This window comes from Cimex lectularius, unplaced genomic scaffold (genome assembly GCF_000648675.2).
Source record: "Cimex lectularius strain Harlan isolate CLEC.00 unplaced genomic scaffold, Clec_2.1 scaffold121, whole genome shotgun sequence".
Lineage (NCBI taxonomy): Eukaryota > Metazoa > Arthropoda > Insecta > Hemiptera > Cimicidae > Cimex > Cimex lectularius.
The window spans coordinates 298,961-443,139 of record NW_019392904.1 but is presented as its reverse complement, the minus strand read 5'-3'; the positions used below and the strand labels follow the sequence as shown (position 1 = coordinate 443,139).

Below are 144,179 nucleotides of genomic sequence, written 5' to 3'. Positions count from 1 at the left end.
TGTATAATGTATGGAGGCAGTGTAAGGTTTGTGCCATTACGTGCTGGATGTAGAGTTCCAAACTTTCGTAAAAATTTCTATAGATCGTCGAAACTGGTATAAAGAGGTTTGGTAGTAAAAAGGAACTGACAAACAGAACGAAATGCAGCGCAATAGCCACTTATCGAATACTAATTGTATTTCCAAACTGGGACAAGTGGAAGCAAAATAGGACAACTAATAGTTGAATACGTCCCATAATCTAACTCCATACCTTTCATGGTAAATTTATCCGATGGTATGTCATTCTTAGTTCGAAAGGGAGTTCACATGAATTCATGAGTAAACTTCAACAGAGATAGAAGCTGTTATTACATCTGTTGTGAATAATGTCAAAAGATTTAAGTCTACAACTGCACCTCTCTATAAAGGAAACATCCAATCCTATGATAACCATATCCTAATGATAAATCTGTAAAATAGAAATGCAACCGATTTGTCCGCACCTCATTTTTTATGTTACAATTTGTAAGACATTAAAGTTTTTATTTTATTTTGTGGCTAATGCATTCTATTTTCTTTTCCTAACATAATTAATTCCCTAAGTAAGTACCTACATAATCTCAGTTATTTTGTTCTTCATCGTTTGTAAGTGTAATCAGCCAAGAACAATTTGGTTTTTAAAGAAACCGTTTTTTTTTGGAAAATGGGCACAGCGAATTATTTGCAATACTGCAACATGAACTAGTGTTGTAGTTCGTGGAAAGATATCTAAATAAGACACCCTAAACAAGCTGTACCCGTTGGTGCCGAAAGGTTATAAAAACTCTCATATGAAACATGAAACTTTGTGTTAGTGGTGATTACACTTTAAATAAGTTATGACTTGAGAGGCTGAGGCCTTCTCTGCTCGTGTTCTCAGTTACCTTAGATCGTACGGTGTAACGCTAAACACATAAAGCCTTCATTTTCATATAAACTGCATCATAAAAGTTTTGCATAAAATATCATGCAAAGATCTACCATTCTATTATTTTTTATGGTTCGTTATAAATGAACTCTGGGCTGGGGAAGGAAAAGAAAAGCTGCTACAACTTTAAGAACATATTTATTTTATACACAATAGTTTTTTAAAATTCTTGCGTATTGTTGATCAGTGTGCAGTGACTTCTCTGATAACTGCTGAATGCTTTCTGGGTAAAAAAATGAATTTTTAATTAATATCTTGTGAGATCTAATTCCTTTTTCAATATATGTTATTTGTAGCTCCAGCAGACTTAGGACTTTCCAGGCTAAGCCGGACTTGAAGGTGCTTCAACAACATGCCTGCCGATCTAAAGGAATTGAAGTATTTAAATTGACACAAAACAGGAGCAATTGCTGATTAGATTATGTTAAAGATTTCTAAATATTTTTGGAGATTTTTGAGTGGCTTAAACCTTGCCCACTGGCTTTCATATAGTCACCTCTGGTCGTACAGCTTAACAATACAGACAAAACCTAAAAACTAATAATAGTGAAAATCAGAGTGAAACTACAATAACTAATTAATCTTTTATGTAAGGTATTGGTTAAAATGAAAAAATCAATGTCACGAGCGGGATTCGAACCCACGACCTTCGGCTGGGTTCGAATCCCGCTCGTGACACTGGCTTTTTCGTTGCAACCTATACCTTACATATAAAAATTAATTAATTGAAAGAAGGTCTATCAAACCCCGAAATATAATGGATATAAATATTCACTTTAATGACCGGATACTCGTATTTTATTTTTTATTTTCAACTGTAATTACAACCCACTTATGGGAAAATATGCATTTATGGCAATATATGCAGAAATATACAGAATAAATATAGCTTAAATTGATTCCAAATACTTCAAAACATATACAGTTCGTTAAAACAAGATGTTTTATTTAACCAGGAAAAATATGCCAATACATATATTTCACAGCCCTAGGAATAAAGTTGTGAATGGTGGAATTAACCTTAAACTGTAATATTATTTTATGATTTTTCATAAATTATTTTAAGCTTTTTGTTTTTTCTTGATCTTAGCAATTAGAGAAAGAAACATTGAAAACACGTAAATGTTTATGTTCTAAGTGATTTTGTGTTTAGTTTGCTTGAAGTTACAAAAAAAGAAGCAATGCTCTTTTAATTGGATATGTATTTGTATCGTTATATTAATTATAACACTATTATTCTAATGTAAACCCAAATCAACCGAGATCAGAAAATCATGAGTTTTAATAAAAAATATTTAATTATGATGGTTTGAAAGAACATTCACCAAACCATCGGAAAATGATTTAATTGAATATTTAAAAAAATTATTACTTGGTTTTGCTCATAATAATGCGTATAACTTCTTTTGACTCGCGGAATGCTTAAGTATACTTGGCAACGAGTAAATCGGATTTCATCTTGTAATATAGAATCCATTCTTCTGCAAGAACAATCATGTCCCATAAGTGTTCCATTGGATTAATGTCAGGAGGACGTACCGACCAATTAATTGTGGTAATCCCAACATCCTCCATATGATAGGTGACAACTACATGCCGTCGAGCATTATCATGCATTGACACGAAGTTGTCCCCAATAAATGGAGCCAATGGGGCCACCGCTTCCAGAAAAACTTCCTCAAAATACCTCAGTTCAGTCAAAGTTCAATTGTGTATGATAATGAGTTAGATACGACATGGACCTTGTATTTACAATGATTAGTAACACTCTATAAAAGTAAACAACAAATTATTAATGTGTGTTTATGTTTTAGTCAACTATTAATCCGTATACCTAGTTATTATGGCAATTTTTTTTTTTTTTTTTTGGATTGGGTGTATTTTAAAAGCCTTAAAACCTATATTTTAGTTTATAATATGTATAGATATGTAGCTTTAAATTGTAGGGAATAAAAAGTTCTGTGATCATTATTGACCAAACTGTACTTCGGATCAGATGGAAAATTTCTTCCGGCCATCCAATCAGGGATGGCTTCAAACTCCCATAGGTTTCAAAACCATTCGGTTTAATACCAACGACGGCATTAACCGTCAAAGTCGGACGTCAAATTATGCAAAACGCTTTTCTAAAAGCTCTTTGCGCCGGGGGGAAAAGTTTAATCCGGCCTTATCGCTCCTCTGGTAAACGCAGTGTAAAGTGGCCGATTGGCGGAAGCGGGCCGCCGGAATTATACCATTAGCTGTCGGATAAGATTGGCCCGAGAGGACGGCCATCGATTTGCATAGGAATTCTGTAGACGGGGGCTTTTCGGGGGCCCGCTTTATCTCGCCTTTGTTACCCACCTCGGTATCAGCATATTTAGAAATGAATCCCATTTGCATCCGGACTCCGTAAAAGAAAATCGGTTCTGGTTGTAAACAAAGGGAGGATTATATACCCGTTTCGAACGGAAATATTAACATAATTTAGTCATGCATCTGTTATCCTACGGATCTTATACGATCCCTTATTCTATTTATTTATCCTGCACTTCCTGGAAAAAAGTTCTTCAAAAAGCGAGCTTTTTCTTATTCATCCTTAATCGAAGCATAATTGGCTCCACCTTTCATGTAAACCAGCTTTTGAACAAAATTGCAATTTTTTCTTACGTTTTCTTGAAGACTCCATTGAATCGAAAATAAGAAAAGCCAGATCCTTTTATTTTTCATATATAAGCTAAGTGTGGAATTATAATTAGCACCGTTAAAATTCATAAAAAGCGCATTTATAAAAGTCTCTGTTTAAAACTTCTGACTAGTTTAATACAGTAGATAGTGGACGGTGATCTGCTAGTCGGTGAACACTTGTTGAAATGTTGAAATTGTTACTTCTTCACTGATGGTGGTGAGTAATAGAAAACCGACCGAATAAGGGACCCAGTGCTAGTTCAACATTTTCTTTTCAGCCACAATATCATATTTTTATATCCTTAATCGCGTCCATCGTATTACAACAATCCACTGAATTATAAAAGTGTAAAAAATAAATCTTTATGAAAGGTATTGGTTGAGATACAAAAAAGTCAGTGTCACGAGCGGGATTCGAACCCACGACCTTTGGCTCAATACACCGCTGCCCTACTTGAGCTATCGTAACTTCGATCCACTCGGACACCAACTTCCCATCTTAACCCACTTATTCAATTTGGTGGCGTCCGAGTAGATCGAAGTCAAGATAGCGCAAGCGGTAGAGCAGCGGCGTATTTAGCCGAAGGTCGCGGGTTCGAATCTCGCTCGTGACACTGACTTTTTTATCTTAACCAATATCTTACATAAAGATTAATTAATTGAAAGAGGTTATTTGGTCAATCGGACCACGACATCTAATGAATTTAATGAGCAAAATGAAGTATATCTTCACTAAACCTCTCCATGACCATTTCATTTGTCTCCGAAAATCAAATAGATTACACGACATTTGAAAAATGGCAAAAATGAGGGAAAATTGAAAAAGTGGGTTGAGATAGAAAGTTGGCGTCTGTGTGGATCAATGTCACGATAGCGGCCTATTTAGCCTAAGGTCGTGGGTTCGAATCCCGCTCGTGACACTGACCTTTTTCTCAACCTTTACCTTCCATAAAGATTAATTAATTGAAAGACCTTATTTGGTCAATCGGACCACGAAATCTAATGGGCAAAAACTAAAATATTTTATCACAAAGAAAAATTCGGATAGCGGTAGATGAGTGGCTAGCGCGTCAGACTCTCTGCTCGTAGTCCTCGCGGCCGTGGAGTCGACTCCTACCGTCACCCCTGGAAATTTTAACCTATTCCCCTAACCCGATAAAAAATCATTAAAATTCGAATATATAGCATGTACAAGAGGTAAGTTGCAGATGTACAAGAGAGCACAAGTCTCCAGGCACCTTGAACAGTCCCATCTTCTAAACCCCCTCCAATCTGGTTATTCCACCCGATCAGCACTAATAAAAATTACCAGTGACCTCCACTTAGCAATGGACCAACGGAAAGTTACTATACTTGTCCTTCTTGATTTTTCTAAAGCCTTCGATTCTGTCCCTCACTCTTCTCTCCTCTCTAAACTCAAGTCTTTTTCCTTCTCCGCCAGCATCATCCATTGGTTCCACTCCTACTTTACCAATCGCCACCAAGCTGTCTCCCTTCCCAATGGCCTTACCTCCTCCTTCCTCCCTCTAAAATCTGGGGTGCCCCAAGGCTCTAGCATCTCTTCTATCCTTTTTTCCATTTATATCAATGATCTGCCCGACTTCATCCAGTCCTGAACTATCACCTATATGCCGATGACTCCCAAATATACATATCCTTCCACCCTTCCGATCTTCACTCGGCCACTCTCAATATCCAAAAAGACCTAAACTCCATCAACAATGGGCCCATAAAAATTCCCTAGTCTTCAATCCGTCCAAATCCACCGCCATAATTATCGGGTCCAGGAAACTCCTCAATTCCCTCCCCAGCATCCCACCTCTCATTCTAAATAACCATCCCATCCCCTTCTGCTCTTCGATTAAAAATCTAGGAGTAGTCTTTGACCAAAACCTTTCCTGGCATTCTCACATTTCCCAAATTTCCCGCCATTCCATTGCCTCCCTCAGCCTGTTTCGTCGGTCCTGGCTTCTCTTATCTCTCTCCACCCGCAAACTCCTTGTATCTTCCCTTATACTTCCCTTCTTCGATTATAGCTGTTTGGCATACAGTAGTCTCTCGGAGGAGGAGAACGCGCGATTGAAGCGTATTATGAATTATTGCGTAAGATTTGTGTACGGCACCCCACGGGGATCCCGGGTGTCGGGGTTGTATTCCCAACTTTCCTGGCTATTCTCCTCCTTCCGTGCACAGTATTTCCTAGGTTGCTTTCTTTTCCAGTCCATCCACACTCGTCGTCCTCCTTACATCATTCCAATTCAACTCCTCACATCTCACTCGTAAGACCCGCTCATCCCCAATCGACCTTATCCTTCCGCAACATACAACCCATACCTTCAAAAGATCCTTTCTGATCCGACCCCCTAAATTCTGGAACTCCCTTCCTCTTTCTATTCGTCACGCTGCCTCCTTTTCCTCCTTTAAATCCCCCTGTATAATCACCTCCTCTCCCGCCAAGCAGAGACCTCACGTTAACATTTGTTATTTTTGTTTAATATTCTCATAATTTTTTCTTCTGTCCTGCCTTATTGGTATACCTTGTGCCATGATTTCTACCTTTTTTTTACTTTTAACTTCATAGAAGAAACTTCCTTTATTTATTTCATGTTAATTATTCTTAGGGGACACCAGTCCCAGAATAAAGTTATTTTCCTTCTTTAAGTTAAGAAAGATATGAGGTAGTCAGTGAAAAAGTCAATGGGGAAAAAACAGAATTTTTTGTTGTATGCGCGGTGGGACAGCGCCAGTCAGACAAAGACCGCTGGATGTATGTCTACCTGTTACTAATAATAGTAGTATTACTCCTATAACATATTTATATTATCCTTTAGTAATAACCAGTTGGTCAAAATCTTTAAATTAGACAACTCCTAAAACTCTTGAGTAAAAGTAAGTAGTGAGACTTCTCCACTCAAGTCCCTTCATTCTCATCGCATTGTATTTACTTGTAGTTATTTCTACAGTTGTAAATGTGCGATAAAAATATAATAAACTCTTTATTACTCTCACTTCCAGATTATGTGCTTTATTTATTAGACATTACTGGTTACAATTAATATTGTATTATACCTCTCTTCTGAAGTTTTTGGCTATCGTTAATATTGACTTATTTAAGTGTAATCCATCCACCTTACATTCTTTATGAAATAGACATTTTTGTTAAATGTTGGGTGAAGTTTTCTATAATTATTAAATTATAATTTTGTGTAATAATGACCTAATTATTTTTGTTCCTTCCCTCTAGTTTAGTTCCTATACAGCCTACCGACAAAATATTGTAATTTGAGATAGTATTTCGCTCGTTTCTTGGCTCTCAACAAATTCTTCGTTTCGATTTTTTTGCACTATCTCGAAGTTCATTGCTAGTTCATCCCATTTCTAAATAATGAAAATAAAGTAACAAAAATCACCTTTTTCAATAAAATTTATAAAATGTTGTGACCCGCGAATTTACGATGTTACCGTTTAATTACGCACTACTCGCAGCTGAAGGCCCAAAATAGACAAACAGCTCAGAATAATGTTTGGCTCCGGGTCAGGACGAGGTAACGTACTAAGAATAACCGTTTGTTTGTTTTGATGCGCTTTTTTTCTCGGAGCGCGTAAAAGACCCTGCCAAGAGGTCCTTTGTCGCATGGGAAGTTGTAAGGGAGAAGGATAATTATAGTACTAGGAAGGAGAAGAGACCCACGCGGTGTTGGAATTTCGCCCCCGGAGCCTGGACGCCTGCCATCCTGGTCGTTCTTCCTGCTGAAAAAGCCATGGTGCAATTGCAGGCGTACATGCTTAAGTTATTGAAAAGGAATTAAATTGTTCGAAAAAAATGTTTATTAGATATATTTACAAATGCTTTTTTATTAAAGGAAAAAACGATTTGAAGGTGAAAAAGGACTAAATGATTAACTTTAGTAACTATAATAGTCCAATTATTAATGTCATGCAAAAAGAACGTATTCAAAAATATTTTTTATTAAGATTTGCTAGTACTGAACTAAAAATTCACGCTATGGATAAGTTAAAAATGATATTTGAAACCAATTTATATTAAAGCATTAAGTAACATTTTAATTTTAAAGCAAGCTTCTCTCGTTTATAAAGTAATATCAAGTTCTCATGAATTTTTCTCTAATCCAAAATGTATTTTCCTTCACCCCGAGGATTATCCGAGATATTATCCAAGGAAAAATTAATTTCGGCCTGGTTTTTACAGAGCTTGAGGGTGAATTGAGAGATCCTTGCTATAAATTGGGATATCGGATTCGGAGCGAAGTTGAAGTGATTTTTCCCTAGCGATTCCGTTTTTCATATATTTTACACCCGGATTAATACAAAAGATTTATACGGACGGGTTTTTTTCCTCCTTCCCGGCACTCCTCCGTAAGAGGATTCGGTAGGGCAAACATAATAACTCGCCCCTAAACCTCGGCCAAACAACCCCCTTATCTCGACCACCTTCCTGGGCCCGCCTCGGACAATATTTGTAAAGAAATAAAGGAAAATAATAACAAAGGGAAGAGCTTGCTTGCTCAAATCCGCTTCCGCGCCCCTTTCCACGGGACTTATCACAATAAACGATTTGATTGATTTCGCCTCTGGAAACTCAGCTTTTCAACCAAAGCCGCACGTTAAATTTAAACAAACAGAAAACAATATACGATCATAAAGTGGAAGCATTTCAAATCTCTATTTGAACAGTAAATTGATCAATCGATCAAAATATTCTGTGTTATTGAAAAACCCAAATATGGTTTACATGCCTTTCACAAAAGGACTAAACGTTTACTCTTCTTGCCCTTCTTTTTAATAAATATCTAAATAACAGAAAAACAATTTAGTTTAAAAAAAGTAATACAATACATTTTTCCTTTTAAAGTAAAGATATGTGCTTCAGCGCGCTTCATTTTAATAGTAGTTCTTTATTTTTTCCAAAACAGGATATTTAATTGTTATAGTGAGTGATTAATACTTATTTTTTAATGGTTGAGATGGGGAGTGTCTGAGTGGATCGAACTCTCTTCGAACAACAATATGGTCACTATGCTGCCCTGAGGCACACCAGCATTATATGCTGAAATGGAAAAATTTCTCAATATATCTGCGAAAACCCGTCAGAGAGGTAACTATGATGTATGAGAGGTGGAAGGAAGAAGCAGCAGAAAGCACTTAAGAGCCCGAGGGCCAATCTCGACCAAAAGCTTGATTAAATTTTTTTAAGTTTAATTACTTACTGAAAGAAATATTATTTATTAATATTCATCCTACGTTTCTCTTATCTAAATAAAATTGTGGATGATCAAACCCAGGATGTTAAAATTAAAATGTGTGGTGTTTAGTGGCCGTTAGCCAATGATCATTTGGAGATCGTGAGGTGCGGTTTGGTGTGACGTAGGTTTTCGAAAAAACATTTTCTTTATCATGCCAACGTTTCGATCTTTACAGATGATCTTTAGGGCCTGGGATTTACAAACATTGTTTAAAATGTGTTCATAGAATCCCATAGTTCATAACGGGGAAAAAAAAAAAAAAAAAAACTACTTTGAATCTAAAATTTTCCAGCATTCTATAAATTCATTTTTTTTATCCAAAATTTTCTAGCATTGTATCAATTCATTCTTTTTTAAATATTATTTAGATAAGAGAAACATCTACATCACCCCAGACCGCATCTCATGATTAATGAATAATCATCGACAAATGGTCACTAATCACCACACATTTCTACACGAGAAGATCGAAGAACATGGGATTCTATGAACAAATATTCAACAATGTTTGTAAATCCCAGGCCCTGAAGATGATCGCAATAATGATCGAAACGTTGGCACGACAAAGAAACTGTTTCTCTGAAACCTACATCACACCAGACCGCATCTCGCGATTTCTGCATAATCAGTTTCGATCTTTATTGAGATCATCTTCAGAGCCGGGGATTTATAAACATTGTTTAAATTTTCACAATTCTTTCACACCCTACATGTATTTGTAAAATTTAAACAATGTTTATAAATCCCAGGCTCTGAAGATGTTCTCAATAAAGATCGAAAAGTTGGCACCATAAAGAAAATGTTTTTCTAAAACCTACGTCACACCAGATCACACCTCACGATCTCCAAATAATCAAGTTAACATTACATTAAAACTTCATTTATATCAGTTAAAATTTAATAGCCTTAAACAGGTTAAATTGCGTTTCGATTTGTTTCTAAAGAAATTTTTGTTAGGTCTCTTTGTTTATTAAATTACAATATTTTTTGTGCAACTAATTGATTTATACTTTGTATATACCCTCGTAATAACAAGGGTATGTTTTGAAGGCCAGAAATAAACCGGTAGCTAGGGAAATAAGAATTTTTACCCAAGGCATGACAAACGACAAATGTTTAGGTCTGAATAACACGAGTTCTGCTTTTATAACCACCCCACAATAAGAGTGAAGTGGTTCGCATTAAAAAGCGCAGAGGCCAATAAATATCAATGAAACGACCGCGAATTCTCCCTGCATGTTATTACAGGCGGAGTGAGGTAAATCGTGAATTTTCCCTGCGACAATAGAAAGAGTTGTAAAAGCCGTGCCGGGGGACAATACTCCTAATGGAATCGTTCAATAAATATCGGAGGCGGAGAGGGTGACTTTTATGCGGCCCTCCTCGCTTCCTGCCGCGTGCGAAGGCATAACATACGTCAGTCAAACATTTTCGGAATTATGATCTCTGCTAGCACGAGCCTGTGAAACGGGCCGGTCGCCTTTTGTAACAATCACGGACCGGATTAGGCAAATAAGATTTTACGATCCGCGAGACGGGGGTTGTCGCGTTTCTTTCCACGGTTGACCCTAAGCTTATTTGATTAACAGCAAGCCTATTGTTTGTTTTATATCTTGTTTCCTTACATGATTCACACTTGAGTTTATTTATGCACAATTAAATCTGATTACCCAAAAGAGATAAAATCGTGTTTCAATATTAACACAATATTGTTTCTGTCCATCAAGTTTGCATTATTCATTCCTGTCCAACTAAAAAATCTCACTGTAAATTAATTTGGGAAAAACTGCGCAACGTTTGTAATATTTCCCTAAAAATATACTCTAATCCTTCTGAACATAAAATAATGATAATTTTTATGTCGAAATTCATATCTTCGGCATGATACGAACACTCTATTTTTATATCTTTCATTCCTCTGTCTTTTTCTCTATCTATCAATGTATCTATATTTTTATCTACCTGTCTATTTCACTTAATATCTGTCTTTAACTCTCATTCTCTATCNATCTCTCTATCTATCTATCTATCTATCTTGTTCTCTCAACAACTTCCAACTTTCGCTTTCTTACTCTCTTTTTTTTGTTAATTGTAACAGAGCTAGCGACCTAATTTTACGAAATTTAAAAAAAAAAGACATTCATTCATCCATTCTTTTCTCATCCTCCTTTTTTTCGCTCTGTTTCTCTTACTTATTTTTTTCTGCTTCGCTGGATCTATTTTTTCTTTCTGTTTCTCTTGTTGTAGCCTTCCCTGTCTTTCTTTTAATTCATCTCTCCACGTCTTTTTTATGTCTCTCTATTTGCCTATCTACTTAACTATCTAATATCTAGCTATTTTTCTCTCTTTATATCTATGTATTTGTCTATCTATATATCTATCTCTATAAAGAGCAATCCTTCTCAGATTGATCAGACTATCTTTGCCTCTCTTTCTCTTTTCTTCTTCTTCTCCGTCTTTCTCATCTTCCACTGCTTTTTCGTTTTTTCTTTCTTTCTCCCTCCCTTCTTCACACCCTCCCTCTCTCTCTCTCTCTCACTCTCTCTCTCTCTCTTTATTTCTTTCTATCTTTCTATTTATTTAATTATCTACTAACTATGATTAAATAATCCTGCTAAGGGTGGATTGCCTAGAAACCATTGTCAATAAAAGTATTGGTTAGAAATATTGCCGAACCAAAATATTTTTGTGTTGATGACTGGTTTTGGTCTAGGCGTTGGTGAACTCATGCTGAACCGGTATAGGGTCACCTTTCTGGATCTGTCTCCCCTTGCGGGTTTTTGAGTTATGCAAACGCGTTTTGGCATTTTGACATCTTCAGTGAGGAACTGTTCATGCGCACTATGCCGATACGTGTTTGAATAAGTAACAAAACCGCGATTGGAGAGAGAGACGCATAAGTGACCCTATGTCGGTTCAGCACAAAAACGTTTTAATGTATATTTTAACGATTAAAGTGTCTCAAGTTGCGTTATCCAGTTAAGTGCACAGACTGATCGTCCTGGTAGCAATAGAGGCAAATGGCAATTATTATTTAATATGTTTTACTTTTTTACCAAAGTAAGTCGTTAGCCGTTGGTAGGCCATTAACCGCCTTTGAGTACGGGATTGGACGTCGATTGATGCGCCGTGGAGGGCCTGAGTCAGAGGGCCGTATAAAGTTGCAATAAAGGGCTCCACAATAAAATCCGTGCTCAGCAACAAAGTATCTTCTTTAGTTCGCCTTGTATTCATTATTTACTTTTACAGCCATTAATAAAAGGCGGGACGGTGAGTCTACCCGGATCGGACGGTATCGCCGCTTTCCCGCACGTTTACTGCTCCGTCTTTTGTAGTCCATAGTAAATCACGGCGGCACTAAATCCCGTTACGATCGGTAAAACGTTAACAGAAATGAACATATTACACAAGTGGTCGGAGACGGCGGCATCAGGCAGTTTGATTTTAATATTTCCCACTGTCTGTAAAGGGCCCTTTTTCCCAGTTAATGACATCTCGACTTCGGCCTGATTGATTTTCTGGCGTTTTACTGCGCGCCATAACGCGCTACAATGTAATGTTTCCTCCTGGAGGAAAAGAGGCGTTTTTAACTTTTGTTTCGACAACGGCCCCTCTAAAACGGCAACGATAGAAACAAAGTTGTTTTTATTGGCCTCAGACGGATCCACATAAAACTCCACTGTTATTGAGTCTCCTTGACCGCTTTTCTCTTCTAGTTGAAGATAAGAAAGATTTTCTATTAGCTAATGCGTTTTATGTCGAGACTTCGTAGTTTCACTAAAATACACTCGTGTTTATATCAAGCTCACACTTTAATCATATATGAATAAAAAAAATTAAAAAAGTTAAAACCCGGATTTTATGATATGTGTAATACAATTTTTTTTGCCTTACCGTAGGTATAGCCATCAGCCAGATAGTTTGCTGCTTATTTGAGCTATACTTATTATACATATACATATGCGTACACACACATACATATATATACACATACACACACATACAGCTATTGCAGCGAAATAATATAATTTATTTAATATATAAATACACAATTCTACACATATTCATATACATACAAATTATACCTATATATGTATAAACGTGCATGTACATAAAAATACCTATTCACATATAGACACACTAATATACGCCTGTATATATTTACATAATATAATTTAATTTTAATTATTTATTCTGCGGATTATTATTTTTATTTAATAATTGATAGTGGAACGTTGTCTTTACATTAATTGTTTAATTTTTTCCTAATTCAAACCGCGATGTTACTAGCTTGGAAAAATGAATATAAAGCCTTGTAAATACTTTCTCTATCTTGCGCTAATAGTGACTTCCAATTGTACGGTTTCAGAACTTCTTGCATGGTATCCATCTTTTTGAACAGAGCTTCCCGTTGATATTCATACTCGGCACACGAGAAGACAATATGTTCTACCGTATCACAAGTGGGACAGTTAGGGGAGGGTCTGAGATTTATCTTATGGAGATACTGACCACAAATGCCATGATTCGTTCGTAATACAATTCTTATCAACTACTTAACTACTTGTATATACGTGATCCAAGTTTCTGGGTAAAGGCAGAAGCCATAATTAAACGTAAATTTAATTTTTCTGTTCTTTATGAAATATGGTAAGTGAATGAGATATGAGTGAAAGAAGAGAGAGAGAGAGAGAGAGAGAGAGAGAGAGAGAAAGAGAGAGAGATGGAGCGAGAAAGACAAAGTGAGAGGAATAGAAATAAATAAAAACGAGATAAAGGAAGAGAGAGAGAAAACAAGAGGTGCGATGAGGAAAAAAGTGGAAGTTGTAATGATAAAAATTGAAGAAAACATAGTAAGATAGAGGAAAAATGAGATAGATCGAGAGATGAGAGAGAGAGAGAGAGAAAGAGAGATAGTCAGAATGCTCCCTAAAGAGATAAATATATAGATAGATAAATAGACAGACAGATAAATACATAGATATACAGAGATAATGATAGCCAGATAGTTAGATAGACAGACAGAAAAAATAAAGAGAAGATAAAGAAAGCCAGGGCGAGTTAGATAAAAAAAAAGAGATGGAGCGCAACAACAAGAGAAACAGAAAGAGAAAGTCAGGAAAAGATAGATCCAGGGAAGCAGAAAAGAAAGAGCGAAAGTAGGTGAGAAAGAATGAATGGATGTTGTTTTATTTAAAAATTTCGCAAAGTTAGGTCTTACAATTAACGAAAACAATTTAACAAACAGAGAAAGAAAACGAAAGAGTACGCGAGCAAGATAAACGAGAGAGAGAGAGAGAGAGAGAGAGAGAGAGAGAGAGTGAGAGAGAGTGATAGGATTAGAAATAAATAAAAACGAGATAAAGGAAGAGAGAGAGGAAGAGAGGTGCGATGAGGAAAAAAGTGGAAGTTGTAATGATAAAAATTGTAGAAGACATAGTAAGAGGGCGGAAAAATGAGATGGATTGAGAGACGAGAGAGAGAGATAGAGAGAGAAGAAGAAGAAGAAGAGAGAAAGAGAGACAAAGAGAGATAGTCAGAATTTAGTTAAATTTAGTTAATTAGTTAAATTTGCTTATTGAAATAGATATCCTAATTTACATAATAATTGAGCAATCAAAAGGCAAATTACTAATAAAATAAAATAAGTGAACAAACATAACTTTCAATACAATGCAGTACAAACAATGAATTATATATCACCAATATAAATCTACAAATAAAACTTTACTCACTAAATAGTAATATAAACAAAAAACCAAAACAACCAAAAGAAGTTAAATTTGAAACATCAATCATAACTAGATAACAGATGATTTTTAAGACGATTCTGGAAATCTTTGAGAGAGAGAGAGAGAGAGAGAGAGAGAGAGAGAGAGAGAGAGAGAGAGCAAAAGAGACACAGAAAGAAGAGGAGCAAATAAAATAAAATGGAAAAATATACTTTTATTTGTAATTGTGTAAATTCGATCTAGCCCTGTGAAGCTTGTTATTGATATTTTTTTAAATTTCTTATTTAGTGGATATAGTGAAATCCACTAATCAAAATGTTAATAATTAATTATAATTTAGTATACGCGTACATTAAGTGATTGCGTAAAAACAAATTTAGAGAAAGAGATGAAGGGAGAGGGAAGAAGGGGATAGTAAAATAGGTGATTGAGAAAAAAAAGTTAGTGTGAGGGAAAAGAACGAGTGTGAAAGATAAGAAGAGAGAGTAAGAAATATAAGTGTTATTATAACTTCTAATTTGTTGCCCAAATTGAACCAAAAATATATAGCTAGATGTATTACATTTCAGCTTGCTTTATACTGTTTGTATAATACGCTCACAATATTTGGACAAATAATATCAGATTTATTCTACGTCAGTTTGGAAATGGGTAACCAATTCACAAGTAAAACGGTAAAATATTTAAATTATTTATTTATAACATTTTAGTGTAATTTGAATAATAATATTATGTTGTTTCCGATGCTAGCAATACTTTATGTTTGGAATGATGTGATATCATTTTTTGGAAGAAGCATCGTGCCATAAATCAAAGAGAGAAATGGTTTTCGGTATGAAATTCCCCCGCGATTGGTTTATACGCAAGCTGTAAACGTTTGGACGGAGTGCTTCAACCCAATAGGAGGTTAAGCATAATGCATCCAGTCGTACCAACGGCTGTAAACTGTCTTAACTGCTTCGAGCTCCATACGATTTTTACAACAGGCAACATTTTAATGACCGAAGCGACCGCAGAAGTTCCCCCGAATCGATGAACTCCAATTTTTCTCTTTGCACGTTTCGATTCCGGATGACAAAAGGGCTTTATAAAGGGGCACGAGGGGCGTTAAGAGGGTGAAAAAAGGGCGAAATGGATCCTACGTCTTTGCGGGGGAGAGCGGCCGGGAATTAATCAGAGCCAACCCAGAAAGTAAACAAGATGACAAAGCTCTCGCCACCTTTTATTTTCCGCTAGGTAGACTCCAGGGACAAATCGGCCCTGAATATTGCGTCTCTATTCCATGACAAAAAGCGTTTTGTTGACACGAATCCTTCTGAATGGTTGACTATCACTCAAAATCACTCCCTTAAAACAAATACTTTTCTTAAATGCGAAAAGGTCAATGAATGAATGTTACAAATTTCCAACTTTAATGTTGACTTTACAACATAAATTCAGTTTCATTCTAGCACTTTTCATTTAAATTACTGATTTTTTTAAGAACCAATGTTAATACTCCAATAAAAAGTGTTACAAAGCGAAATAATTGCTTGGCCAGCTTTTAAGGGAAGCTTTTAATTTTTGATTATTCAGAAATCCTGTGATGCGGTTTGGTGCGATGTAGGTTTCAGAGAAACATTTTCTTTATCGTGCCAACGGTTCCAAGTTTATTGGGATCATCTTCAGAGCCTGGAATTTAAAAAATTGTTTAAGCCTTACAAAAACATGTAGGATGTGGAAAAACGTGAATTTATACAATACAATTTTTTTTAATATTCAATCTACAAATACTTTGAGTGAGTAGAAATACTTTGATTGAGTACAAAAAAATATTTTTTTGCATTGTATAAATTCACTTTCTTCCACATCCTACATGTTTTTGTTAAATTTAAACAATGTTTGTAAATCCCAGCCCCTGAAGATGATCTCAATAAAGACCGAAACGTTGGCACGATAAAGAAATGTTTTGCTGAAACCTACTTCACACCAGACCGCATCTCACGATTTCTGAATAATCATCGACTAACGGTCACTACTCACCACACACTTTTAATCTTTGTTTTTAGGATAGTTGGAAAGATAGTTGCAAAGCGTGTTGAAGGCAGTATTTCAGAGGATTATCTTACCTGAAATGGGTGGATTAAGATTTAAAATAGCAGGTTTGTTATAGCAATGATCAGTGTGAATAGTGAGGTTGGTTTGATTGATAGAAAGGGACATATATTATTTTACGAAATATCTTGAATTGTCGAATTTGTATTTTTTGGAGGTTGGAACCTTTGGTTGAACACCAGAGTCCATGTTACCACATTGGTTTTAGTATTTTGTTGTACATGATTCTTTTTTTGTTACCAATACCTCCAAGCAATAAGAAATGAATAACAAAAATGTGAATATCTAAACCGCTTAATATTTTAAGGAAATTATTCAGAAATCGTGAGACGGTCTGGTGTGATGTAGGATTCAGAAAAACATTTTCTTTATCGTACCAACGTTTCGATCTTTTTTAATGTTTTAAAGCTTTAAGGAAAAAATTTTTTTTGAAACGCAACTGCTCCAAAATGGCATAAGCATATTTCACTCTCAACGTTCAGTAACGAAGATAAATTCGTTCTCAACATCACGCGAGTTACATAGTCGACATTCCTAAATTTCCCTCGGTCCATAATGCTGACCTCAAATGAAACAACTTAGCGAATTTTAAAAAACCACCTGATCTCTTCATAAAGTAAACCCTTATAATTGCGTATTTAAGCCCATTGTAAAGTTTAAAGTTTTTTGATGGCAAACTTGGATATTACTTTTTGTAACAGACAAGTGAACTTGCCAAAACGTTTTCCAAAGACAAGGATAAATTATGCTCTTCCATCAGGAAACAGTGAGTAAACTATGTTTTGCAGTTAAGTACCCCAGCTGCCGTAATCCTGTACAGTTTTCTTTCGTGGCCTATCGATAATTTTAGTACATATTCGAAATGGAGTCATAAAAACCATACTAATTACGAGGATTACTTACCAGCAAAAGAAACATAAAACATAGAAGGCCTATGATACACTAAATTTTGATGTATAATTAACTCGATACTTTCATCTACAACACATCCCAACTAAAGGTGAAATATCCATAATGACGACAAAAAGAACTCTAGGTAAATGTTTGAGAGTACAACTGAAATTGGCATGTTGACTACACGCGGCACTGATGAGATATAAGATATACTAAAGCTCATTAATCTCTTACACCAATGCTTAACAAAAACAAGCTACAAGCGAATAAACATTGATAAATCTATGCATTTCGTTGGTAACGACAAAAAACCGATCAACTGCCGTAGAAACTCTACTAAATCCACGAACACTGGGATCATTTAGCAAGTAGTACTAACAAATAAATGAATATTTGCCAAAAAGAGGGAAATTTGAAATGTTGTAGTTTGAAATGAGTTGGTGTCTCGAGGTACCGAAGTCCCAAGTGGTTAGGGGGCTCGAGTATAGTATAGACCGGGAGGTCGGGGGTCGTTGGTTGGAATCCCGTGTGTGACTAATTTTTCATCTCAATTACACTACATAAAATTATAAAACCATTTATATAATTATCTTGGTTAACTAGAACCAACTAAATAACATATAGATTAATTAATAAATAATTTTAAAAACCCATACCTAGAAATTACCGATTATAATGATCCTGGAAACATTCTTTGCAACACCCTGTAAAGTCCCAACAGAGTTCACATTTACATGCTATAAAACCTTGTATCATAAAAAATCTTGCAAAAGTAAACACCGAAAAAAAGTCCTCGGTTGGAGTACAACGCTCGCATAAAAGTACTATAACAAAAACGTAATATAAAACACTAAAAAAAGTTAAAAATTTATATCTAAAGTATTCACCGAATGCATCTAAACTCTCCAGAACCTAGGAAAAAAAATCATGAACACAAAGGACAAGAAAGATCATCTACTGGCAGATAACCAGCACATATAGTTGGAAAACAAGGGCAAAACTGTGTTAGGCTGAATTCCGTAAACGTTAATTTCAGAATGGTTCACAAAAACAAAAGGAAAATTTTGATGGGGGTATTTAGCGAACTTCACAATCACTTTCTTTGTTTTACTTTTCATTGCTTGCACTATGTTCCGAGCTCCAACTAGCCTTCAGACCGGATACCGGCAGTGGTCCCGAAATATGTATAGGCAATACAAAATGTCGATTCAATAGCAAAATAAAAGGTGAAAGAGTTTCATCCAAAAGAGGAGTGATTGAACTCTAGAAACGCCAGACAAAGAAAACTAACGATTAAAGAACCCTCACTGATACTGGCCAAAACTCTGCTCCAGTTAGAGAGAGTAAAACAAACAGGCATGATACGACCACATACATTGGCATTTGAGAGATCTACACAAGATGGAGGCAATGATGACCTCATTTGTTGGTTATGCAATGACGAGGAAGAAACTGCCATTCCATATTTGAACTTGAAGCAACTGCTCAATGGAGACATAAGCTAGTATCTAAACGACCCATAGAAAAGAATGAAGCAATGAATGAGCAAGAATGAAGGAATGGCCTAATACTTCTTAAGAGAAGGATCGAGTCAATTCAACTAAAGAAATAGGAAAAGTATAGTCAAAAACGTCATTATCATCATAATTTATGTGTGACACCTGTAACATAACATAAAGTAAAGTACTGTGTACTAGTAACAATAGAAGATAACCTTTCAAATCTGGTGAACGGATCCCAATTCAGTATTTAGTTTATGTATGTCCCAGCTAGCGTAGAATGTCAGAAGTATGAGATTTTGAATGAGGCAGTCAGATGTTCGTCGAAGGGTACTGGCTACATATTTGCTCTTTCAATCATTGCTTTTGATTTTCCCAATACAGGTGTCATTGCGTAAGCATAATTCGGAACATTCCAATGGGAGACGGTAGGATCGAAAACATAAGAAACCCTCAATAGCATGGAATATATGCCTGACAGGTAGATGATCAGATGATAAGGCTGTAAGTGGAAATTTTCTTTATTTTTATTAAATAACAACCCTGATCAAATATCGTCGCTGTCCAAAAATGCAGCATTAATTTTTAGTTTGGAGCTTTTGCTTTTACTACAGAAAAAAATTTGTCCCAACCCTCTTGGGAAATTCGGTTTATTTTATAATTCCTTCCATTAAGTAATGAGTGTCGTGCCTCATTTCCCTCGCTGGTTTACGCTAAACAAAGCAATTTTTTTACACCATGCTTCGAAGATTACACTCTAATCCACTTGCGCTTGTTTCGATTCCCGGGCTCTCGTTAAGTCCTTTGTAAGGTTTTTATAAATTAGAGGATTTCTGCGTAGGACGGTGCCGCCCTGGGGGAAAAATGCTTTCATACCAAATTGTGTTGTCGTTATGGATTATACGTCAGAAGTTTTAAAGTAGTGGGGTCTGAATTAAAATAAACATTTTAAGTTAGTGACCCTATTGAACACAGGTCTGAGGATTTGATCCTAGGTAAACAGCTTCACCCCCTCCGGATTAAGAATTAGCATTTGAAACGGTGCCCTCCTAGTAAGATGTCATTAGTTCCCCCGCGGCTAAACTAACAAAACGATCGGGACAATATCGATAATAAAAACCTGTTGGGTTGATCGATCAACGTCACCTTGGTAATTAATGAACGGTTGGGCAAGAGCCGAGGGGCAAGGCGATTATTCAAAAAGATTTCGACACGGAGACGAAACCGGACAATATCGGACACCTTCTCATTTGTAATTACTAGCCCGTGTTTAATCCACGACAATAGGGAATAATGGATGGAACTTGTACGGACTTCTCATGACCCGGGCGCCGGAGCGTGAATCCACCATTTTGACTGCTTCATCGGCCAACATAAATGCAAATTTTTGTTTTGTGACTTCTCTTCGTTAATAACGTCCATTCGGAACACAAGTACAACGGAGAACGAAATGTACATTGTTGCTCCAACGTTATCACTGGTCAACGTCTTTTGATGCAATAAAAATACTGCACATGGTAGAAAAATATTCTTATTATTAATTACATTTTGATTAAACTACGGAAAAATAATGTTAAATTTAAAAAGACGACTTTAAAAAAATATTATTTAAAAATCTTCTTATGTAATGTTTTGGTTGAAATAAAAAGGCTAGTGTCACGAGCGGGATTAGAACCCACGACCTTCGGCTCAATACGCCCTCTAACCACTTGAGCAATCGTATCGTCAATCGACTAGGACAACAACTCCCCATTTCAACCTATAACCTTTCGAATTTTCAGCCCTTTTTATCATTTTTCAATTTTTTTGGTGTCCGAGTGTATTGAAGTCACGATAGCTCAAGTGGTTAAAGAAGCGGCGTATTAAGCCGAAGGTCGTGGGTTCGAATCCCGCTCGTGACACTAGCTTTTTTAATTCATCCAAAACCTTACATAAAAAGATTAAGTCATTGACAGAAGTAATTTGGTCAATAGACTACTAAATATAATGGATTATTTTAAAAAAATTAGCGTTTGTAACACTTTTTTCCGACGTTTTCTTTGATGTATCTATGTGAAAATTAAATATTTTTAGTAATTTTTAAATTTAAGTGAAGTGCTTTCGGTAATATAAGAGAGTTAAAGAAAGGTTTAATGTGGGACAGAATTCTTGATTTTTACCTGACTAATATTATTATAGTCATGATTTAATTATTATTTTTTCATTATGTAAATAATTTATGAATCCAAAAGCGTGTTTGAAATTACAGGAATATTTAATTATTTCTAGCCAGAAACTTAATGTAACTTAGATTTGTCTATGTTTCTTTTAAATGTCGTTTTGTGATTCATATTTCTTTATTATCAGTGTAAAATGACAAATCGAGTATAATTACATCTGGAGACGGCAATCAAGGTACATAAGCTGGAAATGTTATCGCCGGGCGTTTGTCATCTGGAGGGTCGGTCGTCTCGGAACGTTATAGCTCATTGTTCTTCTCGGACGTTATTGCCCCCTGTTGTCCTTTCGCTAATGGATTATCCCTGAGACGGATATCAATCTCTTGCAAAGTGAGTGATTTTCGGTTGGGTAACATATTTAACAAACCTACGAGAAGCAAACACGTGCGACGGGATTTTTTTTTAAAGCCGTTTTTCAATAAGGGTAGCTTTCCAAGGGGTGTAAAAGGATAATTTATGTCAGAGCCTTCTCCCCCAACCCGAAACCTATTGTCGTCTCATTTGTGGACATATGGCCGCATTGAAATTCCTGGGGACGAGAACTCGCTAGGTGTTAAAATTCTTCTCGTGCGCAATATTGCGGCATCGGCTTTCAATTGTCCAAAAAAAATTTTCGGGGTCTCCCCTTGCCAACATTATTAGTTAGTTTAGTAGTTAGTTACTACAAGATGCAAGGGGTGAATTCACTTTTTTTAATGTACATTCGTTCTTGACCAATTTTCCTCTCTTATATCACCGTGAGAAGATGGACGAATAAATGAATAATGTGATGACAGGAATTCATTCATCTACATAAAAACACGACTTAACATTTCAACAACTTCAGTCATTGTTAACAAAAATATTCAAATTTTTTTATTTAATAAAGTTACGGATAATTTTTTAATTGTATGTAATTAAATAAAAGATCCAAACTCAAAAATTCTTGGAACTAGCTAAGGTTTGACTAAGGTTGGCTCGATGCTTTGTTATTTAAGAGGACGCGGACAAAGTGTTGCGAGTCAATCTAACCATTTTTTTTATTGGCTGAAAAAACGATTACTTTTCTTGGATATGTGGTCCAATTAAAATTGGATCACTAGAAGTTAGTTACAAAAATTATTGAATTTAATAGTTCCTATTCCAGGAGCGAGCGCCATTTTTCGATAAACGCCTGCCCCTGCCACTACCCCTTTCCGCGGCGTTTTCACAATCTAGAGTGGGGAAAATACCAAGAAAAGACCCAAAACAATGCAAACAGTTCAAAATTAGGCAGAGTTGTCTTTACGAAAGGTTCATCGTAGTAGAATCGATAGGAAATGAGAAATAACGATAAAACCTCACTTTAGGGGAACTACGTCAGAAAAACAGCAACGCTGAAAAGTAGGGTTTCCCGATACGAAAGGGACAAAATCTGCCAACCCGTTTAAAATGTGCGTTTCAAATTTTTTATGCTGTAACATAAAAGCTCTTTAAACACTTCTATGAGAGCGTTTCCGAAAATAACAATTTTATTTGGAGAAATAAATTCTTAACTATTAGAAAAATGTGTTCGAACGCTTGCTTGCTGTAGATTTTTTTTTTTCAAACAAAAAGTTTCAAAACGGCTTGTGTTAAACTTATCGGTAATAATGGGGAAACATGTGTGAGTGTTCGTTATTGAGAGAACTTAATTGAAGTTAGCATGTAATGCTCTGAGCTTGGTAGATAGTATAAATTAGTAAATTCACTAGTTTTCGTGGTCCACTTGACCAATTAATATCTTTCAATTAATTAAGGTTTTTAGTTGATATAAAAAAGTCAATGTCACGAGCGGGATTCGAACCCACGATCTTCGGCTAGATACGCCGCTGCTCTACCACTTGAGCTATCGCGACTTCGATCCACTCGGACATCAACTTTCCACCTCAACCCCACCTTTCGAATTTTCCCTCCTTTTTTTATTAAGGATATCAGTTGAGATAAAAAATGGCAAAAAGGAGCGAAAATTAAAAAGGTGAGGTTGATATGGGAACGCCGAGTGGTTCGATGTCACGATAGCTCAAGCGGTAGAGTAGCGGCGTATCTAGCCGAAGGTCGTGGGTTCGAATCCCGCTAGTGACACTGACTTCTTTATCTCAACTAAAAACCTTAATTAATTGAAAGATAATTAATAATAAGGTTTTTAGTTAAGCGGACCACGAAAAATAGTGAATTTGTCATATTAATACTGTGGGAGGTTTTCGGGCCGTCAAACAGCTGACGTAACCCCCAGCCTTCTGCCTGTTTATTTACTATAACTCTTGGAAAATATTTTCGACATAAGATTTTAAAACGTTTAGTTAAAAAACTATTTTTGGTAACTCCAGCATAGATATCATACCAGTGAATGCAATGGTGAGTTATTTAAAAGGCACTTTTTTATTTTTTATTATATTCGGACTGTAATAACCTTTTGGTCTTTTAATTTTTTAATTATCGATTATTGTTTTAACATCAATTTGACTGAATTGAGGAGGTGTTATGGATTAGCCCGAAGTGCTTTAATAAAAAAACAAAATATAAAAATGTTGGAATTATTTAATGAACAACACTATCATTTATGAAAACTTTAAAGGAAGTTTTTATTTATTCTGTTTTTTAACTGCTTGGAAATCAATATATCCTACACTTAGACAAGTTCTATGTAGAAAAATAATTTTGCTGCAAAGAAATAATTAAATGTAATAAGTCTAAATATAAAGATTAGCTATGATTGAGATGGATCGTTTCTTTGGTCTGAACCTTTTTGGTCGATGATGCAAATCTTCGGCAGAGACAAGGGCCCAAATTGGACCGGGCGCCTTTACTCGCACGAAAATCGGTTGTGAGTTATTTACAACGTCCTAAGTTTGAAATCCGATATTTCCCGGTGGGACGTATTCCGGAAAGTTATGCACCGTCTTTTCAAGGAACCGGCGTTCTAATTCACCTTGAATGAGTTATTAAGGAAAAAATTAATGATAAACGCAGAGATAAGTCTCTAGCTCATAACTAACCGACTTGAAATAAATGGTCGCAACTCATCCGTCTGTCGACGTCCGGTTGTTCACCTTATTCCGTATATTTCATCGATCCAGATTTAGAAGTCCCTCCCAATATACACACCCTGATAACCTCGCCAGTGACAGCCGGCTAAGCCCTGTGTTAATTAGTTTTGTAATTAATCTCACTCGGTAAGCAGGTGTCGGTAGATAGCGCCGCCTGTGTAATCCCACTACACGCTAACTATTATCTATTGACTATATATCAATGAGCAAACCTATTCCAATGACCAATGCGCATTACGCAGATAACAGCCCTGACAAACTAAACGCAAGTTCTATTAAGACTAGATCATTTGCCTATGCAATTGCTAAACGCCAACAGTCTAATCTTCAACCGGCAGCTTCGTCTATGTCAATACACTATTATTGACAGATTAGTCCTAATAAGATAAGAGTTACAGTGCTGCAGTGAATATTATTTGCTGTTTATATGATCAACTTAGTGTTTTTAAAAATTAAAATTTATACTGCAAATTTGTTAGTGAAAAAAATAAAAATGGAATGTGGATGAACAATGAAGCCAAAGAAATCTTTTTTTTTTCAAATATTGTTCCTCTGCAATTAATATCTTTAGATTTTAATGTACTTTTACCTGTTTTTCGAGTTTCACCTACCGGTTGAGAGGCGAGTTGGGGAATTCGACGTTTTTAACATGATCTTGTGAACCAATCGGGTCTAAAATTGGTCAAAATATGTAGAAATACATTCTAAAACTAAAGAAGTATCAAAAGTTACAAAACTTTGAAAAAAAGGAGGTATTTTTTCCTGTTTCTCGAGTTTCACCTACCGGTTGAGTGGCGAGTTGGGGAATCTAGGTATTCGACTTTTTTAACTTGATCTCGTGTACCAATCGGGTCCAGAATTGGTCAAAATATGTAGAAATACATTCTGAAACTAAAGAAGTATCAAAAGTTTAATAAACTTTTAAAAATGTTTATATTTTTACCTGTCTTTCGAGTTTCAACGACCGGTTGAATGGCGAGTTGGGGAATCAAGGTATTCGACATTTTTAACTTGATCTCGTGAACCGATCGCGTCCAAAATTGGTCAAAATATGTAGAAATACATTCTGATACTAAAGAAATATCGAAAGGTTAAAAAACGTCGAAAAAATATGTATTTTTACCGGTTTTTTACGTTTCACTGACCGGTTGAGGGGCGAGTAGTCGATCGTAGTCAATTTTTAGCGTTTCTTCAGCAATTTTCTCAGTATTGTTACTGATCCATTAATTGTTAATTTAACCTCTAAAAAAACTAACGAATTATTTCAACGGGAGATTTTAAGGTCGACATTAGGCAGCTAACGGCCCGTTTACAAGTCCGAGTTTCTATTTTATTGGCATAGTTAATCAATCCGGCCTAGGACGGCCCATTGTTTCCCTGGGATACAAATCAGGGCCATAACCTGGCCCGGAAACGGAAACGTCCTGGGCATCGCACAGTGCACAACGGGAGACGCTGGCAACCCCATCCTGAGCAAACAATGATATTTATTCCCTCCGGCTTCTTCCCTTACCAATCTTTAATGATAATAATTGCCTTGAAATGAGTTCAGTAAACACTGATAACAGTTGCAGTAAGATAATTCCAGAAATGATGTTAACAATCGCCAAATTTAAACCTTTAGCATCATCTATGAAAAATATTGCAATATTTACGATATTCAAAGCAATGCCAAATTCCGAACAATAAACATTTATAAAACAGTAACAGCTACAGAAGGCTCAGGGAGGGCTGTAGAAAATAGTATTCATATTAGTGTTATTATTTTTATTTTTTGTTTACAGGGTGAAAACCGACAATTTTTTCAACCCCTTAAGCATATAATTACAACAGTTTAACGCAATATTCCTCTGCTTTATAAAAAATGAAATAAAATATAAATTAAATACGTATCACAAGGATAGAAGTACAAATCGATAGGCAACTACCGGAGTGCTAGCGTTTTGTGTGCGATGTGTTTTTCTCATAACATCATCAACATAATTAATAAATATGTATATGTAAATATTCGTATGACCAAGTTTTTGCTTTTGATGCCAGTACCGAATCCATTGAAAGATGATTTAAAATTAACATTGTGTTTTATCTGGGTAGTTGGGTAGTAGTATGTATATGAAAACTAATATTGCTAAATTAAATAAATCAAAACGTCATAATCCCTCATCTTCATGCTTTCTCGCTCTCTCACTCCCTCTTTCTCATCTCTTTCTGTTTCATCTCCCTCCCTCTCTCCCTCTTTCTCATCTCTTTCTGTTTCATCTCCCTCCCTCTCTCTCTCTTTCTCTCTCTCTCATCTCTTTTTGTTTCATCTCCCTCTCGCTCTCTCTCTCTCTCTCTCTCTCTCTCTCTCTCTCTCTCTCCCTCATCTCTTTTTGTTTCATCTCCCTGCTCTCTCTCTCTCTCTCTCTCTCTCTCCCTCATCTCTTTTTGTTTCATCTCCCTGCCTCTCTCTCTCTCTCTCCCTCATCTCTTTTTGTTTCATCTCCCTCCTTCTCTCTCTCTCTTTCTTTCTCTCTCTCATCTCTTTTTGTTTCATCTCACTCTCGCTCTCTCTCTCCCTCATCTCTTTTCGTTTCATCTCCCTGCCTCTCTCTCTCTCATCTCTTTTTGTTTAATCTCCCTCCCTCCCCCCTCTCTCACTCTCTCAATCTCTCTCTCTCTCTCTCTCTCTCTCTCGCTCTCGCTCTTATTCTAAATAACATTGTAATATTAAAATTAAACGTAATTTATTAACTAAACTATTTACTCGAGTAGTACCGAAAACATGCAAAAAGTCATTTTTTTTAAATCCTACCTTACTCGGCCATGTGTATCTAGGAAATCCCTAGGCCAATATAGTGGCGATGACCTGGTGCATAATGTACAAATTGGATAATCTCTATCCCCTAAACATGGTAGAAAGTTTCAGTGGAAAAATGGGGTTATATATCTACCCGAAGGAAAGATTTCTCAAACGTTCAGATGAAGAAGGAAGCTACACTTAAAAGCACTCAACATTAAATATGGAGCCTTAATTTTCCTGAAAGGAAACTGATTACCTATGAAACGCTTAAGTAAAGGCCAGTCATTATGCAGCAAAACCTGGAATAAATAAAACAACGGTCATATATGTCGCCCTAGCATGAAAAAAGCGATCACACAATGCTGTAGAGGATTAAATAAATCTGATGACAGTAATGGAACCTGACAAAATGAGAGGAATACTCAACTTAGACAGACCCTACCATGTGGTCATAGATAACAGCAATGTTTGAAAGAAAAGCTATGCAAAGACTCAAAAATGGGCCCTTATCAATGGATCAAATATGGACAACTATAAGTTTTAGAGGTAAAAGTGCTGAATTATATCTTAGCTAATCCTCTTGAATTAGTTCCAACAATCTTCGAAACTGTGCTCCATTAAATCAATTTCTGGGCAGAGGGGTTGATGAAGAAGAATATGAAAAACGCACATATCGAAATACTTTCGGACAATCGGGCAATTATAAAGGCGTTGCTTATGCTTTCAACCCCAAACTGGTCGACGAATGCTTAACAGTGAGCCCTGGGAGAACTTAAAAATGTTGCAGTGGATTCCGGGAATATAATGACATAACAAGAAGGTGGCCCCAACGGTTTAGGCGTTGACACGGTGGTCATCACTGTAAGGTAAAGGTCCCGGGTTCGAATCCGGCGGCCCTGCATTCGAACCCGACACACTTACAATGTTTTTTTCTTTTTTTCAAAAACATCGACACCCCGAGGGGACATAACAGGAAACAGGCTGACCAACTATCTAAAGAAAATGCATCTCTCTCATCAAGCGTAAACAAACTACAACTTAGAACCCAAAATGTAGGATTTGGAAAAGTGATTTGAAAAAGAAAAACTCATGCACTGGGCAAACGTACAAGGTATGTGGCATTCTAAGAGATTTTTTTTTCATGGTGAAGCAGGACAAGAAACTTTTCTTTCTTGGCATGCAAGTTTTGAGAAAAATTATAGGCGTCTATACCGACCTCTGCTCTTTTAGCTTATAAATCTAAATTCGATGTGCTAAGATAAAATAGAAACGTGCAAACTTCTATAACGATAAACTAGAGTCATCTGAACATAGCCATTGTACATGTGAGGCACTAGTACGTACAATGTATACGCAAGTAATGAAATTTTTACGTCATGAGAAATGTGCGAAGACGAATCAGGCTTCCTAGCTAGGTGGTTCAATCTTAATCATTGTGGTTCCACAATATTTACATACATACATATACATATATATTCATAAGTAATAGATAGGTAATAGATATTCATAGGTCACAGAAGAGGAAAAGGTGAAATTCTGGAGGTCTGAAGTCGCTGAATGTACTGCAAATGTTTCAATTGCCTTTAATCAGTTTGTACGGATAAAAATAACGCTAATTTGTATAATCAAGTTTTCTTTCGTAATTGTAAATTGTGGTTAAGTTGAAATTCTTACATGCCCCCCCCCCGTCTAAGGAGGTATATTGAAGTCATGATTCGTCTATTTAGCTGCAAGTGGAAAGAAAAATATGAACATATCGATTTTTCTATATTTCACTAATAATTAATTAAGGTTTTTAGTTGAGATAAAAAAAGTCAATGGCACGAGGGAGATTCGAACCCACGATCTTCGGCTTGATACGCCGCTGCTCTACCACTTGAGCTATCGTGACCTCGATCCACTCGGACACCAACTTCCCATCTCAACCCCACCTTTTGAGGTTTCCCTCCTTTTTGCCATTTTTCAAGCCGTATCAAGCCGAAGATCGTGGGTTCGAATCCCCCTCGTGCCATTGACTTTTTTATCTCAACTAAAAACCTTAAATAATTATAACATATTAATTGGTCAAGGGGACCACTAAATTAGTGAATTTCAGTAATAGTTCAAATGGCGTGAAAAATGTAAATAATTTTTTTTTATCTATGCGTTTTAAAAACCCAAAAGTTTTTATAAATAAAGACAAAGATTATTTTAGAATTGTGTAAAAATGTTATATCTTTTTTCAGTCTGAACCAGTTTCTAAATTTAAAAAGAAAGATTCTTGGGAGTTTCAATATAACTTTTCTCGTAATAAAGTGCGAACTTTAAAAAAAGGATTTTTTTTTTTAAAGTTTCATCCACCTCATTATTTCTGCTCAGGAACCGTTTAAAGAATGAAACACACTTAAAGCCAAATCTACAACTCCGCCTTTTAGGCCGGTTCCCGTCTCTTTTGTCCGAGAGCAGCGAGAGGCACTCGGGAATAAAAACTTTTCGGGAAACTGGGTCGGTAAACGTAGCGGAATGAGTACTTTCTGAGAGGGAAGAGGGAGTTGGAGAAGTGGGAAAAAGTGGAGTTGTGAAGGGGTTTTCATTGTGGAAAGGGCAAGACGAAGGGTGCCGTGTGAACTGGTAGGTTACTGAAACAGAAGAGACCCTCGGTGATCGATCGGCGATCAATCACGCCCAAGTCGATCCCTGGCACGGTAACCGTCCGGTAATGGCCTCCAATTAGTCTTGGGGGGTTGGTAAAAAAATAAGCTGGACATATGTCGGGACCGTGCCAAATCCCGGTCTTTTTACAGGCTTTATTGCCCATATCGGCATTGTGACCATAGCTACTATATAAAAAAAACTGCGGTGAAAGACTATTTCCTGTCCATTACCGTATCCGACTTTGACGAATTCGACGGGAAACGGAGATGAGTGGATCCCCTTTGCGGTCATCTCTGCAGCGTGGGACATCGTTAAATCGGAAAAAATAATCGAAATGGTGAGAAAACATCTATAAACTTGTGATATAAAATAATAAATAAACCTTCTACTTCGAAAGAATTACATCCCACATTGTGATCTTTCACTAATAATTTTCAGTAGGCATAATTTTTTTTTTTTTTTGCGGTAAGTAACCACTTAAATTCACACTTTGACCCATAAAAAATTAAACCTATCCTTAAACTACAGTTTTAAATGTAAAAAGTACAAAGGTTCTAAAAGTATATAAATCCTGATGGGTAAAACTTAGCTTTGTAAGTTTGTTCAAATTATATTTCGACAATACATTTATGGAATCCATTTGTCGGAATGAAGTTTGACGCTATCCTTTAAATAATGATTGATAGGAATTTTCGTGTCAAGTAAAACGAAGTATAATTTCACTAATAGCTCCCCCTGGCCCTTCATAAGTCGCCAAGAATCGAATCCTGATTATACGACATTTGAAAAATGGCAAAAAGCAGGGAAAATTCGAAATGTTGTAGGTTGTAGTGGGGAGTTGGTATCAGCAAGTCAGCAGCAGTTGAAGTCACGATAGCTCAAGTGGTTAGAGCAGCGGCGTCTTGAGCCGTATCTTGTGGGTTCGAATCCCGCTCGTGACAGTAAGTTTTTGATTAAAATCAAGGCCTAACATAAAAAGAATAATTAATTGGAAGAAGTAAGTTGATCAATCAGACACTAACCATAATGGGTTTATATAAAACTTACTTATTAAAGAAAAAAAACACTTGAATTTAGTCGAAGTTTTCATTCTGAAAAAGTATTTAAAAGGCTGTCAGTCTTAAAAATACATAATATTATAAATTAAATAACAACAGTTTAAATATCTGATATGAATTGTAGTATATATGTATACGCCCGAATGTATAGAGAACGGGAAACAAATAAACGCTCTTCCTCCAGGCTCACTAGAGGGTGGGAAAAATTTTTTATATTTTCATAGAAATTATATATTATCCTTTTTAAAAAGATAGTTCCTACTCACAGTAAGTTGTTTTGCAACGATCCGGATTTCGAGCCTTTCAGCTCATCATCAGGTTGAAGGACTTCTATAACCTGATGATTAATTAAAAGACTCGAAATCCGGATCATTGCAAAACAACTTACTGTGAGTAGAAACTATCTTTTTACAAAAAACTGAAAACTACACTCATTCCATCATTTATCATTTCTATTATATATTATTATTATTGTGTGGTGATTGGTGACCGTTAATCGATATTTATTTAGAAATCGTGAGATGCGGTCTGGTGTGATGTAGGTTTCAGAAAAACATTTTCTTTATCGTGCCAACGTTTCGATCTTTATTGAGATCATCCTCAGGGCCTGGGATTTACAAACATTGTTTACATATAACAATTACATTTTGGATGTGGAAAAGTGAATTTATACAATGCAAAATATATTTTTTATATTCAATCAAAGTACTTCTACTCACTCAAGTGTTTGTCTTCTGTGGAATTGTGCCATTCTTGCGTGTCGTGTCGAGAGTGCCAGTGAGATTTTGCTATTTTGTATTTATATACTTTGGATTTTGAAGGGGTGGGGAAGGATGTCGGTGTAGAAAAGACATTTTTTCCCAGGCCTGAAGATGATCTCAATAAAGATCGAAACGTTGGCACGATAAAGAAAATGTTTTTCTGAAACCTGCATCACACCAGACCGCATCTCACCATTTCTAAATAAATTATTATTATTGTTGTTATATTATATTACATTCAGTCAGGCTAGTCTTTGGTCATTACAAATAGATTTGTCAACCTTTAGATTGGTGGAGGAAACTGTAGATCTTATCTATAGTATCTCTTCCAGGTTTGAGAACAAGGTAACTACTATTTGGATACCAGCACATAAAGGACACCATGGCTATGAAGAGGCGGATAGCCTAGCCAAAGAAGGCTCGAATACTGCATTTGTCGGGCCAAAACCGGTATTACCACACTCTATGAGCACAGCGAAAAGAGTATTAAAAACTGAGGTATGAAACAATTCCTTAATGAGTGGAATCTATCCCCCGGACACTGGCAATCGAAAGAGTTTGTTAAGGTGATCAAACAAACAGAATCGAAATGGCTATTCTCTAACTCAAGGAAGGGAATTAGTAGGCTGATAGGTATTCTGACAGGCCACTGCCCACTGAGAAGACATCTCTGCGTAATGGACATTCTACCAGACCCTTTTTGCCGTTTTTGCGAAATAAAAGAAGAAACGGCAAGGTACTACCTCGCAGAGTGTGATAGGTATGCTAGGTCTAGATTTGAAATCTTTGAAGGGGCGGACATCACCAAATCACTCCCGGAGATAAAATGGTCCAAAATCTTGGGGTTTCTGAACAAGTCCAAGAAATTTATGCAGGTCACGTGAGCCGACCAAGTCCCGGAAATTTTAGGGATGGGGTAGGAGTCTACCCAGGCATTTAACCCCTCGGGTCTTAGTCGCCCACCCATCGTAATATATAATATATATATATATATTTTTTTTTTAATGAAGAAAAGAGCAGAGAATGTTTATGTAAGAAAATATGTATTAGTACTTCATTGAACCTTCGTTGTCCATGAGTTTCAAGGTTATTATGTTTGTTCTATCACTTTTTTTACCTAATCATCGGATCGTAATAGATGAGATGATATATTTTAAAAATTCCACATAGTTTAGCCCCGATGGTGCGGAATTAAAAAATCGGAATCTACCGAACAGCTTTTCTTTTATAAATTGAAGTATATATTTTCTATTATATATTTTAAAATGGGTTGGTTCTTCTGCGAACAAAAAAAAATTTGTTTTTCCAACGGAAAATTAAAAAATTATCCAGTTTGATCAACGACCTACCTGAGGAAGGTGCAACGCCAGGCTGTGCTGCGTGTTGCCTAACTGGTTGTTGTCAAGGGGAAGCCTTTTTTAAAAAAAATTGATGTGTTCAATTATGTTTCAATGGTATAAAAAGAAAAACCAAACAATCGTTTAAAAATTGTCAACTCACCCTGTAGAATGTTGAACGATAGTTTTCTTTTGTATTTGATAGGCTGATACATTCATCCCATAAAAAATACATATTTAGCTTTCATCTTTGACAGCGATATGATAAATGTTTGAACAGGCTGATCCCCGGTGATGGAAAGCCTAAGGCAAACAAGAAAGACGATCTCCCAGTATTTAGACAACAATTACAACACCCGGACGACATTGTTTTCTTACTGAAGTGAGCGCTGTTTTCTCAAGTCGCGAGCGCTCTGGATCTAATGGGCTTCTTATGTCGACCCCGAGTGGTAATTAATTGCAACAACAAGGACTGTTTTGTTATTAGCATAGGAACGGCAACCGGGACGGGGTTAATTTGAGCGTGTTTACGCGATACCTTTTACGCCTAGGTCGGGTTACCCTGCACTTTAGAAAGGGGCTGTTTTACCCCATGTGAAGTAAAGGAAGATATCTGGTTGATTTACAAGACTAAATCGTTAGAGGGCTTGAACTTTAACTATAAACAAAAATCAGATAATAACAAATAAACTTTGTTTTTTGGGCTAATACAAATTGCTTACTTAGAGTACACCCCTCAAAATCAGGTAGTATTACGTCAAATTTATGGGAGAACAAAAAGTTTTCGGCTATCGCAATGAATAACTTTAAATATTTAGACAACAATTACAACTATTGGACGACATTGTTTTCTTATTGACGTGACCGCTTTTTTCTCTATTCATTTTTTTTATTTGTTAATACAATAAGCAAATAATTCAAATTTCACGTCTTTCTTTTATTTAGGCAATCGAGTAAATTTATTTGTGAATGATAAAAGAGAAAATAGATTAGTAAAAAAGAGGGAAAGAATCAGAGAAAGAAAGGAAGAAGAGTGAGAGAGGGACAGAGAGAGAGCGAGAGAGAGAGAGAGAGAGAGCGAGAGAGGGAGAGCGAGAGAGAGAGCGAGAGAGAGAGAGAGAGAGTGAGCGAGAGAGAGAGAGAGAGACTTTTATTTAATCACTCAAAGAAAGTAAGTATTCTTGGGTTTTTAGGAGTAGTTTGGACTTTCTGACCTCACTAACGTGAGTAATACATTACATTATACATATATTTATATGATAAAAAATGTTTTAAATAATACAAAAAATATTAACATTTAATAAAACTAAGATAGAAGGTTTGGGATGTTAGATTTGTACTAGGTTTTAGAGTGGCCGCTTCCACATTTACGTCATGAAAACACTGGAATCCGTTGCATCGTTATTGCAGGAGTAAACACGGTACTCTAAATTAGCACCCAGTGCACCGGACCTATCCTGGGATGTTAGAAGTGATTGATGAAATACCTTACCAGGTAAATAAAGTAAAATTAATTGAAAAGATAGGTGAGCTTGTAAAAGAAAAAAGAATTGATGGCATAACAGAAATTAGGGATGAGTCTGATAAGTCTGGTATTACAGTAAAATGACGTGAAATGACCTTAGCCGTTCAAATGCCCATAAAAATTAATAATAATAATTAACATTTAATTATGATTTACTGGTGTATAAATTAGGTAGTGTAAAAAAGTGTGTGTGTGTGTGTGTGTGTGTGTGTGTGTGCGCGCGTGTTTGTGTGTGTGTGTGTGTGTGTAGACGATTATATAAGTTTAGCCTTCATTAATTTCATGCCAAGATATAAAAATCGACATATAAACATAGGCAAAAGAAAAAACGAATGTTAGAAACGAAGAGTAAAATGAGAGAGAGAGAGAGAGATAGAAAGAGAAAGTGAGAAGAGATATTGGGAAAGAGAAAACGATAGTAAACTGAAAGAGAGGGGGAGTAGTACAAGAGATAGAGAGAAAAAGAGACAGTGAGTAAACGCAAGCAAACTTAAAGGAAGGTGAGTTGTGAGAGAGGGAGAGATAGATAGATAGATAGATAGATAGATAGATAGATAGATGGATAGACAGATAGATGGATAGATAGATAGATAGATAGATAGATAGATAGATAGATAGATAGATAGATAGAGAGAGAGAGAGAGAGTGGAAAATAGTTTGAGAATCGTGTAAATAGATTTATGGACAGATAAAGGATAGATAGAGAAAAAGTAAATTGATTGATTGATGGTTTTATTTAATCTCGCAAAGTTAGGTCTCTTAGACCTTTCTTATACTTAACGTGAGTTATAGTTTCATTGTACTTTTGTTATGACTTAGATAGACTCCTTTGGTTATTAAAATGTTTTTGGCAATTATTATATATAAAGAAAAGAAAGAATTTTTTGTTTGCTTTGTTTTTACTAACAATTCGACAATATAATTATATATATTTTTTTGTAAATTTGAACATTTGTAGGACATACGTATCAATAAAACCAAAACAAAACGTAAAATAAAAAACCACCAAACAAATGATATTTTGGTTGGTGTTATTTATATAGGAAAATCTTGATCTGTATAAATTGAAATGTATGACAATTTTATTACTAAAATGATAAACTTATTATTATCATCATTAAGAATAATTTTGTGAATATGTAATAAAACTGGAAACAAAGCATTAAAAAATACCAAAGAAAAAAATACAAGTTTATTCAATATGTGTATACATATATATAAATTATAAGACAATATATAAAATCGTAATGATTGACAAATACAGACCTGAAAGATAGAAAACTTTAATAATCAATAACACTTTTTTAGAGTGGATTTTTGTTTACAAAGTTTATATGCATTAAGTAATTTTTGTACGTCAGTTTGAATTTACATAATTTTGTTACCTTTTTTACTTCGAGAGGCAGCTCATTATTTAATAATGTACTTTTTCTAATAATCGAATTTCTGTAAGATATTGTTCTATGCCTTGGTACAATAATATTGTCTCGTCTTGGATTTTTATTATTAAAAAATTTACAGAAAATAATTTGATTAGCTATAAATTGTGGTTCTTTTAACATTTTTTTTCTTCATTAAAGTTACAAGCACAGAAAGAAAGAGGGGAAAAGAGAGTGTGTTTATGACCCGGAAAATATGAGTTCGAGCATATTTCTTTATGAATTATCTTCTTTTTTTTCCAGATGGATTGTAATTTATATTTACGCAAATATTACAAATGCTCCGAAGTAGTTCACAAATTATTTTACAGTGTGATTTTTAGTTCGATAGGAAAAAAACTTGAATGTACAAGAGAGAGAGAGAGATATAGAGAGAGAGAGTGATGAGAGAGAATGAGAGTGAAAGAGTGTGCGACGGAGAATATACGGAAAACGTATATTCGGTAAATTATATGTAAAGTTGTGTGAATTTAAATTGTTCTGTGGAACAACTTCTTGCCCGCTGCTGAAATGCAATCGTTAATTAAATAGACCCTAAATTTAATCTCTTATTTTGTGGGAGAGCTGGAAACGAAGATTGACACGCCGTTAACAATCTGTTGACATCCAATCAGACGGAGACGGTCAGTTTGAAAAAGCCAATCAAAGGGCGGGCTCGAAGCCTTCATTCGACTTCACAAAAGCGCATCCGACTACAACAAACGTCGCCAATTTGTCGACGCGCGTCCGCCGGCCCATTGTCGTAGAACGGACAAAGCCCCCCGAGGGACATTGTTTCCCGGTTGCCCCGCTGGAAAATGGGCAGGTATCTTGTCGGACGTATCCACACATGTTTCGAGACCACAGGGAAAAGCCATAACTAACCGTTAACCACCGTCTGACCCAAGGCAATCCCACAAGTAACAGGTGGCACATGATGCTTTCGTCTATGATTTTTCCAGAAAGAAAAATCCAGTTTATCGAAATATTTTGAGAATCTTATAAACATTGGGAGACTGTGTGAGTGAGAAAGAGTAAGATATAGAAAATATGTGAAAGTGAGAGAGAGAGAGAGAGAGTGTGTGTGAGAAAGAGAGAGAAAGAAAGAGAGAGAGAATGATGAAGTACTTACTTACTTTATCTGATAAATTATTTTTTTACATTTCAACCGACAGTCTGTTAAAATTTAGCTTCGCGCGTCTTTGATTTTAGTCAGCACCATGAATTGAACAAAATTATATTTTATAAAATAAATTGCTGTGTAAATTCCTATTTACAGTTAAACCATTATTTACGTTTGCGTCATTCAAATCTCATAAAAATATTTATTTCTCAAGGTTCCGTTTGACGTAATGTCAAAATCAAAAACCATTCATCAAGTTTTTCTGCTGATAATTTGACCAGAGGTGGCTGAAGTCACATTATCTCTTTTTCTCTCACACCCTATCTTTCTCTCTCTAATATGTATATTATATGTCTATTGTCTTTCTTGATTTTCAAATTGAATTTTCAAAAGCGGAAACAAAAATGAAACCCGGAGGAAATTAACCAGATTTGTCGCCGGATTGGAGCCAATCTCGGAAATAGTCTGTTGATGAAAAGTCCGACCAATTGGCAAGTAGTTGGCAAGTCGGCGGAAAACAAACGTGCTCGCGTTTATAACTTTCCGCCGTTCTCAAACTTTAACCGCCGCCTCCGGGTCCGCCCCAATTAAACCGGAGTGGTAATTTAGCTCCTCATCAAAACTGCGTCGAACGCAAACTGTTTAAACTTTAATTCGGCCGGCTGTTAAAGCAGGAACTTCGTAGGCACTTGGGACGTGTTTTATTCCCAGCCTTGTCCTTAGACAGACAGTTCCTTGCACAATAAATTTGACTGCTGCACTTCTCAACTACATTCTAATTCAACTTTGGTGAGACAAAAATAACGATTTGCATGCATATATCGTCATGTTGAGGACCTTGGTTCTAACCCGTTCTTCTAGAAGTGTTTTGCAATTACTACAATTTTTTGTTGTGGTTAACGACACCACTGGAATATATACTTAAAATTAGCTGTGTGTAAGTGCGTGCAAGCGTATGCGCGTGCATGTTGGTTCGGTTTTGACTTAATCGCAAATTCTGTCTCTCGGTCTATTTGTTTATTATCAGACTTCTTCACCCATTCTACTGACTGTTATGATTTCCCTTTCATATTCATTCACTGTCATTGTCTCTCGTTTGTCTGTCTATCTGCCTGTCTTTCTCCCTCTCCCACCCACTCTCTCTCTCTCTCTCTCTCTCTCTCTCTCTCTCTCTCTATATCGTTTTACTCTTCGTTTCTAAGATTCTCTGTTTATATGTCGATTTTTATATCTTGGCATGAAATTAGTGAAGTATAAACTTACGTAATCGTCTACCAAATCAATTTTATTATAGTTTATACCAAAATTGTATACCTTTGTTCATACTCTTTCTCTCTCTTTAATACTCTGCATGGCTCCTTTTCTACTTCCCTCTCCCACTTCTCTTTTTCTCTCCTCGTTCTCTCACACTCTCTCTCTCTCTCTTCTAAAAGTTCAAAAACGAAAATATCTATATGTGAAATTTAATTACATGTCTCAGATTCATGATAGAGATACTAGGTTTGCAAACTATCGTCTGCGTGTAGTTAAGCACAAAACAAAAACTTTTAGTAGGTCATTTTTAGTAAAAGGTGCAACAACGTTTTCGAGAAACCCTACGTACATAAAACGATGTAAAAATATCAAAGATTTCCAGAATCGTCTTAAAAATTATCTGTTATTATGATTGATGTCTCAAGTTCAACTTTTTTTGTTGTTTTGGGTTTTTGTTTATATTACTATTTAGTGAGTAAAGTTTCATTTGTAGATTTATATTGGTGATTTACAATTCATTATTTGTACTGCATTGAATTAAAAATTATTTTTGTTCACTTGTTTTATTTTATTAGTAATTTGCCTTTTGATTATTCAATTATTGTGTAAATTAGGATATCTATTTCAATAAGCAAATTTAACTAAAGTTCAATGTAAACAAATAGATGGAACATATTGACCACTAAAATAAAGTTATTTGATGTAATTAATGTTTAATAAATTAGAAGTAAGTTAACTATTGGACTATTGTATTTCACATTGGATGTAAGAATGGTGCTTGAGACAAAATGTTGTGTGATTGATAAATAAAACGTTCATCATCCTCATAATCATCTCTCTCTCTCTCTCTACATACACATATATTCATACAATATATTTATATATATATGTGTGTGTGTGTGTATTTTTTTCGTAATATGACCTATTAGTGATAATGCGACAATGCCACCCCCATGACCCACTTCTCATTCGCTTTTTTGAGTTCTATACCATTCTCTCTCTCAGTCTCTTTATCTGTTGCATATGGGTCTTATTGCTTATATTTTTGTTGTAGTTTTCTATGGTCATCTGTTTTTGTACCTAAAAGAGAAAAAATATATCTCATTAAATTATTTGAATGAAATGAAATCAAATCTTAATTTTATGTTTTCATAAGCATAGAAGCTATGATTCAGTCAGACTCTTTTTCTATAAACAAAACATGACCATGAGTTTTCTTTTATAATTTATCCATTGCAATTAATCTCACCAAAGGGTTTTCAGTAGCCTTCCATACGGGTTATTCGGTTTTTATCCGTACATACATGGCCATAGCCCGAGGGTACGACGAATTAAATAATCTGAAGGCAAAGGGAGAACAAACAAAAAAATCAGAGACCCGTAGACAAAAGATCGAGACGACGGGAGGGACGCGTAGAAAAACTCGTGGTGGATATAAAGCCCCTAAAGACTATAATTGGGCGAAGCCTTGAAACCTGATATAAGGGATCTCTCTTCGTATTAGTGACAGTGGTCATCAGTATGAAAGCACTGATGCGTTATCTCAAGTGGGCCCTTAGACCCACACAAATAAATGAGAAAAAAGCCCCCCGGCCGTTTATGACAACTGATGTTTACCCAACGTAAAAAAATATTTTAAAAAAATCATCTTGGTCTATTATTTTTCTATTTTCTCAGGTTTTTTGCTCTAAGAGGAAAATCTAATCGTATGCTGTGACCTGCAATAAATCCTGAATTTTCCAAGGCTGGAAATAATGGACTTTTGTTGCATTTAATTCGTTTCGTTTACGTCCTTTTTAGTAATCTCTTTTTGTTACCTGCAATCTAACGCAGGAGGAAATCCTTATCCTTTAATCAGTCTGTGCACATCATCCGCGTCACTACGTTTTCCTCAATTTCAAATATTTTCTCAAAGTTATTCTACTTGTTCGTGATAAATATAACTAAAAATACTTATTCCCCCCCCCCAGGACGACCTCATGATCCTGCTTTCAGAGGTAGACGGATCACGTTGAGCCAACCCTCAGACCTGGGTAAACGGCTATTCGGCGTTTAGACATACTAATACTTAAAGGAGAAACAGTAAGCCTTAAAATGTTTAATGCCACCTTTTCGGCTGTAGAACCCTTCAGGCCGTAACTTTTTAAAACGAAAAACTAACGCTTTAATACACCAATAAAAAGTATTTCAACCTAAAACCTCATACGAAAAGGTTTTTCGTTGAATTATATTTAATAAAACAATAAAAGATAAGGTCAATCAGAAAAAAAACTTTTTTCTTGAACTTTAAAGATTCAGCTTGACTTTGCAACAGAGAACATAATTATTCGGAGATCGTGAGATGCGATCTGGAGTGACGTAGGTTTTTAAAAAACATTTTCTTTATCGTGCCAACGTTTCGATCTTTATTGAGATTATCTTCAGGGCTAAAAGTGTTTGTCTTCTATGTAATTGTGCATTCTTGCGTGTCGTGTTGAGAGTGCTCTCAACTCCTCTGAAGATGACCTGAATAAAGATCGAAACGTTGGCATGATAAAGAAAATGTTTTTTAAAACCTACGTCACACCAGATCGCATCTCACGATCTCCGAATAATCATTGACTAACCGTCACTAAACACCACACAGTACATAATTATTAATTTACACAAAAATCTATATACAATATAGGATGTACAAAATATTCATATCAATTTTAGTTTCTAAGTCCTAATGTATGGGAAATATTCGAGGAACGTTCTACGAAAGTACTGAATATTTTATTTCCAATTGAACTTATCCCCAAATTGTTAAGACAAAATTATAATATTCAATGTACTATCATAGCTACTGCTATTTAGGTTTAAAATATTTGAACAAATGTATTTATTATTTAAAAATATATATATGGTAGAGAGTTTTATGTAAATGTGGTACGTTCTTCTATATTTGAAAGCCTTTTGTTCTTTCGTAAAATATGTTCCAAAAATTATTACTCTTTGATAGACTGAAAAACATCTGAAAGATTCCAAAACTTTTTATAAATAGGTTCATTGACAGGTTTTTAAAATATAATTGAAAATTCAAGACAAACATTGATTTGTTTTCTTTGCCCACTCGTACTTAATTCTAAATGATATTTTCCCTATTTAACAAACCTTACTTTCTTTTAGCGAAACGTAGCCCTTGAGTAAACTTGTTATTAAAATTGACGTATATATTATGTTTGCTTTTAAAAATCTATTTTTAATGTATAAAATACGGAAAACTAATAAATCATAAAAAGTAAATTATAGGTTATCAGAGCACACTTTTGTATGAAAGATTTTTTGCGTTGTATCAAAAATAAGATGCCAAAGCCTTATCTACATAAAAATGATAAAATCCTTTCAAAAAATATCGTTCGAGGCAGTATGTACCCTAGAGAAATTTTTCCTGTAGATGTGAAAACAGTAATGGACCAAATTCAAGCAAATCAAGTGGAAGAAATCTTGAAGGTCATAAGCCGTCGGCTGACAGTATTCCAGAGCATAAGCATTCGAACAAAATTCAACAAAGTTTCAACTAGGGTTTAAACTTCATTGAGGACGTGCTAGACTCCGAACTGCCGATTCCGAACACATACGCATGGTAGGAGCAGCAGAAATTACCACGACGAAGAAAAAACAGCGGAACATATCCTTTGTTGTTGGGTAGGCAAAGCACGTTAGATTTCCTACTCCATGGTGAGTAAGCGCCTAGGGTCGAAGTATACAAACGGAAGCGTATGAAAAAGCGCAAGAAAATGATGAGATGGGACAACAGGCCAATATTGGTCGCGATGCACAAAGTCGTAAAGAGACCCACTCCTTTTAACTGTTAACCTTTTTCCTTCATTGTTAGAAATATTTTCTTCCCTTGTCCCTAACTGAACGAGTAATTAAAAACAGTTGTCTTAAATATACGTTTTTTAATTAATTAAAAAACAAACGTGTTTTTACTACTAGGCCTGTTTTTTTATACGTCTGTAATTAAATATTATTTTGTCACAATGTAATTAAACATATTAAAACAACCTAAAAATATATTAATAATTAATAATACCTTCTATCTTGTATTAATCTCAGCAGGTAAATGCTAGATAAAATGTATTTAAATTATCTGAGGTAGGCATTAATTTATTTTGATAAAATCAACCCAAATTCTCTGCAAAAACATTGTTTCGTTTTTAAAAACGAATTCCGTCGTTACACCAACTCTAACTTGAAAACAAGTCTTCTACTACAAGTCAGTGCTGCTCTCTGTGAAGTTCTAACACCTTAATAGATGTAAACTAAAGATTTTTCTCGAGAGCATTTAAGCTATATAAGCTATTTAAGCTAGCTATATTTAAGCTATTTTTGTTTGGTGGATTTTTTTTCGATATGGTTTAGAATTTCCCTTTTTCTTGTCTTCATGTAAAATATAATATGTTTTTTGTTTCGTTTATTTTATAGTTAAAATTATTAGTATTTAACAACTTCAAAAAATAAATAACACAAGGCTTTCCTAGTTATAAGAACACAGGCAGACCTTATAACAAATAATGAAATATCAGAGTTTGAAAAAAAGTAAGAATATCTTTGACTTCATTAATAAAATTATAAATTACTAAACTTTAAATAATATCGAATTTTTAAATAGTATGACCTCAGTAATAATGTAAATTGCAGATCCCTGTCAGGTTCAACAGGGGTTCCATTGAATTCTTGTTGTTCATCATAATAAAAACGTAATATATTTTTTATATGTGTGGTAATTAGTTTGCGTTAATCGATACTTATTCAGAAATCGTGAGATGCGGTCTGGTGTGATGTAGGTTTCAGAAAAACATTTCCTTTATCGTGTCAACGTTTCGATCTTTATTGGGATCATCTTCGGGGCTCAAAGTGTTTGTTTTCTGGGTAATTGTGCCATTTTAAATGTGTATAAAAAATATATACATTTTTAATAGTATATTACGAATATCCCTAATTTTTGTTGACCCGTTTATTTGATTTCATGGATTGTACAGCATGCTACTAATTATTTGATTAATTATTTATTTGAAAGAAGTTTCATTTTTCAGTTGAACTTCAGCAGATTTCGTCCAGAGTTGAAGTTTCTGAATAAACAATTTTCCTTCTTCTTTCTAGTCCGTATTTTTTAACTGTTATTATTTTTATTGTTGAATGTTAATTGAACATGTAGCTATAGGAGTCACACCAGGATGATCAGGTACAATACATCAATGCCCAACTTTTCCCTTGATGAAAAACATGTTGAGATGGATTTCTACTACCATTCAACATAAATCGTTGGAAGAAGAAGACGTTTTCTGCGCTCACGGTTTGTTTTTGTTATTTTTAATAGATCTATGAATGTGATGAAAAGGTTATGAACGGAATAGTAGACACATCGGAATAATGAGTTACAATAAATGTAACAATATATGCGTTTTCCTTTCTTGAAATTTCATTTTACAGCCTGTTAAGATGAGGTCAATTACACCCCATCGAAAAATCATTCCAGTCTCTCATTGTACCCAAAGGAAAAGGCTTTTTCAACTGTTCTCGTAAATGTTTGTCATTTTTAATAGATCTGTGAACATGATGGTAGGCTTGATGACACAGAAGGCACATCAGGATTAAGTCCAATGGAACTAACGAGTACGACTTTTACCTTGATGAAAAGTCAGTTTACTTCCTGTCGGTATAAATTAATACTGCAACCCACCGCAAAACCGTTCCAGTCGTTTACACGTACTCGTGTACCCGGAAGACGAAAGCCCGTGGGTTATAGCATGGAATAGTGCGCCCGTCTGAGGTAGTGGCTGCGGTTGTAACGGTGGGGGATCGTGTGTAAAAGCGTCCTTGGCCTCTCCACACGTGTTCCTTGACGTCACGCGCACGTGTACTGATAGACATCTACACACCTACGGTCCGTAATCCTGCTAAATGACAGTACCCGGCGGGCCATTGTTCCCACTTGAAAGACAATCATGGCCAACGTTTGAAAAAAAAACTAAAAAAATCGAAACTAGATCTAAGGAGACAATGGCCATATTGTCCCATTGGGATGCTCCTTGTTTTTCCTCAATCGATTTATGAGAAAAAGCCCTTTAATTACTAATACCCTGCACTAATTATGACCCTCTGTTTACCTATCATGTTCGGGATCAAATGAAACACGAACAAGGCTTGGAGGACAAAGAGAAATGAACACAGCAGTCTTGTACAATCAGTTTGATCATAATCCTATTATCTTGTCGAGATAATCAAATCAAATTGAAGAAATGATTAGGCAATAAATAGAAACAAATGAAGATAACATGTACAAAATTAATCGCAAGTAGTGCCTGATAATGATAGAATATTCTTCAAAAATTCTTAATAAAGTATCGCTAACAAAAAAATTTTTAAACTCTGGTCATTCACATTATATCTATGTAAAAATAAACAAAGAAAATATATTAAAGTATTGACAAAATCATATAAATTTTCGTATGCTATTCATGAGAATTTCCATTTTTGTCAACAATAACTCCTTGTAAACAATATTAGGCTTAATTAAAAACAGCAATAAAACGAATTAATTTTTATCACAAATAATATAAAATTAATATATCTCAATTTTCATGTAATAAAACTTGGGATCTGTTAAAACATATCACTACCCTATAAATTCCTTCTACTGAAATACTTTCATTGAATATTTAAAAATTTTTTTTGCATTGTATAAATTCATTTTTTTCCAATTCCTACATGTTTTTGTTAAATTTGAACAATGTTGGTAAATCCCAGGCCCTGAAGATGATCTCAATAAAGATCTAAACGTTAGCACGATAAAGAAAATGTTTTCTGAAACCTACATCTCACCAGACCGCATCTGACGCTTTCTGAATAATCTTTCTACTGAAACACTTTACCTGTTGGTCAAAGAAAACAAGAGGTAGAAAAGTTACAGGCAGGCAAGCCTTCCTTTATATTCATGCAGGTATATCCTTACTTTCATTGTTTCGCATCAATAGCTTCTTTCACACGACTTTCACTTTTCATTTATATACGAGTGTATGTAATTTTTTTGTTAGTATTTACTCTTTTATTTTAGGACTTAGTTAGCATAAACACTTAAAAAGACAACTCACTCTCTCACATAAGCTGATTGATACAGAGAGAGAGAGAGAGAGAGAGAGAGAAAGCATGAGGATGAGGGATTATGACTTTTTGATTTGTTTAATTTAACATTATTAATTTTCATGTACATACTACTACCCAGCTACCCAAATAAAACACAATGTTAATTTTAAATCATCTTTCAAAGGATTCGCTACCGGCATCAAAAGCGAATCTTGGCCATACGAATATTTACATATACATATTTATTAATTATGTTGATGATGATATAAGAAAAACCCATGACACACAAAACGATAGCCCTCCGATAGTTACCTATCGATTTGTACTTCTAGCATTGTGATATGTATTTTTTTATATTTTATTATATAGCGGAGCAGTATTGAGTTTTACTGTTGTAATTCTATGCTTAAGGGGTTGAAAAAATTATCGCTTTTCACCCTGTAAACAAGAAATAAAAATAATAACACTAATATGGATTTCAATTAAGTATGGTTTTTAGTTGAGATAAAAAAGTCAGTGTCACGAGCAGGATTCGAACCCACGACCTTCGGCTTGATACGCCGCTACTCTATTTAGTGAACTAATATGAATACTATTTTCTGTAGCCGTTCCTGAGCCTTCTGTAAACTAGCATTGCTACTGTTTTATAAATTTATATTGGAATTTGTCATTGCAGAGAGAAAGAGAGTTAGAGTTTCAGCGAGAGAAAGAGAGGTGAGAGAGAGAGAGAGAGAGAGAGAGAGAGAGAGAGAGAGTGAGAGAGAGGGAGAGAGAGAGACAGAGAGAGTGAAAGAGAAGGTTATCAACAAATTACAAATATTATTTACTTTCAAGGTCTTTAATACATAAATTACAATATAATGTGATGATAATACATTTATAATTTTTTCTTATACTCTAAACAAAAATAGTTTTTTCCTGTTTATTTAAAAATTTTGTTTGTAGTAAATAAAAATTATATTCCAGACTTCCTTGCTATTTGGAAGAAAATAACAGAAAAACATAGCAGGACTGAGACAGTAGAATTGTATTTTTTTTATGCAATGTTTTTATGATGAGTTTTAAAGAAATACGTAACACAAGAAAATGAAAGGACGCAAAAACAGAAAATAGTTTCTCACTTATTAGGAGAGAGAGAGAGGGAGAGATGCTGAAACAGAAAGAAGACATAGAAACAATGAAACAATATTATTTTTTAAGTGTTCAGCATGTCCTTACTTCATGCAAACAACGTAGTTTTTAATTTCAAAGGTCTTGGTTGATACGAAAAAGTCAGTGTGTGTGGGATTCGAACCCACGACCTTCGGACCCTAGCCGAGTGCTCGTATCTCTCTTGTTACACTTACTTTTTTATCTTAACCAAGACCTTACATAAAAAGAATAGTTAATTGAAATAATTAATATGGTCAATTAGATTACCTAACATAAATGGATTAATATGTAGTTTTTAATGTATATCTACCTCTAGCTATAAATACGTAAGGTAGATAGACATGGAGGTAAAGATAGAAATAGAGATAGAGAGAGAGGGAGAGAGAGGGAGAGAGAGAGTGCGCGAGAGGAAAAGAGAGAGAGATACTTAAAACCTAAAATCCCATTAATTTTAGAGCTTTTTTTGTCTTTGAATTGTTTATTAAATTCAAAGTCTGCAAGTTTATTAGTAAGATAAAGAGAGACACAGACAGACGAATAAGGTAATATATTCGAAGCAAGGTAAGACTGAAACCATGATAGTCAAGCAGGCAAGTAGGGCCCTTTTGTAGCACAATCGGTAGAAAAGTAGGTCCATCTTTAGTTCATATAAGGAAGTACGTTTATTGTAATTAGGATGGAAAATTATTTGTTAGTTGATAGATAGCCATAAATCTGAATCTATGGTAGCTAGCTAATTAGAATGTAATTCAAAAGGAAACGCACAACTATATTACCGGATTAATCGGAAAAACAAAGAAACACTTTCTGTTGCTTCCTATAACAGATTTCAGTATAATTGTTCATTTTCCAGCTTAAGCATTTCGATACGTAATGTATAAGTGTTATTGTTTAATACACAGTATAAATGAGTGAGTTTTTCTGTACTTAAATTTTTTCATGTTACCGGTTGTCTGTAGTGTACTTTGAACCATAGTTGCATTAGGTTAATTTTTGCAACATGAAGTTCTTAAGCTTCTGTACATTTGTCATATAGGATTGTGGATGATAATAGCTTTATTGCAAATGACCGGTTTTTCACATAATTTACAATCTTGACTTCGTTATTTTTAAAAATGGCCTCTTTTACTTGCATAGTTTTTCTATTCTGTCACCCATTTGTGGATGCTCTGTTCCAAGAGGATTATCCAGGGATTCGAAGCCCCTCGAGGTTGTTAACCTGAGCCTACCGATTCTCCTTCCACCTTGGAGCACACCTGAGCCAGGCGACGCGCTGTCTGCCCGACCCGAGTTTTTTTTCTGACCCCCGTCCCACTCCTTCAGGCCATCAGGCCGAGATCCTCTTTTTGCTTTGAAAAGATAGGCATCACATGTCCAACAGCCCCCTAACCATTGCCAGAGCCTCTAGGAAATATACTCTGCGGATACACCATAAAAATTATTCGACTACTTGTTGAGCTATTTACTGTATCTAAAAACCCTAGAATGAATCAGAAATAACGGCCATAAACAGTCCTCTTAGTCGGTATACAGATGCAATTATCTCCAATTTTTCTTCCTTATCATAGGTCATATGTCTACTATCTGTATTGTAATTTTTACCCTTAAAATCCTGTTTAACACTATAAGCCCAGCTTCTTAACTCAATTTAAAAATTTGACCGGGTATCAATTGAAGTAGTTAATAGTCAAGAGTAATGGCAAATTAATACGTAACAAATCCTCAATTTCGTCGCTAGACAACCATGACACTTTACTGTGACAATCGTTTCGAAATCATGCTAAATCAGAGAAAACCAGAGAGGAAAGAGTACGATTCACTGATTAACGTGAACTAATAGAGCAATCTACAATTTTTTACAATAGCCCCAAAATTTGATTGATATAGGTATATAGAGTGTGAATAGTAATAAAGTACTAGAGAGAAAGAGAGAGAGAGTGAGAGAGAGAGAGAGAGAGAGACAGACAGACAGACAGACAAACAGACTGACAGACAGACAGAGAGTGAGAGTGAGAGAGAGAGAGAAAGAGAGAGAGAGAGAGAGAGAGAGAGAGAGAGAGAGANACAGACTGAAAGTAAAAAAAAGAAAAAGGAGAGAAGAAAGAGAGCGGGTGAGAGAGAGAGGGGAACCTATTATTTCATCAATATAGCTAGTTACACAATACGAAAATACATCCAAAGATAGATAGCTACAAATCAGTATTATATGTCAGTCCATTGAACAGAAATGAAAAGATTAATGAATAAATATTCAAATCGCTCTATCAACTAACTTTATAAGATACCGACAGCAATTAATTTAATTTAGTGCATTTCGTAAATTTATAATCGTAAAAATATTTAAAATTGCAATAATTAATAGTGCCTGACCACCAATAACGTCGGCTAAACTTTTTTTGTTTAGCGCTTAGAAAGATTTCTAAAAAAATAATGATGTATTGTCTTATCGGCCAACTTTGATACACTCTGGGTTTGAGAATTTATCTGGTATGTGGTCTTCGAATTACTACACTTTATTATACATATGCCAAGCTTTCGGATCTATATTCGATCTTCCTCAGGGTTCTACAACAACATAAAAACGAATTTTTTTGTTTTTTCAATTTCTTATAAAAATTGATCTGAGTTTATAACATAGAGATAATATTTACGTTAAACTTACATGCAGGTAGTTATAAATAAAAATAACAGCGTAAGAAACATTACCAGTCAAAAATTTAAATTTTTTTATAAAAACCTCTCCACACCTTTCAAATGTGAATCTTCAGGTTAAAATGGTATTGTTTATGTATCAAGATAAATACCAACCTAGCCCCAAACAGCCAAAGAATTTCCAATTAAATCAACTCTAGTTGATATGACATGAATGTGTTTAAACCTAGACAGTGTAATAAATGTAAAGAATAATAATAAATAAATACAATTAAATTAGCAATAACCTAAATAAATAATTTATATAAACAATGTTTCTAAAAATATATAAATTAGCGATTGAATATGTAATATTTAAACAATCACAAGAGAGACCTTAATTTTTTAATACATTACTGTAAATTGCACTTAGTTTATTGCAATCAGTTTTTAAATTGCTAGAATTGTCGCTCTTTTCACAAACTCTTTCTCTCTTTTGCACTCTTCCAATAATCTTTGACCAGGTATGCTTTCAATGTCTATGATCTTCTCCATATTAAAATCAATACCATGTTTCTTTTCAAGCTCATATTTGGATAAACCTGTACCTGTTCTAATCATATTTATGTGCCCTATCCCTTTCTAGTAGGTGCTGTTTGGTTTGGATAATCTTTATATGTATATATAATATACAATGTTTGACATTTCTTCTTTTTGTTCTTCAATTTATAAACTATTTTCTCATAGTTATTTTTATTCTCAAGAAAAACTTTTGGTTTTTAAGAAATGTCTTTAACAAAGATTAAGAAAGTAATTTTTAATTAATGAATCAATTACTTTGGCTACCAATAGCAATATTGTTAAGTATTTGATTTAAAACCGCGCTAATTATTGCTTTGAGGTAACCAATCTATTAATTCAAAGACCACATACAAGATAAATTCTGAAATCTAGAGTGTAAAAAAAATAATATCACTAATGTATGTAAAAACGTGAGTAGAGTGGCTGACAGGAGGCTTGTAAAGTAAAAGCAGAAGGCAATAGAATGGACACCTGGAATTTATCGAGATAGCTTTACACGATTTACATTTTAGAGGGGCTCAAATTGATTTAACCATCTTCGACACCTCGTTACCCCTCTATAAATAATAGAGTTGAAAAGGCAAGAAAATTCTCTTTCAAGGCACGAAGTATATAAAAAAAGGATTCGGTAAATCGTTACGAGTCGTGTAAGGTAAACAATCAATATTCATGATTGGAGGCTGAAACTCCGTGAGGAGCACTGGAGGCGTAAAAAAGAGTAAAAGCGTATGACGATCGGGACATGTCCGTTGTGATTGCCCTCCTCCTGGCCGATTACGTGTTCTTTGGGTAATTGTCAGCGGAGTGTGATCCCGTCCCTCCTCGAGGGATTATTACAGTCACCCACGCGCACTTGCAACATTGCAACATGTGTCTTGCAACACCCGGAGACACTCGTGACCCGAACAATGCCGGTCACCGTTGCGAAACCGGCCTCCTACGGACGAAATCTCAGCAGTAGCAGAATCATCACGGATTTTTCACATTTCTCTAGGATTGTTTCTTTTAAGAAACGGGATTGCTTGGTAGACGTCAAGTCCAAGGCTGTAAAACCGGTTTTGTACGCTCTGACCATTACAGAACGCAAACGGATGGGCGGAAATCGTGTTCGACAAACCTCCGTTTGGCCCGAAAAATCAGACACAAAAAAATATAATAAATGAAACTAAACAATTGAGACGTTACAAAATATCACTATTTTATTCACTGAAAAAAATGCACGTGACTTGAACGTCTCAGAGCACGCTCCTCTCTTTTTGTCACTGTCTTTTGGTAAATTCAGCGCCTCGTCTGTGTTTTATTTTGTCATAAAGATCCAATTTTATTAAATTGAAAAATGACTCAGTCTAAAAATTTTAGAACAGGAAGGCCTAAATGAGTTGACATGCTCAAGCTATCGGTTTATCACCTAGCACAATTCACACAGTGTTTGTAACGGTCTCTATATTAGTATTATAACTGTACAACTTGGCCTAGAAAACTAGTTTTAATTTTTCTGTTCAATCTCTGGAAGTTTCCTCAACGAATCGAAGTCATTCTCCATGAAATCTACCATACCGGATGGGGTTTCCTCTAGTACGGACAATGTACTATAAGGTCATTCTGATCTTATCAGTCTTACTTGTTTTAATATCGTCCAACGGATCTCATTTGTGCAAAATTGAACAATAACGAAACACTCATGACTAAACCAATGAAGTTCAGACAGACCTAGATTTGTCACGAATCATGATGAAGCTATCGTATGTTCAAATCGCACAATTCACGCCGAGCTTAGAGCACTGTTCGATTTTATAGCTTTGTCATTTACACAAGTTCCCTGAAAAGCTCAAAGAACCGTAACCTATTTTAGGACACTGGATGATAAATCGACCAAAAATGTTTGCGCGGAAATAATCACCAGAAGAACAGACCAGTACGTTTCGCTACCTAGTGGAAGGTTTGGAAAAATACCATCCGGCAAAAATGTCCTAGCGATGTTACCGTGAAAGCGTAAAGATGGTAAAAGGTTTTCGACCATGGGTGATAAATCATTAGGTTGGCCATGTCAAACCATCTTGTATGCTTGATTATTTTATTATGATTGTTTTGTTGTTTTAACAAACGCTTAATAACAGTATATTTTTAAAATCATCGAAAATGAGTAGACTAGTGATTGACACAGTATTTCCTGTAATGAACTAAATGCCATCCAATTGGCTACTTGTTTAAGTGAAAGAAACACCATGTCAAACTGATATTGGTTGGGAATTAGATTATTCGGTAACTACGTGACCATGAAATCAAACCAAATTAAATTGTACGGGTGATGATAAATAGCTCCTGTTAAATAATCCAAGTCAGCCTGATTTTGATTGTTGGGTCTCACTCGTTTGCCCTTTAGCTAAACTAGTATTTAGTGAAATTATTAAAACCAGTATTATTAAAGCCTGACCAGACATCATAGACTGAACTGTAGGAAGTTCCATCCAGTTGTTCTTGGCTAAGGTACCGAAGCCCAACATCAAACTAGTTTTTCGTTGAGTGGGTTAATTAACTTTGGTAACAAGTTTCAATTAATTAATATTTACGAAAGATATTGGTTGACATAAAAAAGTCAGTGTCACGAGCGGGATTCGAACCTACGACCTTTGGCTAAAGACACCGCTGCTCTACCACTTGAGCTATCGTGACCTCGATCCACTCAGACACCAACTTCCCATCTCAACCTCACCTCTCGAATTTTCCCTCCTTTTTGCTACTTTTTTTATCTCAACCAATACCTTTCATAAATATTACTTAATTGTTATTATGTTAATTGGTCAATCGGACCACGAACTGTAATGGATTTGGTAACAAGCACAAAAACTAAAATTGGTTAACTGGAGGTTTTGGCGAAGTACTGTGGTAAATAATTTGATCCTATCCAATCAATGATATTTACCTGTCATCAATTGTTCTTTCACACTCGTTTCGCTATTTTTCCAAAACTAGCAATAACTGCCAGTATTTGGAGCAACACTATTTTTAAATTAAAAATATTTTTTAAATATTATGTGCCTTAAAACCATTTCAGTAATGAAAAAACAGTTATATAAACGAAAAAATTGTTTGACCAAAAGTTTTTCGTGATCGATATTATGACCCGTGACAACATTCAGCTGCCACTTGTGCAAGGGGTCGAAACACTGACCATGATAAGATTACAGATTTTTTTTATGCCATTAATTGGTATTAAAATAAATAACAAACATAACAATTTTTTACAATAGTAATTATTTTTATTTAAAAACATTAATTTATAAATAGATAAAAATATATAAAATATAAATAAATAAATAAAGCAAAAATAAATAAAAAATAAAATAAACATTATTTTTTTAATGATGAGATGATGTATCGACCTGTTTGTTGAACAACACGAATAGATCTTCGGTGAGGTCACAAGAGAAACGACATTTCTTTAAGTTTGTCCCGAGCTTTCGACGATTATATCATCATCAGCGCCTATTTATTTAGTGAAAATATCGCAATTAGAACATGGTATATCATTTCAAAAACCATATAAAATATTAATATATGCATATAAAAATTTATGCAATACACAATCTTTCAATTAATTAAGGTTTTTAGTTGAGATAAAAGTCAGTGTTACGATTTTCGGCTGCTCTACCACTTGAGCTATCGTGACCTCGATCCACTCGGACACTAACTTCTCATCTCAACCACACCTTTTGAATTTTCCATCCTTTGTGACATATTTTTTATCTCAACTAAAAACCTTAATTAATTGAAAGATATTAATTGGTCAAGCGGACGACGAAACTAGTGAATGCAATGTTCATCCGGCTAAAAATTCAAAATCGATCGCCGTTTGTTCTTGATTGGAGAAAAAATACATAAAATTTTGACATGGTGCATAACTTCCAAAAAATGTATATAAGTTTAGGTTTTTTAAAATGTAATATTAATTTTTCATCTGTAAAAACATCACCTAAAATCGTGAACTTATTATGAGTTCCACAAAATTAGGATGAACACTATCAAAAAATTTAAAATTTAAGTAAAGCTTAGATTTCGAACTATAAATAAACTTCAGGAATAAAACGGATAAATCCTTTAGGACGGAGCGTTCTTACCCAAACTTAAAAATCGGTTCTGGAATATACAATAACATATTATATTAGCAAGAATAAAAAATTTAGTTTAAGATGAACCAAAAATCCATAATTTTTCCTAAATTTTGTCTAATTAGACTTACCACGCAGAAATAGCAAAACAGAAGAAAAGAATTTGGATAAATAATTCACAACTTGTCAAGGAGGCTGCTTAACCAAGGGAGGGTTTTGTATGGGCTCTACTACACGCTGGAAACCTACAGTTTTAGAACTTTAGGCATTTTTTTAATTGTTTCTCTAGTTGAAGAGATAGCCAGTAGTAATGAATCTCATGACTCCCAGCCTGGAGAATAGTTTTGTATTGTGGTTCTGTCTCTTTGATTAGTAGCGAATTGGATGTTTTTTTTCAGTTCAGTCAATACCCTCGCAACCACTGCTCTACTCAGTCTTGCTGGATTTAATACGGTCTGGTATTACTAGCAAACATGGATGATTTGGTTTTAATCGTGCTATTGAAACTATCCTAATAGCGATTTATTGTTCTCTGTATTGTAAAAACCTACTTTTGGAAGAATTAAAATTTTATTATACTTGTCCTCCTTGTCTTCTATTACATGGAAAGCGATCGTGAAATGTCAGGAGTGATGTAACTCGCCACGTGTTGACCACGGTGACAGATAGGCATTTCTGTCCGGGAAAAAAATGGTTTCGCCCCGAGAAGAGGTGGAGAGTGTTTACAGTGGCCAGATGTAAGGGGAGCATGTGTCGTGAGGCTGACAAGTGCCAAACAACGCCGATAACAAACCTATGAGTGAAACTCTGACGCGACCCCGGTAAATAAACAAGGCAGGAAATAAACCGAGTTATTACCGGGCTTATATGGTTTCGTCTCGTAAATATTTATAAAAGAGATTTTATGGTTCGGGCCAACGGGGGACGCTGCCTTTTATACGTGGAGGCGAGGAATACCTAGAGTCAACAATTTAAGGGAAAAAAGTCAGTCAAAGTGGGTGAAGTCGTCGGAACCTTTGTACTCTGATGAAAAACCAACAAATAATTACAACTAGATTATGAGAATTATCCATTCATACACAAAAACTAAATCTAAGATATAGATGTTGTATTACATCATCCATAAATTGAACAAAAATTAGTGATAAATCAAATAAACTTATAAAGTCAATAAGTTCCTTCAACTTGCTGTTCACGGTCGCGGGAAAGAAAACTTAAAAAAATATAAACAACTCGTGATATAAAATGACTTGCGTTTGAGAACACATCAACAGCGATAGTACGCGGTGCCTGATGTTGAAAAACATCTGACAACACTTAAGATTAAAAATAGCCTGGTCTATAATAGTGCATAATAGCTGAAGTGCATTGAACTAATTGTATGTTCGATTGTCTAACATTCTGTTCTACATAACTGTACTCCAACGTCGACAATACACGTATAAATTGCCCAAAACCTCAATCAATGGTTAATGTACGTTTAGAATGACTGGGGCAACGTTCGCATGAGGTAAAAGAACTTGAATCTATAATCAGTCAAATCTAGTTTATGGTAGCACAACCAAACCGGTCTCTCATTGTTCGAACAATAAGTACTACCAGATAAGAGGTGATCAATTTAAACCTGCTGTCACTGGTTGAAGCTATTTCAGAATGACTAGGAAAGCATGAAAGAATAATAGATGCTCGAAGTTTAAATTATAATATAATTAAAATTATTTTCTAAATATTTGCACATTTTGGATCCAATTTCGGGCGATTTTGAGGGAACCTTTGATATTAAAACATGCCATTTTTTATATGTCCTATTACCTAAAACCTAGAGATATCAAACTATTTTATTATAGGGAAAAACGCAAAACATTTTATACTAATTTGCTCAAAAAAGGGTGTTTTTTTTACGAGGGTTCGCAACAGCAGAAGTCATATAAACCCTCAGGGTGCCGGTGTTTTTGAAAAAAAGCCCATTTGTAAGTACGTCGGGTTCGAACGCAGGCCGCTGTTCGAACCCGGGACCTTCACCTTACAGTGATGAGCGCCGTGTCAAATCCTTAAACCTTGCGGCCACCGATGCCCCCTAAAAAGGGTGCTTAAAAAATGTGTGTTGCTTGGCAAGAGTCGTGTTAGGTACAAAACTTACACAGATGGCATGGGTCAGAGTCTCTCCCTGTTTATGTCCTTTAATTGAAGTAGGTTTTACTTCTGGAATAGATAGTGAGATTTCTCTGAGTGTTTTAGTGGGTGGTTCACTTGTAATTTGATCGTTACCGATCATCCCGGTCTGTTTATTCTCGCTGGGTTTGTATGTCAAACGCAATACATCATTCCTTTTTAGTTTTGAAGTGCAAATCCAGCACTGAAGATGACAAATCCATAAAAAGGATAGACAGGACAAGAAGACTAGATTAAACTAAGTACTACTAAAGACTATCAAGATTCACGCCTCTATATCTTCAGTGAGTCTGGTTCTTCAGGTATTCCGTCGAAGGAAGCCTGGATGTACTTTCGTTATTGTGCGATATATATATATATATATATATATATATATATATAATATATTACATATATACAAAAATTATCAGTAAAGTCAGTCAAATCCAAATTATAAAAAATCAATATGCATCAAAATGGTAACACTTTACTGACTTTACTGATCATTTTTGTCTGTATATTTTTAAATGATATCTTTGGAACAAGTTGCAAAAAAATCAATCTGTTATCTATTTTAATAAGACGGTATAACAACACATGCATGTTCCAGCTTTTTTTTTTTTTTTTTTTTTTTTTTTTTTTTTTTTTTTTTTTTTTTTTTAATATATCCGATCCTTTTTGTCCTCTTCAGAGAGAATTTTTATTTATATTAGCACTAAGATTACAAATAATTCAGGTAATGTACTTTTTGTGAATTTTGATCAATAAATAAACCCACGAAGATGGCAAAATGCTTAAACGTTTCTGACAGATCAACCCAGCAAGGATAGACAGGCCAGGAAATCAGCTCTACTGTGAAGTCCGTTTGAAAAAAACTATTTTTCAAATTTTAACAAAATAGTTCATTTACTCAAAGTTTTTTAAACATAATTGTGTAATAAACCGTGCTTATTTAATTTGAATGTAAGAATTCTTTTCGTAAAAATTCACTTTCTTGTTTCCAACACCCCGAGCAAAAGAAATAAAAACAAAATGGTAAAATCAATTATGTTCTGACAATTAATTAGACAATTAACAAATCCGAGTTCTATAACTAAGTAATAAACATAAAATATATAGAAGAAATATTATTCGTATATACATTTTTACACTCGTAAGGCAAAAGTTTAGGTTTTTATCGTTTTGTGTTTTAGTACAGATTACACATTTATTTTAAAAGTTTTATGAAAAAAATATCCGAGAATTTTTAAGGGAACATTTTATATTGTTAGGCACTCCATGAAAAAGAAAACCCATTACAGACTATTAAAACCATGAAAGAATATACTGAAAAGAACCATTCGGCCGAAACCCCTGTGGCTTTAGAAACAGAATGACTTTGCGAACCTAAATTGAACTCAATAATATAATAATGAACACCCTGCGTCTGGTTATAAATCTCTAAGAAACACAATACCANTCTATACGTTTATTAAATAATTCAAACAATTCTTGTAAATTTGTTACTAGCTATATTGTCTGCTATTATAAATTGTTTTATCGACATTTTTGAAAATAATGGAAAAAACTGGAAAAAGTTTCTTGAATTTGAGCGTTCTTTTCTTATTATTATTGGATATCCCTTCATGTGGTTTTGTTGATTTTTCAAGCTTTTCTTACGTACAAGCAATTTCATTTATACGAATTTCGGGATATTTTAAGTTTATTCCTCAGCTAGAACTAATCAAACGGGAAGAATCTCGTCTGTCAATAACATTGAAGAATTACTGATAAGAAAAAGCTGCGGACATAGGATCACCGATATTAATTAAACTTTTTGGTGATATTACGTCGAAAAGGATTAAAAAGACCCAACTGTTTATTTTATTATTTAAGATAAAAACAAAACCACTTACAATAAAATGTAATAACCATAAAATAAATTTACAACAAAATCAGAAAAACATATTTAACAAAATTAAATAACATAAATTATATTTTCTCTCGGCTTTAAAAGCTAATTAGATTCGCCATTTTCCTCATTTTTATGCTCAAACTATCCAGTCAAGGTTAGATCCTAATATATCTCCGTGTGTTACATATGTATCGACGTCAGCATAAATATGTTGAAAAAATAAAAATATAATCGGTTTTAAAAAGTATCTTTGAAAGTTAAGAAAGCAGAAATTTTATAAACAATTTTATCAATCAAATGGTGAACTGTAAGCACGATTGACGACAGTTCAACCGCTGGTTTTCTCCTTTTCAAAATTCCAATTAACCAGAGTTTCGATAACCTTATTAAATAAATATGATAGTTGTTAAAAATGAAATATTGTTCTTTATGGTTTTTTTTTTTTTTTTTTTTTTTTGCTTCGGCCGGAGGCGATGGTAGGAATCGAACCAGCTATGAGCTAACCATTCGGCTATCGCGGTCCCTGAAAAACCAATTAACGGTAATTGAAAGAAATTATGAGAATGGTAAAGTTTGAAATTGTAATGTTCAACAAACCTACCAAAATTGCCTTAAAACTAAAATATTAATTTTGTGTTAAAATTAAAAAAAAATTGTCTATTTTAGATTAAAGATTTGTCATAACGAATATGTCCATTCAACCAGCAACCCGTTTGTTATCGTGGACGAAGGTTTGAACCTTTAAACCTTAATCTTACTAAGTACTTTTTTCATGTTGTGATTAACGAAAACGCCATTGTCTCAGGGCTTGAGCCAAGAACCATTAAGTACCAAAGACGAGTCGGACGACCAAACCAATCTACAACCATGGTCATTCATTTTGAAAATTTACTTGAACGGTAAAAATACTGCATCTTGAAATTTTTGCATATGGCACTTGCTTTTATGCCCAATAGCTATTGTATATTTATTAGAGGGCTTGAATATTCAAATGCTATGTTTTGCTCAAGTGGAATTAAATCAATGGAAGCGAGAAACTTCGTTCCTGCTTATAATTTGTGTTCAACATAGAATTGAAACATATAGGATAAGTCAGCATGTTACCTCTTCCTGCTTTTTACCTGTTAATAGCTTGTAATCTTTTCAAATTTTCCATCATTCTATGATCCCTGGTCTTTGGCATATTTTTATGACACAATTGAAAATTTTTTGTTACTACAGAAGTAATTTATGTATCTAGACAGAATGTTGCATGAATCGATTTGCGACATGATTACATTGCGAGCTCGCAAATCATTTTGCGATTCATGCGATGATAACGAGCTTTTCTGATCGTGGTTTTATAAAACGGGCGTTGAAACAATAATCAATAACGTTTGGGAAGAACAGAATCAGTTTTCGTTTTATCTCTATACTTCGATTATGAAGAAATAAATATAAAATTATATCAAAAATAAAATTATGTTCTTGCATATTGCCCTGTATATTTACGGCCAAGAACTTTCCTAACTGTGCCCGATAATTTTTAGTAAGTATAGGCGTAGTAACTTGCTTAGCCGAATCACCTTGCCTGTCCTAAATTGTGGTACCATCAAATATGAGTCTTTAAGCTGATCCATTGGGCAATTTATTCTTTTTTGATCAAGTTTGACTTTCAAAAGAAGAGTTCCTGGTATGATGGGTGTTGTTGAAAACACAACCAAAATTTTCGATCGCAGACGGTATGAACTCTCGAGTGCAGGGCATCGGTTTGAAATCTGCTTTCTTTTCAGTATGGCAGCATCAGGAAATCTTCTCTGTTATATTCAATAACGTCAAAAGTAAAATCTATATCATTAATTTCTCATTAAAACGATTATCGACTAACTTTAGTAACTAACAATTATTCTTGATGTGTTATTCTCTAGATGTTAATCTCCACATTAGCTGGAAAATATTGGGTGAAACAAGGATTAATGAGTCTGTATCGTTTCAGTTGTTACTATTGTTTTATCTCAATTTACCTTTAATTAACGAGATATTAGGAGGACATCCTGATCCTGGTCGATCATTTTAATGATATCTCCTGTAAAATTGTGTCATTTTTTGATTTTTTTTATGACGCGTGCAGTGGAGCTAATCCGTGTCGTGATGAGGGAAGGTTGACCTAGAAAAAAGGGGGATCCTTTGGTAGTAGGGATGAGAAGTGGCTGTGGCATTATCCCTCCCTCGTCAAGGTGCAGGTGTGACTTGAGAGCAATGTTGCCAACTCGATGTTTACATCTCTTCGGACGTGCCTGGCCCAGATTTGAGCCGTTGGCCATTACTCGTTTTTACACCGGGGGTGGGCGATCAACAGGTGCTCGCACCCCTTTTCGACTTTCCACCCTCAACGATAGAAATGCAATTCAAGACTGCGAACCTTCGAAACTATTCAAATGGGGCTTTTGTTAAATGCAAGACAAAATTTAAAAATCGCACCCTTGTATGAATAATAAACTACATGGTGATCTAGACAAAGGATAGGTTCATTCAACATATCTTTCTTATAGCTATAACATTAGTTTTTTTACACCAGTACGCACCTATCGGATTTATCTTTTGATTTAGTATTTTGCGAGGAAATTTGATATGAAACAATCATGGTTGAACCGGTTATAAAGGAAAAATCAGTTCCTTCGTTGAGCTTTGTAGAAACACGTCCTACACTATAACATTGAAACGATAATAATTAATTAACGTTAAATAATTAATTACGGAATATTTTCTATAAAACTGTCCTTATCTCTTCTTTTTTATACAATATTAAATAATTGCAGGTTGATATCAATTATCTGATTGATCTTATTAATCTAATTGATCTATTTATAGACATTAAAATTCCAATTTTATTCGTTCCATATCGATTTTTACCTGAATATTTTCTTCAATCATAAGCATATTATTCAGAAATCGTGAGATGCGGTCTGGTGTGATGTGGGTTTCAGAAAATTCTTTTTGTTATCGGGCCAACGTTTCGACCTTTTCTGAGATCATCTTCAGGGCTCAAAGTATTTGTTCTCCGTGTAGATGTGCCTTTCTTTCGTGTCGTGTTGAGAATGGCTGCAGACATTTAAAATTTTTTTTACAAACATCAAAAAGACGCATACAATTTCCACTTTGACCAAATTAAAAACAAACACAAAAAAATTGAACAACTTAATCAACAAACAAACACCTGTTAAGACAAACACATGGTTTCTAAACCTAACAAACACGAACATTCGTCAAGAAATCCAGAACTTCCTATCACTTGGTCTCAAACATTCCGTTCCTTACAACAAAACGGATTTTCCAACAGTTAAATTAATGTGTGGTGATTAGTGACCGTTAATCGATATTTATTTAGAAATCGTGAGATGCGGTCTGGTGTGATGTAGGTTTCAGAAAAACATTTTCTCTGTCGTGCTAACGTTTCGATCTTTATTGAGATCATCTTCAGGGCCTGGGATTTACAAACATTGTTTACATATTATAATTACATTTTGGATGTNTTATTTAGAAATCGTGAGATGCGGTCTGGTGTGATGTAGGTTTCAGAAAAACATTTTCTTTATCGTGCCAACGTTTCGATCTTTATTGAGATCATCTTCTAAATTAATAACCAATAAAGGTCAAAACCTTGGCACGAAAAAGAAAATGTTTTTCTGAAATCCACATCACACCAGACCACATCTCACGATTTCTGAATAATCAACGACTAATCACCGATGAGTACGATGAGAACCCCTAATAAAAGGTAGCGATACTTTTGTATATGCGTTCAATAAAACTAAACCGTTTGTATTTTGTACCATCCAATAGTCCAACATTTAATTTCCAAATGTTGGAACTTTTGTTAGGCTGTCTTCCAAGTCGTAAAGTTACGAATACTCTTGATGGCCTTGAAGAATTATTGATTCTTTCAATATGATTTCATTCAAAATGAAAAATGGTGTATAATTAATTAAATATAATAATTTGATGAAATTGAAAAGCAAATTCAGTTGCTACTACCAAGCTTTGGACCTAATTTAGGGTTATCATCAGGGCAAAACAATCTTAAATATGTCTACAAATGGACATATTTAAGTTATTTTACCGGCGATTTCAAATTTCCTTGAAGGCCGATTCAGTCCCAACATTGCCAAAGATTGTATTTCCACTACTGCAATATCGTAAAGCAAAAACATGAATGGTGTCAAAACCCAACCTTGTTGTTAACCCATGTAACATACACATTAAGTTAAAATCATCTTCACCAAATACAACGAAACATTTTAATAGTCATAGTATCAACAGTAAATTGTAACACATAATTAAACGGAATTCTGTATAAATAAATAATAACTTTTCCATTGAATTTTAAGTGTCGGACGATGTTCACACACAATATTTTATCATCTTAAGGCGGTATCAAGAAAAAATCAGGAAATTTACGGCGCACATAACCAGCGTGTACGTGAAGGTGGTTCATGTTGACGGTGAGAGTGAAAAAAGTAAGGCCTCGAAAGGTGCTGAAGTAAAAAAAGCGAGGAGATAAAGTAGCTTTTAGGCAGATTTATACTCTCCCTCCTGGAAAAAAGGTAGACTGGGACAATAAAAATCCGGTTAAATTGTATATTGCCCTGATTTGTAGAGTTGCTACTGTACATTTCTTTAAATCCTGGCTTTCTTTTACATTTCCTTTCTCTCGGTTTATTAGCCATAGAACGAAGTACTTTTCTTAATCCCTGCATATAATAGTGTTCTTCTGAATTCTTGACACAAACATTGACCACAGATAAAAATTTTATTAGCTTTCTGGAGTTGGCTAAATAGAATTAAATGATATGCGGAGTAATCGTTGTGTACAAAATAAAATTGAATAGTGGACGATAAATCCTATAGTACTTACCTATCCCACAAAAGAAAAACGCGCACCAACAGCATGGAAGAGAGATCATTAGAGTGAGAGAAAGAGGTAGTTAGTATAAGAGAGCCAGAAAAAGGAAGAGAGAGATAGAGTGAGGGAAAAAAGAAATGTGTGTACAAACATAATATCATTATTACAAACTAATATATATAATAAAAACTGAGAAACTGACAGAAAAACACATAACAGAGTGAGAGATAGAAAGAGGAGTGAGCGAGAGAGAGGGAGGGAGAGTGAGACGGAAAGTGAGAGAGAGAGATAGAAAGAAGAGAGAGAAAGAGAGAAAGGAAGGAAGAGGGAGAGAGAGGTGAGAAAAAATTTGTGTATATAAAAATATATATCATAAACATAATAAATATGAAAAACAAAATACTACTAGTAGAAACAAAATATTTATAACAAAATCTGAGAAACTGACAGAAAGATACATAACGAGAGTGAGAGAAAGAGAGAGAACGGAAGGAAAAGGGAGAGAGAGAGAGAGAGAGAGAGAGAGAGAGAGAGAATAAAGAAATGTGTATATATAAAATTTGTATCATAAACATAATAAATATGACAGGCATAATACCATGTAATATGTATATTACAAACATAATATACATAACAAAAACTGAGAAACTGACAGAAAGATACATAACGAGAGAGAGAGAGAGAGATTGAGAGAGAGAGAGAGAGAGAGAGAGAGAGAGAGAGAGAGACAGACAGACAGAGAGTGAGAGAGAGACAGAGAGAGAGAATTTTTTTATTCTGAGAGGGATAGCAGTCACCCAGACAAAAGCAGAACACAAACACTAATTCTACTCTAAGTCAAAAGTTACGATATTACTTCATTTCCTTTATACTGAACGTATTTCTAACCGCCAAATTCTATTGGCAATCGATTTATTAATGACCGTAAAGCAGTTACGTTTTCTTACCTAATTTCATCATTGTTAAGTACATAAAATAGTTAAGAAAAACGTTATTATTTGTATGGAAGGTTTAGATTAATGTTAGACTATTAGCTGACATTAATTTTAAACTAGATTGAACATAACTTTCCTAACGTTCCTTGAAGGTAGACTAGAGCTGAAAAAGTGATCAATCATCGTTCATACTTATCAGTTTTCAGGACATTCATCTGATAACAAAACCAATGCACATGTACGATTGTTAGATTGTCAGGAAATAATGATTACGTGAAGAATGAGTAGAGTTTCTAATGTTTTAAATAACGTATATACTTATCTAATATACTTATCTAATATACATGTATCAGTATATATGTTCATAAAGACATCAAATGTGTGTTTATTTGTAACGAGAGTGATTCTGTGACTTGTAAGACATTATTAAGTCATTAGACCAATACAGGAAAGATGAAGGAGTGATACAGCGCTTTAGTTCAGTTGTATCATTTAAGATGAGCTTCCATAAACTTTAGTGATCGATTATGTCAACTTAGTGATGATTATTCCGAGTTGTTAACCCATCAATATGTAAGGAAAGTCAAATAATTAAATACAGATTAACTAAACTGAAATATTGTATTTGAATATTTTTTAACTTTTGGCCCTGAGGCACATCAGTATGATAGATATTACCCGGAGCGGGAATTGCTTTCAATGACTCGGAAAAACTGGTCAGCGAGGTAACGGTAAAGAACGATATAATAGGTAGATGGAATGATGTTAACAAGGGAAACAAGAAAGGTGATAAACACATCAAAAGCTCGATCAAAAACTCGACAAAAGGCCACGGCTATTTCCGCGTCAACCAGGAAGGAATAGATACCGTGATGTCATGAGACTGTTGAACAGTAAAGCAGCATACTCGAAAACAATATTGGTGGTCAGTGATTGAGAAGCTTTTTTTAACAATTTTCCCGTAAATTGGACTTTTTGGCCTTGTTGAGGTAGTACAATGAGTTGGTTTTTTGGGTTAAAGTATATTTGGCAATTTGAGATTTTCCAAGTTTTTGGAAAATATGTTTTGACTGAATGCTCTATTTATTACAACAGTATACTTAATTTTAAATTTCGAAAAAGCTCTTATTGACAATGCCCTAAGACGTTGCCTTATACTCTTATATACCAAAGTTTGTTATTTTATTTTAGAAATTGGTCAATCAGATATTTTCGGTAATGAAGGGCGTACGATAAGCCACAAGATTCATCCAGTTATTTCTTCCGTTATAGATTGCGACGACTTCTTCTTTATCCAGCTTCAATTTCCCCAAGTACTTTTGGCGGAACTTTGTTAGAACAGGGCATACTCCCATGAAGTTGAAAGTGTCCTCTGGGATGTCGTGGTTGCACAGGAGTAGATGATGGCACGGTCCTTTCTATATGGTTGGTAATTCAGCCGGATCAATCCGTCTCCATTAAGACCAAAGATACCTCAAGGGTTGTCATACTAGAGCAATGTATGTAGTTTCTACTTAAATGTGTCGTGTTTAATGACCGTTAGTCAATGATTATTCGGAGATTGTGAGATGCGGTCTGGCGTGACGTAGGTTTTAGAAAAACATTTTCTTTATCGTGGCAACGTTTCGACCTTTATTGAGATCATCTTCAGAGCTTTTCTGCGTAATTGTGTCATTCTTGGGTGTCGTGTCGAGAGTGCCCAACGTGAATAACCACGTTTTTTCCCAAAAATCCCTCAAAAGTCGAAAACGGTTGACAAATCGGGCAAAGTGGTCGCCAATTGAAAGCTTTTAAAATGCCCTATCGATTTCTATTGGATGCTGCTCCAGAACGATCTCCTGGCTCAACGGGCACTCTCAACACGACACACAAGAATGATACAATTACGCAGAAAACAAAAACTTTGAGCCCTGAAGATGATGTCAATAAAGGTCGAAACGTTGCCACGATAATAATTTTTCTAAAACCTACTTTACACCAGACCTCATCTCACGATCTGCGAATAGTCATTTCAGCCTAAGTTTAAATCCGGACTTGCTTACAAATTGCGATGTAAGATATTTCGGGCGTGGAAGGCCAGACCTTCCTTTTGCTTGCCTCATATTTTTTAATCAGGATTGTGGCATTAGAGGACTTCAGTTTCTCCCAACATACTCCTTCCTACACTGTACAGCCTACCTATCTCTGACAGCTGCTTATGCCACGATAAGCCTTTATTTATCCCCACAACTGCCAAAAAAACTCCATCAGTCTCTTAGGTGTGTGTTTCAGAAGTTTTCTTATATATTTCAGATGCTGGTTCAGAGTATAGCTGTAGAGTGGTGTGACCGAGCTCGCAATATATAAAATGTAGTCTGGGGTGTTAATTGGCAGGCAGAGAAGTTTCTTAATAAATAATTTCTGAACTTTATGCTTGCCTCCGACTTTTTTATAAGAGGAGTTCAGTTCCTCCCTACTTACTCCTACACTGTACAGTCTACCTAACTCTGACAGCTCCTTCTGCCACGATAAGCCTTTATTTGTTCTTCCTTCTGCTACAAAATGCGTCAGTTCCCCAGGTGTGTGATTCAGTACCTTTCTAAAGTATTTCAGATGTAGGCTCAGAGAATAGCTGTAGTTCGCAATAAATAAGATGTAATCTGGGGTGCTAATTGGCAGGTAGAGAAGTTTCTTATTACAGTATTTCTGAACTTCCTATCTCTTCCACGTATAAATAAACCCAGACCTGCGCATCGAAATATATTATGAATATTTTAGAGAGGTTTTGGAGGATTTTAGGAGCAACAAGGCCAAAACACTGAGCTTTGGTATAATTAAAAGGCTTTAAACAGAATAAAACAGAATGTCATTGTTTGACAATACAGCTGTTAAAAAGTAAATAAAATTGGGTTCGGAGGATTTTAGTTAAGGTAATAAATGTAAAGTACCATTTAAGTTATGTACATGAATCACAATTTGTGATGAAAATGAAGCCTTAGGCGCGTCCAGATGGTTGATAAAAAAACCTTTCTCGATTATCCAAATTACTCCCCTTCAGTTTTTAAACAAATTGAAACGTCTAATCGACAATCGCGTAGTACAGGAGCCGAGACGAGGGCCAGGTATAATTTCACCGGTCGCCTTTCGGCCAAACTTCAGAATTAATCCAAACAAGATTCGGCACTCCTGGTCGGGGCCGAACTCCTAATAGATTCAGGGAGGCCGGTAATAACAGAGGTGGGAGCCGGAGAGACTGGTAAAAAAAGGAAGTTTCGTGTCCGCGTGTCTGTGTGTTAGTGCCAGACGGTAGCAGCTACCTGTGTTACGGGCTACAAAAGGAACAAAAAGCATCAAAGATTTACCTTTGCCAGCCCACAGAACCGTTTCCACTCGAGTCAGTTTCAAGGCGACAAAACAACACTCTATGGAAGTGTTTTGAGCCAATTTCCCTTTATAAAAGAATCTTCAGTTTGATCATTTTGGAAAAAAATTGATGAATTCAAAATTATTAATAATAACAATGAAACAAATAAAATATTTCCACAATATAAACAAATTATTTTTTATTTTAGCAATCCATGCCCACATTCGTTTTCATAAAAATACATATAACGAATTGTTTAGGTTACAATTTAAGAAATTGGCTTAATAAAGTCACAAGTCGTTTTATAAACTTTTTATAAAATCAAAGTTGATTATTATTTAAATATTAGAGAAAATCTAAAGAAAAGTATGGGTCAATTATTGAGGCAACAAATTCAGCTACACTAAACAAAAAGGAACTTAATTTGGTTAAATCTAAAAAAAAAACGCTACTATTTAGGAAATATAATTTTTATCTCTAACAAGTTCATTTATTAGTTCATCTAATCTCGATGGTACCACAAAAATTTTAAAAATGCATCAGGCATTTTAAATGAAAATAAAAGGTTTATCTAACTGCAAATTTACCAGTACCTACTTTAAACTGTTCGCCTTTTTTCCTGAGGAAATATATTCTCAAAGACAAAAAACGGACACTGATATTTTGTTGATTATTATTATTATTATTTTGTTTTAGTTTTTGCAGTAAAAAGTGAATTAGGAAATGCATATTTTCTCAGCCTTTTAACTCAAGACCTACGCTAGGTCTTATTTTTTGGAAAATTTTACGCTGAAGAAGATGGCTTTCTTAAATGTCTTCCTAGCTTCAGTCATCCACCAGTAAATTTAAAAAAAATCGGGAACATGTTCATTTTTCACTTTTTAGGAAAACTACAGATTGAGGTGTGTAGCCAAGAATCGTCATTTGGTGCGGCAGCCTTTAGCAGTTGATAGGAAATTTTATTAAGCTTTTACATGGTCACCTTCCACAATGCCCGATTTCTTCTGAACTGTTTTGGAGTTATTCGCGAGTTTTGGGCGAACTGTTTTTACTACGTAATCATGGAAAAAAATCATTCTCTCTCCCAATTTAACAATATATAAACTTATTGTTCAATACGTAATTCGAAGCCAAACGCCTCAATACCTGTGAAAAGAAGAATTTGGCATCCCAAAATGGCAAAGTAAGAAAAAGTAAAAATTGTAATTTTCTTGTTCACTTTTTTGAAAATGTACTTGGAACAAAAGTTATAGAGCTTCAAATTTGCAAAAAACATGACCGTTCAACATTTATGGATTATTAGAAATCGGGAGAGAGAGAGTGATCGGTTTTGTCTATAAGAACGTGAATAACCACGTGTTTTTTTTTAAATCGCCAATAACTCAAAACGGTAGAAAAATCGGGCATAGTGGAAGATGATCAATTGAAAGCTTATTAAAATGTCCTGTCGATTCCTTTAAGACGCTGCTCCAGGACGATTTCCTGACCCCCACTGCTCAATTCGAAGTTTTTGTAAAAAGTGCAAAAATTAACACGAATTTTTAATGATTTCATATGGATGAATGACTGAAGCTAGGAAAACATTTACAAACGCCATCTTATTCGTCGTAAAATTAAAAATAAGGCCTAGTGCAAGTCTATGACTTAAAAGGCTGGGAAAATATGTATTATTATCGTTATATTAATTAAAATATAACTACAAAGCTCTCCGAGGCCATTTGATTTGTCGCCGAGAATCAAATAGATTGCACGACATTTGTAAAATAGCAAAAAGGAGGGAAAATTCAAAAGATGGGGTTGATATGGAAAATTAATTTTCGAGTGGATCGAAGTCACGATAGCTCAAGTGGTAGAATAGCGGTGTATCTAGCCGAAGGTCATGGGTTCGAATCCCGGTCGTGTCATTGACTTAATACCTAATTGAAAGAAATTTAAGACACAAAGTTGAAAAATTATGAAAAACGATATTATAATTAAGACTGTTATTAAAATAAAAGAAATGAAACTAAAATAATTCATGAGCACTAGAGCAAGGTATGATCTTGAAGAAAAAAGTAAATTAAAAATTGAGCTAGTACTCACCGGAGTGTTAGAAGTACAGAACGAGGATTCAATAACTGTTGAAGGGCACAGTACGTTTCACAGCCCGAACATTTCGTCTACATCTGGTATTGGTTCTGAAGATGCTGTTTTACTCTAGCCTTTCTGAATTTATTCCTGAAATGTATGATCAACGAAAAATTTTCCTTTGTATATTTTAAAATATTCGAAGGAATTTGATTCAAACCGCTCTCACTGGTTGAAAACTTTTGATGATAAGTTAAATTGTAAACGTGTCATCTCAGAGGACGATAGCATGTAACTAGAATAAGTAAATCTATTAATGATCCAGCCATATTTCATCTGGTGTGTCTCAAGGCCCAGTTCTAGGGCCAGCACTTTTTGGTGTACACCATTTATTATTGTATATATTCTTTAAATTCACTAATTTCATGGTGGGAGGGAAAACTCATAAGGTGGGGTTGAGATAGGAAGTTGATGTCCGAGTGGATCGAGATCACGATAGCTCAAGTGGTAGAGCAGCGGCGTATCTAGCCGAAGGTCGTGGGTTCGAATCCTGCTCGTGCCATTAACTTTTTTTCATCTCAACTAAAAACCTTAATTAATTGTAATGATTTAATTGGTCAAGCGGACCACGAAATTAGTGAATTTAAAGAATTAATATGAAGTACACTTCACTAAAGCTCTCCGTGGCCATTTCAATTGTCGTCGAGAATCCAAACCGATTACACGACATTTGAAAAATGGCAAATAGGAGGTAAAACTCATAAGGTGGGGTTGTGATAGGAAGTTGATGTCCGAGTGGATCGAGGTCACGATAGCTCAAGTGGTAGAGCAGCGGCGTATCTAGGCGAAAATCGTGGGTTCGAATCCCGCTCGTGGCATTAACTTTTTTTCATCTCAACTAAAAATCTTAATTAATTGTAATTGTATATATTATTTATGTATTATTTTATACATAGTGAATATTTCAGGACTCAAATTGAACTAAAAAGTCTCTACTGTTTGAAGTCTGATTCTAAATTGTATTTGCGATATTTCACTATTTGGGTTACTTCAATAGTTCGCAGCTTTATTTTATAAATTACCCGCATCTAATATAAAGTTAATCCTACTGTTAATTAAGCTACATCAATAGAAAGAGCATTGAACTCCTCAGATTGAACTGTATTTATCTTGGAACCTTAACTAAATAAAATACATAATCAATTAGAAATAAATTTTTACGAGTTTTCAAAGTTCCTTGTTCTGTAAATACTGACAGATATGACGCTTACAGAAAAGTTATTATGAGCTGTAAACACTCAATTTTTAAAGGTCGCCTTCGTTGCACAACAACAACCCGCGAACAACAAATAAAAAAATTAAAATTAGAAATTCCACGTGGTATATGAAGTAGATGTAGGTATAGTTCCGGATGAAGTATCTGGGATGTGTTGGTGTCTCTTCTGCTTACTTGCAGAATCTGCATGTGCCATCTTGAATTATTCCAATTTTCTTTAAGTGTCCATTTAACTTGCAGTGTCCTGTTAGGATTCCTATTAGGATTCTCAGTTTGCTCCTGCTGCCCTTGACACTTTCCTTCCAAAATTGGTTAGAAGATTCTTGGATTGTCTGTGTCCAATGAGTGAATTCCAAAGTTCCCTCATTTTCTTTTTGTCCATCTGTCTGAGATACTCGTTAATAGTGTGGGTTCCTATGGCCACAGAAGGGTTCAGGCAGTATCAGCAGTGTAGCAGCCCCTTTTCTTGGAAGGATGTCCGCCTTATCGTTGTCTTCTACTCCCATGTTTCCTGGGACCCAGCAGAGGCTGACTTTATTCTGCGTACCTAGTATGTTTAGTTTGGTTTTGCAGTTCAGCACCATCCTTGAATTAATGATATTTGAACTTAGTGCTTTAATGGCTGCTTGGCTAACTGACATGATAGCTATATCCTTGTTTTGTACCCTTTACTTAGGTTGAGTTGGGTACATCTTTCGATTGCATGAATCTCAGCTTGGAAAATACTGGTGTGTTTTCCCACGGGTTCTGAGTATTTGGTTCCAAGTCCAAATATGCCTGCCCCTGTGCCTTCTTGTGTTCTAGATCCATCTGCGTACCAGAGGATTGTGCCATTTTTGAAAGAGTTGTTTCCCTCTCTTCCCTATTCTTTTTTGGTACGCAGGTTTAGGAAGGAGGAAGTTTTGGTTAAATTCAAACATCCTGTTCATGTCGTCTCTTCGAGCCATGAGTATCGGATGTCTTTCCATAGTTGTTGCTATCTCTCCATTTAGTTTTATTCTGGTTGCAGATTTCTCTTTGGTAAAATTAATAATGGTTTTCTGCGCTGACCTTATTACCATGTGGTGTATGATATACTTACGTTATATTATAAATACCGTCATTATCAAGGCTAGTGGGGTTAATGAAAAGCCTGTAGATAGATAGTGAGGTAACTCATGGAGGAGGAGAACAATAATTTTTTTGATGCATGCAGAGAATAAAGGTTTTATCCACCTCACATAGAATAAACTAACCTCACCTCATCATTGATCCCTTCAAAGGTTAGGTTAAGTGGGATGAATTGGTTTTATAATTCGTGTAGGTTTGAAAATAAACGGACTTACTTTGAAATATTTCTTTAGTGTTTAAGATGCTAATAAGAGAGACTTTTACATAAGAGCAGCCATAAAAAGTCTATTACTAAGCCTGTATTATTTCCCCTTTTAATTTTTAATTTTGTCTTTATAGTTCACCAGTTGAACATAACCGAACCCTATCTGGCGACCCCTGCTGCGGTGCAGGCCACGTGACCTAGGACGTCATAAATTTGTCCACGGTAATTAACGGTCCAGAATTCCTCCTCGGGGCGTAAAAAGGCGTAGGGGGAGACGTAAATAGGTGGCAGATGCCGGTTTTATTAGGTCATAACCCTTTCTGGCTATCTTCGGAGGCGTTTTCGGCCGTCTGCGACTCGTGATTCTAAACCTTCGGACAATGGCGAAGTGTCGTCGGACAAGACGGACGGACCCTCGGGCTCGCGTGTCGTCACGCAAATATTCATTATTTAACACGGGCATCAATCTTGCCAGCCGTATGCACAAAAGAACAAATTGGAGTAATGATATATGAATTAACCTGTTGTTAAATTACATGCCTGCCCGGAGTATTTTTTCCATTATTTCCAATATAATAATTCATGCTTCTTTTATAACAACGTCACGTTTTTCATCTTTTTGAACAATGGTCTTGAATAAAGGAAATCCTCTCTATAAATAAGTTTACAACCAATAATTTGGAACATTATCCTAGTAACTTGGATCCTTAATAAAACGTAATTAACTTAAATTTTCATTTTGTAAGGATCATTAGACTTTCAACTTTTAATCAAAATCTTTTTAAATTATCTAAAACAAAGAAGAGTCAGCTCAACAAATTGGCTCTCCTACAGGAAATCAATAAAAAGATAAATTTATGAAAAAAGGAGCATTTGATGTTAAAAATATCAGAGAAAATTACCAAGAAAAAAAAGGAATAATCCGACCCAGTGTTAGTGTCCAAGATGCTGCAGGCTGGATGGAAATGGAAAAGTTGGAGCTGGGTGCTTGAATGAAGAGATGATCCACGAAGTTTGTAGATTCTTGACTCTCATTTCTGCAGATAATAAATGGGTACGCGAAGTAACTCGTAAAGAGAGTTAGCACAGACGTACAATGCGGCTCCCAGCCTCGAAGAAGCGATGGAGAGTAGACGCCAAGAATTGGGCAGAATGAAAGGAACGCTTCTCCAGGCCCGCACGCTCGTTGTCAACACGTCGCACTGATTCGCACTTGTCTCCACACTCTCCGCGCCAATTATAGAAAACTCTGTACGCAACTAAGCCTACGGCCGATCGCACCTTCTCACCTGTTTGTCCAACTTTACTAATTATTTCTACAAATATAGGGCAAACCGGTTCTTCACAATCAATGTTGCGATAATCACTGCGGTCATCAATGATTGAATTTACTTCGCTTATTAGATGAAAAGTTGATTTTGTTCAACATACTTTAAAATCAATGAATCATTCTTTTTATGTACGGTCTTGGTTGGGATAAAAAAGTCAGTGTCACAAACGGGATTCGAACCCACTTTTTTATCTCAACAAAGAACCTTACGCGTATTTAGCCGAAGGGTCGTTGGTTCGAATCCCAATCGTGGCACTTACTTTTTATCTCAATCAAGACCTTAGAAAGAATAATTAATTGATTGAAAGAAGTAACTTGGTCAATTGACCACGAAAATATCAATGGATTAATATTTAAAGAGTAAAAGAAATATCACTTCACGAAACAGCTTTCCGTGGCCACTTCCTAAGTCGCTGAGAATCCAATCCGATTACGCAACATTTGAAAATAACAAAAAGAGGGAAAATTTGAAAGGTTGTAGGTTGAGATGGTGAGTCGGTGTCCGAGAAGATCGAAGTCACGATAGTTCAAGTGGTAGAGCAGCGGCGCATCTAGCCGAAGGGTCGATGGTTCGAATCCCGATCGTGACACTGACTTTTTTATCTAAACCAGGACCTTATATAGAAAGAATAATTAATTGATTGAAAGAAGTAACTTGTTCAATTGACACGAAAATTTAAATGGATTAATATTTAAAAAGTAAAAGAAGTATCACTTCACGAAACAGCTTTCCGTGGCAACTTCATAAGTCGCTGAGTATCCAATCCGATTACACGGCATTTGAAAATGGCAAAATTCGAAAGGTTGTAGGTTGAGATGGAGAGTTGGTGTCCGAGAAGATCGAAGTCAGGATAGCTCAAGTGGTAGAACAGCGGCGTATTTAGCCGAAGGGTCGTTGGTTCGAATCCCAATCGTGACACTGACTTTTTTTATCTCAACTAAGACCTTACATAGAAAGAATAAATAATTGATTGAAAGAATTAACTTGGTCAATTGTCCACGAAAACGAAATAGATTTGTACTTAAAAAGTAACAGAAATATCACTTCACGAAACAGCTCCCTTTCGCTATTTCAAAAGTCGCTGAGAATCCAATCCGGTTACGCGACAATTGAAAATAACAAAAAGAGAGACAATTTGAACGGTTGTAGGTTAAAATGGAGAGTCAGTGTCCGAGAGGAACAAAGTCACGATAGCTCAAGTGGTAGAGCAGTGGCGTATTTAGCCGAAGGGTCGTTGGTTCGAATCCCGATCGTGACACTGACTTTTTTATCTCAACCAAAACCAATTGACCAAGAAAACGTAAATGGATACTTTAAAATTAAGCCATATTTGTTTTGCAGTCATAATTGACCTATTAATTCTTTCAATTGATTATATTTAAAAGTACAAGTATAATTAATTGAACTACCATAAAATATAAATATCTGTTTGTACAACAACTAGGAGTATTGCGTGCTTGTGCTTGATTATTTTTGAGTGTCTGCATATTTATTCACAGATTATAAATAATCCAAACTTTTAAAAATTGTAGTGAACAGTTCTTATACTTATAGATTAACTAGCTGTGTAGCTTTATTAGCTTAATCGTTACCGAAAAGTTACAAGTTTAATAATGAAGTTAAGAAAAATATGTTTGAATTCGAGGATCAATTATAAGGTGGTTAGTGCATATTAATGCTTCAATTGATTAGGTCGGAGATTAAAACAAGTTCAATTAATAAATATTTGAAAAACGTAATAAATGGTTGTTCAGATTAAATATTGTACAGGCAAATATTAGAAGAAACTTTGTCATAACTTCCGAAAAATTGTGACCTGCTCACCGATGAAAAATTTAATACCGTATGGATTCCCGGAAATGTGGGTGTACGAGTGTCATTCTTACTCTTTTTTTTTTCAATTGTTTATTAATCCTAAACGTCGTCGCGTACACGGGCCGTCACGCCAGCTGTCCGTACCAAATGTACCCCTTTCATGAATATTAAAAGGGGCGATTCCATGTCGAAAAATATGAATATTACCACCCTAATTACATGGGGTGGCGCACAATTTTTCGCCATACCTTTTTGACGTAAAAATAACACAACGGGTGGAAAAAAATATGGTAAGTGCAGCGATGGCATGTTAATTGACTAGCGTTTATGCCTTTCAATTATGAGTTTAAGTCGTGGAACGAAACGGACGGTCTTTATTTTTTTACAGACGATTTAACTCAGATTTAGGTTAAATGATATAATGTTTGTTGTAAAAATAATCAAAATAAATTAATTCCAAAACTGACGCTGATGAATTGATATGTCCACTATTTTACGACACAAAGTTACAACTGATATAATTTCCCTTTGCTTAATCACAGGATTATCCCTAATTTTCACATTATTATTTTTTTTAACGAGGGTTCGCAACAGCAGAAGTGATATCATCTGATCATTTGAAAAAGAAGCAATGTTCAAAATTATATAGAAATTCAACGAATTCACTATACTACTTGCATTTCATACTTTTATTGTTATTTTATTTTTTTACGAGGGTTCGTAACAGCAGAGGTTATATCAACCCTCGGGGTGCCGTTGTTTTTGAAAAAAAGCCCATTTGTAAGTGTGTCGGGTTCGAATGCAGGGCCGCTGGATTCGAACCCAGGACCTTTACCTTACAGTGATGGGCGCCGTGTCAACGCCTAAACCGTTAACGCAACCGACGCCCACACTTAACCCCATTATTATCCATGTTTTTCAAGGCTTATTAAAAAGAAAAATTTCGTGCTATAAAGCCTTCTCTCTTGATTCAGATATTTATATTAAGGTTTCTAGCGATTCTGTGAAACAAATTCGACCCAATTTATGTAAAATCGTCCAAATAATCACTATATGTAAATATCACCTATATACCGATGACTCCCATATATACATATCCTTCCTCCCTTCCGATCTTCACTCGGCCACTCTCAAGATCCAAAAAGACCTAAACTCCATCAACGAATGGGTCCATAAAAATTCCCTAGTCCTCAATCCGTCCAAATCCACCGCTATAATTATCGGGTACAGGCAACTCCTCAATTCCTTCCCCAGCATCCCACCTCTCATGCTAAATAACCATTCCATCCCCTTCTGCTATTCGGTTAGAAACCTAGGAGTATTTTTTGACCAAAACCTTTCATGGCGTTCTCACATTTCCCAAATTTCCCGCCATTCCTTTGCCTCCGTCAGCCTGTTTCGTCGGTCCTGGCTTCTCTTACCTTTTTCCACCCGCAAACTCCTTGTATCTTCACTTATACTTTTACTTCCCTTCTTCGATTATGCTGTTTGGCATACGGTGGTCTCTCGGAGCGGGAGAACGCGCGATTGAAGCGTATTATGAATAGTTGCGTAAGATTTGTGTACGGCACCCCACGGGGATCCGGGTGTCGGGGTTGTATTCCAAACTTTCCTGGCTATTCCCCTCCTTCCGTGCAGTATTTCCTAGGTTGCTTTCTTTTCCAGTCCATCCACACTTGTCGTCCTCCTTACATCATCCAATCCCACCAATTCAACTCCTCACATCTCACTCGTAAGACCCGCTCATCCCCAATCGATCTTATCCTTCAGCTACATATAACCCACCTAAACTCTGGAACTCCCTTCCCCTTTCTATTCGTCACGCTGCCTCCTTTTCCTCCTTTAAATCCCACCTGTATAATCACCTCCTCTCCCTCCAAGAAGAGACCTCACGTTAACATTTGTTATTTTTGTTTAATATTCTCTTAATTTTTTCTTCTGTCCTGCCTTATTGGTATACATTGTGCCAAGATTTCTATATATATTTTTTTTTACTTTTATGTTCATAGAAGGAACTTCCTTTATTTATTTCATGTAAATTATTCTTAGGGGACACCAGTCCCAGAATAAAGTTATTTTTCTTCTTCTTTCTTCTTTCTTCTTCAAATATGGATAACAAAGCTTTATATCACGTTGCAGCACCCCAACTGAAAAGCATAAACTACGCGATTTTTTAACATTTTCAAATAAATCAGGCTGGGCAAACTTAAAAAGGGTGTACTTTTTGTATACTTCTGTAGGGCCGCCTATAATAGATTGATACCAAATCATTTGGTACCAACAGCTATAATTTAATTACGTTCTTGAATATCTGTTTCTCATCTTAAGTTAATGTGATTTTAAATTTTATTTTTTTCCATACGATTTAGGCATTAGGAGAAAGAGAGAGAGAGAGAGAGAGAGAGAGAGAGAGAGAGAGAGAGAGAGAGAGAGTGAGAAAGAGAGAGAGACATAGTTGAGCATGCAGTTGGCTTATAATTCTTTGCAAATATATGTATATATTTTAAGCACTTAACAATTTTAAAATTAAACAAAAAGCAACAATGCTTGCTAAACAAACTGAATGAAATGAATGATTTACTCAAAAATTTTCAAAGGGTGGTGTAATACTCAATCAATTCTAACTAAAATGATTATAATTTAATTTTAATTTAAATTTTATTAAATCGAAAGACCTAATAAAAAGACACAAAAAATTGTTTTTTTCTGCCAACCGGCACACGTCCTGCATTAAAAAAAATCGAGATCCCTTCTCTTTCATTATCCACCGCCGGAGCACAGAAGCAATTTCTGTCGGTGCGAGGGTCACACCAGGGGTCAGACACTTCTGTTTGATTGGACCGCACTTTGACTTTAATTGGAAAATAATAATAAAAGAAAACCAACAGCCCGTGTTATTAAGAAGTAACAAACAAATAACGAACAATATTATAGGGCAGAGGAAAAATGTGTTTTCCACCGCCTTTTATTTCGACTCGGCCGGGAATTTTTCAATTTCCCCTTTCCAAACGGGACAGAATCGGCAGTAAAAGAAATTGAAATATGACTTAAAACAGAAATCCGGATCTTCCCCTTGTCCGAGCTCCAAGCGGGCGAATAGTGGGTACGTTTTATATTTACGACCTACGCGCCCGCTCCCGGCGAATTTATCCTTACACGCTTTTTGATTTCGGGGGCGGCGAAGGTAATCCGGAAAAAATCCAATCGGCCACTGAGGCAATGTTTTAGGGTCAGAAGGCAGCGTTATATAGATCATAATCGTAAAAGCAGGCTCCCTTTTCTTCTAGACGACCTCGTAAAATGAACGGAATCCGGAGAAAGAGAGACGTCCAACGGGGTTGAACTGTTTTCCCCCGTTTTCCTCTTAGGAAAAGCTTTTAAAAATCTCATTAAACAGCATCTTAACAACCGATTTCAATATCGTTAAAAGGCGAAAATGATATTTGAAAATAAATCATTAATTCACTACTTTCGTGGTTCGCTTGACCAATCGATCCACTCGGACATCTACTCCCCATCTCAACCCCACCATCGAGGTCACGATAGCTCAGGAGGTAGAGCAACGGCGTATGTAGCCGAAGGTCGTGGGTTCGAATCCCTCTCGTGTCCTTAACTTTTTTTTCATCTCAACTAAAAACCTTAATTAATTGCTTTGAAAATTAAGTTGACAGTAAACGATAAAAAAATTGTTGAGAAGTCTCAACACAGTAACATATTTACAAAAAAACATATGTAACATCTACAATAATAGGGTTATCCACGATCTTTGTGTTATCCCTGTTAGGTCCTGTTAGATGGAGAAAAATGATGACGTAGACTTGTAAGAATCTGCTTGTTAACGTTGCTCGATCGAGAAGGCCAGAGCCAATGTTAGGTATTAGGTCGAAAATGTAGTCACATTGCTATCCGTTAGGGCGTAAGTAACCAACATGGCAGCCATGGATTTGACAGCTGTTTTTGTTTACACGTATATTTATTCTTAAATACGCATTAATTAAATCAGACCTATACATTTCTTTTATTAATTTCTGACCTAATTGATACATCAATACATACACCTATAATTGATACATCCACTATGCTATAAAGTTTTAGGCTGTTAGACATTTGGATACAATGTATGTCGGCACGAATTAGAGCGTGTCATTTGCTAGTACTTTTCGAGAGCGTAGATAGCATTTTGAATGAAAGAGCTGATTAATTTTCTTTTTTTATTAACTTCTGGCACCTTACAATTTATCGCAAAAGAAAACCTTAACAAACAACAACAAGCCTTCAAGGACTGCTATACCTTTATTTTTGCTTCTACCAATCGTCACGCGCAGCATTTGCGGAAAAATTAACGTTAAACATGCTAAGAAAAGAAGAGGGGTTTACGATCTTTGTTTTAACCCTGTTAATTCAGTTATTCAGATATCGTGAGATGCGGTCGGGTGTGATGTAGATTTCAGAAAAACATTTTCTTTATCGTGCCAACGTTTCGATCTTTTATTGAGATCATCTTCAGGGCCTGGGATTTACAAACAATGTTTACATTTAACAAATACATTTAGGATGTGGATAAGTGAATTTATACAATGCAAAATATATTTTATATTCAAACAAAGTATTTCTACTCACTCAAAGTGTTTGTCTTCTGTGTAATTGTGCCATCCTTGTGTGTCGTGTTGAGAGTGCCAGTGAGATTTTGCTGTTTCATGTTTATATATGTTTGGTTTTGAGGGGGTGGGGAAGGAAGTCGGTATATAAAAGACAATTTTGTGCAAGGCGTCGGCTCCTTTGAAGTGAAAAAAGCCGACAAAGGGGAACAATGTGTTGGTAATAGTTCGGCCAGATTATTCTTTCAGGATTATATAGAAAGGGGATAAATAGGAAAAGGAAAGCTAAATTGTTGGAAAATTAGACTATGTGAAAAGTATTTGATGTGTGGAATGTAATGTAATGATGTATGTATGTTATTTGTATTGTATTTGATTAATGATATTGGCGTAGCTGCGACTGAGTTTGCATGTATCTGTTCTGTAATTGATGCTGTGTTTATCTCTGTTGATATAAACCATTTCTAAGAAATTACGTTTATATTTGTTTTGTTCTGTATGTAATATTTTTGGATTTTTAAAGTCAAAATTGTGTTGGTGTTCAAAGTGGTGGGTAGCGAGTGCTGTAGGATTTTGCTTGGGTTTTTTGCAATCATAGATATGTTGCTTTACTCTCTTGTCCAGATATTGGGATGTAAGACCGATGTATGTTGCCGGACAGTTTGAACAGTTGATCTTGTAGATTACGTCAGATTTATTTATTATTGGAGTGGGATCTTTAACTTTTTTCACTTGTTCAACTTGTTTCACACCCGACCGCATCTCACGATATCTGAATAACTATCGATTAACGGTCACTAATCTCTACACACCTGTTAATTCAGTTAGATCGAGAAAAATATTATTCGAATTAACACGAGTTAACATCTTATTAGATTCGGCTAGTTAGCATTGCTCGATCTAACAGGCCAGAGCCAATGTTAGGTGTTATGTCGAAAGTGTAGTCACATTGCTATCCGTTAGGGCGTAGGTAACCAACATGGCAGCCATGAATTTAACAGCTGTTTTTTTGTTTACACCTATTTTTATTCTTAAATATGCATTAGTTAGATCAAACCATTACATTTCTTTTGTTAATTTCTGACCTGTCTTTACATTCTCATTCATAATAAATGCATCCCATATCCTATAAAGTTGTAGGCTGTTAGACGTTTGGTGTACAAGTTATGTATGCCGGCACGAATTGAACCTTCGTTTGTTAGTACTCTTCGAATGCATAGATCGCATTTTGAATGAAATAGTTGATTACTTTTCATTTTTTATTAACTTCTGGCACCTTACAACTTAGCACAAAAGAAAACCAAAACAAACAACAACAAGCCTTCAAGGACTGTTATAGCTTTTTTTTGGTTGTACCAATCGCCACGCGCAGCATTGCGGAAAAATTAACGTTTAACATGCTAAGGAAAGAAGAGGCGTTCACGATCTTACTGGACATTTCTCTATTCGAGTTAAAATACATTTTTCTTTCCAAAAGGTAGTTTGGGGATGAGGCCCAATCTACCTTTTGGAATGAAAAATATATTTAAACTGAGAAGGCCGATCAATCACCAAAGAAAATATTATTCGAGTTAACACGAGTTAACATCTTACAAACGTGAATACCCGTAATATTGTAAAAAATGTTTAAAATAAAGGAAAAGCATGCCAAATGACTGTCTAGATCTTGCTAAGGATATATAGCCATCGATAGATAGATTAATTAATGTTGTTTTACAAATTTTCTAAATTGAGGTTTATTTAAATTTATGTTTTTTATTTAATTAATTTTCTTTTCACGAGTAGAGATTTGTGTGTGTGTGTGTGTGTGTGTGTGTGTGTGTGTGTGTGTGTGTGTGTGTGTGTGTGTGTGTGTGTGTGAAAGTAACTATACAAAACAATCGTAAAAATAATGTAATAACATTGAGTTTAAATTATTTCAACAATAACAATTAATATAGCATGGAAATAAACAATAGTAAACCTCATTTACAATAATAAGACATTATATTGTGAACAACTACTTAAAGAACCAGCACAGCATGTCAGGTGGATAATAGTGATTGCGGCTGGTGAGAGCTAATTGGTGAAATTACTAAACGGATTTATCATGATGATTGATGCGCTTTGGACGTGAACTAATCCAAAGGCGAATCAATCTGTTATTAAGTTGAATTATACTATTCAATCATGATCGTTTTAGTTAATAAATAACGCGGCAAGAGCGAGTTAGCAATTTAATTATTTACTTACACATCGAAGAAAATGTTTCTTCATTTAGGAAAAAATAAAGATATAGGGGCTTATGAGTTGAAAGAGAGAGAGAGAGAGAGAGAGAGAGAGAGAGAGAGAGAGAGAGGGAGAGAGAGAGAGAGAGAGAGAGAGAGTGTGAGAGAGAGAGAACAAATAGAAGAAAAGATATAGAAAGCGTGACACAAAGATAGAAAGAGAAAGAGTGAAAAAGAGAAAGCGTGTATGTGTGTATGTAAGAGAGAAATTTAATATGCATAAAGTGATAAAAGAAGATACGACTGCAAAGAAAGATTAAAAAAATGGAAGTGTGATGAGATAAATAAGTAAGTAATAGTTCGTAGGTTGATTTGAACTTTGGTAAAAACATTAATATGGTTTGTTCTTAATATAATTAATATAAGTAGTTGTACATAAGCTAGTGGTACAAGATGTAGTTAGTTCACTAGGTACATCTCCTTTTTTCTTCGTAACTAGGTCGGTAGTATGTTTGAAATATAATCACCTAGTAGATCAAGTTGGCGGTGTGTTATATATTTGATGAATGAATAATACGTTACACCGCTAAATATGAATAATTATTAATTTTTTATATGGGATCCATCTGATGTCTTCTCATATCTCTAGATCTTGTTTAATGAGTTTATGCTATTTCGTCTAAGTTACAAAGAAATTTGCCTCTTTAATTCTTATTGTTCATGCTTGTGCTTTGGTACCGTTTTTTATTTTTTTATTTACATATCCTGGGAGATTGAAGTAAATCTTCTATCTCTTTTTTCCTATGCCAATGTTATTTTCTACAATTTACTACTTTCGTGGTCCGCTTGACCAATTAATACATTACAATTAATTAAGGTTTTTAGTTGAGATGAAAAAAAGTTAATGGCACGAGAGGGATTCGAACCCACGACCTTCGGCTAGATACGCCGCTGCTCTACCACCTGAGCTATCGTGACCTCGATCCAATCGGACATCAACTCCCCATCTGAACCCCACCTTATGAGTTTTCCCTTCTTTTGCCATTTTTCAAGCTTTCAAGCTCTCCGTCGCCATTTCAATTGTCGTCGAGAATCCAAACCGATTACACGACATTTGAAAAAGGTGGGGTTGAGATGGGGAGTTGATGCCCGAGTGGATCGAGGTCACGATAGCTCAGGTGGTAGAGCAGCGGCGTATCTAGCCGAAGGTCGTGGGTTCGAATCCCTCTCGTGTATTAACTTTTTTTCGTCTCAACTAAAAACCTTAATTAATTGTTATTTTCTACTATCGATTTGTTTTCCAATTCTTTATTTGATCCAATTCTTCATTGCACTGAGTCCGCATGAGTACGTTCTTTGCCTCTAGTGTTATTGCCTGCAACCAATTCAGACCCGTTTGCCTAGCAAGTAATTGTGCTTGATACGTAATTAAGCGGTAATGAGTTTCGTATGTTAGTAGTTTATTACGTTGACAGAATGTCAGAAAACACAATAGCTTGTTGAAGTTCGTGGTAAACATAAGGTGAGTGACGGGGTGGAAAAACTATGTTTGATCGACAGGAAATTATCAATTTTGGCCAGTTGTCATTTTATCAAGAGGCTGTTATAAATGCTAGACGGGGCGTCGGTGGCCGCAACGGTTTAGGCGTTGACACGCCGCTCATCACTGTAAGGTAAAGGTCCCGGGTTCGAATCCAGCGGCCCGGGGTTTTTTTGTGGTTTTTTTATGTTTTTTTGGCACCTCGAGGGTTGATATAACCTGTAGTGTGCTACATTGGTGAATTCGTTACTTCTAGAGTTAATCTTGTAATGTATCTTATGTGTGGTGATTAGTGACCGTTAATCGATCATTATTCAGAAATCGTGAGATGCGGTCTGGTGTGATGTAGGTTTCAGAAAAACATTTTCTTTATCGTGCCACGTTTCGATCTTTATTGAGATCATCTTCAGGGCTCAAAGTGTTTGTCTTCAGTGTAATTGTGTCATTCTTGCGTGTCGTATTGAGAGTGCCCTGTGTATCTTATGTTGAACTGATCGCTAGTGAATCCGTCTATCCTAGCTTGCTTCTTTTTCATAAGTACGTGAGCAAGTCAGATCATCCAGAATATGCAGACCAATTAAAATGTCGATCACTTCATAATTAGTCCATCCACTCCTTAAGTACCATATTTAATATTCCCTACTTTTCAGTTGATCTGTAACACAAGTTTAACAATTATACGGAGACAAATGATTAAATTTGATCGTAGTTCTTAAAATATCAATTATAACAATCGTTTTCAGCTACTTCTGCTGATAAATTGATAACCCGGCATCGTACCAGTTGCTGCCGGTGCTATTAAAACGTAAGAGAAGAGGATGAAATATAATCATACCAGCAAACCCATCTCGAGGCGTAATTATGCTAAGAGTCAACCCTTTTTTAGCGCAATATGGCACTGGGCAACATGTGACGGAGATCACAATTGAATAATTAATAGGACTCGGTTAATAATTAAATAGCACAACATTTGCAGTGACACTGTTCTAGTATGCGGCCAACCACTTATTAGCCGGTCGCCATCAGATCCAGGCCCAACTGGTCTCGGCGTCATCTGCCCTCGGATTGCTAGTCGATTAATTTTTCAATTGAGCGTGCTCTATCTGGACGTTCCGCCTGTTAAACCTTTAACCCTTTTAATCTTAGGGAAATCTATTAAAATTGGAGTTACTTTTTGCACCCTCCGGCAACACGCGCTTCCAGGTGTGAAGCAATCTTCGGAGAAAAATTCGATTATTTTTCGATTTGGAAATTTTGCTCAAAGGGCTTCTAATTCGATTCGACGGTAAATGAATCCACTTTGATGAAAATGACGTATTGGATGCACTTCAACGAACACTACGCAAACTGATGTACGCAAAAGGTTTTTTCTAATCAGTACAGAATCTATCCAAATCCGTTGCGTGTATTAAATTTCGCACATGTTCATTCATTTAACCTTTTTCCGTTGTTATAAATCTTCATGCTATGACATTTTATTCCGCAATCTCATTCAGTTAGTTTGCTCAATCTTTCAAGTCTCCAAACGAAGTAATTTAATCGTTAATTAATTTAATATATAACCATTATCTCCGATATAATTGCAGATCAATTTTAATTTTTATTATTTATTAAACAACTCTATTAAGATAGAGTTTTAAAGCCAATATTCTGCTATACTATAGATCTTAAAATCCTACTTAACCCACAAACCCTTTAAGTCAGTTGCTATCGCACAGATGCAGGCGTACTCTAAGGAAGTATCTTAGGACCCAGTATTTTCAACTTATACACCGCAGATTTTTCTACCATTTTCTGAAACTATCCTTGCGGCCTATCGGATAATAGCCCCATCCTTTCCTCTCATAAAGATCTTGTCGTTCCAACCAGTAACGTTCTAGTTCATGTAGTATCAGTTTATTCCTAAGTTAGATAACAACTCTCATCTACTTCAGTAGTATCGCACTGTTGGCACCTCATGTAGTCAGCTACCTAGGGAAATGACTTAGGTGGGACTCACTCAGCTGAAAGTGAAAACAAAACAACAAAAAAGATTGTCTTTTAAAACTTCTGAACAAACGATCAAAACTGAATCTGCAAATTGTATGCTTTATGTCATCATACTGAGACTAATTTTCTTAACAAGTTTGCGGTTTCTAATTAAACGTTCCAATCTCTAACGTATCCGCACAATAGAAAATATTCAAAGCAATCGTCATTTTCTTTTCTTTGTATCCCATCTTACCTTACGACCTTAAGTTCTTGAAGTAGCAGCAACAACTACAAGATGGTTAACAAACGATTATCCTGTCAAACATACGCTTTTCACCCTGCATCCTCTTAGGTAAACCTCCTCGCCGAGGAGCCTAAATCGCCTCGCGACCATATAAGTGACTGTGAGGGTGATTAACGTCAGCACATAGACGTGACTTCCATTGAATCATTCAATTTAATTTGTTTTTATATAGGTATCATGTTTTGATAAACTGATGTCAAATGTACTTAAGTGTAGCAATTGACATAGGCATAAAGACAATAAATAGATGAAACCATCAGGGAGGAGCCCAATTAGAAAACACTCAGTCTCTTCGTTAGTCTTTCAAATATATGCACTTAATTAGGCATTTAGAACTTTAATTTTAATATGAAAGATAGTAATTGTTCAAACACAATGATTATAATCAACAGTTATTCAGAAATCGTGAGATGCGGTCTTGTGTGATGTAGGTTTCAGAAAAACATCACACAACACCGCATCTCACGATTTCTGAATAACTATCGATTAACGGTCACTAATCTCTACACATTATAATCAACACATGGTATCGCGTAAATAGACGACAATACTTAGGAGATTATCCTGCATTTCAATTCGGAAAAAAACGTCCATAATGAAAAAAGTCGTTTCTCAATTGAATTCGGGATATTTTACTTTTCACATTACTTCAACACACATTCACACCTAATTTCATAATTCCTCCGTAGCTCATAAAATCGTATTGTAAATTTAATAAATTAATAAAATCTTATGGTAAATTTGATTTCACAAAGCATTGAAATTTACTTTCAATTACTTAATCTTTTTATGTAAGGTTTTGGTTGAAATTAAAAAGTTAGTTTCACGAGCGGGATTCGAACCCATGATCTGGGCTCGATACTCCGCTGCTCTAACGACTTGAGCTATCCCGACTTCGATCCATTCGGACACCAACTCCCAACTACAACCTACAAACTTTTGAATTTTCCCTCCTTTTTGCCATTTTTCAAGGGTTGTGTAATCTGGATTCGATTCTCGGCGACTTATGAAGGGGCCAAGGGGAGGTGTTAGTGAAGTTATACTTCGGTTTAACTCCTATCAATCATTATTTAAAGGATAGCGTCAATCTTCATTCAGACAAATGGATTCCACAAATTTCGAAAAATCTTCCTGGGCCCTGGGGATCAGTATTTTCTCACTTGTTGGCCATTTTTCTCCATTAGGAACAATTTTTTGGATCAGAGCTGCGTTCTTGCTTTCGAACATTTCAAAATATTAACTTCACTAATTTCGTGGTCCGCGTGACCAATTAATATATTACAATTAATTAAGGTTTTTAGTTGAGATAAAACAGTCAATGGCACGAGCGGGATTCGAACCCACGATCTTCGGCTAGATACGCCGCTCCTCTACCACCTGAGCTATCGTGAAAAATGGCAAAAAGGATGGAAAATTCAAAAGGTGGGGTTGAGGTGGGAAGTTAGTGTCCGAGTGGATCGAAGTCACGATAGATCAAGTGGTAGAGCAGCGGCTTATTTAGGCGAAGATCGTGGTTTCGAATACCGCTCCTGCAATTGACTTTTTTATCTAAACTAAAAACCTTAATTAATTGTAATTTGAAAATATAATGTATTGTCGAAATATAATTTGAACAAACTGACAAAGATAAGTTTTATCCATGAGGATTTATACACTTTTAAAACTTATATTTTTTACATTTAAAACTGTAGTTTAAGGATAGGTTTAATTTTTATTTTGGGGTCAAATTGGCAATTTACGTGGTTACTTACCGCAAGAAGAAATAAATTTATGCCTACTGAAAATTCTTAGTGAAAGATCACAACGTGCGATGTAATTCTTGCGAAGTAAAAGGTTGATTTATTATTTTATATCACAAGTTTATAGATGCCTTCATCTACATGTAGAAGATCAAGTAGAAGAGCAGGCGTATTTCGTCGAAGGTCGTGGGTTCGAAACCCACTCGTGACACTAACTTTTTCATTTCAACCAAAAACTTGTAAAACTCTTTTACATAAAAAGATTAAGTAAATGAAAAAAGTAATTGGTTAATAGACCACTAAATACAATGTATTCAACAAGTAAAACGAAGTATGACTTCACTAACAGCTCTTCGTGACCTCTTCATATGTCGCCGAGAATTATACATTTGAAAAATGGCAAAAAGATGGAAAATTCGAAAGGTTGTGGTTGAGATGGGAAGTTGGTGTCCGAGTAGATCGAGATCACGATAGCTCAAGCGATACAGCAGGGGCGTATTTAGCAGAAGGTCGTGGGTTCGAATCACGCTCGTCACACTAACTTTTTCATTTTACCCAAAATTTACATAAAAAGATTAAGTAATTGAAAGAAGTATATTTGGTCAATAGACCACCAAATATAATGGATTGAAATTTACATTTTTTTACTGTCTACAGTTTATAACCTTAACCGAACAAAATACACAATTACTTCTACGGTGTAATCAATTTTACCGATGGATTAACATTTTATGAGATAAAGGGGACATGGAATGGAGATGTGAAAGGTTGAAGTAGTAACCTGAAAAGTTATATAGCTCGAAAACATTTGAGAATCATTCTTGGGCACAGGGACTTCATACTCCCATTTGATATACTCGATAACCTTCTGAATTTTGACGTCTTTTCACTAGAATCCTTGTACATGAGAAGCCTTGTTACAATGGCCGAAGTTTTCTTTTCTTCGCACAAATTAGTGTTTCTTGCACAAGTTAGTAGGTTTTCTTTATTCTGGTATAACGCATTTTTTAATAGTCATTCATGTTATAATAGTGTTTGAAAACATTTTTAATTCGTGGAAATGAAAACAAAACAGTCTAAAATAGTCTTAACTACGGTGTTTCTTTTGTAAGTGTATATAAAAGATTACATTTTGGTTCAACGAGTATATAAAATTCAATTAATTAATTAGAGCTTTTACATATTGTTGATCGTTATCTTTCACCCTTTAATTTGACCCTTTAAAAAAAAAAAAAAACGATCTTTCCAATTACATGATACTACTGATAAAGACGGGCTGTGAAGTTATCAATTCCATCATCCAGGTTTTTAATTTCCCGGTTGAAGAGGCACGGGACAAAATATCAAAAAATGCCTGTGAGGTCCACCTGTGTTCGGCGAAGCGAGGGCGCCCGGACACATGTACATCGTGTTCTTCATGCGGGGCTTGGTTTTTTTTTAAATAATTTTTTTTATTTTGGACACGTGTCCACTTTTGGCGCGAGGGCGGAAGGGTGACCGTGCTTTAATTAAAACAAAGCCCCGAGGAACCGCCGTCGGACAAAGCCGATGGATCGCGAGGAATCCGTTTGTCCACAGGTGGCAAAGGGATGGAAGGAATTGCTGTACACCGCAGCTGAAAACATTACCAAATTGTCATGCAACGCCGAACCTTTAATGGAAACATACCGATTGAACCGTATCAAAAGTTTTTATCAATTTTTTCCCAATATTTCCGTCACTTCTTCAATTAAGCTGATTGTTATAAACAATGGAACTGCCAAATGCAACAGTTGGACAGAACAGATTTGTGGACGAGGTAGAAATCGCACTTTTGTTCGCTGCCTGGGAAGAAATTCTTTTTTTTTTGTTTCAACTGGTAATAGATGGCCGGACCACTGATGCAGATTCAAGTCCTGAATAATAACGAAAGTTATGATGTCCTCCGAGTATTTACGAGCACTGTGGTTCAAGGTATGGCCGTGAAGACGCAAATTTAGTTGCTCCTGCCAAGCTTTAGACCTATTTTAAGATCATTGAGGTTACTGAATCGGTCTTCAATTTTATTTGAGATTGCCTGTTAAAAGGTACATACGTCAATCTGAGACAAATTAAAGATCATCCCTTAAAATAGCAACTAAATATGCTTTCTTCTTCAAGACAATACCTTGATCCAGAGTGTTCGTACGTGAAAAAGTGGTCGAGACTTCTAATCTTGTGAATATTGCAGGTTCTCAGAAAATAATATCAAAAAAATTAACAAGTTGATAATAAGCATAACTGTACATACTTTTTTGACCATTATTATATACTATACTGTAAATCATGCTTTAAATACTTCCACATTAAAACACAACGGTGAAGAAAGCATAATTCAAAAGACTTCTACATGTATACAAAATGTGCACAGCTTCACATATATTATTTTTATTCAAAAACCGTTTGTTGTATTTTTAGCTAGTAATTTAAAAAAATCTTTATTTGTCGAGATCATTTTTCTATTATTATTTTTACAGGTTGTTGGAAAGATATATTTTAAAAAATACAGTTTTTGTAAAAATGCTTAAGAATTCAAAAAGTCGAAAATTATTTTTAGTTTTTCTAAATTAATAAAACAAATAATAAAATTAGCCATTTCTGTTGTGACCACATTCGCCGAACAAAGCGCATTCAAATTTCTACGGCTCGTTGGAAGCAATAAAGACTGCGTTATTGGAATTTTTCCATTCAAAGCTGTCTCATAATTAAATTCCTGAAAGGTGTCAGAGTGTTATCAATAGAAATATAACAACAACCTTCCGTTCAGAACAATCTTTCAACAAGCTTTTTCGAATTTTCCGCCGTTTGTAATTCATTCCGATTTATATTAAAAGGAGTCGGCATGTTTACAACCGAGTACACCAGAAACAATATTAGTCTGTTCGGCAGTAATAATCAACATGTATAGTTCGTTGATAAGAGTTTTATCAGATCCCATAGCCTTTTTAAGGGTTCCCATGTGTGTTATATTGATGTAGTTTTCATCTACTTCCACATGTGTGTCATTTAGACTTTTAGACTTTTTTCTCTTCCATACCTGCATAGGTCATAGAACCAACAAAAATATTTTTCATTATTTCTGATTTGAAAATTGAAATATGAAATATTATTTTTATCTTTACTTTACTAATTTTCTGTTTTCACATTGCTTGGTTTCATGAATCCGTTTATAAACGAATATAAACAAGATAAAAATAATATGTATATACACTTTTGGCTTATTCTAATGTTCTAATGCATACATTTATATAATATAAATTGGTACAATGATAGCTAATATTCTCATTTGTTATTCGATATGAGAGAGAGAGAGAGAGAGAGAGAGAGAGAGAGAGAGAGAGAGAGAGTGAGTGTGAGAACGGTTTAAAAATTGTGAGTGATGAAATGAGGACCATCAAGTGTTGAACTCAAAGTACAACGTGTTTATAAATACTGAAATTAGTAAATATAACATAAATACCAGGTTCTAGTTCATAATAGCCAGAAAAATCAGGAGAAATTTTTCTATCTGATTTTGTATGATTCAAAATATGCATGATTGTTCTCTACCATAACTTGCGCCAACAAAGATATTTTCCCCTATTTCTTCTTTTGAAATAGGAAATATTATTTTTATCTTTACTTTATAATTGTCTGTTTTCATGTTGCCTTTTTTTCATGAATAGTTTATAAACGATAAACAAAATAAAAGTAAAATGTATATAAATTTTAGCTTATTCTAATATACTTACATTTATATTACATAAATTTATACAATGTTAGTTAATATTCTAATTTGATATTAGATATGCGAGAGAGAGAGAGAGAGAGAGAGAGAGAGAGAGAGAGAGAGAGAGTGAGAGAGAGAGAGAGAAAACGGTTTAAATTGTGAGTGTTTGATGAAATGAGGACGATAGGTGTTGAACTCAATGCACAACGTGTTTATAAATACTGACATCAGAAAATGTAACGTTAATACCTGGTTCTAGTTCATAATAGCCAGAAAAAAGATTAAGAGGAATTTTTCTAGTTGATTTTTTATTATTAAAAATATGCAAAACTAATTATTCACTATTGTTTCAGCAAATTTAAAAAATCTCAAAACTATTATTTCAAAAATTCTATTGAATTCAACAGATAATACAAAATTTTTAATAAAATAAACTTAAAGTGTGTGGTGGTTAGTAGCCGTTAGTAGATGATTATTCAGACATCGTGAGATGAGGTCTGGTGTGATGTAGGTTTGAGAAAAACATTTTCTTTATCGTGTCAACGAGAGCACTGAAGATGACCTCAATAAACATCGAAACGTTGGCACGATAAAAAAAAATGTTTTTCTGAAACCTACATCACACAGACCGCATCTCACGATTTCTGAAAAATCATAAACTAAAAGGTTATGGAAATTAAATCATTACAAACGAATGTGCATTAACTAAAAAATATATCTAAATACATATAAATCTAGTTTATATTGTCCAAAATAAATCATCATACTGTTAATACATCTAATGTAAAAACACGGGTAGACTCAATAACATATACATAGTTTTTTCTTGAACAACAGGGATTATTTAGCTTTTAAATTTTTGTCAATTTTTTTGCGCTAACTTTGTATACATTTTTTCGTTTATAAAAATTCTACCCCTCGTGTAAACATCATAACTGTATGTTAGTACTTATGGGTTCGTATCATTTGGAATTTTTTATAAACGACACGCGTATTTTCCGTCTGTTTCTATTGTTATCTCTCCTCTCTCTCTCTCTCTCTCTCTCTCTCTCTCTCTCTCTCTCTCTCTCTCTCTCTCTCNTCATCTCCCTTTTCTTTGTCTCTCTCTATTTTCTGGCTCTGTCTTTTCTTTATTATCTCTTTTTCTCTACTCTCTCACAGTCTCTCTCTCTCTCTCTCTCTCTCTCTCTCTCTCTCTCTCATTTTCAGTATTCTATCCTTCAGTTACTTATTTTTTTCCTGCTCCAACACGTTTATATAACACCCCTTTCTCACTAATTCTATGTTTGTCTTTCTCTCTCGATCTCATTATCACTCTTACCTACAATTTCTATCTTTCTCCCACTTTCCTTGTACATAGTCAAAGACTAACTAGTATTTAGTTGTTCATTTCAAACTTTTTGACATTTTATAGTTATATAAATTACAACATACTTATTGTAATGGAAACCAAATTAAGCAAAATCAGAAGTGCATGAGTTTTAAGAAAAAATATTTAATCATGATGGTTTGAAAGACAATTTACAGAAACACAACCAAAAATCATTTAGTGATAGAATAAATGTAATTACAAATTCATTACCTGGTTTTGCTCTTAACAACGCATTAAAATACTTCAAAATTGAATAATAATACTTACAAATAATTTAAAAAAATTAAGTATGTCTGCACAATCGAAGAGGATTTGTCAATAAAATTTAATACATTCCTCTTCAGAGTGGATATTAAAAAAATTGGATGTTTCATGTAGGACATATTATTTTTTAAATGATAAGGAAGTAACTTTGGGTGTGTAGTCTTCGCTCCAATTAGAAATTGTTTAAGTTAGGCTACTTGTGCAGATTTAACACGTGCCTTGCAGAACTCATACGGCTGCAATTTAAACGTGTATACATTGTGCCATGTTTTTCAACCTGTGACATTGTCTATTTTAAGAATTCTATCTCATCCGTCGCATTAGCATTCGTTACAACCCTCCCGATCGTAAATAAGAAATATGCAAAGCCAAGTGGAGTAAGGAACGTTTTTTCCTTTTTCTCTTTTTTTTTCCTTCGAGTTTATTTTCATGTAGGTGTTGTCGGACGGCACACGACCCAGCTGGGTACCACGTGTGGTACGCATTCCTTTTTTTTCCCTACGACTCTCCTTTCCCGGCTTCTTCCCCTCGGACTGGTTCTTGAACGCGGGGGGAGGATAAAGCATGACGGTAATAACCCCGGCTTTTGTAATGCTGTAAAACCGCAATTCCCTTAACTATAATGGTTTGTGATGATACGCTCTGCTACCGTGGCCGGTCAATAAATAGATATTGGAACTATTAACTCCACCCCGGCGAAGGCAATTACTTCGTAGCGGCCGCGTTTTTACATCGTCCTTCTGTTAGTTTCGCAGACGATGGAAATCTGTATGGAAACAATGGGTGAAATAGTTTTATAAGCCAGACCCAACCACTGAGTTTCTCGTCGAAAAGGTTAATAAATTCGCAAACATGCGGCGGTTTTATTCTCTTTTAGCAGTAAACATTGACCCTTATCTGGTCATAATGCATGAAATGTCAAGGTTTATCTTTTACATATTTTCTCGAATTAGAAATTAACATGCTGATTGCTGAAACTGCACTTCAACTGTCAGAGCACCCGCATAATATCAGAATCATAAACAACGAAACAGACAATTCAATTTTTCAAGATTAAATAATGAATCAGCAATAATGTTTTGGATATATTACTTTTTTTTAAAAATAAGATTAAATAATTTTTAAACATGATTTTTTTTATTGTTCGATAACACCTGGGTAATAAACCATTGGTATGGGCGATTCCGATGATTTTGATCTTCCTGTTCTTGCTGTATTGATCTGGTAGATTAGCTACTCTAAAATTACATAATATCCATCCAAATTCATTACACTTTTTTTAAGCAGCTGTTTAAAATGTTTCCTTAAACATTACTCTTTGCCCATTTTTCGTCCTGTTCCTCCGAAGCTTTCAAACCCCATTTTGCCAGGTGTGAAATAAAATTCGCTCCACCCTAACTAATCTACTAATAATGACAGAAATAATATCCAAGGAAATTGAAAAAGAAACAAATTGATATCATTTCCATAGATAGATATTAATTTCAAAACTTTAAGCACAACGTATCACTGGTCTTCTCTTATCTTCGGTTTCAAACTATTTGTCACATTGTGTCCAACTAGTAAAACTAGGAGGATATCAGGATAATATGAGAATATCAATCTGTGCAAATTAAGATATTTTTCGGTCAAGGACTCTTTCAACTTTTGTTCAATATTTTTATTAACTTTCTTCTTTCTTAAATCCTTTAGATTTCGTGGTCCGATTGACCAAAAAACATCTTTAAGATCTTTAATTAATTAATCTTTACGTAGGGTATTGGCTGAGATAAAAAGTCAGTGGCACTGGCGGGATTCGAACCCACGACCTTCGGCTAAAAACGACGCTGCTCTACCACTTGAGCTATCGTGAGTTCAGTCCACTCGGATCCCGCTCTTGACACTAACTTTTTCATTTTAACCAATACTTTACATAAAGATTAATTAATTGAAAGAAATCATATCTATATTGCCATGCATATACAATGTTTTATAAACAGTGAGGTCAGTTTGGGTTTTATTTCGACGATTATGTCGCTTCTAGAAGGAAACTGTGTCTTAGGTAGACTAAAAACAACTTCTTATGATATGGAACAGTAAACAGGAAATTGTACATCTCTGAGCATGGCGTGACATAGGTAGCACAAGTCAGAAGGTCCACCCATCCAGGGCATGTAATTTAATCATATTAGTTGTACTTTACTTTCATTCTCAACATTTTCATTCACAACAACCACAGATCACCCAAATTTAGAAAGTGGCAAGAGGACATTGTTTGATCTAGGTTTTTATTCCGCTGAAAGGAATTGATATTCCTCCATCACCCTCCACACATTTTGTATCAGTAATCTAATATTAATGGTCGATGTAGTACTCAATATTCCGCCATCGACCCTATCGCACATTCACGCTAATAAATACGTTCAGTTTCAAAATACACAAATAAATACAAAACGATATATGTTTAAAATATTATGTGGAGTAAAACATCCATAAAACGTGGAACCTGCATCCCAGATGCAACCATTCTCAAGAACAATTTTCATATCGAGTTGCATTCCTACCGCTCTCTATATGGAGCCAAGGAATGGCACCCCTCAATTAATTGCAAGCTTTGCCCAAATATCGTGTGGCAACATCGCATGGCGTATTCATAATCTCGTAGGGTTACCCCCGTTATACGACGAGTCAGATTTCACGAAGACTCATCAATTGATTCACTGTCAATCCTTGGCAATGTTGGACACTCTACTCGGACACCAACTTCCCATCTCAACCCACTATAGTTCGAATGTTAGAGCAGCGGCGTATTTAGCCGAAGGTCGTGGGTTCGAATCCCGCTTGTGACACTGACTTTTTTATCTCAACCAATACCCTACATAAAGATTTCTTCCTTCTGTTATATGTCATTCCATTTCTCTCCTTTTTTGTCGAAGACCTAAAAATATTAAGAAAAAATTAATCCAATGACGATTGTCGACTGTTTCAATCTAACTTGAATTAATTTCATCGAGGGTCCATTGAAAACAGTTTAATACTAAATGTTGAAAAATTTTACAAAATGAGTTTTATAGATCTAATTCTTGAATCACTTGCAATTCTAACATAAACAGCTCTTATAAAATTACTTGTAATGCCCTTATATGTTTTGTATAAGGTTTGAATCCCAATATATGCAAATAACTGAATAAATAGGGCATATATATTTAAAAAAACGTGCTTTGTCGATTCTAATCCGTTTCTGGCTGCATACCAACGCTGTTTTGGTCGTCATCATCAATGATAGGAAGAATTTGAAACACTGCAGACCAAAATGCTCAAAACAGACCAAACTACTTAATCATATCGGCAGACCTCTGAGAAGAAACCGCTCAGTATATATCATCTCATGTTTCTCTGTATGTAAATATTAAATTTGAAAAATAAATGGAAGAAAGACCAACCAAAAACTGTTAATTTTTTAAGAAGTTGTTCCACTTCAATAGGAATAGTTCAGTTTTTTAAGTTCAACGCACTGCTTAATTTACAGAATCCAATTTTAACTATATTATTGTTTAGCGATTTTGTTATTGTCAATATACTCACCTCAATCGCCGTACTTTCTTTTCTAGCGCGTAAATAACATTTTATGCATATTTTAATAACAGGCCTGCCCAGTGGCAAACGAGGCGAGCAACTGATGCTTTCCGATAAATGCAATTACGACGCCCTCCACGCTTTACTGAATTTGATGAGGATGTGGCTATTTTAATTATTCCCCTCGGGGCCAAAATACATCCGGAAATTCATATAATAACAACCCATAGAAAAACTATCAGCTTAGACAAAAAAAAATGTGTTCACGCCAATTAATGTCTCTGTTAGGGAAATTGACCCATCATTCATGGTTGGAAGAATTTAGTAAAATTATATGTAAAGCACTGTATATAATTGTATAAGTTAAATATTATCGTAAGAGTACATTTTGTTTTGTCATTATATAACGTAAAATCAATATACTTCAAACTAATCACTAGGAGTATGAAATGTATTTCCGCTGAGAGTATGGGTCATTTATGGTTGGAATAAATAAATCTTGCTTTTCACAAATATAATCATAGTATAACACTACAAAAACTAATTATTATTATAATTGAATTTTTATGGAAACAAAATGGTGCTGAGGAAAACCAGATTCTATGTAATCGATGATCGGTGATGAACCACTAATTTTGTCCTGCGAAAACTTGCTTGGTTGGTCAGCGAGACGAGTTTCGGCATTTTTTTACTGAAATTAGTTTGTTTTATATATTAAATACTTTCTATTAAATATCGGGGATAAGGCTAATCGACCCTTCACCATGAGGGGGTGAAATACCCATCGTCAAGACTTTGAACCTATTTTTATAGTTCGACGGATTAAAAAATATAATAATAGGCATGAATTTTATGAGTGTTGACTAAAATGCTATGGAATATTTTCGTACCAGACAAATTTTCAATTCGGGCCAAACAGTATAACACTACCAAAACTAATTCTTAAAATAATTATTCGGAAATCGTGAGATGAGGTCTCTCGATTTCCGGATAATCATAGACTGACGGCCACTAATCACCACACATTTCTTAAAATAATTTAATTTTTATGGAAACAAAACGGTGCTGAGGAAAACAAGTCATTGTAATCGATGATCGGTGATGAACCACTAATTTTGTCCTGCGAAAACTTGGTCAGCGAGACGCATTTCGGCATTTTTTTACTGAAATTAGTTTGTTTTATATATTAAATACTTTCTATTAAATATCGGGGATAAGACTAATTTGAAATAAAAGAAACCATTCAGAGTCTTTCGACAGGAATATATCATCTACCCTTCACCATGAAGGTGTGAAATGCCCAACATCAAGACTTTTAACCTAATTTTACAGTTCGCCGGATTAAGCATTATAATAATAGGCATGGATTTTATGAGTGTTGACTAAAATGATATGGAATATTTTCGAACCAGACTATTTTTAATCCTGGCCAATTCTCTATCATTCCATGGGGGTAGATATAAATAGTCAGAAATGATCATAGCTATTACAGGCTTAGCATTGTCACGCCGTCACCAATTAAAGACACAAAAAGAACAAATTAGGTACGACCTACCATAAAAATTGAGACCTTCCATATCATCACCATTTTAGTTTATCTGTACTAAAAACATATGGTGATTAGTGATCGTTAATCGATGGTTATTCAGAGATCGTGAGATGCGGTCTGGTGTGAGGTAGGTTTCAGAAAAACATTTTCTTTATCGTGCCACGTTTCGATCTTTATTGAGATCATCTTCAGGGCTCAAAGTGTGTCTTCTGTGTAATAGTGCCATTCTTGCGTGTCGTGTTGAGAGTGCCCTCTGTGTATGGCACGTAAGAATGACATAATTACACAGAAGACAAACGCTTTGTGCCCTGAAGATGATCTCAATAAAGATCGAAACGTTGGCACGATAAAGAAACTGAACTGAAAACGCTCTACGCTTTGACGCTGTTCTTTAACAAAATCTCACGGATATCAGAACACGTCAGGAAAAATCTGTAGTTATCCGAAAAGAAGATTTTACGCGTACCTCGCTCAGAACAATTGATCAAATTATGTGATTTGCGAAATTTAATAACCTTATCCGGGCTGATCTGTCCGGACTAGAAGAACCCTGGCTGGCACGTAATCTCGTTTCAAAAAGTTTGAAGATATTGCTTGAACATCGAAGGCTTGTAGAATAACGATTAAGTAACAGGTTCAAGTTTCTAAAAGTCCCACTGAGGCTAATTGTTCTGATTGAGAATATAAAAAATTGTGTTAATTTATTTAAATCGAAAATGATAAAGTTGAACTGAATTTCAATTAATTAATCGTTATGTAAGGTATTGGTTGAAATAAAAAAGCCAGTGCCACGAGCGGGATTCGAACCCACGACCTTCGGCTAAATACGCTGCTGCTCTAACCATCTGAGCTATCGTGATTTCGATCCACTCGGACACTAACTTCCCGTCTCAACCCAACCTTTCGAATTTTCCATCCTTTTTGTCATTTTTAGTCTCAAGTGGCGTATTTAGCCGAAAGACGTGGGTTCGGATCCCTCTCTTGACACTGGATTTTTTATCTTACACCAATAGCTTGCATAAAGATTAATTAATTGAAAGAAGTTATTTAATCAATCGGACCACAAAATCTAATGAATTTAAGGAGTTCAAAAGAATCTTGACTCTGGATAAAATAGGTTTGTAATTTTTTACGTTGATAGATTTTAGTTTGTTCGTTTCTCTTTATAGGAGAGTAAAACTTCGTGCTTTGGGATTTTCAACGTTCAGTCTGGTAATCAGACGTTATTTGATTAAAGCTGTAACCGTCTCTTCAATTTTCACGCAATACCTCTTTTCTTTTTAGACAATTTAGACCGAACAATTGAGTTGTTAGTTCATCAATTTGGACAATTGGCACCCCCTTCGCCCAGGGAAACGGATCGGCGTAGAAAAGAAACCCAATTCCTGTTAACACTGTTTGTCAGCAGGATTGCGTCGGAACTAGATGAACTTTTACCCTAGTTCGATCGAAGCAATCGTAAGGACTTTTATCCTTTAATTTTGATTGAACTATTTGGAATTAACTTTAAAAATACAACAAAATCAGATTAATGGTCTGTAATCTTAATAACGAAGTTATCTAATAAAGTGTAGACTACCATCAGACAAGAAAATATAACAAAATAGCCGATAAGCGTATAATTGGCATTACACATTAATAGTGAATCTAAAACGTATTAGTAACTTCTTTTTTTACTGATTCCTTGTCATTTTCCATACTGTATAATTTCAATTTTTTAAGATAGTTACAAGTATTACTGTAAAAACAAATATTTTTGGGAGACATGGTGTGTGAAAATATATTTTCCGAAATGAGAAATAGTATGAAAAATCCAAACACCCGTCTATTAACTGAGGACCATAAACAATTTTAATGATTGAAATTAATTCCGTAAGTACGCACGTTACGCTTCTTTAATGATTTATACAACCTCAAAGCTCCACGAGCACGCATATACAGAGTTAAGCCTATCACTTCTCCTAGTCCACTAGAAGTTCCAGCATTTGTGTAATATACACGAAATTACCGGCAGGTCGCGAAAATCACCCACTCCGGATTTTGGAAGTCCGGGTTCAGACCTCGCCCTTTTTCCAGTCCTGTTCGGCCGAATTGTTACTTCGACTTCAACTGTCAACCGTGACATAAAACGCTCACCGTTGTTTAACGACGTTCTTTGCTTTTTGCTTACCTTTTCGTTTCGTTTTCATTTCGATGGTTTGCGAAAAATTGATAAGCACTGTTGAGGAGCAGGATCTTGGAACATGCGTGATCCGCTCTATCATCGGAGAGATGTCCAGCGTAAGCTGTGGTCAAGGATGGCTTTAGAAATGGAACTTCCAATATTTTTGTTTATTTCTTTCATAATCGTTCCAGGCGCCGAGGTACGGCCTAGGGACTGCCAAATGCTGAGCCATTTCAGCCCCCAACGCAATCACTTCTTAAAAACTAAAACTACTCACTCTCCCACTCACACTTAAATAAAGGTTTTACAAATTATATAACAATCAGTTAGGTTGGTGGAGTACTTGCTATTGCTCAATCTCATTAGGGTACTCAATTTTTCGCCATCGGAATACAAATTTGTATCAGTGATGGTTTCAAGTGATAGAGATTCGGGTAGAATCATAGCATTGTTGGAAGATGAACTAAATCAAGTGTATGTGGCAATATTTCAAGAATAACTGTCCGAAGTGTCAAGCTACTGGAGATTACTCAAGACGGCATGGATCTGGTCAGCATAGTGTCACATCTCAGATCGATCGTTTTATTGTTTTGAATATAGTCCTTAATCGACATTCTATTGCTGTTGAAATCAAGCTTTCAGCAAGTTAGAAATGTTAATGTCAGTTCACGCAATATAAGGCGAAGGTTTTCAGAAGCTGTATTACGCGTGAGAAGGCCTGCCATTGGTCCAGAACTTCTGACAACGTATGAAAACACAATTGGTCTGCCCAAGATTGAACTAAAATCTTTTTTTTCCCGATGAGTCAAGGTTTTTTTGAGGTCTTCTGATAGCCGTGTGAGAGGTTTGCAGAAGAACAGGAAAGCAATACACCCCCCGCAACAATTTTGCGACGGAAAAGCTATGGAGGTTGGTATTGTTATGAGTTTGGCAGGCTATGGGAGGTCGTACAAACAAGATCTTCATCGAGCGTTCCCTAACAGCTGTGCGATACATTAAAGAAGTGTTATCAGAAGAATTTATTTCTTATATGCGACTAATTGGCGACGTTATATTTTTATGCATGACAGTACATTCCCGTGTACTCGGTCGTCCTAAAAAGGACAATGAGGATCTTTAACGTCCTGGACCTAGCCTATTCTGCCTTATCGGGCGTTTTGATTCTCAAGATGAGGGTGGTCGCACCTCAACATACGACAGAATGGTGTTACTGCCGCAGCATTGGTGTAGAGGCAGCTCAGCCCGAAGGGCCAAGACAACCTCTCTCCCCGCTTGCCCATTCCGAGTGGTCGGGTCTGCATTGAGCGTTAGAGGACAGGAGATGAACCGTTTCTGGGTCTCGAGCCTCAACCACACTATACCACTCGTCGTCGCTGTAGTTCCACATTGAGTGTGCCACAACTCTCTGGGTGGGTTTTTATTTTTCCATTGCCTCTTTTTATGCATGGCAATGCAAGGCCCCGTTGTTTGGAGTGGCCATCATGTAGTCCCGACTTAAACCCATCGAATTCCTCAAGTGGGGACAAATTATCAAAGTAGTTAAAAAGTCGACCAGTGATACTAGAGAATTTGCAGGAATTAGGATTGGAGATGTTGGAGTAGTATGGAGATATTTCACAGCACGGCATTGAAAACCTCATAAAATCGATGCCACGTCGATCGACAAGTGAACTACGCAAGAGGAGAAAATAGTCTAGAATATTTTCTTCATTGTTTCCACTAGCAACATTTTTGACAAGATTGTTATATTAATTTTTTTTAATTTATAGTACTGGTACAACTATTTTCAAATAAGTAACGTACAAAATGTGCAAGGTAATATATACCAAAATAAAAACAAGAGTGGAGAAAATACCCATTGGTAATATTACTCCAACGATACTAAAATATTGTCTTTTTAACTGATACTTATGTCATTATCACTTTCACTATCATCACCTTCCTAGGAGATCCCGCGGCCATTGTTTCTTCAGTCGACGAGGAGGGTTTGAGGATGTGAGGTTTCTGATGTGCTGATCTACGGTAATTGGGAGGGTTTTGTGAAATTTCCAACAGTTTTAACACTAGAATTACAATAATATTAAAAACTATTAAACCTTTGTGCTAAAAAATCATAATGTATTGAAATTATTTTAAATTATTATTGAAAGTTGATGATTGGTGCGTAAGCTGCTAGCAACATACCATTTAATTAGGTAGAAAAGACTCGTAAAACCCATAAAGAATTTTAAAAAGGTAGAACATAAAACATAAATATAAAGTAAAAAATGTATTCTTTACTCATGAATAATCTCGATTTCAGCAGGATCTGGATGAAAAAAACAAATTCAATTGTACTGCCAAACTTTTTTTAGGACTTCATTAGGGCAAAACAATCTATAATATCTCCACAGGACATAATTAAGTTTCGAGGGAATTCGTCGGGATGCAAGGTTTTTGATGTACCGATTTATGGAAGATGGGAGGGTTTTCGTGAAATTTGCGATAAGAGGAACGGATTTCATCTTGAACTAACGGATTATTTAAGTTTACCCAGTTGGGTTCGATACATAAATTGGAGCATCTAGTATTTTTCGAAGGATTAACGATTGGGAAGTTTGAAATGTTGTAAAACAGCCTTTTATCTTTGAGAGGTAAATTAGAACGTTTGTCAAGAAGTCGTACATATCGTGTCATAACCTCCTGATGTCATGTGTTAGGATTGCAGTCCGGCGTCTGTCGACGTAAGTCCGAGGAACCGCATCTTGTCCGCAGTTGGAAGGAAAATATTATTTAAGAAAACAAGAGGAAAACAATCTTTTAACGGAGAGTGAAGGTAATGTCGGTGTATTTGTCTGTGTTAAATTTTACATTTTCTTTTTACACTTTGGTGCTGTTGGTTTCGAGGTTACACTTTGTTAAGTTTTGTTGGTGGATTCGAGTGGAAATGACAAGGTCGGAGTTGTTAGAGAGAATTGCTGTATCGCTGGAAATGTAAATGTGGTGGTTTGTGGATGTAATGGAATGTCAGCTGTGTACAGTTATACCTTATATTTTGCTTTAAAAACATCCAGTAAATCATAAAAATAAAAATTATAATGATTTTAAGTATACTAAAAAAACAGGTCGGCCACTTATTAAAATTGCCAGTATCGTAGTTTAATATGAATCGTTGAATAGTTGAAATAGTATTTTTTAATGCCTGATTAATTAATTTACCCAAAGGACGTATCAATCGGCTGAAAACCGTTTTGTGCAAGAAATTAAATTTGAATGCGGCTGTTCTGCGGATTTTCTAAGCGGCGCGCATTCACGTCTATTTATCTGTACGAAATGAGCTTTCAGGAGCTTAGCCTCGTCCGAATTAAATCTTCTGATTTTCGCTCGGGCGGATCCGCTAATGACGGCCGGTTTTATATATAAAATGCAGTTGAAAGGGGTTTCATTACAGGGCGGCTTTGGTCGGGGGTTGTGCAGAAATGCAATTGCAGTTCAATGGTCTGTGCTCTCTGATGTGCAGTTATGCGAGTCCGCGCCCTAATACAGTTACAGCCCTGATTGCCAATCTCTGCCCTGGCGCATTTTTCGTCCTGCATAACATCCTTTGTCCATCCAACGGGTAATTTTCCTTCCTTTGTCCAGAACGTTATATTTGCATTATGCCGATTTTACGTTACAACACACATGGTGCGTCGAAGTAGCAGGCTATAAATCAAGCGAGACGCCCCGGGCCCTCTTGAACAGGGCGAATTTTTCGCATGCAAAGTCGACGTCAGATCGATCCGGCACCGCCCGGGGAAAAGTCGATAATTGAATCAAAACGCATCGAAATCGATACGGGTAATTGCGACGAACCGGCCGATAGCCTCCCTTGTTACTTGACTCAATTTTCTGCCCCTCTTCAGCCTTGCCACGATCCAACGGACTTTAATGGACGACGACAATATCCAGTAAACTTCGGGGGTAATTCGATTTCAACGGCTACGAGTGTGTCATCCTCATTGAGATGCAATTGCTGATTTGCCAAGTACTCATGTTATTACGCGTTCATAAATCAGGGCGTAAACCATTTACACAGACGAATGATAATCTTACTCGCATGATCTGGACAAAATCGTGATAAAAACGTTTCTCAAAACAAAAAAACAAAAATAAAAAAGTTCTAATGAATAATAAAAACTTGCATCAAAACAGAATAGTGGAAAAACGAATAACAAAACCAACATCGCTTCCAACACGCTTGACACTTAATAACCACATTTATTCAAAAATGAATCAAAAAGCAAAAAAGGATCTTGCACAAATTGGTAACAATTTCAGTTTTTGCGGAAGAAAGTCCGTGCTTCTCGCAGGTTAGCCAAAAAATGAGCAAAGGGTCCCTCCCATATGTCCGCGAAAAACTCCTAATTAGAAAAATTTGATTTGTTGCTAGTGACAAAAACATTAGGCATAAACATATAGTATTAAATAATAAAAATATTATATTAATAAAATAATTTAATTTAGATCAAACATAGTAAGCAATGACAGTTCTTAACTAACCTTGGCAATGGAAGAAACTTCTGGTATTTTGAAAAATCCAATTAAAAAATAAAAGGTGAATATCAAACAAGAATGGTATTAAAACACGCCATAAGCTAATAGTTGTAGAACTTCAATTACCTTTTGTATAATTTCATAAAATTTGATAATTCTGTAAATTTGGGCATTTAAGCAAAATCCAGGGTATTTATACTTTAAATATACTTGGATCTAATTATTACCTACTTATACGAGGTATTGTAGCGATTCTCACTTTTTTAAATTTTAAGCGTTAAATGTATCGACTACATTTTTAATCGCGCATAATCAATCTCGATTACATTATGGTTTTGGAAAAAATTCAATTGTTACTGCCAAATTGGCTCCAAAACAAACGAACGAACCGGATTAGGCGTTTTCTGAACAAGCCCAAAACATGAGCAATCAAACTCATTAGGGAAGTACATTTCGGTCTTTCAAGCAGAAATACATGCCATCAATGCTTGTCTGCTGGATAATCTTAAAAGAGGTTACACTGGGAAAAAAATCCTCAATGATCGGATAGCCAAGCAGCCATTAAAGCATTAGCATGTAATATAATAACATCAAAATTAGTCAGTGAATGCATCCAAAATCTCCAAAACCTGGGGAAAACAACAACCTGATGATATCTTAGGTGTCAGGCACAGTGGAATTTTGGGTACCGACAAAGTAGACAATCCGGCCAGAGGAGGATCTGCAAGACTATACATAGGCCCCGAACCTATACTTAGGATAACAAAAACAAATATAGAATCCTCCATCGCAGAATGGATCCAAGCAAAACGAAAGGAGAAGTGGATAAACTCTAGAGGTGCTAGACATAGTAAACTTTTGGTGAAACAACCCTCACCAAGACGGGCAAAAGCATTGCTGCAATTGGAGAGGGTCAAACTCAGAGGAGTGGTAGGACTACTAACCGGTCACTGGCATCTGAGAAAACATCTACACAACATGGGTATATACAACGATGATCCCATTGGCAAATTATGTAATGAGGAGGAAGAAAGAGCCACTTATATCATCTTCGAATGCGAAGCAACAGCTCAATGGAGATTTAACCTAAAGTACGGAAAAAACTTAGGGAATAGAATTGCAGCAGCGACAGTCAGTGACCTGATACTTCTAAGGAGAAGGATTGAGTCTATTGCATTGAACTAAGGAACTAGAAGGTACAATAAGCCAGAAGCTGAAGTGCCTGGGGAGCGCAAACCCCGCTTCCTAGTATCCTTTTCTATCATACCATACCCTTCCATACTATACTCTCTCAGAGTACAGTTATATTAATAATAGAAATGTTAATTAATATGATACCTTTTTGCGTTCCAACAAGGTTTTAATATCGTGCTTCAGTGATTTCAAGAACCACTCATGAAGGTAAACTAAGCAAGGGATATAAAATAATAGTAATGTTTTTTAAAGGGTTCTTTGCATTTCAATGCCCATCAAAGTCTTCTCGGACTTTTTTTTAGTGCTTCTGTTTCATTTATATAGATTTCATTCTGATGGTTTACAGAGTCGTCGAAGCGTGGATGCGGTCCATTGCCTGAAAAACCATGAATTACAGACCGCAGGTTTCACAGTGCATCTTCCGAGTGTAACTGTGAATGGAAGGAAGATCATCTTCTTTTGTCCTGGAAAATCTTAAAAGTGGTTACACTGACAAAAAAATCCTCATAAGATCAGACAGTCAAGCAGCTATTAAAGCGTTGGCATGTAAAAGAATTACATCAAAACTAGTCAGTGAATGTATCCAAAATCTCCAAACCCTGGGAAAACACAACAACCTCATGATATCTTGGGTGCCAGGGCTCAGGGGAATTTTAGGTAAGAGAAAGCAGACAGACTGGCGAGAGGAGGATCTGCTAGGCCCCGAACCTATACTCGAGAAAACAAAAACAAATATAGAATCCTCCATCGCAGAATGGATCCAAACAAAACAAAAAGAGAAGTGGATAAACTCTAGCGGTGCTAGACATAGTAAACTTGTGATGAAATAACTCGCACCAAGACGTGCAAAAACATTGCTGCGATTGGAAAGGGCCAAACTCAGAGTAGTGATAGGACTACTAACCGGTCTCTGCCAACTGAGAAACCAAGTACACAACATGGGTGCATACAACGATGATCCCATTTGCAGATTATGTAATGAGGAGGAGGAAAGAGCCACCCATATAATCTTTAAATGTGAAGCAACAGCTCAGGAGATTTAACCTAACATATGGAAAAAAATTAGGGAATAAATTTGCAGATTATGTAATGAGGAGGAGGTAACAGCCACCCATATCATCTTCGAATGTGAAGCAGCAGCTCAATGGAGATTTAACCTAACCTAGGAAAAAACTTAGAGAATCAAATTGCAACAGCGATGGTCAATGGCCTGATACTTCTAAGGAGAAGGATTAAGTCTACTGCACTGAACTAACGAAGTAGGAAAGTACAATATGCCAGAAGGCTGCAGTGCCTGGGGAGCGCAAACCCCGCTTACTACTATCCTTTTTACTATACAACAATACCAATACTGCCAAGTTTTGCACGTCATAAAAACCAGGCAAAAAATTAAGATTAAAATGTAAAATCATAAGATATGGAGTTAATCATTACATATGTTACATAAAATTACCAAGTGCTTTTACATTTTTTTAAAACTTAACAATAAAAACAAACTTTAAAAATCAGATTATACAAAAACAAACTCACATTAAAAACAATTTAAAAATATAACCAATTACAATAAAAATTATACCCATAAAATCAGCGATATTATATTATAATAAATCTCAACAAAATCAATAATGGCAATAATAGAAACTAAATAAATTCTTAAATTAACGCCAAATATAATAAAAATCTTGTTTATATTAAATATAATCGTATATATAGATGTGCAATTAGAGATAGAATGTGCTGTCATTCATTGGGGCGATATAGAGAGCGTGTAGGACTGCCACTAGATAGAAAAATGTACTTGAGTATTTATCCTTTCTTCCGATTTTTGGAGGAAACGGAGCTGTTTTATAGTATATTGGTGGATATCTCATTTTGTGTATTCTTTGGGTTTAATGAGATTTATTAGCGCCGCGTTGAAGACCGCGTGCGTTGTTAAACCCTACGATAGTGGTACTCATTCTTCTTTTTATAGTACACCGCAGACTATCAACAAATCATTTGATAATATAATTTAGGATAGTTTTTATCGGTAAACAAAAAGTGCAAATTAAAACATTAGTTATTATTCTCACATTAAACATTAGTATTTTTAAAAAGAACATTTGAGAGAGTAATAATAAGTAAACGTAAGTCCATGCATAATATTTATTTAACCAGGTTCAATGACGGTTTTTTAAGTCTCATTAAAACTCAAAATTAATCCTCTACAACACTGACTTACAGATTTTTCCACGTACGAGTTTCATCCAAACGCTTCATTATTTTAATAAGTGGAAAGTTGTTTTAGTAGATTTTCTTCTTTTATTAGGCAGAGACAACATACTACATGGCGAATATTCTCAGAATTCGAATGATTGTGTAGGAAAATTTGAAATTGTCAGATCTTTTAGAATTTCTGTGTATGAAAGTTTTGCAGTATTGTGTGGTGATTAGTGACCGTTAATCGATATTTATTTAGAAATCGTGAGATGCGCTCTGGTGCAATGTAGGTTTCAGAAAAACATTTTCTTTATCGTGCCAACGTTTCGATCTTTATTGTGATCATCTTCAGGGCCTGGGATTTACAAACATTGTTTACATATAACAATTACATTTTGGATGTGGAAAAGTGAATTTATTCAATGCAAAATATATTTTTTATATATTCAAAAAAGGATTTCTACTCACTCAAAGTGTTTTTCCTCTGTGTAATTGTGCCATTCTTGCGTGTCGTGTCGAGAGTGCCAGTGAGATTTTGCTATTTATTGTATAGCAAAATCTCACTGGAAATACTTTGATTGAATATATAAAAAAATATATTTTGCATTAAATATTGCAATAAATTCACTTTTCCACATCCAAAATGTAATTGTTATATGTAAAAAATGTTTGTAAATCCCAGGCCCTGAAGATGATCTCAATAAAGATCGAAACGTTGGCACGATAAAGAAAATGTTTTTCTGAAACCTACATCACACCAGACCGCATCTCACGATTTCTAAATAAAAAGTTTTGCAGTATATGTAGCACAAATTAACCTGATGTTTTTCGCAATGTTTTAGTTGATCTATACAATAAATATCATAGAAAATTGTATATAAGTTTTAGGGGAAATTGAGAAAAACAAGATGTAGAAAAATTAAAATGATGATAATTGACGTAATTAGTGCAGTTCAGAATAGCGTGCTATCGTCCCTAATAGTGGTAAAGTGCGACATAAATTTTAACGGAACCTTTTAAAAAAATCTTATTGGAAATTCTCACCATCTGCAAAGTTATTTTTGATTAATTAACGGAGCATATCGATAACAGTTACAAGCTTTGGTGCTTTTAATTCACAAGAGTGGTTTTCGTTATCTTTATTTTCTCCTCGTCCCGGTTGCATAAATAAGTCAATTAGTTGCAACGCATGCAATTTAATTCCTGGTTCACGCCAAATGACCATAAGTTGTGCATTATCTCGATGTTTGTCTGCTGCGGTTGATTTGAGATTTCGTTTTAGAAAATTGTTTCTTTTTTCTTTGTGTCGAACTGGTTTCATTACGACCGAGGAGACTATTAATGTCGCGGTCTGTTAGAATGGCCCATTTGGGAATCGGCCGGAATGACGAAGGTTTTCCACTTTAATTTAGAACGCAGTAAACCTCAGCTTCAGTTCAGCCGAGCGGACCGGCGTGTACAAACCCGACCGATTGAGAATTTTGGATGGTTCATGGCTAATTAATGGTTTGTCAATGTCGGATCATGTGTCAACTCCCTACTCCCAGTTTCATGGATATAAACACCCCGTCGAACCGGACTGGTCCGATAGTCATGTTGATCTCCGTCGTGTTTCTACTTCTCGGCTCGATTTTCGCTAAGAACGTCCAAAAGAAGGACGTTCAGATCGTCGGATCGGACAACCATTACAGCTACCGCCCTTACTCGGGAGACAGTAACGGACCGAAAATAGACGCGGACGCCGCTGCTCAAGTGAACTACCCAGTGAAGACCGTCCAGAGGTACAAGGATGAAAACGGTAATGTGAGAATAATCACAACTTATAACAGCAATAACGACGACCCACAGCCGATTTACAACCAAAATGGAGTAATTTTCCCAGTCTTGATAGAATCTCCTAGTCCGTATTCTCAACAAATAACAGAGCCTTCCACCCCTGTTGTCCCACAGCAGAGCCGAAATTCTCTCCGTTACTCTGAAACAATACTAGAACCCAGGAAAACTCAGTATTTAGCTTCAAAAAGTATAAGATTTCCTGACAATAATGGACAGCTTACAGCCGACCAACACGAAACCACGTCACGAGATGGCGGAGCTACTAGTTACAACCATCAATCTTCTTACAACACAGTGTCTAAAAGACCAACAATTCATGTGGCGACAGGAAACAATATTGATGTTCAGAATAATCACGGTTTGATTCAGCCCTTACAAGTAGCGGGGACAAATTATATTGCAGATGTGAACGATGATGGTGAATACGATTCGAGCAAACAAGAAGAATACAAAGATGGAGGGGAGTACGTTGATGATGGTTATCATGTGTCCCCAGTGACTTCCTATCATCACGGAGGTGGAGAGGGTTTTCATCAAGGAGGTGGAGGAGGATATCACGGAGGAGGAGGCGGCTATCAAATCATCTCTGGAAACGGTGATCACTCGAAGAGTTCCGGAGGTTCATACTCTCGGGGCCACTTCGAATCTGGGGGCGACAAAGGAAGCAAAGGTCACAAAAACAACGAACACTACGAAAAGGGTCATTCCGAACGCCATGGCCACGAAGATGAGAAGGGCGGAACCAAGAATGAACAAGGCGAGAAAACGGGTCACCACGACGAGGCCAACAGCTACGCGAACGGTTACCGGTCCTCCGACGGCGGGAACGCCCACGAAAAGAGCCATTCGAAAGGCCACAAAAAAGGCCATAAGACGAAGGGCTTCAGAACGGTACACCACAAAGACGAGTACAAGAAAGACGAGGTGTTCTACGATGAGGAGCACGACGCCGGACAGAATAAAGGGCAAGGCCACGGGCGCACTCACCACAAAGATACAAAGGGCGGGGGTCACAAAAAAGGACACGTTAACTCAGGGTATAAAAACGGGCACAAGGGCTATCACGGAGATAAAGAACACGGCTATTCTTACACCAATACCAAAGGACATGAGAGTAGTGGTGGTCGCAAATCGCACGATGGGGACCATTTGTACTACCAAAAAGGAGCTGGACACAAAAACAGAGAAACCCATAGTAATGGTGGACATGGTCACTATTAAATAAAAAGAAAAACAAACATTTTAAAAATATGCGGTTAATTTTTGTTTTTAACCCATTGAAAAACAATTTTATTGTGTTTATTTCAAGATTTTTATAGATATTTTTAAAATCTCTTATAGAACACTTCTATGTTTTCAGTGTATTGTACAATAACAGTGTATGTTTGTAAATATTGAGATTTCCATTTTCCACTATTTATTTACTTTGATATTGAACAGAACAGAGTGAGTGGTAATTATATTAAATGAAAATGTTCAGTGAGATCTTTTCTTTATTTATTGACCCGTCTGTCTGCCTGAATAATGCCACGATTCACAATGATCTCTCGCTCCCTGAGTCACGGCACTCGTGTTAAATTGTCTCGATCCGAAAGAGAAATTACAACTCCAATAGTACACGCTGAATTATCTTGCCATATGGTAAATCGGGAGCTAACGGTAAAATAGTTCCAGATCCCCACCTTCAACAGCCCCCCGACTAAAAGCAGGTGAAGCGAAATGAAACAATTAAACCGTGGCAAACACAAAAACCATCATTTTGTCAGATATAAAGCGGGTATTGTTCAAATCGAAGCAGGTGAAGCATCTGCCCACTAATAAGGCCCATTACGCTTTTCTAACCACAACCCTTCACTCTACGCAATCGAACCGGACGAGCTCGGGGGAGGAAAACAATTCAAATCCCTTGCGTTTGCTGCGAAACCATCGTCGGTTGGTTACGTCCGAAATTGTTATTGTTTTTAAAAAGGAAACACTTTTAAAAAGATATCCATCTAGGAATATGCCCGTGGATGATAGGGGGATGAAATGGGTGGGCAGGTGCTACATAAAACCAATCTGCATATAGGAATGAGTCATTCTTCAATTAACAATCTGCTCCCCTCGTCCCGCCGAGCTGACCGCTGCCATCATTAAGCTCATTTCAGTGCCTTGAATAATTTTCATACGTAAGCAGGAAGCAACATATGGCGAGGGACGCTACTGTTTGACCGAAGATTCTCATTTGCAATGCAAGGACAGTCCACTTAACCTAAAGGATTTTCTGACAACTGAGTTTAATGTATCAACAATACCTTGGAATCTATTCCACCTGTCCCTCCGAATGCGGGCAGTTTAAAGTCAATTTTCATAGGAAAACGGAAAAAGCCTGATGGAGACAATAAGGGCCATAGGTGAGGGTGTGCGCCACGCGACTTAATTTATACCCACTTTTTTTCCTTTCCCGCTTCCTCTTCTGTACTTGTTGAAAGAAAAAGGAAGGAAGCGGTCGAGTGCGGGCCATTAGCCTCCCCCGAGCACACCTGTAAGAAGAGAAATTAAGAGGGCTTAATTGGCATACTGCAACTCTGACTCATCCTCAAGGATGCAGCGAATCTCGGTTTCTTTCCCACGGTTTTCCAGGACGAGCACACCTGTCTCCATTGTTTTTCCGAAGCGCTCATAGAAAATTCAATTGTTCTTTTGATTGTGGTCTTAATTGGACGGTTCATATTTAATTCTTGGAAGCTTTTCGACAGTCACGACTTTGAAAAATTAAAAGCCATAGCGGACTCGTCTTTGTTAAAATAAATAAAACAGTAAAATCACCTTACACCTGCAGCTCTTACCGTTTAAGTTATACAAATTTCCAGTGGTTTTTACTTACCAACTTTATTGAACATAAACCCTACATATTAGGGGTATTCATGATGTTTGTAAGATGTTTACTCCTGTTAGCACGAATAGAGAAATGTCTATTAAGATCGTGAATGCCCCCTTCTTTTCTTAGAATTAATTTTTTTTCTTTAAGTTAATTTTTCCGCAATGCTGCGCGTGACGATTGGTAGAACAACACAAAATTAAAGCTATAACAGTCCTTGAAGGTTTATTGTTTTTTGTATTGGTTTTCTTTTGTGTTAAATTGTAAGATGCCAGAAGTTAGTAAATAAGAAAAATTAATCAACTCTTTCATTGAAAATTCTCTTTATGTACTCGAAAATTACTAACAAATGACACCCTACCTAAATTGTATCCTAATTGTATATATAATGTTTGAGTGCATAAGGACAGGGCAGAAATCAACAAAAGAAATGTATTGGTCTGTTTTAATTAATGCGTATTTACGAATAAAAATGAATGTAAACAAAAAACATCTGTAAAATTCATGGCTGGCATGTTCGTTACCTACGCCCTAACGGATAGCAAAGGGATTACATTTTCGACTTAACATATAACATTGGCTCTGGCCTGTTAGATCGAGCGATGTTAACTAGCCCATTCTTACAAGTCTACGTCATCGTTTTTCTCGATCTAACAGGACCAAACAGAGTTAACAGGGTTAACACAAAGATAGTCAATACCCCTATATTTTTTACAGAAAAGTTTAAGTGTATGGACTTTTGAAAATAAAGCTTTTTTTTATTGCTACCCACCATAAAGTAAAACTGTCCTAATCAAGTTGAAGGCAAGCAGGTGTTAAACTATTTACTCATAAAACAATATTGAAGTTAAAATAATCAATATTGAAGAAAATTCACTATTTTTCGTGGTCCGCTTGACCAATTAATAACATTCAATTAATTAAGGTTTTAAATTGAGATAAAAAAGTCATTTGAACAATGGCAAAAGGGAGGGAAAATTCAAAAGGTGGGGTTGAGATGGGAAGTTAGTGCCCGAGAGGATCGAAGTCACGATACCTCAAGTGGTAGAGTAGTGGCGTATCAAACCGAAGGTCGTGGATTCGAATCCCGCTCGTGACACTGACTTTTTTATCTCAACTTAAAACCTTAAATAATTGAAGTAAATATACTGCTGCACAATTAATACACAAAAATAATTTATGCGAAATTCGGGGGCGTGTATATTTCAGCAGGTGGACATTTCGAACAGTTGTAATATTTTCTATAATATTGTTAATATATCACAATATAATATTGTTTTTTCTTTCTTTTATGTAAGAAATTGAAGTTTGAGTTTTAGGAAATTGAAATTTGAGGTTTTAATAAATTTTTAACCCAAATAAGAAAGGGCTTGTACCATCAAGAGTCTGGAAAACGAAAAATAAACAGCGTTAGTTCCTACATTCCTTTGATTTGCTGTTTAACCTTTTTACTCCCAGATAGCAAATAACATAGTTATGACTTATTGTTAAATCCGCTGTGGCTAATCCCCGGTTGAGAAAAGAGATGGGATTTGAACTGCAACGCAGGTATTTGGGTGAACGAGTCTTGGGTAAGGTATTGGTTGAGGAGAAAAATCGATTTGACGGGAAATTTAGTTAGCTTTCAGCCTTTTCTCTCTACTTCGGCTTATTTTCCACTCCTCTTCAAAATATTAGCAGTAGAAGGCAAAATAAAGTGGTTTCGACCACCTAACTCACCAGACGAGCATTCCGCTATTTTAAAAAAATCATATCTCCGGTTCTATTGGACCGATTGTAAAAACTGAGATCTCATTTTTCTCTCCAAAAATTCTAGTTTTAAAGAAAAATGTGAAAATTGTGGGTTATTATTGATAATTATGAATTCGAATTCGGCTTATGTCGAATCGAGATCGAAAAAAATAAATCGGCCTTACATGAACAAACTACATTAAAAATGAAGGAGAGTCTCATTCATACTTGTTTCCTATCTAGAACTGCAAAGAAAAAAAAATTGGGTGGGCGCATTAGCTTGGATATATATATAGTGATTAGTGACCGTTAATCGATATTTATTTAGAAATCGTGAGATGTGGTCTGGTGTGATGTAGGTTTCAGAAAAATATTTTCTTTAAGGTGGCCCGACAAAGAAAATGTTTTTCTGAAACCTACATCACACCAGACCGCATCTCACGATTAAAAAAAAAAAAATATATATATATATATGTGTGTGTGTGTGTGTGTGTGCGCGCGCGTGTGTGTGTGTGTGTGTGTGCGCGCGCGTGTGTGTATGTTGTGTGTATTTGTCTTCTAAGATAATAACAATTTATAGAAGATTACGCTTTTTTTACTTGCTAGCACGTTACTTTTGACTCAAATATATTTTATTAATTCATCATATAACTAATACGTCCATTATTAAATGTACTTAAACCACTTGATGATTTCAAATTTACTTAAGCGGAACAATTGGCGCAGGTGTAAATAAATAAAGAAAAGACCATTTCGCGTGTTTTTTACGAGCGTTCGCAACTGTAGAGGTCATATAAACCCTCAGGTTGCAGGTGTTTTTGAAAAAATGCCCATTTGTAAGTATGTTGGGTTCGAGTGCAGGGCCGCTGGATTCGAACCCGGGACCTTTACCTTACAGAGATGAGCGCCGTGTCAACGCCTAAACAACCGACGCTCCCATTTAGCATATTATTTATTTGGAATGGTACTACTTTTTACTTTGAATTACTTGCATTGTTTTATTGCTTTGTTTTATACAGGGTTTTTTCATTTGGTTTTTATCGATTCCGATGAAATATTGAATTTTCTCTTTGTCATATTCTCTCTACCTGCGTTTTTGCGTTATATTTTTTTTTACAAATAAAACTGTATCTGTGTAAAGAGAACTTGTAAATGGAAGATCAATGCATAGAGAAATAAAAGATAATAAAGCGGTTGGATCAGGAAGTGCTCTGGTCCTGTATAAAAGGAACCCTCACGATATCGCATGACGGTGCTCAATTTGGACGCCCAACCTCCATTAATCCGGTTAATCTCGCATCGTGTTGTCACATTATTCCCTTAAAGGTATCAACGGCGACCTTGTGATAACAATATTTGTAATTCACACTGCAAAGGTTTTAGTACAAACTTGAATTTAAATGTGCACACAGGGAAAGTCAGACGGACCTGAGTGGCAATCCTTGTCAGATGGATTTATTAACTCAGGTTTACGACCCGAAGCTCTCTTTTATTGTTTTATTGCTACCCGTGGATAGGCCGTGCAGGTGCATTTGAGTCATTCATCCCTATGCAAAGCGAGTACGGTATCTGATGGCCGTCTGTCCCTTCTTTGAGCAAGAACTGATTTACATTTTTACCCAAAACACCCTGTACAACATCTGTACTCGCTTTTAAACGTCGCGTGGAATTAATGAGTTTTTATTGCTCATAGGATTTTAATGATCTACGTCGGCACCAAATGTTTGTTTATTGTTAAACACTGGATAGCCCTCTTATTTCAACCATGCGACCTACTTAATTAATATTTTAATAATGTAAACCTAAAGATACCTCCGGAATAACACAAACAACGTTTTTACTTTAACTAAATGATATGTCTCAATTCAAATATAATTATAGCTTTATTGCATATAAAATTCCAATTCTGGAAGGTCGACGATAAACCAAACAAAATAATAATTTTTAAAAAAATTTAAAAACCAAGAACATACAAGTAAAGTCAAACATTGAAATGATTTTAAAGCTTATTTGAGTCAACAGTTTACGAAACTCACTCCCAAAAATTTTTTTGTTGTATCCCGATTGTAGATTTATTTAAGGTAGATCTACAGATTGCAACAAAATCCGTTGTGTTCCGACCTTATAAACTAAATGGCAAAAAGGAGGGAAAATTCGAAAGGTGGGGTTGAGATGGGAAGTTAATGCCCGAGTGGATCGAAGTCACGATAGCTCAAGTGGTACAGTAGCGGCGTATCAAGCCGAAGGTCGTTGGTTCGAATCCCGCTCGTGACCCTGACTTTTTATCTTACTTAAAAACCTTAATTAATTGAATGATATTAATTGGTCAAGCGGACCATGAAAAATAGTGAACTTATTAACTAATTTAAAAACGGGTTGAAATTGACGGAATTAACAGAAACCCGTCATCTCCAGGGCAAAACAAAGGGGTGATGGGGGCTTTCATTGAAGGTTTACTAAAATTTATCTGTAACGTATCCAAAGCCATTCTTAATCAAATAATCTTCAACTGCTGTACCTGCAGACTCAAATCTAAGACTACCAATCAACATTAAAAAATTAAACGACCTTCAAAAGATAAAAAATCTACATTTTATTTGATTTAGTGGTCCGCTTTACCAAATAAATTCTTTTCAATTAATTAAGGTTTTTGTTGAGATAAAAAAGTCAGTGTCACGAGCGGGATTCGAACCCACGACCTTCGCCTACATACGCTCGGTTAAATACTCCGCTTCTCTAACCACTTGAGCTATCATGACTCCGATCCACTCGGACACTAACTTCCCATCTCAACCACACCTTTTGAATTTTCCCTCCTTTTTGCCATTTTTCAAATGTCTGTAATAAAAATCTACCTGGCTTCAACAAAAAGTGTGCTGGAGAAAATCTTCAACTGGCGCACAACAACTGTGGAAACTATGGACACTTTTAGATTTCCTAACGCACTTTCTTAACGTACTTTGTCAGAAGTCCAAAATACATTTTTTTAGGTTGTAAGAACGTATACCACTTTGGACATTCAAACACAGTTAAAAAATATGTTACTGATTTTACAACATTATGATTTTCCCTGCAAATTTAACGAATAAAAAATGGTTGTCAGTAAATTTCTGGTGTCTGTTTTAGCAGAAACCCTATGTTCAAGCTGAATTCAATATTTAGGGTACTACTGATCAGTTAAAAAAATTCAAATGCATACACAATTCAAAACACTTTGCAAACTAGAAAATGAAAAAACCTCAAAAATGTACAATCTGAAAATGAAACTTTTTTGCTTTTCCAAAAGTTTAATTTCTTGGACATGACAAATTTTTGAACGATTGATGCATTAAAAGATTAAATTCGTTAAAACATATCTATTTAATCCATTACATTTCCTGGTCCGATTGACCAAATAACTTCTTTCAATTAATGAATGTTCATATAAGGTATTGGTTGAAATGAAAAAGTTAGTGTCACGAGCGGGATTCGAACCCATGACGTTCGGCTCAATACGCCGCTGCTCCAGCCACTTCAGCTATCGTCACTTCCGTCCACTCGGATCCCGCTCGTGACACTAACTTTTTCATTTCAACCAATACCAATACCTTACATAAAGATTAATTAATTGAAAAAAATCATACCTATATTGTCATGCATATACAATGTTTTGTAAACCGTGGGATCAGATCATAGTTTATTTTGATAATTATGTCGCGTCTAGAAGGAAACTTTGATATGGAACATTAAACGAGAAATTGTGCCACATCTCTGAGCCTGGCGTGACATAGATAGAACAAGGTCCACCCATCCAGGGAATGCCATTTAATCATATTCGTCGTACTTTACTTTCATTCTCAACATTTTTATTCACAACAACCACAGATCACCCAAATTTAGAAAGTGGCAAGAGGACATTGTTTGATCAAGGTTTTTATTCCGCTGAAAGGAATTGATATTCCTCCATCACCCTCCACACATTTTGTATCAGTAATCTAATAATAATGGTCGATGTAGTACTCAATATTCCGCCATCGACCCTCTCGCACATTCACGCTAATAAATACTTTCAGTTTCAAAATACACAAATAAATACAAGACGATAAATCATTAAAGTATTATATAGAGTAAAACACCAATAGAACGTGGAACCTGCTTCCCAGATATTCGCAACCATTTTTCAAGATCAATTTTCATATCGAGTGACATTCCTACCGCTCTCTATATGGAGCCAAGGAATGAGACCCCTCAATTAATTGCAAGCTTTGCCCAAATGTCGTGTGGCAACTTCGTATGGCGTATTCGAAATCTCGTGAGGATGACCCCCTGCCATACGAGTCAGATTCCACGAAGCCTCTAGATCAACTAACTCACTATCAGTCCTTGGCAATGTTGGTACTGAGTCGGTCTTCAAGGAAATTTGAGATAGCTTGTAAAAAACTTAAATATGTCAATCTGAAGACATATTTAGGATTGTTTTGCCCTGATTATGGCCTTAATATCGAAAGCTTGACAGTAACAACTGAACTTGCTTTCTTCTTCAAGACCATACCTTGATCCAAAGTGTTCGTGAGTCGATATTTTTAATACTGCAAAGGAGTCAAATTCTCTGCGGGTCACCTATCGACAGACTTTTGAAATATGAGGCTTTTTACCGACTCGGCCTACTTATGTTGTCCCTTTGTTTAATCATATTTTTAATGCATTTTTAGAGCTGGGATCGCGGTGGTCTGGTCCATGTTTCAAATTTAATAATAATAACAATATAATATTATATGATAATAATAATGTTTATTTAGAAACGAAAAAAAGAATGAAATTTATACAACACAAAGTATATGAACATTATACAGCATAGTAAATACTGTCCAAATTATTAAACTATTATTATCACAATTATTAGGTATTATTACAGTATAATTCATGAGTAATGTGTCAGACGTTAGGAGCTGTTTTAAAACTAGAAATCCAAGTAAACTTTTTCCCATCTAATTTTTAATATTAAAGGTTATTAATTAAGGTTTTAAGTTGAGATAAAAAAGTCAGTGTAACGAGAGCTCGTGGTAGAGTAGCGGCGTATCAAGCCGAAGGTCGTGGGTTCGAATCCCGCTCGTGACACTGAATTTTTATCTCAACTTAAAACCTTAATTGATTAAATGATATTGGTCAAGAGGACCACGAAAAATAAGGAATTAATGGTTATATTTCTGTTTTGCGTTTATGTTTCATAAAATTCCAGTTTTTCCACAAAAGCCAGCATATCTTCTGTACCTTTGGTCGCCCAGCAAATTTGATCACTCCGCTAAATCTACGTGCTTGTTTCATTCTATTTTCAACATAAAAAACGCAAAGAAAAGGATCTTGAAATTTTAAAATATGAAATTGAGAAAATTTTAATTTCATTGCACGATTTTTTGTGTTTAAATAAACTTGTGCCAATTTTGCAAATCTTCACTCATAAATACACTCACGAATGTTCTTCTGGTGGCGATTCCGATTTAGATTGTGGAAAAAATTTAACAAGTGTAAAAAACCACTAGGTGCAAGTGGACGGAAATTAATAAAATGATTGTTTATCAGAGCTTCCTATGCATGCACCATGCTTAACTAAAAATTTTACAATTTAGATATTTACATATTTGGTCGTATTTATGAAAGGAAAAATTGAAGCTGAAAATTCATCACATGTCAGTTTATCGTCAACCCTTATACAACGGTACTCATTCATAGTTTAGAGTATAGAAAAACAATTTCATGCAGTTTGTGTGTCATAAGAAGAATGAAAGGAACTATTCGAAATGGTCGTTCGGAACTCCCATTGTTATGGGTTCCATTCTGAAACGTCTAGAATCAAAGTTTGTACAGACAACGTTTAATAATAATAGCCGGACCCCCCTTCCTTCCGATGGTTGCGCAAAACGGCGGATCGTCCGTTTTGAAGAAGACGTATGCCGCTCGGACACGGAGGACTGGACGTCGTTAAATCGTAATAGGTCGTCATTAATTATCCGATAAGAGCGGAGAGGGTGTGAGGACAAGAGAGTTAATGAGTGACCAGCGAGCATGACGTCCTGACACTCCATAGCTGTCTCGTTTCCGTCCCCCAGACCGATATATCTTGAGGGGAGTGACCGTTCTCTGACAGCTATGAAAAGAAAACGCGATTAAGTCCGATTCTGCCGAAGAGCAGGGGTACGACTGGTTTTTGTGAAACCAAAGGTCACAATGGGATCCTACCTGCCACAGGACGGATGAAAACTGTTGATTTCACTATCCTACCGTCAATAATAATATACATTTAAAACATCCCTCCTAATCCACTCATTACAAAAATATATATTATAAAACTAGAATTTTTTTTAAAGATTCTTACATAGTCCTAAAAAAAACTAAATTGTATTTTTATAAACAAAAAAATGTAAAAGTTCAAAATACGGTGAATTAGCAGAAGAAACTGCTGCGCTGCTTGGTAATAAAGTGTCATGAATCATCGCATGAGAATTTGTTTTATTAAAAGGTAAACAATAAAAATTTCTGACTGCCCAGTTCAGTCGATATGGATGATCCGACCAGGTTTGCGAAGAAAAGCTCATTCAAGACACGAACCTGGAATGCTTCAGCATCATTCCTTCATACGACAATGAATCTTTTTTATTTAACTAGCATTTCCTTTACAAGTATCGTGTATTTCGTAGAAGGTACTAAATGCCTAGGAGGCGCGGAAGTGCCAACGGCCATTTACACATTCTGCTACCTCTACGGCATGTCATCTGCCGACGGGTACGTTTCGTATTATCCGTGGATCCTGTTATTCCTCGCCGTCCAGTGCGCGATTAACCTCGCTCCTTTTCTCATCTACGGTCCAGCTTGTCGAAAAAGTCTCCAGGACTTCGAGAAGCTCAGACACGCTTATCTCTCTTTCCCTGAAGAGTGCGACATTCGCGACGAGAAAATTATGACACCTGCTTCGAAGGACAGGGCCATTTTAGAAGCAGTGGATCTCGTCAAAGGAAGGATCGACAACAGCGTCAACAGAACGTGGATGTTCAATTATTTTATCTTGGAAATTTTCAGCATAGTAGCTTTTCTTACCAGGGTATTTTTTGCCGATAAATTTCTTAATCAAAAGTACAGGTATTTAGGATTTAAACTTGACAAGTTGGAGTCTATCTTCCCGACTGTAGGAAAGTGTACATTTCGCAAATTTGGACCGTCGGGAACTATACAAATCTTCGATTTTTACTGCGTGCTCACAATCAACTCGATCTTCGACAAAGTGATGGTCGTTAATTGGTTCTTGGACGTTATCGCAGCAATCCTTCTAGCGGGAAACCTTCTATTCGAGTTTTTCCAAATTTTGTTCCACAAAGGAGAATTTTTTAACAAACTGTTCGGGCCTCCTGTAGCGAACGTTGATCGGAGTTGGTTCCAAGGCTTGAATTACTCTGACTGGCTGTTCTTCTCCTATTTGTCGGAAAACACACCACCTCAGATCTTCACCGACCTGATCACCCAAGTGCATCAAGGATATCACCGAGGGGAAAAAGTCGTCAAAGAAGAAAGCGTATCACATCTGGCTGTAAGTGAATCTCACAACTAACAAACCGTTATTCATTTACCATAGAGTCGGGACATTATTTTAGATAAGAACCTACATAAGAGCAACCGTTATATGATACGTTAAAGGTTAAAGCAATATGGTTTTGGTCGTAAATTTAGGAATAATCGCCTCGTTCTAGGGTCCAGCTCTGCCTCCTTTTATTGTATGCAACTGGTATCAAAGAGGGGATCTCTAATTTAGTAGAGGTCCTCTTATGTTAAGAGGTTAATGCAGTGGCATCTTGATATGAAATGGGCCAGCGGCCAGTCTTTCACCAAATGTTTCCACTTTACTGAATAATAAAACATCAGTTGAATATTATCAACCAATGTATTATTTATCATTCTTCGTTTTAATCGAATGAAATTTAACTTCTAAATATGAAACTCGATAGATGAATTCAGAAGAAAGTTCAAACCAATGTTCATATAATAAACTTCATGTTGTAACTAAACCAGTACAATAGTTTTGTAGTATAACCAATTTCCAAAATTTACTATTTTGTGATAGTTTTCTTTAGGTAAAGAGATAAAACTTTGCTTTTTACGATAATGTTAGTTTGCCTATTCTCTCCGTTTTGATAGTTTCATAAAAAATTTTGTTTCTGTATCTGTCTTTTATTTTTCTTCCTTACCCAGCATTGAAGATGGCGAGAAGCCAAAACGCGCCTGATAGACTGAAACAGCAAGATAGGTAGGGAAAGACTACATAATCTACATAACAATCATGTTTAAAACATTATGTATAACCAATATCCAAGTTTAAGCATAACTATGCGATAAATGTATACAATTTTTTCATATTCTAGATTTTTTTCACATTATTCACCATCTTTCTTCTCCTAAACATGTTTTGATCGGAAAGAGCCAACCAACATAAAATTTGTACACACTAGTGTTATTTTCACACCAGTCACAATTTTCCAACATCTGGATAAAAAAAATAGTCACATGACATGTCCATAATGATTGAATTTTTTCCTCACTTAAACAAAATTTGCCTTGTAAAAAATCTGTATATAATGTATTTATTTATTTATTGCCTTGTCTATGTATCAAAACGTTCAGCGCTTTAGTAGCGAGACCTTGAAAACTAAATTCACTATTTTTCGTGTTCCGCTTGACCAATTAATATTCAATTAATTAAGGCTTTTAGTTGAGATAAAAAGTCAGTGTCACGAGCGGGATTCGAACCCATGACCTTCACCTTGATACGCCGCTACTCTACCACTTGAGCTATCGTGACTTCGATCCACTCGGACACTAACTTCCCATCTCAACCCCACCTTTTGAATTTTCCCTCCTTTTTGCCATTTTTCAAATGTCGTGTAATCTATTTGATTCTCGATGAATTTAATTGAAATGAAACTAATTTTTTTTCAAAAACTTACTATGGTGATTCTAAACTACTATTTCCAAACCTATAGAGCAGCAAATTTCCGAAAACGTACTCCATTTAATATCCTTTTTAGTGGTGTAATTCCTTTTTTAATTACTTTTCTAAACGGGTTACGTTTTCTGCCTGTCTCTTGGTTTAGAAATAGTCGTTTAGGATCGCCATAGTGAATTTTCAACTTTGAACAAAAAAAATTCAAAGTTCTCGCTACTGAAACGCTTATTTCACGTAAATTTACAAAATTAGTATTGATCATATCATTTTGAAAATTTTACGTAGTTTTCAACGGTAACAACGGATCTGTCCAAAACCTTTTAGTTTTGGAGTTACCATTGTTTATTTGAAGCAAGGTCGTGTAATCTTAAAAAATCAGAAAAAGTGAAATAACTCCGGAACTGTTGAAATTCGGATCATAGTTAATTAGGACTTTTTGGTTCCATTTTGAATGTAGAATCTCCTGGCAAAGTTTGTAACACGAATAGCCGAATTATCTGTATTTTGCTTTAAAGGAATGAAGATTAAAATAAAGGGTTTCTTACATGGGGGTTCTTTGTAAGAAAGATCTTGGAATTTGGAATTTATTTAATTGGTAATTTTACATACATTTTCTAAAAAAAGCGAATAAAAGGAGAAATGTCTAGGACATTAAACATCCAAGAAAAATTAATATAAGAACCACTTGCAGTACGATTAAAAAAGTACAGTAGGCTTAGGACACAGCTGCTTTGTTTGACTAGAATTGTATATTATCTAAATAAAATAATTACACATTTACTTCAAGTATTTATTGAATTTAATTCAATACATAAATCAAAAATATCTATTAATGCTTAATTTGAAGCGGTCCGAATTTGATGTCCAGGTTTCTCTGAAAGGATGCGGTAGAGCACACACTAACCCAAATACTGACTGGGAGATCATAAACTCTCACTGGAAAACCTCCAGGGGCGATGAATGCTTTCGGACATGTCCGCCGGGAGCCAAGCGCGAAAAGAGATGTATGGACAGGGCTTTTCTTCCCTCCGGTCACGTCCGACTCGACTCCCATCGCACGTGCGCCGATGATCCTAGACCGGCGGGAACAATTTAAAACGTTTTCTATATCCTGGGACAGACATCGAAGAGCCTACGTTGGTTACTGTAATTTATTGTACGAGATGAATTTTATTAGATCTTTTATCTATAAATATAATTTGGCTTGAAGTTAATACACACGAGGTGCTGCATTACATGATCGAGAACACTTTGACTATATTGGATGGAAAATGTAATAATTTAGATATTCGAAATAAGGAGAGAGAAAGAACGAGAGAGAGAGAGAGAGAGAGAGAGAGAGAGAGAGAGAGAGAGAGAGAGAGAGAGAGAGAGAGAGAGAGAGATTTAGGTAGGTGCATCGAGGATGAACGAGAATGTGACAGACAGACTATGAAAGACAAACAGTGAAGGAAAGAAAAAGAAAGTTTCAACAACTATCAATAGGTCGAAAAATATTTAAAAATTTCGGACCTTAATTAATTTTAATTAAAAATCTTTAAAAATTAAACCACTTCATTTTTAAAGTTTGAAAAAAAAAATCAAAACTAGGGATAATATGAAAGAACGGCTGTTATTTTAAAATATTAAGCATGGTAATTTATATTTGATTTGCTTTTACTCTGACAAGCTAATTTCAATTAACTCTTGTGGGAAATAAAAATACAACTGATATCTCAAAAAGTAGGGAAAATTCGAGAGGTGAGGTTGAGATGGGAAGTTGGTGTCCGAGCGGATCGAAGTCACGATAGCTCAAGCCGAAGGTCGTGGGTTCGAATCCCGCTCGTCACGCGGACTTTTTTTATCTTGACCAATACCTTTCAAAATTATTAATTATTTATATATTTAATAAACTGATAAATAATTAATAAAGTATTGAAAGCACCGTTTTTTTGGTCTTTTCAGCCCGAGAGCTTGCGAAATATTACAACACACATTCAATACGCATTCACACAAATAAATACTTTCAAACAATATGCATTGCACTTATTCTATTTAGTAAATGGAGAATTCAATATTCCTCCATCGACCTGCGGCAATAACAAACTAATCTAATTGGGGTCGATGAGTTTTATAAATATTCCGCCATCAACCAAGTCACGTACAGACCTCGAGTGGCGAGGATGCTATATCATCATCAGCCTCTCCCCATTCACTCTAATAAATACACTCACTCATATTTTGAAGATTATATACAATAATATGTTGATAAGGATTCGGGTTGTGGCCTTCAAACCCCGGAGCAACCTTTCTCTGAATAAGGGTCACCATTATTATTATTTTATTTAATGATAATTTTTATTTAAAATACAAGTTCTCTTGGTTGTAATATAAAATCATTTAGTTATTATTATTAGGACTCACTGGAGACTGCAAAATGCTGAAACACGTCTTTCAGATCAACATAGAGAGATATGGCAAACGAAGAAGACTCATAAAATAATTAATAAAATAATAAGTTCTTATCAAGTAAAGTACTACATTTTTAAATTTTTACTCTTGTGTTTCAATAAGATTACAATAACTATTAACAATGCCTATTTTTAGTTGTAGGTTTTTTTCAGGAACTTGTTATGAATTCAAACTTTTTTCCAGGCTTAAAAGTTATTAGTAATAACTAGAGACCATAATTAAATATCCAGCACTACCCTATCTCTCAAACTCTGTTTTTATATATATTAAATACCTACTCACGACCTCATCCTTTTGTTTTGTTTTTGTATGAAACCAATATAAAAATCTTTTACAACAACGCAATATTAAATTAATGGCTTCAAGAGTAAAAGGCAGTTAGGGTGGATAACTGCGTTTGAAGTAATCGAACTCCGTTCATACTCAAGTGTTTTTCAACAGCTTACTAATCAATAATAATTAAGTACGGTCCGCCTCTCCTTTGTTTGTCAGTTATTAAATTAAACCTGTTATAAAAATACTGAGATTACTACGCAATATTAAACCAATTACTTCGAGAGAATAAGGATTTTAGGGTGAGTTACTGCGTTTTAAGTTTAGGTTTCATTCCGCAACCTATCTCAACCCGATTGCAACGGCTTAATTGAAATTGTTCAAATCTCGCTCTTGCAGGCTTCCTTTTGATGTCGCTGATCGATACATGTACGAAATAAAAGAGACGTTTAATGAATTGCTAGCTAGAAACAAACATTTCGACGGATAACTGCGTTTTAAGTATCCGTAGCAAAGACTGCGACTGGTAGGACAATAGGGAACCAGTTTGTAAAGTAGACTGAAATTGATCGCGCCCCGTTTTTCACTCGGAATCTCTTGTGCAAACTTTGAATACGAAAGTCGACATTGACGGACTCCCGGGCGGCGCAAAGGGGTTTCTCGAATTAGGAGTGTGACAAGTTGGACTATTTGCATATGACTCGATATCCGCCCATTGAGGTCGGCTGATGGGTGCTATCAGTCAAGGCCTTTTGTCGGCGATCTGCCACCCTTGTTGACTCCGGTGAAGCAACCGAGATCGGTTACCTCACCATAGAGGAGAAGAGCAGCGGCAAAGACAATAAGGAACCGGTCTTGTCGAAATATCTGGGCTATTGCAGCCCGTTTGTCACCGCTGCCGGGATTTTGTGGTTAAATCGAGCAACGCATTGTGGTCTCGGGGACCGTCTCAACGGTCATATCCTTTAACCGTTGCTGAAGCAGAATAATGATGATGAGGAACTCATTTTTAAACATCCTCGCAGCAGGACAGCCATATAATCAATCTTAACTACTTTTTCCTTTTGTTAATTCTTATTATAATTACAATCAGTACAGCATATAACATGCTACAATTAATGAACATAATTTTAAAAAAGTTCAAAATTACTGGTAATTATTCAGAAATCGTGAGTTGCGGTCTGGTGTGATGTAGGTTTCAGAAAAACATTTTCTTTATCGTGCCAACTTTTCGATCTTTATTGAGATCATCTTCAGGGCCTGGGATTTACAAACATTGTTTACATTTAACAAATACATTTAGGATGTGGAATTTATACAATGCAAAATATATTTTTTATATTCAATCAAAGTATTTCTACTCACTCAAAGTGTTTGTCTTCTGTGTATTTGTGCCATTCTTGCGTGTCGTGTTGAGAGTGCCAGTGAGATCTTTTCACCTCAAAGAAGCCGACGCCTCATACAAAAATGTCTTTTCTATACCGACTTCCTTCCCCACCCCTTCAAAATCCAACGTATATAAACATAAAACAGCAATATCTCACTGGCATTCTCAACACGACACGCAAGAATGGCACAATTACACAGAAGACAAACACTTTGAGTGAGTAGAAATACTTTGATTGAAGATAAAAAATATATTTTGCATTGTATAAATGCACTTTTCCACGTCCTAAATGTATTTGTTAAAGGTAACCAATGTTTGTAAATCCCAGGCCCTGATGATGATCTCAATAAATATCGAAACGTTGCCACGATAAAGAAAATGTTTTTCTGAAACCTACATCACACCAGACCGCATCTCACGATTTCTGAATAATTATCGATTAACGGTCACTAATCACGACACATTACTGGTAATACCTAAGAAGTTATAAAACTGATATAGTTTTTAATAGAAATGTCGAATCTTTTGGAAAGACGATGTATTTATTGTAGTGCTATAAAAATCTTACCGAACGGTCTAATCGTGGGATGAGATGATTTTCACCCATGCAGTCGATACTAAAGGAACCACGAATCAGGGGGATCCTTGCGAAAAGAGAAACTGGATAGTAGAAGGCACAGGACATGAATGTGCAGGATTTTACCAAATATCTTATCGTCTTTTCAATGAATGAACATAGAATTTTTCAAACGAAATTTATTTTTTTTCCTGATGATGTTGAAACATATCAAAGAAAGCTTGGCATAAAACAAATGTTTTGTTTTTCTTGATGACCTCATCCTGATTGATAATTATCATTATTAAATAAATTTATTACTGAATTCTTAAGTTTGGTTTTCGTCTATATTAAAGCAGTATGAGTCTTAAAGAAACTCATTCGCTGGGCTGGGACGTTTTCATATTTATCTGTCTCATTGTCTACTAGACATCACATCAATTTTTCAGCGGGTAGCAAGATTTGCAGTGTTAAATAATTTGGTTTAAACGTGTAAGGCAAATTACTTAGCCATATTATTTTAGACGAGATATAACAATCATAAAACGTGCGTTGAGGATATGCGTTTAATATTTCCACATAAAATGATGCGTAATATGGAAATTGCATTACCTATCCAATAGAATAATGACGACAAGCGTGCTCAAACAATACCAAGGAATGCATTACTTTGATGTATGCTCCAAAACTAATTAAAACACCGCAACAATGCCACAGCGAAACTCATGGAAGACTTGTACTAGTCGTTAAAAGTTAAAATTATATTAAATCTTGCGGGCATACGCGCGCGCGCCCACACACACACATTTCTCTCTCTCTCTCTCTCTCTCTCTCTCTCTCTCTCTCTCTCTCTCTCTCACACACACACTCTCCCTAGCTTTCCAATATTTTTATTTATACACCCTCTCCCTTTTTTGCATGTGTATCATTCTTTCTTACTCACTCGTTCACCAAATCAATACTTTTTTCTTTGTAACTCTCCTATAATTGTCNCTCTCTCTCTCTCTCTCTCTCTCTCTCTCTCTCTCTCTCTCTCTCTCTCTCTCTCTCTCTCTTATACACCCTCTCCCTTTTTTGCATGTGTATCATTCTTTCTTACTCACTCGTTCACCAAATCAATACTTTTTTCTTTGTAACTCTCCTATAATTGTCAGTTAGTCTCTTTAAACACTATGATACATAGAAACAATATATGATACGTGATATAAAGACAGCGAAAATCATTTTTTGCAACTTTTTCATAAATCTCCACCCGCCTGAAATGTGTAAATGATTAAAAAAATTCTACTAGTGCATACAAACTAATATATATATATATATATATATATATACGAGGCAATACGATATGTATTATTGCAATACAATGTACCACGGTGGAAAAAAATTTAAATTTTCATATGAATCCAAAATATTTGTCCGTCTTTACAAAATCTCCCGATGCAATGATCGAATGGTCACTTTTCTGGGTCCGTCTAGTTTCACTTTGTATGCCCGAATTGACTCAATTCATTTTGAAGATGATATGAACCGAAAGGCGTAGGAGAGAACCAGGGAAAATAGACGACGCAATAAAATGAACAATTTCAAGCATTTCAATTTGTATTTCTCCGACCACCCACTAACTTTATTTGGTAGGTTTTATAAATTCGCATGATTTTGCTATTATGTAAATCAGGTCGATACAGAGCGACAATGCAACATCGTCCGAGTCCGGATTGGTTTTACGACTCCGGCCGTGTCATTACTCTTTTTCAATAGAGTCGCGTCCACTCCAAAGAAAAGAAGGATATGAAATTTCATCTGAATGGCACCTCTAACGAACCGGGATGTTAATGTCGTCCATCTAGATTTCCAAGGGTCCATCATTGGCTGAGAAAGGGTGTCGCAACCCTTTGTAACGAACGGACACCACCCTTTTGCCTGACAAATCCTTTTATGCCCCTCTAATGTACCCCTTACACGGTTTAATACAGAAGTTGAAGAATGACATATTAAACGCGCTTTCAAAATGCGGATTAATGTTCCGGAAAGTGTTTAGCTTTATATTACTACCGTGTGAATTTTAATGCCTCTCCCACCGACGAATCTTCGACTCGCCTCTTGGACTTAAAATAATCGAAAGACCAGGACTTCTCTGCAAGACCTGAAATACCTGTCTCTTCTAAGTTTATGTGACCATAAGTATTTTATCAGATTTATCGTAAAGTACAAAGGAGGCTTTGTTTTTCAGTACAACATTCTAGTATTACTTACTAGATATTAATATTTTCAGAAAGCTAATTTGGTCTTAACTATTTAACGTTTCATATAATCCCATTTTATGCAAGGTCCTGGTTGAGATAAAAAAACCAGTGTCACGAGTGGATCGAAGTTAGGATAGCTCAAGTGGTAGATCAGCGGCGTATTTGGTCGAAGGTCGTGGGTTCGAATCCCGCTTGTGACACTGGCTTTTTTATCTCAACCAAGACCTTGCATAAAAGGAGTTATAATTGAATGAAGTAACTAAAACATAAATAGTTTCATATAATGTTTTCCTAAGATCTGAAAGAGCAAATCGAATAGAAAAGTAATAAGTAGTGTTAATAATAAAAAAAGTTACTATTTTCTCAACTATCTATTTTTAGTCCATATCCATGTTTCACTTGTTAAAAACTTAAACATAAACATGTAACTAGTACATGAAAATTCGTGTAATAAATACTCTGTTTTGATTTATAACCTAATTGTGAAAAAATTTATCGAATGAGAACATTAAATATTTGCATTGACGTTGATGTGTGCAATAATAATAATTCAGATTAGATAGCTGATCTTAAGGGGCTTCAAACCACATCAGCACAAAAATAGTCTGGAATTCCCTAGGTTCAGAAAATATTCAAACAATACAGCAAGTCGATGGGAAGCAAGTAAATTGTCTTTTCCACAATAGACATTTATTTATTTTGGCAGACACGTTTCGGTCTAATATAGACCATATTCAGTGACGTTTTTTAAGTAAAGTAGTTTCACTATTTTTTTTACATAGTTATAAGTTCAAAAGTGGATACGTGGCGAGTAGTCAGTCAAGAATGGCCTAAAAAGTCATGGAAGATGGTCTGTGTTGACCAAAACGCGTCTGACAAAATTTAAGACAATTTACATTCCATACATAGACTTATTATGGAATTCCACAAAATCAGGATGAACACTATCAAAAAATACAGAAAGTTTCGGAATTTAAGATAACGAGGCGGTAGAAGACCTACACCGAAAAGTGAACCTCGAGATAATACATGGTCCTATATCCCATTTGTACTATAAACAAGAACATATAAACAATATGAATTGGTTAACAGAGAACACAAAATAACGGATACGTATGCTAGGCAAAATATAAAAAAATGCTAATGGAAAATGCTCCAGTTGAAAGAACAGCTAGGGTTGTGGTGCCATCCTAAGCAATAGATACCATACCACTGAGAAAGATTCTGTGTTTTATTAAAAAACAAATATATTCTAGAAAAACTATTACTGAAGATCTGAGATGACCAAAGGTAAATTGCAAAAGAGTAAAATACCTACGACTCCAAAGGTTAAAAAATATAGATGTAGGTTCCTTCTTAAGATTAAAGTCTTTCGGCGTACTTGACATTGAACTTTAATATTCGTTATGTTAGCTCGTGTACGAGTGGATGGACAGCTGTTAAATTAATTGACACTTAATATATGGTCCTAATACCATAGGTATATTGGAAGTGTCTGACTGTTTCATTCTGATCGAGAGCGCCCTCAAATTTAAGCTAGCTGGTCATATTACGTTATTTATCTTACTAGAATACTTTGTTCGATTCGTGAGGAGCGGTCATGAATGAAGTAGATAGTTTATAAAAATAACTTTTTCATTTTTTTCTCCGACGTTTCGACCTTTATTCGAGTCATCTTCAGGACCTAGGTAATTACAAAGCATATGTTGATTAGAAAAAATACAACGCAGACGTAAGTATAAGCTGAGAACTAAGTATTTCATACTCACATGAACTGTGTTGCTATACTTCTGGTATCATTTTGGTGTTGTATGAAATGATTGTGAATTTGAATTCTGCTGATTTTATATGATTGTGTCAGGGTGGGGGTATATCTGGAAAAAAAATTTAATTTTAATTTGTTCTTTTTTTTAGTGATAAGATATTTTGAATATCAGGAGGAATATTGTTTTTGCAGTTTAGAAACCAACTAGGGTATTAGTACCATCTATTAGTAGAATACTTTGTCACTGGTCATACCAGCCTAATCACAGATCTATAATCTATAATTCATATAGATAGTAAAGTGAAACCAACGGTGCAACCAATATGACGGATTAAGGGGTGAGTGTTTCAAGATCGTCGTCTTTTAAGATGAAGGGCAGGGTTATCTGATCAAGAATGTGTAGACAGGTTTTGGGCAGAAGCATTGGGTTGTATCGAGAGCTTGGTGTAGAGCTTTTAGAAGTGGGATCGGATCAGTATATCAAGAACATGGAACCAACAAATTGATGTTGGTGAATTAACAGCTTTGACAATTTGGCTGAGGACTTATGATTAGAAGGATTAGAAACGCTGGATATCGTTTGGCTTTGTAAAACCCAGAGTTACGATCCGAGTGTCCAAAATTGTTTAATTTTTGTCTTTTATCAAATAAGTTGAATTTGGTTGATGAAAACTGTTTTGTTTTCAGATTTTGCCTTGACCACTCCCATATGAATTATTTTGAAATCTTGATTATCAATTGGATGGTTAGGTAAAATACCTGCTCTATTGATGGATGATTTTTTATTTATATTTTTTAAAATACTTAATTTTTTGTTGTTTTTAAAGGAAGTAAGGGTTGTTAAAACAAAGTAACATCATTTTATCTAAAATTTACCAAGAAAATAAATGAATGTCTTGAGTCTTTGGTTTTTCTGTGCTTTTTTAACCAAACAGATTTTAGATCGGTCAGGTGAATTTAGCAGGAAGAGACGTACCAGGATGATCGAACGTATAAATATCAAGATTTCAAGAATTAGATACCACAAAGACGAAGAAAAGTTAGTGCGGTGTTATCAAATATCAACATCTATTAATGGGATGGCGTAAATCTTTAATTTACCAACTGGTCAGTCCAAGAGGAAGATTTCCAATCTTCAGGGTGTCGAGGGGATTGTGATAACATTGCCGAGGGCGCAATAAAACTAGAGATAGGCCCTTGAAGACCCGTTACTCGTCATTGGTCACCTGATAAATCAATTATGACCAACCCTCGCAGTTATCTCTACTGATTAGAGCAGAGTCCAGGGTGCGTTCTATCGTAAAACAGCCCCTTTTAATGGGAACGGCCTTTAATAAGATTTCAGCCACGTGGTGTTCCTTCGTTTACGGTCAGCGGGAAATATAAGCAAATGGGCGATTACCGAAGAATTTATTGGGTATTTACGGCGACGAATGGCCGTTAAATTATAGCTTGGTAAAAAACATGCTTTGGAGGGTGTACCAAAAATATTATTATGATTCATATTTAACTAACGGTCTTTTTTCCGCCCATTAAAGTATTGCATTACGTTAATTAAAATAGCTGAGATAATATCTCCGGAACAATATACTCGCCTGTAAATCTAAAATTCCTGCTACGCAATTCTCGTCTCTGTGTGCTTTAAGTTCTTTTTAGACTTAATGTACTTTTTTTTATTTGTGCACTATTATTGTAATATTTACATTTTATTATTCTCGTACAATAGAAAATAATTAAATTGTAGTAGTAATTATATTTGCTTAAAGTTGTTGTTCATATAATCATTAGTAAGGTTTTTTAAAAACTTGGAAAAATAACAAACAGCTCCACTTACTTTCTTGAGCGACAACTTTCGCCTGGACGGATGCACATCTGACAGATCAGAACATTTTTCCAGGCTGGCGAAACTTACTTCCTGAACAGGGGACTTGTGAGTCCCGAAATATATTAGATATATACAAGAGAGCTAGTTGTTTTAGTCCCAAGTTTTTAAGAAAGTAATTATCTACTTTTAATTTATATTAATTTAATTACATACTATTAATTAAGGTTTTTAGTTGAGATAAAAAAGTCAATGTCAAGAGCGGGATTCGAACCCACGATCTTCGGCTAGATACGCCGCTGCTCTACCACTTGAGCTATCGTGACCTCGATCCACTCGGAACTAACTTCCCATCTGAACCCCACGTTTTGAATTTTCCCTCCTTTTTGCCATTTTTCAAATGTCGTGTAATCTATTTGATTCTCGGCGCAAATGAAATGGCCACGGAGAGCTTTAGTTAAGATATACTTCATTTTAACTTATTCAGTTCACTAGTTCAAAAGGTGGGGTTGAGATGGAAAGTTAGTGTCCGAGTGGATCGAAGTCACGATAGCTCAGGTGGTAGAGTAGACAAGTATCTAGCCGAAGGTCTTGGGTTCGAATCCCGCTCTTGACATTGAATTTTTTATCTTAACTAAAAATCTTAATTAATTGAAAGATATTAATTGGTCAAGAGGACCACAAAAACTAGTGAATTGACTTAATTACTTATTCTTCTTCTCTTGAACTTTTGATGTGACTATCCGTCGACCACCTTAGCTAACTTGTACCATATTTCGTTTGAAATGGCAAAAAATGTCAACCATTAAACCGACGCTTAATATGATGAAAACCGATGGGATGCCCTCGAGTTTTGGCGCGTAAGTATTATTTGAAGAAAAAGGCTTCACCCTCATGAAATTGGCTGGACTACCAAAGAACAACCTAAACAAAGTGTTTTCTACCTTCGAGCAAATCGTTTTTCACAGGTTTGTGGAAATACATAAGCACTTATAAATTGGGGATAGTTTAATGTTATTGCTACAGGTGTCCTTCGTGCCGCAGATAAGTACCATTCCGACTTGGGAACTATCCATGGTGATTACTACGTTCAGGCTGATAAGGAATGAGGCTTGCAGTTCGGATGATTGATAAAGAAATTAATGTGGCTCAATGAATATTATCTTCACTGGACTCTTTTTATCATTTACTAAGTGATGTAGATCCTTTTTCATTCTATACTCGTTTAATAATCACTTGGAATTTCTAATTCTCTTTTTATATGTTCCTTTTTTTGAGTAATTTTTGTCTGGTTGTGGCTGCAAAATATTTCTAGGTAATGTTTTCTTTATCATATTTCAGCCATACTTTTACAGTTGAATTGCCGGTTCCTTTTTGGCATCAAGTCGTCTACCCTTTCATTCATGATTCCTGTCACTCATGGGAACCCTTCGACCCGGTGACCCTTTCGAAACTCATCCCGCATCTTTATTGGGCCCGGCTTCGCCCCGTCACTGAATAGGAGCAGATTAGGAGGCAATAACTGTTCGCTTCACCCTTTTTTTTTTGCCGAACGTCAGCTTATTTACGGGCGCGGCTCCGTGAGACAGCATCACCGGTCCATAGCAACTTCTCGTGGAAAAGGTCAAATTTGTCTGGGGTTCGGCCGTTTTAACTCGTAAATCCGCCGGTCGCTAATTGACTCTTAATCCTCTCAGGGGGACCGTTGGAGACGGAAAATGTTGAACACTTGTAATAAAGAGGAAAAAAGTGCCACTGGCATTGTTGGCAGACAGTGCTCATGAATACGTTAACGTCCCCTTTGGTCATTAGTGATTTTTGGACGGGCATTTGTAACCGGGCGATACATTACTCGGGGCCGGTGGGAAATCCGCTTGCATGGGTGTGAGTCTTTAAGCACCATTAACCAGGAGAGCACCGTTAACGACTGGATAATGTCCCTTCAGCATCAACCGATCAAATCGGCCAATGGGTAGTACACAACTATCATTAGAAGATAGTTTGCACCATTTTTCCATACCCAACGTCCGATAACCAAAAAAACTTGTTTAATCCAATAAATATAAACTTGTTCTTCAGTTGCGATACGACTTTTCAATTAATCAACCAAATCACTGTAAATAAGAACTCTGACTACCTCAGTGTTGGAATGACAAAATTAATAAAAAACGATACGAAAGCTATGTTCTGATTTACCAAACTGAATCACACTGTGGATTTAAAATAATATTGGAAATATTGATGCATAGGAATAAGGAAGAAAACAATGGTAAAATTTGCTAATACCATCAACGATCTTTTCTCATTTGATATATTCCACTGATTCCTTTAACATTACTTCTAACAGGGCCAAATAAAAATGAGTAAGGCACGAGAATGTACTGCAAAATTCAGTAGAAGAGAGTAGAAAACAGAAAAGAGCGAGAAACGTGAACAGAAAACTCAACTTATGCATGATAAAGAAATATAACTAATAAATGTAAAATAAATGTATTAAATAGAAATAATCAGATAAATAGCTAAAAAAATATATACGTACGTAGAAATAGAGGCTTGTGCAAAACGAAACTGTTACAGAGATGCAGAAAGAGAGAGAGAGAGAGAGAGAGAGAGAGAGAGAGAGAGAGAAACTGAAAGGCATTGCGCTCATAAACAGTTCCTCACTGAAGATGTCAAAATACCGAAACGCGTTTGAATAATTCAAAAACCACTGAGTGGAGGCAGATCCAGTGACACTGTACCTGTTCAGCACGAGTTCACCGTCTCCCAGACCAAAACCCATCATCACCCCAAAAAGTTTTTTGGTTGGCAATATTTCTAATATTACTTTTTAATTAACAATGGTTTCAAGGCAATCCTCCTTTAGCAGGTTTTATTTAATCAGTCAATAAAAAAATTAAGTAATTTAAATAGATAGATATATAGCTTGTTGGATAGGGAGAGAGATGCGGGAAGAGAGAGAGAGAGAGAGAGAGAGAGAGAGAGAGAGAGAGAGTGAGAGTGAGAGAGAGAGAGTGAGTGAGTGGGAGAGAGGAAGAGAAAGAGAAGAGAAAAAAGAGTGAGATTGGAGAGAAAGAGACAGAGGACAGAGAGAGAGAGAGATGAGAGAAAAGAGAAGAAAGAGAGAGAAAGAGAGAGAGTGAGTGAGAGAGAGAGAGTGAGTGGGAGAGAGGAAGATAAAGAGAAGAGAAAAGAGAGTGAGATTGGAGAGAAAGAGACAGAGGACAGAGAGAGAGAGAGAGAGAGAGAGAGAGAGATGAGAGAAGAGAGAAGAAAGAGAGAGAGAGAATGAAAGGGAGAGAGAGGAACAGAATAAGAGGATTATAAAATTACGAGATTTTCCCTTGAGGAAGTCGCAGTTTTAAACTTTTTGTATGGATATTTCCGAACTCTTTAAGTTTGACTACTCCGCTATTTTGGATTTTTTAAATTTACCTATAGTTGTGGGTGAGTAATGGTTCACAAAATACAGTTAGAATACAAATAGAAATTTCTCAATTTTTACCATGCCCATTGATTTATGTGCGTGATATATCCCGTATCATATACGTTTACAAATGGAAATTCCAAAGAATCCGGAGTTTTTAATGAAAAATTCTACAATCACCCAAAAGCTTAGTTGTTATCAATATTTTTTAATCGGAAGGTTTATCCCAATAAAATTAATAGTATTTATGATTTCCCGTAAATTTTGTTGTTGTTTGAATAAACTATGTTTTATTTCAATAGAAAATCCTTGGCAATAATATTAACGTTTGTAAGTAGAGCATTTGCATATGTAAAAATTCTACGTTTAAATTTTAGGTTTCTGAATTATTACAGGCATAACAAATAACCTTAATATGTGAAGCATGTCGGATAAAAAGGAAAAGTCAAGGTGAAATTTTTTCGAAAGAGATCTCCAACCATGTCAGAAGTCCGTATCGGCCGACCAGAAACATGAAGAACAAACCATTAATGTACGTTTCTAGTGGACCAGGTGAAACTAACGACAGTGGAACTGGAGAAACGCAATAAGTCTCGCAGGTATGAGAAAGTCGCCCGCGGGAAACGGGAAAAACAAACGAAAATTCCTTTGAGTAAGAAGATCCCGCGGGAAATCGTTGAAAGGGTACGACGTCCGACATAATCACGAAATGAACATAAATTACATACAATGTGCACATCGGAGATAATTCAACCTTATATAATCTTTGGTTTTTTAAATTGTTAAAACTGTTTCCAATTATTTTGGTCTGCCTATCAGTGGAGTTCGCCTTTTCGAAAAGTACACAACTGATGGCGTTGAATGAGTATGGTCAGAGGAAAATGATCGGAAACGACTGCTTTATCACCTCGTAGTCTTCAAGAAGAAACTATTTTATTAGTTATAGGGTATTATTCCGTATTTACGAGTTTTTATATTATGTGTATGTTTTGTTGTATGCTATGTGACAAACTAGATTCGTCGAGGATAAACAGACAAGATACGGCAAAATGATGTATAGTATGTACAGTTTACTGGATTTTTAGCGACTCTTGCAAAACAAGTTCCTGGTTGTTAAGTTTTGTCCAGAGGTCATTTATAATAAATAAAAAAACAAGACATCAATTTATTCGAGATGGGTTTTGTTAAGTGTCGCTGATATACCACAAAACGGACATTTGTAACGGACCCTCTGTGTTTAGTGTCAATAAATGTCGGTCCCCCGGTGTTTGCTTATCTCGAGATGTCGACTGTACTTTCCCTGTTCTGGATAGGAGTGAGTTCCGGGAATCGGCGGAAGGGACGGCACGCGTTCGGACAATGCTCTCCTAATCACTGGGCTGACGTCTATCGTAAACTCGGAACCCGTGAGAAAGATGGCCCGGGAAATGGGAAAATGGGAGGGTGAAAGGCCCCGATTGACGGTAATTCAATTTTCTCCGGAGGCCGAGGTATTCGCCCACATTCTCCTCCACCCCGGACGGTGACCGTTATTATCGAGCAAATCAAATTTTCCAAACATCCGATTTCTTCGGATAAACTTTTCGTTATTAACAACGGGCCTCATTTCGAGTTCTAAGTCCAATATTAACATAATCCTTTGAAGGTCCCCATTTAATATTGAGTAAAAGACGAACGGGAGTGCAAACAGTTTTAAAAGACGAGGGCAATTTCGTACGGCTCTGTTGACTCTGCTTTATAAATGTCTAAATACTTTTATGCTCTTTGGACACAAAAGGAAACGAGGAGGGGTTGATGGCCAGGTAGTCGGTCCCTTGAGTAAATCGTCTGAAACTAACGTCTTTATACTTTTCTATAAAAACAGTTTATGGAGCAATTGCCTTCTCTCACCGGTAGATCTTTCAATTGTTGGCATTTGTCAGTAGAGCAGTTGATCCCTTGTAAAATTGAAATTGCCTACTGATTCATGGCGAGACAATAACCTTGTCGAGAAAAATCTTGAGATCTAGTCTTTAAAATTTCAACTTCTCATACAGTATACAATTACTCAATTCAATCTTTTGGTTTGTTTGTAAATTATACACGTCAGGCGACCATAATTGCCATAATAATAGCCGATACCAGCTGTTCAGTTTAAACATATTCAACTGTGCCCTATTTTTACCTCCCCCATAAATTTTACTATTTTCATAACAAGTCATTTCTTTAGAGTTTAAAATGTACTACTTAGTTATGTTGACCTGTTCTTATAGAATTTTAGTTTAATCAAGTAAATTATCAAAATAACACAAAAACATGAGTAGTAGAATTAACCCGTACACGACAGAAAATAATTTCAACTTGCTCTCGTGCCTACTTCAATTGCCTCGTGCTTCGAAGGTCGTAGTTTCGAATCCCGCACGTGACACTAACTTTTCATCTCAACCAAAACTTTAGATAAAAAGTATAATTAATTGAAAGAATTAAATAGGTCAATGATGACCACTAAACATATATGGAATAACATAAAATAATATTGATAAGACACCCCTGAAATGGTAAATAACACATTAGTAATCAAAAGCTGCGGCCAATGGATAGCCGTCCCTATAATCTCTGTAAAAATGTACTACATAGTTATGTGGACCTGTTTTTATAGAATTTTATTTTTGTCAAGTAAATTACAAGATCAAACTAACACGTAAATACGATTAGTCCATTCCCGACCACGACAGAAAATAATTTCAATTAAATACACTTTTTATCTAATGTTTTGTTTGAGATGAAAAGTTATTGTCACGAAAGGGATTCGAACCCACGACCTGCTGTAGGCACGAGCAGAAGGTCGTGGGTTCGAATCCCGCTCGTGACACTACATTTTCATCCCATACAAAACTTTAGATAAAAAGTATATTTAATTGAAATAATTAAATAGGTCAATTACGACCGCTAAACATATGTGGATTAACAGAAACAGCGGCTGCCTATGGGTAGCCTTCCGTATAACGTCTGTAATGACACAATAACATATTGAAATCCAATCTGCTGGTTGTGTATAACATAAATATACAATTCTAGTTGAAAAGAAATTAATAAAAATGTATTTTTTTATCATGAACTAGAAATGACAATTATTCATTAAAAACTGAGACAAAAATGGTAGTTTTAACAGTGCCCATTCCATCAGAATTAAATTTGATTGGACGTCCTTCCGAGCTAATGGTGTTAATTACTGAATGGCGGAAAATGCTGGTATTATCGGAGTGACGATTTAGCAAGGTCTTTTTAACATATCATAAAGTATGTCAACAGACTAATCAGTAAACATTTTTTTTTCAATGCCACGATATTTTATTTATTATACCTAACTAACCGGTTACCCAGACGCATTCACTGTTTTGCCGAGACGCTACAATTCGTGGGATCGGTACAAAGACTATTTTTTAGGTAACAATTTTAATCGTTACAAACGATCTTGAAACAGTTTTAATTTTGAAGCTACACGTTAACATTATACAAAAACATTTGAGCAGTGTTCACGATGTTTGTAAGTTGTGTTAACTTCGTGTTAACTCGAATAAAGAGATGTCCAGTAAGTTCGTGAACGCCCCCTTCTTTTCTTAGCATGTTAAACGGTAATTTTTCCGCAATACTGCGCGTGGCACCAAAAATAAAACTATAACAGTCGTTGAAGGTTTCTTGCTTGTTTTGGTTTTTTTTGTGTTAAATTGTAAGATGCCAGAAGTTAATAAAAAATGAATATTAATCAACTCTTTCATTCAAAATGCTATCTATGCACTCGAAAATTATTAACAAATGACACGCTTCAATTCGTGCCGGCATATCTAACTTGTACACCAAACGTCTAACAGCCTACACCTTTATACGATATGGAGTGTGCCAATTGTGTATGAGAGTATAAGGACAGGTCAGAATTTAACAAAAGAAACGTATTGGTCTGATTTAATTGACGCGTATTTAAGAATAAAAATACGTCTAAACAACAAAACAGCTGTTAAATTCTGGGCTGCCACCCACGCCCGAACCGATAGCAATGTGACTACATCTTCGACCTAACATCTAGCAGCCCCGGCCAGCAGCCTCGAGCAATGTTAACTAGCCAATTCTTACAAATCTACGTCATCATTTTTCTTGATCTTACAGAACCTAACAGAGTTAACAAGGTTAACACAAAGATCTTGAAAATCCCTATTATTATATTTCTTTCGTTTACCTTAGCAAACAATTAACTTTGCTATCTCAAAATACATTTTTAGTATAGAGGCATTTTTTTAAATTATTGTCATAATTAATTTTAACTATTACCGTTTAAGTCGAAACTCGAAGATATTACGGATGGACAGATTTTGTAGTTGACATCTAGAACTAAGTTTAAAAAATACTTAACCAGATCTCTCCCATATCTAACGTTTTTGTGAAAGAATATTGCAAATTTAACTAATTCGCGGTTTTAAACTTCAGTTGACAATAATTCTCAACAAATGCATGTACGTCGGTGTTTTGAGTTTCGGCATAAACTGCAATTATTAAGAGGATCCACAAGCACGATTGTCTACGTTAGAAAAAGTTATGTTTCCGACCCGTTTTCTGGAAAACTACTCACACAATTGAAATGAAAGTTTGGCAAAATTTACCAATTTTTTACTTTTATTATTACTTAGCTATTGAGAAATGGTCCCAGTCATTTATTGTGCAACAGACATGTTGGAAAACAAACGAAGCAAAAATATTAATAATTTGAGGTTGTAAAAAAAATAAAATATTGTTTTCATGAAACGTTTAAACGGGATAGATCTAGTTGAGATTTTTTAACATAGAACAACATATCTCAGATAATATGGGATTAAAAACCTCCATGTCTATTCTAACGTATCTAACATTCAGATTTCTTAAATTACTTTAATATAGGAGCAAACATATTAAACTGCTATTAGCTATATTTGAAATTATTTACCTACGTAGATAGGTAGGTTCGAATAACCTCTGGTACTGAAAATCCACCAAACAAGTTTCATAATATATGGTTTAAGAGTTTATTTAAACTTTTCTAGCATGTATACTACTTTATTTAGATGTACAAAATAAATCTAGTTTAATACATTATTATTTGCTTGGACAGACATCAACAACAGAAAATATTAAAAAAAAGAAGTTCATGAATATTTCAGCTTTTTGTAAAAATCAATAAGTCGGTAATTTTTATTTATATTTATGTATTATTTTCTTTTGGAAAATACATATTTTTACATATTTTACGTAGATAACAAAACTTAATAACTTAATAAAAAGTCTTCATTTTATGACAATAAATTTAATAGAATAAAACTATTTTCAATAAAACAATTAAATACTTGTATAAAGTATAAATATATAACACAATGTTTGACTCAATGAACTCTTGAAAATAGGTTTTTTTTACGAGGGTTCGCAACAGCAGAGGGCATATGAACCCTCAGGATGCCGGTGTTTTTGAAAAAAAAAAACATTTGAAAGAATGTCGGGTTCGTATGCAGGGCCGCTGGATTCGAACCCAGGACCTTTACCTTACAGTGATGGGCGCCGTCAACGCCTAAACCATTGCGGCCTCCGACGCCCTCTGAAAATTGAATTGCACGGACCCTATGGAAACAATTGAGTTAACATCCCTAAAGAGACAATTAAGTTTTTTTATATAAAATTTTGATTGCACAACTTGCATGTTTAACCCTTGAAGTAAAGTTTGCTAAGAAATAATTTTATATTTTTAAATATTTAGACTTGTTTAAATAAATATGTTACAAATCGTCAAACTTGCAACAGTTATTGTCAAGGATTGTTATATATGTTATTGTCTCAGATTTTTTGCTATTAACCACTATATTTATATAATATTTTTCTTTCTGTATAAAATGGGCTTTTTGATACTTAGATAAATCTTATTTCGAACGCAACACCGGATACGATGGACTTGGAATAAGCTCACTTTTGGAACGCCATCAAGAAGGGAATGCTTCTCCGACACTTTTATTTTTACTGAAGAAACAATTCCAAAGCTATCTCCTAGAGGTTCTTAAAGGATAAACAAAAGTATCCGAAAAAGGATTATCCGTTTCACGGGATGTGAAGAGGGGTTGAGGAGCGTTAAGTCTGTGGAGATAAGGCCCGATGGACTCGCCACCCCTTGCCCGGAGATAAAGAACTTAAAGGGACTTTACTCGCTAATGACCTGCAGGGGTTGATGAAGTCAACCCTTTAACTCCTTCAACACGTCTTTATGACCGTTCCGAGCCTCCCCTTTTAATTCTGTTTCTCTTTCTGTTGGAACGACGGGGAGAGGCATTATCCGTTCAATCTGAATGCTCATCAAAGGGTAAAAAATTATTTGGAAGTTTAAACTATTTGTGAAACGCGCATAATATATTTTTTATTTATTTATTTTATATACATATTTTATTTTTTTTGTCTTCTTATTTTATTCTACCATCCACAATGAGTGCACTTGGCACGGGCAAATTGCTTGCTGATTATGGGCATTTTCGTAACCGTTTTATTTTGTGCCAAAGGCAGAATTGTGAATAAAAGTATCTGGTTGATTATTTAAATTATGAAATTTTAAATTAAATTAGGAATTAAACCGATTTCTCTCAAGATCGGCGACAAAAACCAATACTTTCCACCTAACTGTAACTATTAAAACGTTTTCACACTAGTAAAATAAAAATGTCCAAAATATTGTCAAATTAAAAAAGAAATCTAAATTTCAAAGTCCTACTATTTTGTGGAGCAGTATACGGATGTTCGTAGATTTTTATTTTAATGTTATTATTTACTTCAATTTCATTTAATAAGTATTTATATCTTTGTTGTCTGCTTTCAATAGTCCTTAGATATAGATTAAAATTTTTCTCGCATTAGGTTAATGATTTGTATTTGTATTCTTTTTCTGATAAATACATCAGCAACCCTTCGAACAGGGCTAGTAACAATGTGTTTGATCAAGTGGACTGTATGGATATAAAAAATTAATAAAGTAAAAAATAAAAAAATAGAAATTATAAAAATTAAAAACACTCACCTCAGGTGACGATTGTCCGGCTACCTCAACTGAGGTAAAGGGGGATGCAAGGAGG

The 144,179-nt window shown here is 35.5% G+C and overlaps 2 protein-coding genes, 1 long non-coding RNA gene and 1 other non-coding gene across 4 annotated transcripts; 3 read left to right on the top strand and 1 right to left on the bottom strand.

Moving 5' to 3' along the window:
* Positions 1 to 30,648: 30,648 nt before the first annotated feature.
* On the top strand, positions 30,649 to 30,722 carry Trnak-cuu. Its single transcript has one exon. It is a non-coding gene; the product is annotated as a tRNA-Lys (tRNA).
* A 22,388-nt stretch (positions 30,723 to 53,110) lies between these two features.
* On the bottom strand, positions 53,111 to 96,256 carry LOC112127795. The gene is made up of 3 exons (XR_002910733.1): positions 96,140 to 96,256; positions 69,132 to 69,266; positions 53,111 to 53,221 (listed from the first exon to the last, which is right to left on the bottom strand). It is a non-coding gene; the product is annotated as an uncharacterized LOC112127795 (long non-coding RNA).
* A 12,439-nt stretch (positions 96,257 to 108,695) lies between these two features.
* LOC112127793 (hornerin-like) lies at positions 108,696 to 111,063 on the top strand. The gene has a single exon (XM_024229243.1). The coding sequence runs from the start codon at positions 109,255 to 109,257 to the stop codon at positions 110,806 to 110,808; it is 1,554 nt and encodes a 517-aa protein (XP_024085011.1). The 5' UTR covers positions 108,696 to 109,254; the 3' UTR covers positions 110,809 to 111,063.
* Positions 111,064 to 120,713: 9,650 nt separating this feature from the next.
* LOC106661004 (innexin inx7-like) lies at positions 120,714 to 121,757 on the top strand. The gene has a single exon (XM_014384101.1). It carries the CDS (start codon positions 120,714 to 120,716, stop codon positions 121,755 to 121,757), a length of 1,044 nt encoding a protein of 347 aa, XP_014239587.1.
* Positions 121,758 to 144,179: the final 22,422 nt, after the last annotated feature.

Excerpts from the sequence above, each read along its gene's own strand:
- LOC112127793 (XM_024229243.1), top strand. The coding sequence starts at position 109,255 with ATGGTTTGTCAATGTCGGATCATGTGTCAACTCCCTACTCCCAGTTTC.
- LOC106661004 (XM_014384101.1), top strand. The coding sequence starts at position 120,714 with ATGGATGATCCGACCAGGTTTGCGAAGAAAAGCTCATTCAAGACACGA.